Here is a 125521-nt window from a genome sequence, read left to right on the forward strand (position 1 = left end):
CCAGAACCCTCCTGAATGAAGCAATCCCGTCACAGCTCGCAGGGGTTGGTTGCTGTCTGTCAGCTTGAGTGTTTATTACATCCTGAGACTCGCATCCTGAAATACGTGAGAACATCGTGTTGCTGTCTCCCTATCTCAGTGTATATCAGAGTAAACCAGGATCAGCCTGTTTTGAGGCAAAAAGCATTGTCTCTGCTGTCCTAGACCTACCTAGAGAACACTTCCAACCATGCAGCATTCTTCCCTGCAGTATCACTGATAGTCCTGTAATGTGTAGTGAAAAAAACCCCCACAGCACCCCTACGAAACTTCTGCCATACCTGTGGTGACTGTCTTTAGGCAGAAGGATGGTGCAGTATCTTGCTTTGCTGCATTGTGAGATTACTGGAAGCAGAAGAACTTGGCTCTTAGATTTTATTTTTATATTTTAAAGATCAAATTCTGAAGTTGGGATTTTCCCAGATAATCACAAAAAAGGACCTGACTTTTCCAGCCAAATGAAACATGATTTATTCTTGCTGGAGACCAAGATGTTCTGTCATGGAAAGGTCACATAATTAAAGTGTCTCGAAAGGAAACAAGGTGCACAGCTGTTGTTTTCCAGCATGGTTTTGTTTAGTGTTTGCAGGCAAGATTCAGCCTCAGATTCAATAGTTCACCACTGCTGACCCTGATGGTGCTCTGCCTCTTCCTGCTGTGCACAAGATTAAAGTGTTTCTGCCCGGCTGAATACGGTGAGCGTCACAGGGACTTACCTAGTGAAATTCAATAGCACGGGGTGTGTAGAAGACCGACCCAGATGATTTAATAGGTCCTCCTGGCTTCAAATTATATGCTGAAGGGGCCACATAAAGCTGTCTCACTACTCCTAAAGGAGGACCAGACAACAGGTTTTCCTGCATATGCATAAAGCTATAGTGTTACTATCTGAGGGGTTTGAGAGTATCTGATACAAAGATACATCTATGGATGAAGAGCACTTTTATGGATGAACAGTGGTACCATAGTGCTCCATGACCATTAAGAAAATCTGGTTCTATTTATTTAACCACAAGACATTTAAAGAGAGCAGTGGAAGCAACCACCACTGTGCATTTACACTCTTCTGTACAAAACCATGATTAATGCTAAACACTGACTTACAGGGGGATTTAAATTTGTAGGATCCTTCTTAAGAGAAACAAACATTTCTTCTTTTGCTCTCTACTTCTGGTACTAAACCCAAAACATTTTGGGTTCCCTTTTATTCCATTCAGCTAAAAGCAGCTTCCCCAAACACAGAGCCCTCACCTTTGCATGATGCAATGCAAAAGGCTGGCTAAAGGAAGATATAACCCCTGTGTATAGAGCAGTTCTCTTGCAGAGCCCCTTCACCCTTCTTTGCCTCCTCATCCTCAGCTGGTTCTCTCTGCTCTCTCACTTCGCCTCTGCTGAGGCTGTGAGATTTCTGGGTGAGGGCTGACCTTCAGGGATAGGGATGATGCTGCTGCTGCTGCCGCTGCTGCAGGAGGTCCTGAGCCCATATGTGCGCTCAGGGACCATGGCTTCCTCACCTGATGTCTGGTCCCATTGTCTAGACTGCTGGTAGACCAGCGACCCCATGTGTGTGGCATTCTCCATTCAGCCTACCTATTAAGAGCTCAGGAAGGCAGTAAATAACCCCAAGTGAGCTATGGTCTCTCTGCCTTTCAGGCTTGACATTGAAAGCAGACACAGGTCCACCCAACAGTCCATAATTCTTGGTTAACCTTTTCTTGCCCAGGATAGGGTCTATATAAGATTACAAGATTACACCTATTATGATAAAAATGTCTCATAAGATCTATGGAAGATGGGAAAAGCATCAGAAGCAGGAAACAGCATTACCGAGCCTCCAGTGGCACACTAGGAGCTGGTACCATTTCTCTTGTGTTAAGCTTAGTAGTTGGTGCTTGTACTGAGCAAAAATATCTAGGAGTGAAATGAAAACCAGACTCTTCCCTGTATTTCATGCCTGCAATCCTCCTAGGGGTTGTATGTGATGTATAAGCCTCACTGTCCAGCACACTGCTGTAGCGGGGAATCCTGGTCGCTCTGTAGCTCTAAGGGCCAGTGCTGCACAGGGCTTAGTGGTCTGCAGGACTCCAGGCTCCTGTAGCCAAGCCCAAGGGGTGGCACTGTCTTCCCTTTGCGAGTGATGGAAGAAGGAGTGGGGTTTGGTTGTGCTGAAACCGGTTAAAAAATGACAAGTGGTTTAGCTACCCAGAGTGTCAGGGTCTGTGATGGCAGCGGGTCAACAGCCACCTACTGCTGAAACCCCCAGCAGCAGGGAGCGACAGGAGCCCTCCGAACATCCCATTGTCCCCAGCTGGGTGCTGCGAGGGCTGTATGCAGGCTGGGTGAGCTGGGGAGACCCTGCTGTGGTCTATGGTGTTCAGGCTTACCTGCTGGGGCTTCTTTTGATCAAATGCAGGCACTTTTTGTTCAATTTTTCCCAAGGGTACCTCTATGGGAGGGAGTGGGGAGGGCAGGGAATGTGAGAGGGGCAGCAGCGAGATGGGAGACCCAAGAGGGAGGTGGCACCTTTGACTGCAGCCTTTCAATACTACCCAGCAGCTCTGGAAACCTCTGGAGCAGAGGAGGTTTTGTAGCAGTGTATCAGCTACTCTCTTTTAACTTGGAAGTTGACCTTAGGAATGTAATAAGAGAGCTGATTATAAATAGTTTGCACAGTTGTTGATGAGATTAAAATGTGCTGTGGCAGGCAGTTCAAAGCAGAGGGTTACTCTAGTGTGTGCCTGGGATGCCGCACACTCGTCATCTACGGCTGCATGGCAGGCCTGAAAAAGGGGAAATGGCTCAACAAATGGTCCCAGGGAGGGGGGGAAAGAGGAAGCAGCCTGGCTTACAAAACTGGGGTGAGGGGAAAGGGGAAACAGGACAGGGAGCAGAGAAAATTAAGGAGGAGGGAGGACAGTCATGGCGAGGGAACCAGCAAAACCCTAAAACCCAGCGGAATGCCCTGAATGGCAGAACTAAAAAGTGCCAGCTGAACCATCGGTGCTAATTCATGTTCAGCTGGCAGTGTGTGATGGAGCTTGGGAGAAAGAGAAGGAAAAGGAGGTGGGGAAAAACGTGCAAGAGGTGGATGACCCAGGAGGTCAGGGCACCTGCTCTAGCCGAGAGCTGTGCCAGCACCGTGAGGTGGGCACAGAATGTCCTCAGGAATGGCCATGGTTGTATCCTGTGGTACAGTGGTTGCATCAGCCACAAGTTTGGGCAGGAGCTGCTGCCAGACCTGCGCTGCCTTGGTGAGTGGAGGAAAGCCACTGCCTCCTGGAAATCCCCAAACTTCACAGCCTCAAAGACTTCACAAGCGAAGGACAAGGAAGGAACGTGAAGCAGGTCAAGAGGGGCAGGAAAAGATGGTGCTGGGCGGTGTAAAAGGCAGCAGTATCAACCTGCTGTGGGCTTTCTGCAGTTGCTGTGAAGAGTTTGAAGGATAAAATGGAGAGGTGTCAGGAGCTGAGTAGGATGCTGCTTTAGAGTGTTATCCAAATGGGAGGACAGCTGGGAAGGAAGTAGAGGAGTGCTTGTTGGACAGCAGGGCAAGGATGGCTTTGGTGGGCAGTGGTGGACCAGGAACAGCCTTGAAAGCAAAGACAAACAGGCTGTGTCAGAAATCAGTATTTGGAAGAGAATGGTGAAGCAGCAGAAGATGCAAGAGGCACAGGGTGATGACCAGTGGAGGGCTGGGAAAGCCACTGGTATAGTCACCTCCAGGAAGCTGCTGTCCACGGGGAAAGCCACCTGTGTAAGGCCCCAGAAGAGTACTGGTGGTGGCCAAAACGTGGAGCTCTTGAGCAAGAGCTGTAGCTGTGTATCCATGTATCCAGCCCTAGAAAGGCCAGGCCATGCGATACTTTGCAGGCGAATGTGTAGGTAAGGTGAGCTCTGCTGGCATCCCCAATTGCAGAGGTGCTGAGGTGCAGGTTGATGGTGCAGGCAGATCTACAAACAGGTTATTACTGATGGACCTGGAAGCTGCAGGTTTCTCTCTGTCCTGCCTCTGAGGGCCATATGGATTTTAGTTTGACAGAAGAACAGTGTTAGAGCGGGGAGTGGATCCATCAGTCAGCAGCACAGGGAATGGAGAGGGGTTTGTGTCTGTGGATGAAGTAATCCCCAAGAAGTGTGTCAGAACAAGAGGAAGAGACCAGTGTGAAGCATCCCTCATTCACTGCTCAAAGCTGGAGGACTTAGGAGAAAAACTGCTCATCTGTGTAATTAATAGATGGTGGAATTTTGATGACAGAAGCATCATAAACAATGGTCTGAAGGATTCAGAAGAGTGCTCTCGGAGATGCTACAAAGCACATTATTTTCTTCCCCCTACTTTAAACAAAGTAGTAATTATCAGCCTTTTCCTGGTGACTGAAACATACAGAGCAACTGAGAGATGTCTTATTGCTGATACTTGAATTCATGCACAACATAACAGCAGCAGCTTTCACAGATGCCAAGCTCTATAAACCAATTTAAATCAACACAATATTCCCATTGATCCAGTCTTCCCAAGTTCTGGCTGGTGCTGTGCCCCTATGTCTGGACTTCAGCATCCCTTGCTGAGAATTTTTAGGGCTCAGCATTACCAGGTTGTAAAAGCAATCCATAACCTGAAGGAACCATATTTTTCCTTCCCAAGGTCTGAGCAGAGTGAGAAAATGAATGCTCTTTACTGACATAAAGCAAGGCAATAGAGCTAGTAAAAATAATGCTTCTATGAACAGTGAAACGTCAGTCATTGAATTTCCTGTGGCTTTATGCTTCCTGTTTATGTTCCTTTCATGCCACATGTACAAAGGGTGAGCTCTCTTCACGGCTTTCTGGGTGCTTTGTACAGTCCTTCCCCCCCGCCCCCCAGCACCGCAGCTCCTCTGCACCTCTTCTCCAGGCAGCAGAGGTGAGGGCCAGGGAGAAGGGGCATTGACAAAACGCAGCCTCTTTTCTTTAGGAAAGCTGGTTGAAAAACAGCAATAAAAGCAAAATCAAAACCCTCATCAGAACAATTGACTCCTGTGCACGTTACTTCTCTGGGGAAGAGGGACAGTGACAGCTGCCATGGGTGATTTGTTCTTGCCCTGATTATCAAGTGGGGCTCCAGCACCCCAGAGATTGATGCGGTGCTGGAACCTGCGTACCGTGAAGCAGAGTGAAAGCAGTGCAAAGACAGCATGACCTTCTAGGAATCATTCGTTTTATTGCCGGAGGCGATCTGAAAATAAAACCCACTCTACATTTCACAGGGTTGGTAATAACCCCAGTAAACAAACCACCTTTCTTTTGCTATCTAGCATTTACATTACAAGCACAAGGCATTGGGGAGCTTCATGGGGAGCCAATTCGCTCAGTGGCTTTATTCAGGGTTAAAAAAGCCATATTGCTTATAATCAGATGTGCAGCTGAATCATGATAATAGGGGAATAAAACCAAGGTAGTATCAAGCTTAAGCTGAGAAACAAGACGGCAGCATAGCCGTACATGCAGATGCTGGCCCTGAGTGAGAAGGCAGTCCTGTGCAAGGGCCCTGCAGAAGATCCAAGCAAAACGCCATGAACCTCTGGAACACAAAGGTATGAGTTGAAAAAGTGTGAAAATAGAGAGGCAAGCCTCCCCTCTCTGAGGCTTTCTGGCTGTGTCCTGATCTCTGCGTAACTGCAGGAGATAAGGTGTCTGCAGCGGAGCTCACCATTTACCTCCTTTCTAGAACAGAGGATCGTTTGTTTTGCCATCTTGCAAAATGTTGCAAAATACCCCAAGCACTGATTGCAGGCGCAAGTTAACAGCACTGCAGGTGCCGCCCATTTCCAGGCTACGTTTACTCCATGTCTTGGAGCCATCCAACAGACGGTAGCATGGCCACAACAAAACTCAATCCACTGGGATCCCGCAGGGAATTTGGTTGGGAAATGGGAAAACTGAAACTCGGATCTAATGAGACTGAAATGAGATGAAGGGGCAAAAAACCATCAAGGAGAATTTATCCCTGGATTTTCAGTGTTGTTTTAAGGCACAGGCAGCCCTGCTAACCTCACCAGCATTGTGATGGGCAGTGAGGTCTCACCTGCGTGCCCCACCTTAGCTGGAGTTCCTGGCAGTGCATTGGGGCTTGCAGCATTCTGGGGGTTTAATTTCTAGGCAGGATTAGCTGGCTTTGGCCTGCCAAAATTAAGACAGCCGTGTTGGGTCAGGGCTGCACCTCTGCCATTCCCAGTTTACCATAAACACGGAATAACAGAGACGGCCTGTGGACAGGAGCCTTGTGATGATGGACACCCAACGAACCCTCCAAGCCCCATGGCTTTTGTCCTTCAGGCATTTCCTTAGGTTAGCAAAATAACCATCAGCTTTGTGTGTAAGCAACAGAATGTGAGTTCTGGTGGGGGGTGGGAGATGAGATGAGGAGCAACCTCGCAAGGCTGGGCTTTTAGAGAGAGGCCATGTCTTTCACCAGCACCACTAATAAAGTGGGAGAAAGGGGCATTTTGAGCAACCTGTCTTCTTTTGCCCTTCTCAGTGCCCTCAGCTCATCAGGAATACCACAACCCAGAGCCTGTGACTTAAGGAGAAAAACAATAGTGCATCCTGATCTTTTTGATCTGAAATTGATTTTCATTGATATTCTGGTTTAGACGTGCTGTCAGGTCACAGTATCACAGTATCACAGTATGTTAGAGATTGGAAGGGACCTCAAAAGATCATCTAGTCCAATCCCCCTGCCGGAGCAGGAACACCTAGATGAGGTTACACAGGAAGGTGTGCAGACGGGTTTTGAATGTCTCCAGAGAAGGAGACTCCACAACCTCCCTGGGCAGCCTGTTCCAGTGTTCCGTCACCCTCACTGAGAAGAAGTTTCTTCTCAAGTTTAAGTGGAACCTCTTGTGTTCCAGTTTATACCCATTACCCCTTGTCCTATCATTGTTAGCCATTGAGAAGAGCCTGGCTCCATCCCCATGACACTCCCCCTTTATATATTTATATACACTAATAAGGTCCCCCCGCAGTCTCCTCCAAACTATAGAGACCCAGCTCCCTCAGCCTTTCCTCATAAGGGAGATGCTCCACTCCCTTAATCATCTTAGTTGCCCTGCGCTGGACTCTCTCCAGCAGGTCCCTGTCCTTCTTGAACTGAGGGGCCCAGAACTGGACGCAATATTCCAGATGCGGTCTCACCAGGGCAGAGTAGAGGGGAAGGAGGTCAAGGGACAGAAGAGGAACAGTGAAGTTGACGTGCTTGACATGAGTGATCAGATGGGACAATTGTCTCATCTTCTCGGAGCTACCTTCAGTGTTTGTTCCCTTTTGCACATGAAACCATGTAATGCAGCAGCATTTAGCTTCGGCCAAAAGAGAGAAGCTGTTCAGCGAGACAGGCTGTGACTTCCTGCTTGGAGAAGTGAGGGAGATATTGCTGATGAGAGAAACAGGGGCTAAAAATCGCACCACTCTGGACAACGGGCCATGGACCAGCACCTGCAGCCAAGCAAGTATTGGCAGATGGGCTGAAATGTTCTTTTCAAGGAACAAGATTCTTCCCGTGATTGGGAAAAGAAGGGAGATAAGGTGATGCAAACTTTAAATACACAGCCAGAAGAAAGAGGGAAGCCTGTGCAAACACCACCAGCAGAGCTGCTAACAGCTTTTGTGTGTATGTTCTCTGCAAATGTTCCACAAATTATTTACAACTGGTTTATGTGCATTAAGCATTGGCTTGCCAAACAGTGAAACATTACCCTTTATTTGGAGCTGACTGGGAACTATTAACACCTGCTTATCAGGCTTTTACGTATCTAGCCCAAGGTGTAATTTTATAAGGCTTTCCCACACAGAGAACTCTTGACTTTTCAGCCAGATCCACTCCACAAGTGAAATGGTGGTGCGGGAGGAAAAGAAATGCAGTGAAATTACATATAATTGCTTTGTCTCCACCTCTATTATACAGTGAGCAGGTGAGTCAGCATTCCCATAGAACTGCTTTACTGAGAAAGGAGGAGCTCTGCCTCGGCCTGGCAGCTGTCTGCCCTTGCCTCTGCTTTTGGTGTCTGCATACTCGAACTTCCCTGCAGGGCTGCTTGCTGCTTATCAGCGCCATAACATGCATACCTGTGGAGTACTCCTTTCTGCTTTCATTAGAAGGAGATATTTCATCTCATTATTTCATCTCATCCCACATGTAATTGTTTAAAGCAAGGTGCAAACGGGCAAATGGTAACCACAGGCATCTGAGTTGTGTTTTTCAAAACAGTCCCACTAATTTAATGTACAACTGAGTCCAGCTGGGTTCATGGATCTAGGTGTCTTGCCATGTCTTACAGAGCTAAGGAAGCAAGCCTTATCCCAGCTTTAAGTCACCTAAATAGCTGCTTCTGGTTGTTGTTTATTTCCTTGAGATACAGAAAACACAAATACAAATAAACTGAGCTACTGGAGAACTGCTGTAAGGAGCACTATTATTTCTTCTAGCACTGAATAAAAGCAGGGCTCCTGAGAAATGTGCGAGGCACTGTGTAAGACTGAGTAAGACGAGACAGCTGTTATCTCAGGGAGCTTGTCATCCACACAGACATAAAAGACACAGTCTGAGAGAATAAGAGTAGAGGGGAAATGGAGGGCAGGTGAGGCTGGGAAGGTAACTTGCATTTCCTGAGCCCCACTGACTCCACCAGCCTACATCCAGAGACCGTCCCTCTGAAGATCAACGTTGATTAATCTCCTGATTGTTTTCTGATTTGGGCATTTTAGCTCGGCTCTGCATGGCGATGGTTTTTTATCTGTCTCCCTCTCTCTGCTCTGTGCTTGGGAAGTCAGCAAGTAGAATGCATTGCGAGCCCTGCTTTTGCACTGCATGGCACTAATTAAAGAAGCCATTCAAAATAAAGCTCCTACTCATATTCTCTATTAATAGCCAACAGCTTTCCTCCTCCCTTCCCTCCCACACCTCTTTCTTTTAAAGCAACCCTGTCCAGGGGTTTGAGATCCCTTGCACTCAAATACCAACTCATCATCTTTCCAGTGGCATTCCCCAAAGGGAGTTTCCTGGGAAGCATGCTCCATTGATATCGTGGCAACCCCATCAAGACCTTAGTAGTGATAGCAAATTCTGGGAATTGATGACTTAAAAGTGATGTTGGCTTTTACTACAACATGACATGTTTCTTGTTCAGCCTCAATGGTGCCTCTGAAAGAGCCTCTCCTTGGTTATATGGGCTTAGCAAACCTGAGAGCTGAGCAACGGCCAGAGTGACAGAGATGACTTGTCAAGAGAGAAGTGCAGTGAGATGGGTTGCAGGAGACGTGAATCATGGGTGAGCTGCGCTCCAGAAACAGCTCAGCAGGGCCAGCTGCTGCCTTTCAGAACATGAACTTGCTGGACTCAACAGGCTAGCACCAAAGGGCCAACAGAGCAGCTCAGCTTCACTTAGTTCAGTGTATTCAGAAGCTGCCTCTGCTCCTGCTTTGGGAGGACTATCAGTTGGGTGTGCAGAGGCTATGGAGAAGCTCCGTACAGACTGGTGCTGCCAGCCTGAATGCAGGTGGGCAGTCAGCAGATGGGACTCGTTATTCAAAAATTACCTTTTTGTTAATAATTGAGAACCAAAATGATGGTATAGTCAGCTCCATGAAAAGACAGGATGAAGCCCCACAACAAGAGAAAAATTCATAAATATTGTTAAACTTTTCAAAAACATTATCAAACTTAAAAAATAAGCTGCATGGCTTATTTACCTTCTGGAAGTTAAAGGATTCCCAGTTTCAAGTTTTTCTCACAGAAATTCAGGCCAGGCCAGAATAGTGACTCTTTTGTGATGGAAAGGCAGGATGCTAATGGAAACAGTTGATTCCAGTAGCTGGATCCCAAAGGAAGGTGATTTCAAAAGTTGCAAACTTTGGCAATTCTGCAGAGAAAAATCTGTGAATATTTGATGCTTATGGGTTAAATTTTCTGATGTTAAAGCTGCCAGGTCTTACTGAAACAGCAAAGCCACTCGAGGTAAAAGTCTCATTTTGGAAGGAATGAGTCACTGCTGAAAGTTAAGTTTAGAAAACAAAAGCTGCCCATTCCCTTTACCTTTCAACATCAAAAAAACAGAATCACAACAGAAGATTCAACTTCTGGTATATATATCCTGTGAACTTGTAATGCTAGAAGGCCTGGAAGGAAATGCTTTTGTTAATGCCTTGAATATGCCCCATAGAGATCTTTGAATGTGCCTGTTGAGATTTGCTGAAGGCAACGGGAAGAAATGGCAAGAGCAAGTTCAGATTCTGCTCAATGGTTTGGCTAGTCTTTCTCGAGGAAGCCAACTGTGTTTTATCTGACCAAAACCAATTAATGTCATTCACGGCATTGCCACTTTGTGAATAAACAGTCCTCCGAGCATGATATTAAATTATTAATACGGCTGTAAGCATTTTTCCCCCCACAATATTTGCTGATACATAAACTACAGTCTTTTTCACAGCTGGCTTATTCTGTAAACAAATTAAAAGCACATACTAGAAATGACAACAGCATTGTAAAGGCCAGCCCCAGCTGCTCTTCCCGTTGCTCGGAAGGAGGTTTTGGAGCAGCACTGAGCACTTCCCCTGGTCCTGAGCCATTTGCAGGCATTCCCAGTCAGGCCTTTTTCCAGGCTTAGGACAATGGCATCATCTAAACAGCTTCTATCCCCTAGAAATTTGTGGCTTAGGAGGCTGCTTGAGGAATAGTTGCTGTCTTTACCTTTAACCCTCATGGGGTTTTTTTCTTCTGTGAATGTGTATGGGTGCTTTTATGGATCCCCTGTGCACTTTTGGCATCTAAAAGCAGGATGTCCTACTGTTTAACTGTCTGCTAAATGAAAATCCACCTCCTTCTGTTTGCTTTAATTCTGCCATCTGCTAGTTTCACTTGATGCTTTCTAGTTCTTATATTAGAAAAGAAAAAAAATAATTCAACCCTACTCTTCTCTACTTTGTGATTGTATGTTCCCTCCTATCTGACCGTTTGCCGTTGGTTATCCCTGCTCCATCCTAAATAATCCTGACCATTTGAATCCTTGAAGCACTCTAAACTAACATCAGGGTCTCTCCATATTCTTAATTATCTTTGTTGCTCTTTGGATCTTTTTCATTTCTGTCACATTTGGGCCAGAGCTGCTGGAGGCAGGCACTCTGCAGCCCTCCCATGTTCTCCATTGCACTCTGTCCTGGCATGGCTCACCAGCTTTGTGACAGTACATGAGCACCAAACCAATCCTTCCATGGAGTTATTATAACTACAAGGTATTATTTCTGAATGGGAACAAGCTGGTTAGAGATTTCTTGCTTTCAACCACTTTACTGCTCTCTAATCACACCTGGCATAGTAACTGTCTCCACCCTGGTCAGAGACTCATTGATACCATTTAAATACTTACTGTTTTCCTAGTTAGACTTAGGTGTATAAAAATTTGGCTTTAGTTGCTGGAGTTAGCTGATCTGACTTCTGGCATGGAGTCTATGGTCCCTTTCCCTCCAGCCGCAGCCTAGTCTGATCCTCCTGTACAAGCCATGTCCTGTCACTATCATATCCTGCTGATTATCTCCTCTCACAACAAATCTATTTAGCCAACGTGCCAGTCCAAAGCCAGGCGTCCCAGGTCCCTCATCCTCATTCCACTGTGGCTTCATGGATATCAGTCCTTCTTCTCTACTATTCTGGACGTATCTGGGAGTATCTGCCATGTGAACATGACCCTTTCTTGCTGCTCCTTCACAGCTGCTCTGAGGACCTGTGTTCCTCTCCACCGGTGTGGACCTCTCTGTCCTCCTGTGAGTGTTTCTGGAGAAGTTTTGGAGATGCTTGATTTTACTTTCCTGTCTATCACCCTACATCTTTCTTCCAAAACCTCTGTCTGCCCTTTGTTACTTCACTGGTGCACTTGGGAACCATAGATACCTGCTAGGCCCCAGCATTTTTTGGAAGGTGGTGGGTTCCTGACATCTGTGACTCCCTTCCAGTATAAATCATTCTGTGATTGTGCTCTCCTCAGTGCAAGAAGAGCACTCTCTGGAACAGGAGGACTCATCACCCACCGGGGCAGACTCCCCACCCTGTCACTAGCTTGGTGTCCTCTGCATGTTCAGGGCTGCCACCTCAGAGGGTCCTCAGCACCCAGCACCCGCGGAACAGCTCCCTCTCCATTTGCCATCCCATTAGAGAGCAGATCGCTTCTTACCCATCCGTCTGCACAACCCCTTGTGTGCCAGCATTCCTCCTACTGCTGATGGCTGTGCTTCACGTACACCCACACATGTACCTGTACTGCTTCTTTACCTGAATAGATGTATGTACATACTTATAGCATACATATAGCATGTGAGAGAAGTGTACACCTCTCTCTCCCACCCCCAACCCCCCCCCCCCCCATGCAATCTTCTGTAATGACTACATTTCTTATCTCTCTCAACCCTCCAGTGCTTGGGGCCTTTCTTTCATCAGCTATGGGTAAGGTTAGGCATGATGTATTGCAGCCCCTCCTCAGCTGACTTTATATGCTGTTGTTCGCAGAATACTCTTGGTCTCTACATAGACTCCATGACCAACAGCAGTTTGCAGAATCTGTTGAAATCCAAGAGGTATCTCTTGAAAGAATCCAGCTGCTTGAGACTTGCCGAGTTCAAAGGACCTGATCTAAAATTGTCCTCGTTGCAGGACTGTCACATAGTCCTCTTCTAAAGGCAACGGCAGTCCCAGCACATGTATGTGCCAGTCTGAGACCACGGCTCCCACCTCAGCACGGGGGGAAGAGACTCAAGGAGTGATGTGGTTAGTGCCTGAGGAGCTGAGCTGCAGGGATTCCCCGAGGTCTCCGGGAAAGCCTGCTCTGGGGCACGGGCTTGTGCATCCCAGGATAAAGCCTGCTCAGTTCCTGCTGCCCGGAGCCATCCCAGTCTGAATGGGACGTGGGGCTTGCGGCTGACGTCTCCCACCACCACCCGCCCGCAGCCCCGGGCTTGTTTAGAGCTGGCCATGGGAGTTATTTCAGTCACAAGTCAGGCTATGAATAGAATCCAAGATTTCCACACGCAAGCCAGACCTTGGATTAAAAATATTTAAAGATGCTGTAGGAGCCGACGCTGCAGCACCCGAGAACCTTTAGCACCGAAATTATCCATCGCCGAAACAAGGCTCCCCGGGACCGAGGGGGCGCGGAGAGGAAGGGGATAGCAGGGATAACCGGCTGGGGGGAGTGCTGTTCCTTGCCTTGCCTTGCCTTGCCGTGCCGTGCCACGGCGGTGACGGGCGCAGCGCGCTTCCGCGCCCGCCGCCGCAGCCCTGCCCCCGCCGCCTGCGCGGCCGGCCCGGCCCGGCGGAGAGGCGGGGGGATTTCCAAGCGCCGGCGGCCTCGCCGCTTCCTCTCCTTGTTTTGCTTTCGGTCTGCACCGCTCTCCGCCCGGGCGGAGGCAGTTAACTTTTAGTTTTGCTCCCGCGATTGCTCAGCGCCTGTTTTCATTTCCATTTCGCGTCCCCTGGCAACGGCGGTAACCTTGAAGAATTATATAAGGGCCGCGAAAACGGGCCGGCAAGGTAATTTTTAATTGGTTTATGTTTTTCTTGTTTTGTGTGTGTTTGATTTTTCATCTCGTCCCTGTTCTTGTTCCGGTTCGCATCGCCGCTGTTTTCGCGTGCGGGGCTCCCGGGCAGATGCGCATCGGTTTAAAAACAAAAGGTCGGGCTGCAGCGGCTGCGGCCGAGTCGGGTTCCGCCGCTGCCTGTGGGAAGGGGCGGCGGGGAGCAGGTAGCGGGGAGCGGGAGGGCGGCGAGTTTCGGCGCAGATGGAGCGGGGTCCCCGCCACCCCCGGGTGGGGAGCTCCGGCCGCAGACAAAGGCGGGGGCGCTGGATCTGGAGGGCCAGGGCGCGGCGCGGGCCGGGCCGGGGGCCCCGGCACTTGTTGCAGGCGCGGCGGCTGCCAGTGTCCCCGGTAAGGAGCAGGGGGAGCAGCGACGGCTCGGCGGGGCTGCGGGCGGGGGTCGAGATGGGGGGGGGGGGGCGCTGCCCCCGCGGGTGCTCGAGGCCGCTGGGGGGGGGCGGTGCCTCGGTGAGCCCTTCCCCGCCCCGCGGACGGCCCGTTACACAAGCGGCGGGCGGGGCTTCCTCCCCGTCCCGTCTCTAGCAGGTTAGGGCCCCCGATGGCGGCTGAGGTGCCCCGAGGCGAGAGGGGGGGCCTACCCCTGTGAGGGGACGGCAGCGAAGGGAGATTGGCACAAGATGGAGCGGGGCCTGAGGGGCGGTTGGGCCGCTGCGGGTGGGCTATGTGGGAGCGGCGGAAGGAGGAAGTCCTGCGGAGCGCTGCACAGGGCAGGCTGATGGGCGGTGGTGTTTCCTCGCTCCTGTGCAGCAGGCCTTTCCGCCTCTGCGTCTGCATCGGAAAGTAAACACGCCTCTAGAAAGCGAGCGTTTCTGTCCGCCGCCCCGTGTGGTCCCGGTGACTCCAGCCTTTGCAAGTGCCGTGTTCACAGCCTTGATCTACGCTCTTCATTCTGCTTTTTGCAGGAATAGCCTCTTTTTTTTTGTGGGTACAGGCTGGTTGCGTGGCTGTCCCGCTCCACGCCAGCAAGCGGAGGGCCCGGCCCTGGACGTCTTCCCCCGGAGGACGTTCATGAGCAGGGGTTTCGTTGTGTGTAGTAGGGAGGGTCAAATTCCAAGCATCTCACAGCGCATCTCACAATGTCTGGGGGGCAAAGCTGCAAGTCCTTGAAGGATTTGATCCCTCGGCTTCTGTTCCCAGAGATATTTGGGTCTTTAATTGTGATTTAGATTAGTGTGAGCACCTAAACTGCAGAGTGTTTGCAGCTTATTTGTTATTTAGACACAGAGCTCAGTTAAAGGAATTTCAGAGTGCAGAACTTTGCTCCCGGTTAGTGCATGGTTATGATTTATAGCCCAGCTCACCATGCTAAGATCTTGCAGATAGTTGAACGTAAGAACAGTTGTAAACTACAGACTCCGTTTCTGGAGATGAAATACAGCATGTTTAAGTTGATAGTTATTGAAGTCTGAATGGTTTGCAGATAGTAAGTAACCTTTGCAGAATGCCTGAGTTAGCACCATAAAAAGAGAGTTGAGTGGAGCAGAAACATTTAAATTCACCTTAATATGGAAACAAAAATGACAAAATTGTGAAGGCAGCAGAACTGATCTGCAAGGCGAATGGCTTCTGTTTGAATCTCAATCTTTCTGTGCCACCAACCCCTTTGGCAACGTTAGTGGCCTTCTCTGGCCTCTGTTGATAACGTCCCATAGGGTACTTACTACACCTGCTCCTTGTGTGCAGCGGCTCATTTTCACTTGTAAATGGTGATGGGAGGTCTGAGTAACTCCTTTGACATGGTATCACTTTGTTGTGGTCATATGCCACACTGCAGTTTTTCAGCTGGGTGCAGGCATGGGGAAGTGTCAGTCTGCTGACCCTGGTGTTACCCCTCTGAGGTTGGGGGTCCCAGCTGGTCAGCAGAGATGAGTAGAGGTTAGCCTTTAGGGTAGGGTGACACATATCTTTGCAGTGCCACCTGGTTACTTGCTCACTACAAAGTGACAGATTTCAGAAGATGTCAGGTCAGCCTCTCGAGAGGAGCTGTTCATCACAGGCCATGTTACATGGAAAAGGGTAGCCAAGAGGTATGAGAGGTGTAACATACATGCTGTTAGGAAGAGGGGTTAAAGACTGTGGTCTCCGATGAGTGGAGGTCTTTGATATAAGGGACCAGCTGGAGTTAGAAAGGGACAAAGTCTTAATGCACAGTTGAGAAAATGTTGCAGAAAAAAGGGAGCTAGGATTCAAGAGGAGATGGAAATATTTGTGGAGTAGGAAGAGGGAAGAGTACACATTAGAAGAATGGGCTTTACATAAATACTGTTTGGGGTTTTTTTTAATTAGCATTTAAGCACCACACAGCCAGGCTATGTACACCTTAAATTAAAACATATATTTATATATAATATGTATATATTTTTATAAGTTTAAAAACCAGATGGTAGGGAAAAGCTGACAGGTAAAGAACGTAGAGTTTGCCGTGACACATCCTCTCTGAATAGGAGCATTGGGTATTAAAACTTGGGTTAAACATCACCATGATGTAATACATGGAGTATTAGAAACTTTGCGGAAGCTCAGATGTTGTAGAGACAGACTACAGATGGCAGAGAGAGGACAGAGTGGCTTGCACGTGCATGGAGTGAGGTACTTTTTGTTAAAGGGGAAATAACTGTTTAGGGAAGTAGCACAGGATCTCATGAATTAATGTTCTAGGCCTGTAAAGGAAGAGTAGATATTAGGGCCTATAGGACTGTTTGCCCAACCAGGATGCTGACAGCTATTGTCGTACATTAAGGGAGAGCAGAGAAAATAAAAAAGTGGGAAATATGATGGTAATGGGAGGCTTCCCATGATAGGTGCCCCTACCTAGATTATGTCATGCTTCAACATGGAATTTCCCAAGGTACTAACTTTTTAGATGCCAGAAAAACTTAGTTCCTAGGTGTAGCTTGTAAGTGTACTTTGTGGGTAGCAACTCTGGACAAGGTCCTGGCCAGCAAGAATTAAGTTCAAAATTTTACATTAGAAATGCCAGCCAGCTATGGTGTGACAGTGATCATAATGTGCTTAGACTCAGTGTTGCTTTGGGGGCAGTAATGGCAAGGGTGGTTGTGGCAGCATTTAATTTTCTGAAGTAAATGTTCATAAAGTGAACTAAAAAAAGAAATAAAGTGGGGAGAGGCAGCCAAAAGTGTAAAGTACTTGCAGGTGGTGTGTAATTCTTCAAAATTGTAGTAAAACCTCACAGCAATTGCATGGCATCTGTCAGAAATACCAAAAAAGCTGAGCAGGCTGACAAGCAAAATAAAGGATCTCAGTAGAAGTAAAAAGACATCTTTCAGAAGTTTAAGCTCCAAATGGGAAAGGTGGAAAAGAACAGAAAATCTGTGTTCGACACAATGAGGTAGGCCAAAAAGAGTCCTGGAACAAGTTGCTGAAGGCATGAAAACAATTAGTAAATCCTCTTTGAAATGCATCAAAAGCAGGAAGCCTGCTGATATGTGATCCATGCGTACATGGAGTGCCCAAGGAAGATAAAGTCATAGCAGAAGAGAGAAACAAGTTTTTGGCCATTGCTTCACTGAGGAAGAGTTAAAGGAGATTCCTTTGCAGGAGGCTTTTTCCTGTTTTAAGGGGTGAGCCTTTTGGAGCATTTCTCCGAGACTGAATTTTCTGTAAGAGAGGGTGTCAGAACAAATCATTGAGAAGGATGAAGTAGATGGCAGGTGATACTTGTTGAACAGTTTTGAAGGAATTTAAAATGCAAAATTGCTGATATGTTGCCTGTTTTGTGTAACTTGTTGTGTAGGCTTGTCTTAGTGCTCTGGGAATAGAAGGTGACAAATGAGCTGTCAGGCTTTCAAGGTTCTCAGAGAGGCTGAGAACTCCAAGGTGGTCATTTTTGTTTGCTTGTTTGTTTGCCAGGGATTAGTGAATGGGATTAGTGAATACAGGTATAAACATAATGCGTTGACATAGACTAGACCTGACTTTTCTTGAGTGTGTTGGGAGTCTTCTGGAGTTCTCTGAAGGCATTCTTGAGCTGTTGTTGGGGTCTGTTTGATACAGTCCTCCTTAGAGCAGGGCCAGTTTCAAAGTGGGATTAGATTGCTCTGGGTGGTATGGTCATGGTCAGTTTGCTCAGTGCTAGTTGTCCTCTCCAAAGTCTGCCCAGAGTCTGTGCCTTCAATGGATGGAGGAAGGGATAGGTGGTGATGTGACACGTTTGTTGGTTGTATTAACTCATTAGGAGAACAAAAATCCTGAAAGCTGAACCACAAAGACTGTGGAAGGATCTCATATTGAAAGTCCAGATGTGAGTTTGCAGGTGAAATTCAGTGCATGCCAATGTAAGTGTAACACACATGGAAGGGAATGCAAATCTTCACTTTCTGTACATAAGGACTTTTTACTCAGGAGGAGATCATACTACACGGATAATCCACAGATAAGGTCTGTGCTCAGGAGTGGCTAAGAAGGGAGGGGGCAGGCTAGGAGTTACTAGGAAGGAGTGAAAAAAACAAATAGAAAACACCGTCATGCCACTATAAATCCATGTTGCTCCCCTCTCTTGAATAGGGTTGACAATTTTTGTTCCTCATTGCAAGAAGGTTGTAGTGAAATCTGATGAGCTACAGAGAAGGACATCAAAGACGATCAAGGGTAAGAAAGCAGTTTAGCAGTCAGAACAGTTCAGTATCAAGTTTTGGGCACTGACTGCTCACAAAGAATTACTGCAGATGCTGATTAAGAATTATAGCTGAAAACTGCAAACAAACCTCCACTGAGAAGCATAATCTACAGTCCGTTTGCAGATAACATTGAGAAATCAGACCGGGAATTGCCCTTTGTTATGTGAATCTTGTGGCATAAGATCTTACGAAACTTGCAGCAAAAAAAATTTTCTATGACGATCCTGTTTACTCTGTGCTTGTTATCCTTGGACTTATTAACCTGACACAATTTACAGTCAGGTTAAGTGTATCCTGTATGCATGGGAGTGCATGGGAGTGGTACCCCAGGAAGATTTCTCTGATACTTGCGGGATTAGAACCTCTATTTATATTTTGTGGATCTTACATTGAAAGTCATGGTCCATTTGTAGGTGAAGAAGTAAAACTAATCACGTGTTACTTATCTCTGCGACTTGTTCGTAAAGATTGCCCTTTTGAAATTCTATTCTTCAAAGGCCTACTATGACTGTGATATTGAGGGCATAAACCATAAGGTAGTGTTTACAGAAATTTTATTGTAGCTTATAGTGCTATAAACTGTGATTAGTGTAAAACATTTTCTGGTTTGTCCTTTCAAATCACAGATGCAAAAGCAAAACAAGAAATAAGCAAGCCAAATAGTACAGTGAATGAGAGGAAGAGATTTATTAAGTTGCATATTCCTCATGTATGAATGACATTATGGAAAAAATCATTCAGTGTAATTAAATAATTCCCCCCCTCCTTTTTTTTTTTAGAAGTTTTGTTCAAACTGTACGAAGGCTCTTCCTTATATTGACTATGTGTGAACTCTTGTGTTAAGATTGAAATAGCCAGTAAGAAAAACTGGAATTGGCAATTAATAGTTATTAACAGTGAAAGGAAATGCATGTTAACAGTTAAGAATTTAGTGTCTGATTGTATGTGTCTATATATGCACAAATGCATAGGTACATATATATAAAAATCAGATGTGTATAGCATAAATAAAATATTGTACAGCACACATTTATTATTGACAGAGTGTAAAAGAGCTTTAAAACTTGCTCTTCCAGTTAGCGCTGGATAGGTTTTCAATTTCTTGAAAGTTGATGAAAAGATTACTGCTTTTTGAATAAGCTAGAGAGGAAAGAAAGAAGTGGTAAGCAGTAAAATAATGTTTGGTTTCTCAGTGTGTAATATACTGCAAGTCTGGCTTTGTGTATGTTGGAAATCTTCTGACCCCTTTGTTTACTTGGGGGCAGATTGCAAAAAATGTACAGCAGTCCTTAGGACAAGGCAGATGTTTTATCTTGTTGCTGCTTGGACACAGGCATCCAGGAGCAAATCCGGTGCACGTGGCATGTTTCACTCAAGGTGCAGAGCTAAATCCTAACTTCAAATTATTTTAACATTCAGTTGTTGCTGTTGCTGGTTGTTAGCTTTCGAGATGAGCTTGGAAGTAATAATTTCCATATTCTGTGCCCTTAAAGAGTAGGGCAGGTTATGGTTTGGTAGTGTTTCAGCTAAACTTTACAAGCTTGGTTTGTAGCTCCCAACAGATCCGATGTTAGGAATGGAGTTAAGGTGTGACAAAACCAGAAGTGTCAGTTTTAGACAGTGCATGTTGTCTTACCATTTTCTCTTTTGCTGTAAAATAATTTAAGCACTTTTAAAGACTTACGTACTTAACATTGATATAGTACAGAACAAAGGAAGGATTGCGTATACGTTTTGTTTTAAAAAGTGTGAAGTGTGGTTAAGTTCTGCTTTCTGTTGTGACTTGAAGAGCTTGATGAGTGCACAGAAGACAAAGTGTACTGTAATACTCCTGTTGATACTGGACGTTGCTTGGCAGCATTACAGGCAACCCTGTATTCAAGAATTAAGGCAGCAGTAAATTTAGGTCTTTATGTGCATTTAATGCATATATATAACATGCATTTGGTGCGTGATGTGGGGTTTTGTGAATTTGGTGCATTGACTGCTCTTCTAAGGTGTTTTGTTGAATCATGTAAATATACTTCATATGCAACTGAGAGTTGAATCCAGTGGAAAATACTGAACTGCTGAATTTAATTGCATGTGGCATATAAATCTGTAAAATCAAAATCAAGCATTCCCCATCCCCAAATGCATTCCAGAATCGTGACAGCATCTTAAAAAGTTTACCTAAAATACAAATAATTGCACAGTAAGAAAAAAGGCAGGATAGGAGAAGTCATGTTTTTAAATTACTCAAAGCTTTCCTGCAGGATCTGAAATCCCAATAGTGTTACATGAAAAAGATGAAAGCAAAACTTGAGGATAAAATTGAAACCAAATATAAACAAAAGTGAAACCTACTCCATTGGTTTTCATTTCCCAGTTGGCAAAAAAGAAAGAATAAACACAGAGCAAAGACATATGAGAGCTGAACTTGAAAAATTATTTCAGTTTTATTATTTATTTCATCTGTCAGTAAATTTGACTTCAGTATGACAACATTCCTTAAGCAGACTACACAGGAGGAGCAGGGGTTGCTCTCTCCCTGGTTTATCTGGGTACCACTTTTCTCACCCAGTGGTCCGGGTGATGGCCCCACAGTATGGGAAGTGGCGTTTTCTTCAGTCATGGAAGTAACGTTTTGAAATGCTGTGGCAATCGTGTACAGAAAGTACAATGGAGGTGATGACGTCCAGTATGATGAAAGGGAGTCATTCAGCTGGGAGATGCGCTTGAATTTTATTCTTGTTGAGATTCGAGTTGTTAAATAGGATCAGGTATAAAATAGATGGTGGGTTTTTTCTTGTTCCTTACCTTTGGGATCTGGGTCAGCCACAGTAACTAAAAGATATTATTTGTTATCAGCTTTGCTGATGACATGAAATGACTGTGAATGATTTCACTCCATTTCCACAGATCAGTTGACAGTTAGAAGGCCCTTTTTGACCTTGAGAACTAGCGGGTAAAATAGTCAGATGGCCAAACACTGGGTTGCTGTGGACTCTTGAATGAAAATTTTGGCTAAATGGGCAAAAAGGTTGGGTGTTGAGGGGAGCCTTGGGCAGTCACTGCTCTGCTGGAGCTGTACTAGGGTGAAACGAAAGACTTCAGTTCCAGAGGGTTAATTCTCACACATTTGCATGCATTGTATTTGAGCATATGAAAACTAAATTCTTTGGATGCCGAAACTGTTCTGGAGATTTGCGATTGATGACGGAAGCTGATGAAGACTAGCTTTGTTTAGTTTAATCATATTTGTCCAGCCTAGATGAGAAATGAAGATGAGTTCAGTGGTCGCACTCTAGCTCAGTAGTATTTTAGGAAACTTCCAAGATAGAAATAGCTGCTGCACATCAGAAATTGAGGCTGTCTCGCTGCTGCTGGTCTGTGGTCAACACAGGATCTTAAAATGAAGAGCACATTCTGTAACTGATCCTATTAACTATTCATATCTCCGTGTGAAAATGAGTTAAGATGTTCCTGTATGTCATGTGGCAGCAGACAGAGTAGCATTTTTATAAAAAGGAGAATTACATCATACCATTTCAACAAGCGTCAGTATTAAGCATTTAATACTTGGTTCTCTTTAAGTGCAAGCCTTTTCAAGTGTACGTACAAAACGAAGACATTTTTCTCCTAAATTCTGGAGTGTAAAACAATATCTCTGAAATAACTAATTCAGTTTAAATTTTGTGCTCAACACTTCTGCTTCTTTCATGGTGCTATTTTTGTAACTGTAAATAAGTGCATGTGCCAGACATGTTTCCAGCTCACAGTGGGGGTGATTCAGAGGATCCCAGCCCCCAAGTCTGTGCCTGCTGTGGTCTGTAAAGAAAGCATCTAAGTAAGCAGGAGAGTGTTTTTACAAATTTGGAGTAGCGTATACTTTTCTTTACTATCTTCTCTTGGAAGTGAAGGAGAAATTGCTTTTTTGAGGGAGCTGGGTTTGGTGCTCACTGTGAGGTTAAGCGGAGGTAGTTTGTGTCTCTTGCTCTTGGTTCTGGGTGCTGCATGGGTGATTAGAAATTCTGGTAGCAAAAGTGTAGGTGTGGGTTAGCGATTAACTTCAGTGGTAGAAACTGCCCTTGCCCAGACAATAAAATGAAAGCTTTAAACAAATATTAAATTGCACTTTAGTGTGGTGTGCAAATAGTTTTTGCTGTGTGTTGCAGAACAGTATGTTATACAAACAAAGGTAGCTGTGAGAAACAAGACCAATCCGAGCAAGGTGAATTACATCAGGTGCAGGTCATGGCCGGGGAATGTGAAAACTCTTCCTTGAACAGATTTCTCAGTGTTAGCTATCTGGAATAATTTTTCTGCCTCTCTGAGTGCCTCTGAAATGCTTTTGTCTTCTCTGTCATCCTGCCATAGCCTCACAGGCCAACACTGTGGGAACACTGAGCTTAAGGACTTTTGTTTTACGATGGCTGCTTTTCTCATACATAGCACCCTACAAAGCATTGACCCTCTCCTTAGGCAGAGGAATGCAAAACAGGACATGGAGATAAAGTCTGCCCAGATCTTGCAGATACTTACATATGTGATTTTCCACTGCTTTTGAAGGGACACATGTAGGAAACGTGTTGAGCTTATTAAAAGTTTTAGGGATGTCTCCTATAAACCTAGACACAGAGCTTGTAAGAGTGTGTTAGAGACATGGAGAGACTTAAAAAAATGTTTCAAGTTGCATCAGTGTGATAAAAGAAGGGATTCTTGCTAATTGTTTGAGTCTTAATAACCTTCTGGTTTTCACCAGGCTGGAAAAGTCTATATGAATCAGGTGTCAAGTGCTGAGTTTTCCTGGCAGCTTTCAAGAACGCACAGGGTTTGGCTTCCGTGGATGCTGACTGACACAGCTAAGCAGCAGCAGCTATTATGTGTGGGGTATTCGGGAGTGGATTCATGTGTGAGCACTTAACTCCAGAATAAAATTGATTTATTGGGGGATAACTGCTCCCCAATGCAAGGAATTAGTTCTTCTCTGACAACCATGCCAGCAATTTGCTTGTTGTAAACAAGCCCTTCCCAGAGTTGTCTGAGTGAAATACAACTCTACTACTGAAAAGTCAACGCCTCTTTTCTAGGCAGCATTTTGGGAAAAAATAGTTAGACATGCCAGATAATGAAGACAAATCATGATCACTCATCAGATGTAACACATATCTTAAGAAGCAAGTATATCAGGTATTGGACTGGTTATTAATAATCAAGTTATGGCTGCTTTTGAGACTCTTGGAGGAGGTGTCCAGGGGAGAGTTTTCTGTAATCGCATGCTGTTGACTCTCACTTGCACAGACCCGTTGCCATCCCAATGCTACCAGAGCCTGGCATCTTCATCTTCACTCCAGGCAAGACCTGGGAAACAAAGAAAGGAAACCCCCTGGAAACAAAGTATTCCTTTAAAGCTGAAGGTAAAAGTGACCATTACGTTGTATTGTCAGCAGACTTGCAGACACTGGTGTGTGTGCAGATGATGGCACAGAATACTGCAGAGGTGATTTTTAATAATTATTTGTTAGAAGCCTGGGCCAAGTTCCCAGCTGATGTAAGTCACTGTGATGCCAAACAAGTGAATGGGCTCAGCCACAGACATTGTGTTGTTCAAGTGGCATGATAATGTTCAACATAGGAGCCAATGGAAGGGAAATTTAGTTGTAGATATTGAGAGGTTGAGGCATTGTTCTATTATGGCTAAATCCAGAGCCAAAACCCAGCCTTCTAGTTTTGTTGTATTAAAATAAGATGGCTTTTCTTCAGTACACTTTTAGTCTTCAAATCCAAGGGCTACCTTTAATGATGCCTGAGATCACTGCAAAATAACAACTCATGTCTTTGCTGCTGAGGGAGAATAAGCTTTGCATGGAAACTAAAGGAAAGAGTCTGTTTTGATGTGTAATGCCTGAATCCCAGCCAGGGCATGTTAACACCCTTTGGGTGGAACAGACATGCTATAGGGCTGATGAAACAGACTCTATATAAAGTATGAGTTCCCATTGTACATCTTCCTGGTCATGTTTATCATGCAGTCTGTAATGCCTCGAATTATAACCATTTGAGGTATTTGCTGCCTTTGTTTCTGTGTTTTTTCTTCTGTAGGCAATGTTGTGTTGATTGGTGGTTTTTGCCCTCTGTCCCTGAAAGGGCTTTTCTTCCCTCTACCTTTGTGTATCTTTCTTGGCTACAGCAGCATGAGAGGAGCGCATGCTGAATGCCTGCCTCCTCATCCATCTGCCTTGCACTTCCCTACAGCCTGAGGTGGGCACAGCAAAGCAGGGGTTTGGGAAGTTTGTAGCTGTTGCTAACTTGAATCCATGGCACAGCAGTATGGGTTCCCAGGTGTTTCACAACCCCACAGAGCTGTCCCCTTACCAGCCATGCTCCTGTTGTAGCCCTGCCATGTGTGGTTTGGGAACCTGGGGAAGCAGGTGGAGTGTTGCTTGTTGATTGCCTGTGCAGGTTCTTCCCAATGGTCAGGCTATGCCTTATGCTGGTGTGCCCAGGATCTGTGACCTCCCTCTGTGCCTACTCTCCAATACCTGGCTTTCCATCCTGTCTTGATGTAGTTTCCTCCTTCCTGCAGGCACCTGAGCAAATAAGATACCACCTTTCCTGCCCACAGTAAGTTATTTTTCTTGGTGATGGAGAGGAAGGATATAGCATGCACACGGCATCTTTGCAGCTGTCACCAGAGTGTTCGGAAAGAGCAGAAAAGATACTTCCATTGAGACAGCGTGGGTCAAGCGTTACAACCAATGCAGGAGCTGGATCTGTGGAGCAGTCAGCCATGGGGTACACTCTAAGGGAGCACAAAGCAAGAGGTGATTAGTGATAAGCAAATCTGCCAGCAGAAGGGTGATGTTTCCCCCATTCCTCCTTGTTCAACAGAGTATCACAGACAGAATATTCTTGTGGAACAAAAGAGGCACCATTACATGCAATTAAAAGGCCAGGGTAGGTTTTGCTGTGTAACTGTCCATTAATCCAGAAAGTCTCTTACAGGGTTTTTTGTGTTTTCTTGCTTCCTATCTGTTTTCCAAGCCAAGAGCCTCAGAATTTTATTTTGAACCCTTAACCGCTGCACCTCTGAGAACGGTGATACCCACTTTTCCTTGTTTACTAATCCAACTTTAATTACATGGTTTGCTGTTGGTTCCAAAAAAGATCTGGATATTTGCATAGTTTGGGGTTATCAGAAACAAGGCATGTTAATTCTGCTTCCACAGCATCCGTGGTGAGATTCTCCTTCTCCTTGTGGCAGGAGGGAGGTGCAGTGGGCAGAGATCTGCCTGGACTGCAGGAGGGGGATTCCAGGCATCCTGAGTAAAGAGCAGTTCAGTTGTCTGTGTTTCAATGTCAACCTCACATTTCCTAAGTACTTGTGAGAGGTGAGGCTAACAGATTTTCTTACCCAGGAAAAGTCTCTATGCCTCTGATGAGTCAGACTTCCAAGCAGGGCTTTAGTCATAGTGCATATAATTAAACCTTTGAAAGGGGCATCCACAGTGCCATAGCTGAAAAAAGTGATCCTGCATGCAAGATCCTGTATGAAGGCAGAATCTGAGCTGTGACCAAGGGACAGAATTTTGCTGCAAGTACTGTTCCTTAAAAAAAGATCATATTTCCTTGTATCCTGGAACAGTCTTGGCATAGGGACAAACACAGAACTCAGTTCTCTGAATCCTAAAATTAGCATATGGCCTCATTTCAGCATATCTGTTTGGTCACACAGGGTGATTGATGCTTTTCTGAACTGCAGCAGTGTTAGCAAACAAAGGGAGTACTTAAAAGTTTATCAGCAAAGCACAAGATAACTTTAAAAAAATAATGAAATAATGATTGTCGGTTCTGTATTTGCAGAGAAAAGAGAAATAGATACCATGCAATATTCTGCACATGTCCTCTGGGGAACAGATGTTTCTTCACAGCTCTGGGGTAAGGCTGTGACCTACTTCACAAATGTCCCCTCGAGTATCTTGCCCACCTTACCTTCTCACAACCATTTAGAATAGTTCCATGTACTGACAGATCTTTTCACTGAATACTCTATGATGAGGAAAGAAGAATTGTTTTTTCAGATTATTTATTTTTTTTTACTTTCACAATTTTCTTTTTAACTATCCACAGGCACAGAGTAGCTGTGTTCTCAGGATAACATTTGTGCCTTTCCAGTTATCCCTGTCTGAGGGAGTGAAACTGAAGGGAAGAGAACATCTCATACTGCTCAGATTTAATGCCTGCCATGCCGCTGCTTTCACTTTCTCTCTGCAGCTGCCGTAATGCTAGTGAAGAGCTCTTCATTCTCAGAGGTTGCACGAGAGTTACCTCTGTCAGGGAGAAAAACAAGTCTAGCTTACTAGAATGTTTTGCCAGAGATCAGGGAGGACTACAAGCTCTCTATAGAACATTATGGAGTAGAAATATTTATATGTATGTATAGATGCAACCGTTACTTCTGTCTTTTTCTAATGTCTCTTTAAAGATGAATAGCTCTTAAAAATAACCAATATTTTTGTAATATCTCTAAAAATAAATGAGTGGTGTGAGTTTCATTTTGAAGAGTCACATAAAGAACCTTAGAAAAATACATCTTTGAAAAAAGTATAGAGCTGAAATTGAGTACGGTTTATTGAATCTAAAGGATGCTGTGGTGACAGCTACCTGCTCAATGCCCTTTGTGTGACTACTCCTAAAAATATTGCTATATCTCTGTTTCCCTCTTTTACACTGTTACGAGTCTGCTTTCAGCCGTGTCTATGGAAGCTGGCTTCACCCATGACTGCCAGTGTGATTTCCCTGTAGAAAGCTAGTTTTCAAGTGCAATGTGCGGTAGCAGGAGTGGTGTTATTGACTGGCCTCCTCCCGGTGTGTGTGTTCCTAACTGGATTGTGCTGGCCATGGCTTCAGCAGATCCTGTGCTGTCTGTCCTCTGCAGCACTTCCTCCAAGTCACGTCTGCAGGGTTAGGACAGTTTATAGCTTGTCCGGGGGTAGCCTCCACTGTGTTTTTGTGGTATCTAGTTGCGAAAAAAAAAAAAAAGGCTGAACTGACGGCAGGACTAGCATAAATAGTGCAGTAAATAAAACTTTAAAGCAGGTCAAAATAAGCCCTCTCCATAAACTGTGGCATCAGCTCATGGGCCACGTTTCTTGTGTGGGGTGTAGCTCATCGCAGGCTCCCAGTGGCCTCCTCCTCCTGGCAAATGCTGTTGGGGTTTGTGTCTCACATGCTTGGTGCCTGTTTGGGAATTATTTTATTGATGTGTTAATGTCTGTTGATATATTAAGCTCCTACTACTGAAAAGGCAACCGCCCCTGCCTACAGCCCCCTGTAAGAAGAAGGCAGGTGATAAAAATGGAGCAAGAAGAGGGAAGTGATATTTGTGGAGCTACCAGCCACTGTGGGAGGCATGGTTAAAAACTGTGGTTCTTAAAGATTGACTGTCTTCTTAAAAAGGTCTTCATAAAATGAATTCACGGCAGGTAGCCCTGCTTCCATCTCTAAATGAGCTCCTCTTTTCTTGTAGGGCAGAAATATGCTTTCTTAGGTCACATCTTCATTAGCAGTTGACTGTGTTTCTTGGTGATTATTCTTCCCTTCCCCCACCATGGGACAGTGATAAACCAAAAGAAAAAACAGGGATTATTTTCAAGTAATGCCAGAAAGTTTGTCTCCAGTGTGGGTCTCTGGAAGTGTCAAGCATTGTCCTATGTTCTCCCCAAAGAGATGCTGGGGGTCAGTATTGTCCAAGTTTGAAGCTGTGGACTAAAAGCACAAGAGCTTCATTAGTGGTTTTGGATTAAGGAGTTCCTCTCTGTCTACCCAGCTGCTCCTTCCCACTTCCATGCAGGAGTGCTCTCCTGTCTTGGTTGTGATGTCTTTGAGTAGGATAAGAGCCATGGTGCGGGTTCAAACAGACAGAAAAGGCTTTATGGGAAGAGATGTTACTTGTAAGCCTACTGAACTCGTGGTCTTGTTCACAAACCTGCGTGCACAAATAGTAATGTTAGGATGCAACAAGATTTAGATGGGACTGAAGGGTGGAGGTGATGGAGTGGGACGTGCTCCTTTGCCACTGGTGGAGCTGGAGCTGTGCTTTCCCCCTGGAGCCCCAGCTGGCTATGCTCCTCTTCCCTGGCCATCTCCATTGATGGCCTTTCCAAGGTGGAGGAATATGGCGCCAAATGACCCACAGCAGGCATTAAGCCATTTTTTTTCCCAGTTAACCCGAGTGTGAAGGTTCAGGCTGTCAGAGGTAACCAAGCTTCTGGAGAGATTTGCTTAGGCCAGCAGATGGGTACCCATTGCTCAAGAGCTCACAGTGGTGGTGAACTCAGGTGGGATCTGGATGCCTCAGCAGCTTAGAAGATGCTGGTAGAAGTCCACCTATCCCGAAACAAAAAATACAGGCAACCTTATGTAGCTGCTTCTATGTGTAAATGTGCAGGAGAAGTTCAGTGTTAACATTGACCAGGAATGGGAGATAGGTGCGTAAGTGCTCCCCGGTTTTACAGCCTCCTTCAGAGTATAACTGTTGATGTTTCGTTCTCCTTAAAAGGACTGACTGTTTCTGCTTTCCTTTCTGCTGGGTAAACACTAGAGAGAGGCTGGAGCAGGAACTTGGCACGTCTGCTGTTTTGTATGGCTCACCTTAGTTTCTAGCTTTGTAGGTTTGTTTTATAATTAATGTATTCTGATGGAGGATGAAGCTGGCTTGATGTTAGGTGAAACATCAAGCTGAAACTTTACATGTCTTTGCTGCCTGCTTTGGAGAATTTCAAAGGTCTTTGCAAACTTGAATGACTTAATGGCAGAAGGTGCTTCTATTCACTAATGGATGGACTAAAGCTTCTCCCACCTGCAACCATCAGAATAAGACTCCCAGTCACACCCATTAACCCTGTTTAAGGACAGACTCAGGCTACTTTTAAGGCACTGCAGAAATTGGTATTTCTTTTTGTACAGTTAAATTATGCATTTGACAGCTATGGAGGAAGGGGAGATGTGGCACCTTCATTTCCCACAGGCCATTACTCAGTCGAGTTGACTTGCTGTTTTCATCACAAGGATGTTGTTGGTGTGCAGCTGCTAAGAAACCCACTATGTCTTAGCACTGTTGTGGTCAGTGCTGTCCTGATGCAGACAGATCTGGGGGTGTCTTCTGAAGACATCAGGCATTATTTCCAGCAGCATGTGCTCGCAGAGGAACACAGGGTGTGTTTTGATGAGCAGAAGTATGCTGTGCTTGCCCCTCTGTGAAAGACATTCCCCAGAGGATGCCCACCTGCAAGTTATTTTTAGCTGGGTTTGGTTTTACTTTCAGATAAATAGATCTTGGGAGCCACTCCTTTCTCACAAGCCAGACCTCTTTTCTGGCTACCTTGGATTAATCTGCCTTGGTGTGTGTGTGATGGATGTGAAGGTGTGTGCTGACAGCTGCAGGTGTTAATCTCAGAGGAGTCCCAGCGTGCTGAAAAGGAGATGAGCACTGCAGCATCTGTGGGCGAGCAGTGGGGGAGCCCCTGGGGACATGGGAGAGAAGAGATGACAGGCTCAACTGTGCAGTTTTGGGCAAGACTAGCTTCCTTGTAGTTGCAATGTTGGCAGCTTTTTCGTCTCCTGAAACACATTGCTTTTGCACAAAGGCAGCTTCTGTTTCTTCTGTGTTGCCTGTCCCAAGAGGGATTTGTTGCTGCTGCTTTCAAGACAACTTTTCTGTCTTCCATCTAATTTGTTCATTCACGTGGGCTCGAAATTTGTCTAAGGGGGCTCATAATCCAGAAGACAACTCCCACTGCTAAACAGGAACACTTATCTATTGAATGCTGAAGATGATGCACAGCGTTTCCAGAAGTGGTGTCAAAGTGCATGCATACTTAAATATATCTTACAAAGAAACACATCTAAGATAATCATTGCATCTACTTGTTTATTCCTTGAAAGATGAATAAAAATTTGCTCACATTTTCAGTACATTGTCATTTGCATTCTGCAGCTCTGACCCAGCATGTAGTAGGGGAAGATGGTACAGATCTCCCATACTCACTGTGCTGCCTAGATGAGGATCATTGGTGCCAAGTGGAAGGGGCTGCAGTGGTGTGGTGGCTGCTCACCACAATCCCAGGGGCTGAGAAAACTGTACCCACATCACCCTTACCCAGAAGCAGCCTCACTCTTGTACAGAGAGGGGATTTGCACAGGCCCCAGCTACTGTTGGGTCTTGGGATTGGCTGTTTTTCGTGTCTGACGTGAACCCGAAAGGGAGCTGAGCAGTTGCAACTATTTTCTGACGCATTTTAGAAACTCAGTTACTGGACAGGGCTGCGGCTGGAGCACGAGTGACCAGCTCCACACAGTAGTAAATAAAATGCCAGTATGTTTGCTAAGAGATTAGTGTGAGCACAGCTGCTGGTAAATTCTGTGAACACATCAAAGAGCCTTATTGTTGCACTCAGGTTTTAATTCCTTATTAGTTTCAGGAAATACATGTCCTCAGAGCAATGAGAGGAAACTTTGAACGTTTTTCTTCCTCTTGTGCTGGGTGTGGGCTTGGTACTGCCTAATTGTTAGTCTGTCTGATGCCTGTACTCCCATAGGAAGCAAGAACCCATTTACATTTGTGTCATTGCTGTGTGCTTTCAAATACATGACCTGCTCTTTTTTTTTCTCCTATTTTTTATGTTTTAAGATCAAACGTGACAAGAGTAGCAGAGCAGAGAAGTTAAGAATGATGCAGAGAACACAGATGTGAAGAACAAAGGAAAGAGGAAGGAGCTGAGCCCGGTGCGGAGGGGGAAAGGAGAAGAAGAAGCCTAAATGCAAGTACTTGAACATAGAAATGATGGGTCGCAGGCTGCTTAACAGGAGTTTAATGCGGTGCTTTAATCTGCATCTAGTGCCAGTTGGTGCTTCCAGAGCGGTGCCTGAGATAGGTTAATATTTTGAAAATTTTCTGCCTCAGGTTCAAGACTTTGGACTCTTGTGTCAATAATTTACAGCTCTGAACAGGGAAGTGGCAGCAGGGTCACGTGTGTGTGTAAGAGAGAGGAAAAAGAAGCCAGTTTGAGTCTCAACTGAATCATATAAAGTGGCATGGTGCAGCTGAAGGGGATGTGAAGCACTCACTTCCTATTTAAGCAGTATCAAAATGTAAAGTAGCAGCTAAAAAATCAGTGACTGGGTTGGTCAGAGAAAGCTGGAAGGAAGGGGTCGAACTACTCAGAATCATAAACTGAGTTGAGCTCTGGGGCCCCCAACACAAGAGAGACATGGGCCTGTGGGAGTGAGTCCAGAGGAGGCCACAAAGATGCTCAGAGGGCTGAAGCCCCTCTGCTCTGGAGACAGGCTGAGAGAGCTGGGGTTGTTCAGCCTGGAGAAGAGAAGGCTCTGGGGAGACCTTAGAGCAGCCTTCGAATACCTAAATAGGGCCTACAAGAAATCGGGAGGGGGGTTTTTTACAAAGGCATGTAAAGGATAGGGCAAGGGAGAATAGCTTTAAACTGAAAGAGGGGAGATTTAGGTTAGATATTAAGAGATTTTTTACTGTGAGGGTGGTGAGCCACAGGCACAGGTTGCCCAGAGAGGCTGTGGCTGCCCCAGCCCTGGAGGTGTTCAAGGCAAGGTTGGATGGGGCTTTGAGCAACTTGGTCTAGTGGAAGGTGTCCTTGCCCATGGCAGTGGGCTTGGAACTAGGTTTTCTCTAAGGTCCCTTCCAACCATTCTGTGATTCTATGAATTGCTGTGATGTATAATGTATTTTTCATAATTTTAGTTAAGTTTATGGGACAGAATCAGCCATTTAAAAGCACTCTCATTAGCAGGTGCATCGTTTTAGCTAGCACAGTGATGCCTCCTGCATGTGAATTTTTTTGGTTACTGTTTTTCTCTTGTCAGAAAAAGGTCTTGTGCAAAGGCAGGTACATGGTCCAAAGCGGTCTCTACAGGAGTGTAATTGTTTTTCTTTGTGGCCTCTGGTATCCTGCCTGTATCAGCAGGCAAGCTTTTGCCACTATGATGCGTCTTCTTCAGGTGAAGGTTTTCCTAATCCTGGTGTAACAGAAGAGTGTTTTCTGCCGTAGAGAAAGCTTTATCATCTCAGTTGCTCTTCGGGGAGGCTCCAGCACAGATACAGAGCCACTGTTATATTTATAATTTTTTTATGCCTGCAAAGCTGTGATAAGTCTGCACTGTGCAGAAATGGGGGAGCTGCCTGGGAGTTCTGCCTGGAAAACTTGTCCCTTGTTCACTGCAGCTCCTTCCCAGGTGACAATGCCTGTCGAAAGGATGCGGATGCGCCCCTGGCTGGAAGAGCAAATCAACTCTAACAGGATACCGGGGCTGAAATGGCTAAATAAGGTAAGGGGGGTGCATGCACATGCATGTGTTCGTGTGCTGAAGAGGGGACTTTATAGCAGTGCATGAGGTTTGGATGGTTAAACCAGCTCATTCCTGGTTTTCAAAGGGGTGACACAGGGAGGAAAGGCAAAGCTGAATGCTTCCTGCTGAACCTGTTCCTCCGGCCTTGCCTGCCAGATCTGAGGCACCCTGTTTTGGCCTGGTGGATCTGTGGCTCCTTTGAAAGCATTTTCCAACTCTTTGTTGTTGGAGCGAACACTTCTAGAGACTCCACTAGGTTATTTTTTTAAGCTGGTAACAGATTGCTCACCAAGTAGCGTCAGAGGGATGTGAACAAAACGCTCTTCTGAGGTGGAAGGCTATGTTCTGTGTTAGACTGTGCATTGAAGCAACTATCTCGTGTTTCAAACTTGTGTGACTTCTCTGATACTCCTCAGCCTGGGAGAAAATGGGGTGACTTTTCCCTTGCCAGACCCAAACCTAATATTCCTGGTCCTGAGCTCGTCCTGAGAGCTCTGAAAACTTGGAGATCACTGTTGTGGACTCCAAAATGTCAGTGCTCAATTTGATTTTTCAGTTGACTCAATAAAACCAAGGAGTGTATTTGAGACTTTGAACGGTAATAAACCCTGGAAGTACTGCACATGTTATGTGGTATGCAGGAGAGCAATTTGCCACACTGAAAAGCATGAAACAGTTTTGGCTGCAGAGGCTACTTTGTTATCAAAATGGGTGGAAGGGTACACAATCAGGTGCAGAAACTGGAGGTGCCACTCTGGTTAAGACGGTGACCCAGTTAGTCTGGTATCCTCCCTATAGTAGCGGTTGTGGTGCTCAGGTGTTAATTTTTAGAGCTGAAAAATGGCAATTAAGATTACTGCTTTCAAAGCTAGAAATGTTTGTGACTATGAAATTTTCAGGAGCCCATGAAATTTCTGCTACAAATTTTGTTTCTCAGGAACTTCCTGCATCAGCGACTCTCACATGCTGTGGCTGGGTAAATAAATATTGCTTTATCCATTCCCTAGTTAGCTGCCCTGTGAATTTGAGTAGGTCCTTGTTCTTGCATGATGGGGTCACAGATGAAGAGGAAGAAGAGACCAGTTTTTGCTGTTGTCTTTGTAATTTGAGTCCCACATTTCAGGTCTCTGAGGATTCTTGTCCCTGAGTATCTCTACTTTGGTGTCAGGTCTCTCCTGCTGACAGTCCGTCTCTGCTGTCCTTTGTTGAGCATTCCTGCCCAATCCTGAAGTAATTTCTCTTTACTTAATAGGGCACAGTATTTCAGATTTGAGCATACTGCTCTTAAATATTATATCATCTGTAGGTTCATGTAACCTCTTTCAGTACACCCCAGGAACGTACTTGCCTCTTTTGCTCTGCAGTGTGAAAACACTGCCACTGTGCTAAGGGCTTCATTTTAACAAGTTCAGCCCACCAGCCCATAAAGGCATTTTGCAAGGTACATCATGTTGCTTAATGTTCCTAGGTCTCTGATCTTGTTACAGGGGTTTCTGCTTTGTACTTCTGGGATAAACCGTTAGCATGCAAGAGTCAGTAGAAGATTTTGGTTTTAGCATAGTCTATACTGACCAAGGCTTTTCTCACAAATAAAGTATTTTTAATTTTTTATTATTTTGTCTAAAACAAAGCCCTGGCTCCTACCAGGGAGAGAATACCAGGCTAAGTGGCCTGCCTTGACATTTAGTAAAGTTGGATTCCCCACTTCTACCCTCTGATTTGGCATCATTCTGGGTTGGCTTTATTGTGCTCAGCAAGCTAATTGCACTTCTGAGTATTTCTGTTTAAAAATATTTAAACATTCATTCCAACAGTGAATCATTAAACCAAAAATATTTCTATTTTTACTGTAAATCCTGATGATAAACAAAGCCATGGATGGAATGGGTGATACAGTGTCATGGGTATCACAGCCCATTCTGTACCCACAGAATAAACTCTGGAGGCTGTAAGATTTTGGGATTTGTGTGTTTTAAACAGAATATGGCAAAGGACAGCTCACAATACAGAAAAGGTGGGTCAGATTAGCAAGAGAATGGCATTCGTGTGTGGACAGCTTTTAAGGAAATAAGATTGAAATGCTATAGAAACAATCCCCATTCCGGGTGTGTCACCGGCTGTCTCGGGGGAAATTTTTCCAGACTGAGAAAGGAATTAAACCTCTTTTGATTAAATATGACAAAGCAGGTACAGGTGGTTCACCTAATTCCTTCCCTGACTGTCAGTTGATCCCATTATACCTCCTTTGTCCCCCCCCCAGAACAGACCTCTCTCTGTAGGGGTTAAAAAATAAGTATTTGTGCACCTCACTGATGAAAATGTTATCCTGCTGGATGACATGAGGGAGGAAGGGAATTTCTTTACCTTGCCAGAGAGAGTTAACTGGGAGGTGTGAAGGAAATTACATGGTTCAGTAGAGGGCATAGGTGGTGTGAGGTGGGGCGTAATGAGAAGTCAGTGTCCCTCATGGAGCTGGAAAAGGAAAATAGAGTGGAAACATTCAGAGCAGCTGTAACAAGAGCTGAGGGGCAGCCTAGTGCTTTGATGGATGCTTGGAGTACTGCCCTCCAGACAGATGCCACTATTTGAAATTTGTCCTATGACTTTGTAGGTAGTATGTGATCTCATGCTCACTCACCTGCTTGGAGCATTTTGCAGTGCTAGGGTTGCAAGTGTTCGATACTATTTTCCACTTCCTGGCTATTCCTAAGGATGTGACACCTTTTCCATGTTGATGTCCCCACTGGAGATTGGTAGCAATTCCTGTTACACTGCAAAAGCTTTGTGGGTAGTGCTTTTGGCTTTAGGTGTGGCTAATTTTTTAATGGAAATACAAGACTGCTACACAGATGTCCAGTGATGGAGTTCTCTACCAGACAGCGCATGGTTTTCCAAGGCTTAAGAGAAAGCACTGATGAGCCTTTTCCTAATAAGAAAGCACTAACTGAAGAAGGAGATGGGTAAATGTTTGCTAATGTGTGAAATCAAAATTAGTATTTGAATAGAAAGCATCTAGATGAACTAAAGCAGAACACACAGCCACGTGATATTGCTTCAGTCAGCAGCCTTGCAGGATTTCAGAAAAGATTAGATGTTTGATAGTTGATAAGAAAATCTGTAGTGTCTGTATAGATATGTAAAATTATATATGTATTATAAAATCATGATACACATGGATTCTCTTACTTTGTTATTTATATTATAATTAGTTAAATGTCCATGTGCTTCAAGACATCTGGGATTGGGAGTAACTTTCTATAATAACCAGAAACACTGTAATGAACACTTAGAATGCTGTTAAGAGTGTCCTGGCACCTTCCTTTGAAGCAGTCAGTATGGTTGCTGATTGCAGGATGCTTTGTCAGGAGTGTTGTTCAGTCTGCTAGTTCCTATAGAATTTTTTTCAATTATCATATGGAATATGGAACCCATGATAAAACTTCCGTATCATTTTGTAGCATTGTTCAATCCTCTCCCTGTCACCAAGCATGAGAAGACTTTTTAATCTGGTCAGTTCTTAAAGTTCTTGTTAATAGAAATAGTTTTCTTTGGAAATATGAATTTTTTTTCATGTTCATTATACTCTGTGGGAGAGCAAAGGCAATGAAGTTATTCTAGCTCTGATGAATACAATAGTGTTGTGGACCACAGGATAGTGGGGTTGAGGGCTTTCTTTAAACCAATTCTGCTTGAGGAAAGAGGAGAACATCTCTGTAGGATGATTTAATTGTATAACGGGAGAAGAATAAGGAGGCAAAAGGCACAGGAAAGAAGTTATGGGAATAGATTTAAGAGGAGGAAGGAGAGTGTGAGGGCTTGAAAGGCAATGAGGAACGTGTTAAGTCTGTGCTTTCAGCAAATTAAAGAAAAGATTAAGCCAAGCAAGAAGGGAAAAATGCAATCCCAAACAAGTGAATGTAAATGAAAGAAAGGATTGAAGGCAAGTATTGAAGGACAACACAAAAAGCAGGATCAAAAAAGGAGAGATCACATGGAAAGGAAATAAACCTAACCTTGACATTAGTGAAATATTAACCAGACAGACAAGGAAGAAAAGTGGTTGTTGGAGGAAGGGGAAAGGTCAAAGGATTCATCTCAGCTGACCACTGACATCTGCAATGCAGTCGTTTAAATGAGAGCTGCCTGTCTAAAGTTGTTTGCTGTCATTGGAGAGAAATAAGCTTGTTTAGGATGCAATTCAGTTGGCGTGGCTTAGGTGGCCACCTCAGGAGGAGGCTACATTTTGCCCTGGAAGTGCTTTTCACAGACTGAGAAGTGGATCTAAACCTGTAGTTGCAGTGTTTATAGCGCAAGATGCCTGCATGTGAAGTCAGATAAGATGTATTGCCCTTCGTAGGGGAGAAAAACAAGTGTTGCGGAACAAACTTCTATATGGCTTTGCAGAAATGAGCATGAAGAGTTCTGAGTCAGCCCTGTAGATCAGTATACAGTAATTTGTTCTGGTGTTGCATGACGTACAAGCACATCTGACACAGCATCCGTCTGGCCCAGTATTCTGTATGCTCAGTGCTGGTGGGAGGAGTATAGGAAACATGCTGTTCAGACTGTGGAAGCCCTTGGTCTTCCAGAGCTGGAGCTGCATCCCAAAACTATCATCGTTAAATCATTTTCTGATCCCATTGGGAATCAGTTTATACTTCCACTACGTAAGGCATGTCCTGATGTAACTGCATGCTGTGTATTAAAAAATAATTTTAGAAAAAGCTTTCCTTTGGATTCCTTTGAAAGCACGTCTCTTTGGCCTTAAGTTTCTAAAGTAAAATACGTTCAACTGTCTTCAGTGCCACCCCTTCACATGCGTGTCTGATGTTTTTTATCCCCACTGGAGAGATGTGCACAGTTGATAGATTCATATATCCATTTGCTTGGCATATAACTTTGAGGGATCCCTTTCTTTTACCATCCTAATATTTTACTGGCTGAATGCTAAATCCCTTGAATTTGCTGTGTTCCTGTTGTTGTTTAGTTTCAGATGTAATTTTTCTAATCATAAGAGTGTGCTGCCAAAACTAGCCTTTGTTTGAATGTTTAGAAATGTGCAGCACTGCATGTTTTATCCATGTGTCAGCTTGGAAAGTTGCCAGGCTCATCATTTGTGAAGGGGCTTCTGAGTATTTTGTATACTTAGGGCTGTAGTTTATGTTCTGTGACGCTAGTGGATATTTTCCTATTGACTTCAGTGACAGCAGCACTGGGTTAGAAGGAAGCAAAACACTTGCAGATGCTGGAACTGTGCTTTTAAGTAAGTGACTTAAAGTCATCAGAAGATCCCTCAAGTCAGTCAGTGTTGGCATTTCCTGTTTGTTTTCCTTTCCAGGAGAAGAAGATTTTTCAGATTCCCTGGATGCATGCTGCAAGACATGGGTGGGACGTTGAAAAAGATGCTCCCTTATTTAGAAATTGGGCAATTCACACAGGTATTGGAACCCTCTTTCTGCAGGACAGATTTTCACGTTGTTTTCCCTTTAAAGTTACATTTTCATTCTTTTTTGTCTTTTCTTGTACTCACACAGAAAGTGAATCTAAGTTTCTAGATCTGTGGGAGGCTAAGTGCTTTTTTCAAGGTCTGCAATACTCTCCAGCTTTGCTGAAGTGCCATAACTCATTTGCATTGAGGAACACAGTAAAACTTAATTGACTTAAACGTTAACAAAATTGTCAGTCAGTGAGCACACTCAGCACTTTGTAGACTTGGGCCCTTGAGCTTTATATGCCTTTTTATGGATTTGAGCCAGGCATAATAAAGGTAAATGCTGTGCAAGCTTTTCCACATTGTTGTGCAGTCACATCTGAGCTGCAGTGTCCTGAGTCTTTCTTGAGCAGAAGCTGTTCATCATGTGGTCTAGAAATGTGCATGGGAATAAGATCACAACACTCTCTTGCATCCTCAGCTATTGTGTAAATGTTTGTCATGGGAACCGAAGGCTGACAACTTGACGTTAACCTACACTGTTATTAATTTGCCTTAGGTTTTCCATTGCAAGTCGTATGTGCCTAAATTTCTTTTCTTGCTTAGGAAAATACCAATCAGGAGTAGATAAACCTGATCCAAAGACATGGAAGGCAAACTTCCGTTGTGCTATGAACTCTCTGCCTGACATAGAAGAAGTAAAGGACAAAAGTATAAAGAAAGGAAATAATGCCTTCAGGGTATACCGGATGCTGCCGTTATCTGAAAGACCTTCCAAAAAAGGTAGAGGGGAGAGTTTGTCAACACAAAAATGGTGGTGGGGACGTCGGTATTATTGTGGGGCCTGCAAAATGTGCCAGTTCTACTTCTGTGTGAAGCTGAACATTTTTATCCTGAAGTTCCCCAGAACTTCCTAACAGCTGTATGAAAGATGGGCTACATTCAGTTAGTTTCCTTGAACCGTAACCTGTCCCACTGTGGTAAGATTCCTCTCATAGCTGTGAGAACTAGAAAAGTTCATCATGAAAGCTGAGATTCTGTAGATGGGGGCTGTAGCAGGAAAGGATTCTGTAGCAAGTCCAGTTATTATAAAACTCTTGACATATTTTGAGCCCTGTATATATTTTCACATGTTCTTTCTGTGTGGCTAAATTTATGTGTGAGTGAGAGCAAAAGAATTTGGCTGCAAACATTTCTAATTCTCAGTGCTATCTTGTAGTAGAGATGGGGGAAATTCCTGGGGCATGTCTGTGCAAACAGTGGGGTAGAGCTGAGCTTGCAGTAGCAAGTCTGAGCTTCCACATCAGGGTCTCGTCAGGTCAGAGCAGGGGCAGCAACATGAGGATCTGCCAAGGCACACGCCATTGTGTGAAGGTTGTAAGTTCTGTGATTCTCAAGTCACCATGATTGCATAAAACACTGGTGCATGAATTATAATACACCTCCCCCCTCAGATTGCAACTGTTTACAAAAATATTTGTTGAAGTTTATTGTGATCTCTTTTCATGTTAAATCAATGAACAATCTCTCTTTTTTTTGTAGCTACAGTGAGAGTGTCACAAATGTGATGAGACATATATTTAGCTTTTTCCCCTTTTAAATATTTTCTCCCCCTCCCTTCTGTTTTTTAACAGGACTTGCTACTTAGTTTGTCATTCTTCCACGTTTTTCACCTTGATTTCCTCAGTCCCATCATAGTTCTTTTTTGTAGCCCTTTAAAAACAAACCACAAAGCCAGAATGTTCAAGGTGAATTTTTGACTGCCCAGGCCTTAGGGGATTTAAAATCAAGCAAAGTGTGTTCTCGCTTTCCTGGGAGGTGTTGCCATTTTGAGGCACCTTTTGGGTATTTATTGGTGAATATAGAAAGTGTGAAGGATAACTCATAGTACACAGGACTTTAAGAAATCTTCCTCTGTCCTTGCAGGAAAAAAAACGAAGCCCGAGAAGGATGACAAATTCAAACAGATTAAGGTAAGAAGTGGCTGTTTAATAGTGCAGAGCTTGTGAAAACAATCTGTTGCAAATTTTTTTAATAGCCCCAGTAGTTTATTGCGGTGGATATTTGCGAATCTCTCATGCTTGTGGTTTGGTTAAGTAGCTACAGTTACATGGGATGTTTGGGTTCTTTTTAAAACGTGAAGGCTGTTAAAGCCATGACTGACGTCATCAGTTGACACAGCCCTTGTGTTACAATGCCTGGAGGTTGGAAAACTGGCAGCCGCAGGAATACATTTGCCTTTTGTTTGTCTGTGTAAGTAGAAATACAGTAATTATGGAAGGAATGCTTCTGAACAATGGAGCTACCTTTTGGAGCAATTAATTGCTGTGTGTGTCAGGCATTGGAAATGCATTTTCTTTTAGGCAAAGGGGAGTTCTTCCAGAGCTGCTCCTTCTGTTCCTGTCAGTTAGAAGACCTCAGGTGTAAAGCTCCTCAGTCACTGCCAGAGATTTCTGCTTGTTCAGAGCGTGGACCCAGATTGACATTACCTTTCCCTACAAAGCATGGTGTTTTCTAGCTTTCTTACTTCCGACGAGCTCCTCTACTAGGTGTTCAGTATTACAAACAGGCAAGATTTCATCTGCCTTACATTTTTGCAAAGGTTTGCTTTCAGCCTTCACTAAAGTTGCTGTCTTTGGGACACAGTTGCTAGCAGCTGTGTCTGCTGCAGAAGGGCAGGTCAGAATACTGCGATTTTTAAATTGCCTTGAAGGAACCACTTTTTAACCATCCTATCTGGATCATGCAGCCACATGTGCTTGTTATAACATGACTGATGGTAGCCTGTGTTCAGAGGGAGCCAGTAAACTCCTTTAGTCAGAGCAGAGCAGTGTGTGATGCCTGCTAAAGCTGGCAGTAGCAGTTTGTCAATTCCCCTCCTTCATAATCTTTTTTTCAATTGAAATACAATATTAAATGCATTAAAAGCTGTAGAGGCGCTTGAATGATCTTGTCCTCTTCATTAAGATTAATCTCACAAATAGTCATTGCTGAGGGAGTCCCAGTGATGCCTGGCAGATTAGTACATGTGACATTACACCTGGGAGTAGGTGCTGGCGGGGTGATGCTCACAGCTTTTGGGAGCACTTTCCTCCTGCTTGGTTGCCCTGAGCTGCACAGAAACATTAGCCAGGTGATGCGGGAGCAATGAGCTAAGGTGGCTATGCCTCCAGCGCACACAGTTACTAGTGATACCTATTATAAGCATACAGCTCACCAGCCAGTGACTGTGGTATGGCCACTTGGCAACTGTGGGCTTTGAGCTGGGGCCAGGTAGTATTCCTGTCTGTTTCCCCTTATTCTGTCAAAGGTGTACATGGGCTGGCCTCCAGATTTTAAAGGAGGGCTCCTTCCATGCTCAGCTACAGTTAGACTGACTATTGAATGTTGAAAGCTTTAATAGTGGAGAAGGGTGGTGGATAAACTAATGCAAATGCACATTTCTGAGCATTAAAGGCTGCTTATTGCTTTGCTTGGTGATGTGAATTCCTGAGATCCAAGTTGTGTGTTTTGCATTGAACGTCTTGCAGTTACTGTAAACACCTCTCTTTAGTGGAGCTGAGTGGGATTCTGCTTCATGATCTGCCTGGTAACTGCCATGGGGCAATATCAGGGGAAATAAAGGGAGAAGATGAGGATCTGAGTACAGATCTGCAAAGGGACTTGAGCATAGCAAGAGTCTCACGTTGAGCTCCCCCCCTGTTGCCACTGGTGCACGCTGTGCGCACCCACGGCAACAGTGGTGAGGGTGAAGAGCCCTGCCAGACCTTGCTGAGTTTGAGGAGCGTGCTTGGAGCTCTCCTTGCTTGTCCCTGTGGATGTGAGAGGCCTGGGTCTTACTAAATCCCTGCTCTGCATTAGGCAGCAGGGGCTGCAAGCAGGTTTCCTACCTCACAGACGTCTCTTTACCACTGGGCTTCTGGGCAAATGGAGTCTCTCCATTGAAAGAATGAGTTCTTGACAATGGGAAGAAGCCATAAGTGTCGAAATAGCCCAGATAAAAAAAAGTTCCTACCTTTGAAACATTTCAAAGGACTGAGCTACCTGTCTTATCCTAGATGTATCCTTTTGACTATGCATGTAGGTCCCTATTGAGACATTTTTCAACTCTGACACCCTTCCTCATGTATTTAGCTTAGGCAAGGCGTCGGGACACTGAAAATTTAAGTAATTTAACACCAACTGTGCCAGTGTCCAAGTCCCTTTGTGGATCTGGCATCATCACCTGAGTTCCAAGATGCATATTTATTTCTGCAACTCGAAAAGGGCTACTAAATAAACTTCACAGAAACCAAGCCTCAGCAAAGCTGAGCGAAGTTCTGTGTGTGCAGCATTCCCATGGGGCAGCTGTATTTGCTGGGGCATTGCACAACACCAGAGGCTCAGGGCTGCAGCATACAGCCCTAGCTGTCTCTTCAGTTGTGATCCTCAGTGGATCAATAGCAGTTAATTCTATCTTTTCCAGCTCTCCAGGTCTTTGACCTGTGGGTCAACACAACCGGTGCGGCTCCTCAAATACCTAGTTGCCATTAATACTAACTTTGCACATTTGTGATTTGCAGAGGGGCCTTGGGACTGGGCATGTGTTTGCCTCACTTGATGGCTGGGAGGGTGCAGACTTGTGTCGAAGTGACAGTTCATTTTGAGTGGATCACAGTCACAGCATGTGGCATCCAGAAAGGCCTGTCATGCTGTCCCTACTTTTTTCCCCCTGTGATAACAGCTCATATGGTTAGTATTGTGAAGGGCTGGCACCACAAGTCCTGGGGCTCACATTTGCCCTGCTCTTGCCAAAATGCTTTAAAGCAGTGAAAATGAGCATGATGTGGCATCACATCCACCTGGCAGCCCTGCACCTTTCTGCGGGTGTCTCTGGGTCAGCAGCAAGGTAGAACTTGCCTTGCAGGGCTGGCATAGCCAGACCAGGGTGAGAGAAGACTTTAGACTTTGTAACCGATAACCCTGTAAGGGAGCCAATACCAGGGAGGAAGTTGGACCTGTAGATAATTCTTGAGATGTGTTTATAACTTTTTAAAGAAAACCTGAGTTTATGGAATTAAACATTTTGGTGTCTATTCTGGAGTTTTTTTAGATTCCTGCTCGAGTGTACCAGACCTACGGAGATGTATCTTGTGGAAAGCTCAGTCTATGTAGAACAGGTGGTGTTTTCCCAACGCTATTGCCCTGTGGTAATGTTTATGATGCAGTCTAAAAGGCTGTGTTTAGTGTAAACACTTTGGTTTGCTTTCAGGCTTGCTGCAGAGAAAAATTAAGGTTAGAATTTAGTAATTGCTCTACAGAAGCTTTCAGTAAGAGATACAGCATGTTTGGAAGGGAATGAGGATGAATATTAAATAGAGCATCGTTTTAAAGCAGTGTTTCCTCCTTATTTGTTGCAAATGTTAATCTCTTGTAGTAAATTGCACATTGATTTCTTGGTCTCTGAAGGCTCACTCTAAATCCGAGCATTAAAAATAGCTTTCATCTCAAAGCAGAAGGTTTGGAAATGAGTAGACTGGCTTCTTCTCAGAGAACAAATATAGTCATTCTAAGACCATGTCTAGCAGAGAGCAGGGGGTATAATGGCAGGCAGAAGCAATATGATTTATTACTGGCACAGAACAAAGAGATGAACTGAGTCTAGGCTCCTAAAATAAATCAAACCTGACCCAACTGTACTGTTTTCATTCTAGCAAGAGCCAGTTGAATCATCTTTTGGGATTAATGGGTTAAATGACGTCACTTCTGACTATTTGCTGTCCTCCAGTATAAAAAATGAAGTTGACAGTACAGTGAACTTTGTAGGTAAGTACTTCTATGCTTTTCTTACATGCTAAGCATACAGGTGACTTCAGAATTCTTTTGACTCTGCCAGACTCAGCTGCCATCAGCATTTTGCACTTTGGAGAAGGCTGTGATTGCAGTCAAGTTGACCCATTTTTCACTAGCCTGAGCCACACGAGGTCCTGGTTGCAGGTCAGCCCCACCATCTTGCAGAGACAGAGAGCAGCACTGTAGCGGTGTGGTGGGTCCCCTCCAGACTAAAACATTTATAGACATGCTCAGGTGGCTTTTCCTGACGTGAACCTATTCCACAGGGTAGTCCTCAGCTATGAGAAGACTGTAGCCAATGTCATGTGTTAAGCTGTAGTGAGATTGTGGTTTCCCATTGCTCAGAGTAAAGGTTTGTATAGGGTACTGTTTCGTTTGGGAGTTTAAACCTGCAGATGAGATTGAGGGATTTGTTTTTTTTTACTGGAACCTCAGTAGCAGAGTTAGTTTTTAATGTCACTGAGTTAACAACAAGGATCAGTGAAGACTGCATTTAGAAACAGGTACATTAGGAATTAGCTGTCATCTCAGCATATGAATAATTGGCTCTCAGTAGAATTAATTGGGCTGGTTTTTGACAGCTCTTTTTTGGATGAGGTTGTCACAGCTGCGAGGGCTCATAAAAATGTGACCCATATACCATTTTTGCTAGAATTACGCTTTTATATAGGACGAACAAGTATTTGAAAGATATGTTAGTCTTCTGCTTGTAGAGATGGCAGAAATCATGTGCAGTGACTATTTTTGATCCCCATTTCGTAGGTTGCAAGGCTTTGCATAGTCATTCCCCTCAAGTACTTCTGTGGCTGAAGAGTTTGTGAGTAGTCTTCCTCTCTTTATGGCAGTTCATTTAATCATCTGTTGCTTTGTAAGAGTGTTAGAACACAATTGTCACTTCGGCTGTCACAGAGTTTTATAACTTGAAGGGGTAGCATTGTAGTGTTATTAGTGCTTCCTATTTCCTGACTGACTCATTAAGAAATCTGAAACACTCCCAAGGCCACTATGCAGTCCCAGGGAAGAAGTTTTGAACACTTTTGCTTTATTTTACAGTCTTAAAGTCAAACGGAGATCATGTAAAAGTAGTCTTTGGAAAATACCTGGTGTTCCCCAAAACCCACTAACATCATACAGTCATTATGCTGCAGACACCTCGGTTTTCTACAGTACAGTGAATCCAAAACTCCTGCATGATTTTATGACGAGATGAATGCATGTTGCACCTTAGAAGATCTCAGCAACAGTTTACAGGGCAGGACTCGTAGTAGCAACATCAACATCTAAGAGGTCTATTGTGGAAACCAGGAGATTCAGAATAGTAGAACTGAATTTGCATCTTGAGGGCACTGTTTTTTCTCTGGACTGAGAGAGTCCAGTTTCAGGGGCAGGACAGCAAGGCTTGAGTGGGTAACTGTCATCCACTGTTGTTTAATGGCTTATGAAGTGTGCTGCTTATGCAGGCTGGAGAAAGAAGTCCTTATTTAGGATTGCAATTGGGATTTTAATGTAAACAGGTAGAAAAGGGTAAAATGGATCTGTTCTGCAGAAAGGAGGGAAGACGGCTGGATGGGAGGAGAGGCAAACAGCACCTGCAGTGTTTCTGACATACGTGCAGCTCATGGGAAGTTGTGGCATATTGCCCAAGTGAGCAGTAATTTTTGCTGTGCAAGTTATCTCTTGGGGTGCATAGGAATTTGTCAGGTATTGAGGAGAAAGATAAAGCAGTGCAGATGGCTTGGTCATACCCTGACAGGGTTGCACAATATTGGTTTCACTCAGATAAAAATTCACTCTGTGTGTGTGCGCTCTTGCCCCCTGCACCCCACTCAATAAAAGACTGATTGTTTCAGAAGCAGGAAAGGTGAAATAGAGTTGAAATAAAACATCTGGAACAAAATTGCAGTAATTGTAGTGACTGAACGTTAAAAAAACCAACCAAACAACCAACAACTCTTCAGTATGTATGTGATTTTCTTTATGCTGGAATTGTATCATAAAATACATACCTAGGTTTGGGGGATTTTCCAGTGGTTACCTGGCACTTCACAAAGTAAAATGATAGGCAGCTTTTCCCTGGGATTAAAACCTGTCACTTTTGAAAAGTCGTGTTCTAGCCTTGTCAAAAGATTGAAGGCAGGAATGACTGTGTGTATATACATGTGCATTCATGTATATGTATCTTAGTTCATCCAGGAACAGATGCTATCTTCTGACTTTTTAAAAATCAATTATTAGAGTGCTGGGATTACTTAACAGAAGAATTTCAAGATGCACTGGGTTTCATTGCCTACGTTTTTCCAATCATGGGTTTAGAGAAAAATGTACTGTCTGAATTTCTAACAACACATCACCATGTTTATACAGATTTTGTTTGTATGAAGATTGCTCCTTTTGAAGCTTTATGCTCCAGTGAAAAAATACCTATAGTCCTTGCCTTTCTCTTGGACAACTGTGGATTCATATTCGCCGTCCTCTGAGATGGCTCCGTCACCATGCACTCTTCTGACCTAATAGTGACTTTCTGCTCTTTGCTGGATTAATGCAGTTGTCATGTGTTCATGTTGCTGGGGCTGATGGAGGAGTTATACAAGACAGAGGAAATAGTCTCAAGCAGCTCCAGAGGAGTGAGGTTCTGGATTTCGCTACACTTTTACTAAGTAGCTTCTTGGTACCTTGGATTATTCCCGTTTCAGAAGGGTGTTCTGTACCACAATTAATGTCTGCAAAAGCACTTCGAGGCACTTGCAAAGCATCCATGGTGCCTTCACTTTGTAGAAATAAATTATGTTACTTTGGTATTAAATAGGTACCTGAGGGAATAAGAAAACCCTCTCTCAATAACTAACCAGACTGTAGCTTTCTGTCACAGACCATGGGGATTGAAGACTACAGGTACAACTGTCTTTCCACATACTATCAATGGTATTGCAAGGATGCGTGAAAGTAGTAATCTAATTGGAGGAGAAAATTTTCACAAATCCATGTCATGTATAAATCAGAGTCATGTTTTAGATGACCATGTGGCCAGCTTTTGCATGCCAGTTCTGGCCTTGTGGTGCATAATTTACATGAGAGCATCCAGAGGCCATGGGATGTTGGCAGCTTGCTTGGTGAGGATGCTTTTCCAGATCCGGAGAGATTGCTGTGGTCTGTATGTCCTGGTGAGACCACATTTATGGATGGAGGAGAAGTGTGGCTGTGGTCTTCCTTGCAAAAGCTTCTGGATAGCTGCCATGCCAAGGAGGGCTCAAGGGTGTTATATGTGAGAGCCAGGAGAGAGCTGGGCATTTTCAGTCATCACAAATCAGGAAATAGAGGCCTCTGAAGGTGATAAAAACTAAGTCAGTCACATGGATTTCCTTTAAAAGTGCCATTGAAAGCAGGTGATGGGCATGGAAGAGAGTGCTGAGGCAAAATAGAACTCACATACCAAGTGTTCTCCAAGGATGGACTCTTAGAGATCCAGTGGGATTGAGGTGTGATGAGTAATCAATTTTTATTTCTAACCCCGAGTTGTAGGACAACCGCACCTTGATGGCAGCAGCGAAGAGCAGGTGATAGTTGCCAATCCTCCTGATGTCTGCCAGGTAGTAGAAGTGACAACAGAAAGTGATGAACAGCCCCTCAGCATGAGCCAGCTGTACCCCCTACAGATCTCCCCTGTCTCCTCCTATGCAGGTAAGCATCCTAGCATTTCTTTACACTCTTTTTTGTCTGGAAGCCACTGAGGGAAAGGAGGCTCTTCCAGGGTAGAAATACATGTTCATCCACCTTCTGCATTTTTAATGCAACTCAAAAACTCACAGTTGTCATTCCACCTGGGGAAACAACTCTGCGCATCTGAGGTGGGAAATGTAAGCTGCAGATTTTAGCCTGTGACTAACGGAAAAAGAACCTTTTTAGATGTAATGCAGAGAGGTCTTCTCGTCCTTTATTAGAGGGACGTTTTCAGTGGTACATATTTTGTGCTGCAGATATGATGTGTTCCCTTTGCCCCTGACTTACTAAGGATTAAAGGTCTTCTGTGCCTTTCCTCTGCCTGTTTGTTTCTTCAGTGCCTACCACAGTGGACACAGAGTGCTGAGGGCTGCACTAATGATGTATAATGTAACCACGGAGCTGAGGGCCCTGGGGGAGTAGATCTGTCTTGTTACAAGCAGTCTGCAAACTAGAACAGCCATGTAGTGGCTGATAACAAGTGGTCCTGCAAGCAGCAGAGCTGTGGACATCTGGCTTCCAACGTCTGCCTCCCTTCTGGGTTCACTGATATCTAAAAAGGGGTGAGATAACAAGCTTTCCCCTTGCACTGCTCCCAGTCAGGGGTGCTAATGGTTTTTCTTTTTTGTCCTGGGCCCTTTATTAAACTGGTAGGAAGTTCAGAGTCTTTGTCACTCATTTATCCCTTATCCAAGTCCGACAGTATGTTCAGAAGTTGTTAGGGCAGAACAGACATAAATGCACATGTGGGCGTGCTATATAGAGTCCCTGCAATCATATAAGCCTTATTTCCGTAGGAAGCAGGACAAAGCCACATTTGAAAGTACAAGTTGTTTCAGATCCAACTTGTCCTTCCTTTTATAACGTGTTACTAACTTGCAAGCCTCAGGAGACAGGGTAGAAATACAAACCTCATATTTTTAGGCAAACTTAAGTATTAATTGTTCCCCAAACAATTTACTATTTTACACATGGTTTTGCCTGTGACTCATTGGGCTGAAATTACTTCCAGATACATTTTATAGATTACATATTTAGTAATTTTTATCTTTGGGTCCGGGTGAATAATGTTACGTTCTTTTGAATAGCCTCCAATGTTAGTCTCACACATGTTAATAAACCATTATGCTTCCCAGTCTGTTTAGTCTGTAATGGCCAGAGCATTTAGAAGAGCTTTGCAAAGTGTAAGGCAGGGAATGAGGGTGCTTTAACTTATTAGCAGCTGGGAGAGAGGGCCTTGTGGAAGTCATGGTGTTTGCTTGGGCTGGGATGATAGAGAGGGGTGGTCTGGTGACAGGAGAACCACCCTGATATGAGAGAGTCATGAGCTTCCTCCCCTAAAGTCAATGCAACAAGCCTGCATAAGGAAAATGAGACATGGCTGAAGTACTTCTGCTATCCTCTTATGTTGTCTTAGTATCCTGGTGACCCTCAGCTGTCCTAACTTACACCATGACCTGCTAGCCCATAACTCGGTTCACACTGAGATGATTTCAAGCCACTGACATGCTTCTGAATGCATCTCAAGGCAGTTCTTGTTGATCCTGGTTACTCTAGCTAGAGGCCAGTAAGAAGTGGAGTAGCACAAGGGTCAGCCCTCGGGCAAGTCCTGTTTCATGTATCAGTGAGCAGAGGAGCTGTTGGTGTACACACTTGTGAAGTTTACAGGTGATACTAAAGAAGGGACAACAGTCAATATGCTTGAGGGCAGGGCCACCATCAGAGACCTGGAGAAACTGCAGGAACAGGCCAGCAGAAACCTTACCAAATTCAGCAAGGACAGATGCCAAGTCCTGTACCTGGGAGGGAAGAAACACTTGCAGCAGTAGAGGGTGGGGCTGATGGGATGGCGACCAGGTCTGCACCAGGTGGGGGGGCAGTGAGCTGAACGTGAGATAGCAGAGCACCCTAGCCACAGAGAAGTCTGCCAGCTTTCAGGAGCATGGCCAGGGAAGTGATTAGCCCTCTCTGTTCAGCAGTAGTTACATTACTTTCTGGTTGGGTCCAGTCTTGAGCTACCCAGTCCAAGAAAGATACAAATGGGAGCAAGTGCAGGGAAGGGCTACCAGATGATAAAGGGCTGGAGCACTCACTCTGTGAGGAGATACTGAGGGACTGAGGCTTGTTCAGCCTGAAGAAGAGATGGTTTTGAAGACCTCATAGCAGCCTGCCCCTACCTTCAGGGATATGATTGAGAAGATAGAGTCAGGCTCTTCACAGTGGTGTGTGGTGGGACAATGAGGAATAGCAGGAATAAACTGAAGCAAAAGAACTTGGTCCAGCTGGATACAAGAAAAAATGTCACTTTTTTCAGCACAAGGACTGACAGGCAGTGGAGCAGCATGCCCAGGGAGGCTGTGTTGCCTCCATCCTTAGAGGTTTTCAAGACCTGATTGGATAAGGTTACAAATAACCCAATCCTGTCCTATAGCTGGCCCTGCTTTGAGCAACAGATTGAGCTATAGACTTCCTGAGGTCCCTTCCAGCCCAAATTGTTCTATAAACCTTTATTTCTGAAGCATGCATTTGTCCTTGAAGCAGGAGAGATGACAGGGGTCTATGGTTTCTTAGAACCCTGAAGCTTACAGGACATCTTGTGACTATTTCTGGCTTTGTCTTGTTCCACAAAAACCCTTGTGAGAACAACAGGAGGCTCATGGTTTTGCTGGGTTGAGCTGCCTGCTCTGTCAGGTGCTACCATGAATGGCAGGAAAGAGTATGACCATATCAGCTGTGCAGGAACAGTTAGTTTAGCTCTTCTGAAATTACAATAACAAAAAGTAGTCTGAGATTTCAGCTGTCCTGCATAAGTCTGTTTTATTTCAAAACCACTTCTAGCTCCTTTCTGAGGTTACTCAGGCAAATGACGTGAGTGGCCCTTGTGTGTTTTCTCATATTTCCTCTGACGTCTATGAAAACCATTTTTTTAGTACCAAGACTGTTGTCAGCCTCCTCTTGTGTTTGACACTGATTCAGATAATCTTCATGATTGAAATAACCTAACTTTCCATGCCTGAGTGATTAGCTTCCCTGGCTTTGCTAACTATAGTGCTATCTCTTGCTCAGCATTTTGTTATGTATAAACACCAAGCATAGATTCCTTTTCAGCTGCATCACTGTTTTTTTGTTGCCACTTGTTTCTTCATGTCAAGGAATATCTGGTTTTGTCTCTAAGTGGATTCCTCCTATTGATTCTATCTTCGGGGCCATTTCTTCTTTACATAGATTAATTTCTGCCTCTCCCCAGTATCACAGTATCACAGTATGCTAGAGATTGGAAGCGACCTCAAAAGATCATCTAGTCCAATCCCCCTGCCAGAGCAGGAACACCTAGATGAGGTTACACAGGAAGGTGTCCAGGCGGGTTTTGAATGTCTCCAGAGAAGGAGACTCCACAACCTCCCTGGGCAGCCTGTTCCAGTGTTCCGTCACCCTCACTGAGAAGAAGTTTCTTCTCAAGTTTAAGTGGAACCTCTTGTGTTCCAGTTTATACCCATTACCCCTTGTCCTATCATTGTTTGCCACTGAGAAGAGCCTGGCTCCATCCTCGTGACACTCCCCCTTTATATATTTATATACACTAATAAGGTCCCCCCACAGTCTCCTCTTCTCCAAACTATAGAGACCCAGCTCCCTCAGCCTTTCCTCATAAGGGAGATGCTCCACTCCCTTAATCATCTTAGTTGCCCTGCGCTGGACTCTCTCCAGCAGGTCCCTGTCCTTCTTGAACTGAGGGGCCCAGAACTGGACACAATATTCCAGATGCAGTCTCACCAGGGCAGAGTAGAGGGGAAGCTTACTTAGAGTATGGCTTACTTAGTCAGATTAATCACATTGACACATCTCTCTTTACCTGGGCCAGTGAGTGAGAAGCCCTGTAGAGTGTTAGCTTCACAGGACTTCACAGTTAGATTCAACATTTCAGACTGCTCCTCGGCATACTGCGTGCTGCGGCAGAGACTCTGGCATAGGGGAGGTGCTGGCTTTGGAAGTCGTAGTCTGGAGTAGCTGAGCTGCTTGCTTCCTCACCTTGGAAAGACTGGGTGCAGTTTAGACCCTGAGGTCTGACTGTTGACCTCTCCCTACACCTATTGACCTCTCACCTTGCCTGAGAGAAGGGCAAGGCACTGCCAATATCTGAAGATGTGCAGGGGCACAATCCATGAGACAGTCTGTGCACCCCTAGCACTTATGTCCAGTGCAGAGCATCGGGTTGCTCTCTGGGAGGGCAGGATCATGGTTTATGGTCACAGGGATGCAGGGGCTGTGCAAAGCAGTCTGCATGGGCTAAAATGCGTAATGCAGAATGGAGAGTGGAAAATGGGACTTCAGAGCTTCATTGCCTGCTACAGTTGTCACATTATTCCATCAACCTTGTAATTTCTGTGTTCCTTTTGGCTTAAGGTGTGGATGAGCCCTCTCTGTTCAGCCCTGATGGGGCTTTTTCAAATGCTCTTGGTAGCGTGATACCTGCCTAGGAAACAGGACACATGGGTTCAGAACCCCGCAAGCCAAAGGGGACCTGCAGTCCAAGCCTCCGCTTTTCTGGGTGAGGTTCTGAGCACTGGGCAGCTGTGCTGAAGGCAGCAGCCATTGCTGCAAACTAGTTCTGAAAAGAGGGGTTTGTGCCCTGTCTCAGAGGTATCCGAGGCACAGCACTCTAAAAGAGCCCTTGGGCCAGGAGCCTGACCCTCAGGCACTGGGAGACCTGTGTTCAGACACACATGGGCTTGAAAATGCAGTCAGAATTCCTGGATTTCAGGCTCCTCTGCAAGCTAGGGATACAGCAGCAGGAGAATGGCTATCCTGCTGCAGCTGTGCCCCTGTGTTTGTGCTCTGGTTGAAGTGATGAAGGTGAAGGAGGCCTTTACAGTGGAGGAAGGTGATGGGGCTGGAGAAAGCAGCATTCCTTCTTGCTTGAGTGGTGGGTGAAGGGCTGAGAAATAAGCTAGGGGGGGTAGGCATGGGTGGCAGAAGTGAAATGAGAGCAAAGTGTAACAGTAATAAAGCACCAGAAGTCATAACAAGCCCCTGAGGCGGCAGGCTGAGATAACAGTTCATGAAACAAAAACACACTTATCTCCTCTGGGGTGGAGTTGTTGCTGGTTTTGCAGGGAGATAAAATAAGGATTTGGACAGAACTTTGCTCCTTGCCAGGCCTGAAGCTGCCAAGAGAGGAAGAAGGGGCATCCCTGCTTGCCAGAGGCTCTTCCCTCTGCTCAGAATGCGCAAATCTACTTCATCCATCTCCATGGCTGTCTTGTCCAGGGTATAGCCATGCTAACTGTGATAACCATGTGAATTTATCCCAGTTGTTCAATGCAGCTGTGCTGTCTAGCCCTTGGATTGCTATTGCTGCTGTAGGGTGTCCATGCTTCTCCGTTGTTTTCTGGTTGTTTGACTTGACTCTGCTTGCTTCTACTTGTTGGAAATGGATCACATCTCTTGAGCTGCATTTTGCTACTGTAGATAGAATAGTGCAAGTTTCATTTTTGGTTTTGTTTTGCTTGACAGAAAGCGAAACAACGGACAGCGTTCCAAGTGATGAAGAAACTGCAGAGGTAAGAGTTTTCTGGGATTTTAGCACCTTGGAGCAAGGTCTCAAGAACAATGTCCTGAGATACTCTTCCCCCTCCTAATAGCTGGGGAAGAAAAACAAGCCAGGAAGGTTCAAGGGAGGCAGACATTTTGATGATTGTCACAGAATGAATCTGTACAAGTTCTTTCCTCCTCATCTGTCCAGACTACAAGGAGATTAATTTGCATCATAAGATGTTCTGGAAAGCCATCAACAGTCCCAGCTAGTCTGTTAATATGATGCACTGACATTGCTGGGTAGTGAGTATTTAGTCTTGGTTGAAACCATGCTCACTTTGTTTTCCTTAAGTGGCTCCTGAACTCTTACAGTTGGAGAAAATGCTTACACGTACAATAGAAATGCAACTTGAATGTTTGAGGTGTGTGAGGCAAAAAACATTCCTGAGCACTCATTTGGGTATTGCTGGGTGAAAGGAATCAGTGGGACAAGATCCTTCGCAACACCAGCACTTGCCTTTTTCTTCTGGGGCTGCCATCAAGTGACCAAACCTGCTGATCTCCATGAGTACTTAGATGCCACGAGCCCCCTGAAGGCACTTAGAAGCCCTGTGCTGCAGCTGTATTTTTGCAGGAGAGCTCTTGAAGATCTCTCTCCTGCTGTGCCCTCAGAAAGCCTCTGAATTCTTGGAGAAGTGCAGCTTGTGTGCAGCTGTGTAACAGCACAGTTAACCTTCTTGCTTTGTCTCTTGTGCCTTGGTTAGGGTGAAGCCCATATATAGACTGCCAATAATGACTCCCCAAACCTCATTTGACAGAACATTCCATTGTGGCATATGTGATGGGGAAAGGACTGGATGCACATCTTTCCTTGATGATCCTCTGTCTGTGATAGGGGACACACCATCAAGTGATGGTGATTTTCTTGGCAGCCTCACCAAACTATGTTGACAGTTTGGGTGGTGCTGCTTGAGAGGGCTTGGGTTTCTGTTGCCTGCCTGTTGGCAAGGGCATGCTGTCTCTGGTAATGAAGGAGACACTTTTGTTGGAGTGTTTGGTCATCCGTGTCTATTTTTGTGTTCAGCATGCTGGGAGTAAGCCCTTTATTTTCCATCAGAAGAGAGGGCGGAACCTCTTGAGTGCTGGAGAGCCACCAGGGTTTAAGCACACTTCAGAAAGGGAAGTGGCTGGGAGCAAAGACATTCAAAGCCAGTGGCCAGAGGCTCTAAAAGCATTATGCTTTTAGAGATGGGGTAATTCCTGTGCAATTTGTGGGTGTTTCTGTCTTCGTCTTGTTATTCGGAGCACTTCTCAAAGTTGCATTTGCTCATATAGTCTTCCCTCCTATTTCCCCCACTTTTCTAGGGACGACTTCATTGGCAGAAGAGAAACATTGAAGGCAAACAGTATCTCAGCAATCTGGGAATTAGGAACACTTCTCATATGCTTCCCAGCATGGCAACTTTTGTAGCCAACAAGCCTGACCTCCAAGTCACCATCAAAGAAGAAAGCTGCCCACTGCCTTACAACAGCTCCTGGCCCCCTTTCCCAGACATCCCTCTGCAACAAGTAGTCTCCACAGCCTCCACGAGCAGCAGCCGGCCAGACCGCGAGACACGGGCCAGCGTCATCAAGAAAACATCAGACATCACCCAGTCGAGAGTCAAGAGCTGCTAAGCCTTTGACAGTGTGGTTTTTTAGCTTTCTTTTGTTTGGTTTTGTATTTTACGTTTCTCTAGGAGAGGTTCATCCCTTGACGCACACAAGACAAATCTAAGGTAAAGCCTTGGCAATATAAAGCATTGCTGTGTCCAACTCCGCTTGCCGGAGTGTTTTTAACTCAGGACTCCAGCCATCAATATGTACACCTGAACCCAGATTTCCAAGGTTGCTGCGTAGGAAAACAACCCCAGAACTTTGGCCCACTCGCAGGTTCCACTGTTTCGTAAGAGGACCAACCGACCACAGGGGAAGTGGTGCTGCTGCGCTTCTTGCTGTCAAGGCTGTGATGGAACTGAAAGCCTCGGAATGGAAGAGAAAATGTGAACTAGCTGGAATATTTTTAAATAAAGAAAAATCTATTGTGAATATTGTACATAGTGCAGTACTAGCAACGTTGCAGTCTGCTTCTGCACCTTATTAAGAAAGCACTTACAAAAGGCCTTTTATTACCTTGCTCTACTTAATGGCACATTGAAGGTCCCTCCCCACCTGTATTCTTTTCCAAGGCTATTCTTGCTAAAGTGTCTTTAAAGAATAGAGGAAAGGAAAGAAATTTAAAACTTCCCATATGGATTTCATATGTTTTAAGACTGCTTTTATCATGTTTGTTTCTAATCTGCTATGCTTGAATGCCGCGTGGTACAATAGGAAAAAAAAAAAAGAAACCTATTACAGAGATATTATGCAAATTCCCAGATTTAAAAAAAGAAGAAGAAAAATAATTCTAACCAGAGCAAGCTTTTTTATTTTTTATACAGGGGAATATTTTATTCAAAGTAAAATTCTAAAGTGAATATAATTTTTTTTAATCTTTTCTACAGCAAATTTATAATTTTCAGATTCAGTCCTTGGTTATCAGCAGTTATTACATCCTTGTGGCACATTTTTTTTTGTTTTTAATTTTGTAAAGGTGAAATAGCTTTTATGAGCTCATGTAGCAATCAGATTATCCTGTGGATTGATAATAAATACGGTATATAGTTAAATTTTTAATAATCCTCTTGTTGGTCTCTCTTTTTTTAATCTTTCAGAAGCCCCAGATGGCATGGGTTTGACAGGGGAGTGAGACCCTCTTGGAGTGAGCAATAGTGTGAGCTGTCTTTACAACTTCTGGAGTACCCATCTAACAGGGTGGAAAGTGCTGTGCTCTGGGAAACTCAAGGCAGAAAGAGGAACTAGAGGTTAAAGGTGGTGTACTCAAGTTTGGCTTCACGTGCAGAGGCTGGGAGTTGGGGTGCCTCTTCTGCTGTTATTCCGTCGTTAGGCTTTGAGCATGTCATCCCATGGAAGGAATCTTGTGAAAGTCCACCACCCACCCAACACACAGGCTCATCTGTGCTTGCCCCATTCCTCATAGATCTCTGTTTAGCTTGCTTACAGTTTCCTTGTCCAGAAAAATCTCTTTTGCAGAGTTTCAAACAATAGCTCCTTATTAGTGAAATGAATCAGAGGTCAGATAAATATTCCCTAAGGCTTTTCACATCTACAGTGTGATGACAGATTGTGATTCCTCTGGGTCATTGGGGGAAACTGTTGAGTATTTAATTGAGTGTGCAGTGGCTTGCAGGGTTGATGGTGGAGGTGGTCAGGCTGTGCCATGGACTCTGTGAAGTGCTGTACGCTTTGGGATATCACTGGCACAGCTGGCTATTGAAAAGGGAAGACAAATAGATTTTGCTGTGTTCTTAAGCTGGTGCCAGGATTCTAAATTTCATCACAAGTCCATGTGAAACTTGCAATTTAGTCTTGCTAGCCCATAGCCTGGTAGGCTGGGAAGGCAAGGTTAGAGCTTTGGTTAGGGTTGGGAGGAAGAGGAAGCCATGAGCAGTGTTTGAAATGAGGCTGAAAAGCAGTACTGGTTGCAGCCATGGTATGTAAACTTTCTGGTCTCTGTCCCTTTCATATGGTTGTGCATTTACCCTTTCAGAGGCCACAAGGTTTGATCTTCCTCGAGGAGCTTGTGCCTGTGTGTGTGCACAGGGTTGTTGCAGTGTGTCTCCAGCATCCCTAGTCCTTCACCAGCAGGCTCACGGCCAGCTGCTGTGCCTTGTTTTGGGGGCTCTTGGGTTGATTTTCATATATTCTCGACATGGTCTGCTTTGGGTTTTGAAAATTTTTCCAAACAACCTTGGTAAAGATCAGCATCTCTTATCCCCTTGTGAGATGATGGGCCCTTGTTTGTTAGGGAGGGACCTCATAGGGTCACAGGCAAGCCAGGGCTGGAAGGAACCCCTTGGGGCATGTTGAGTCCAACCTTCTGTTGAAAGCAGGATCTTGGACTAGGTTATTCAAACCAAGTCTTGAATATTTCAAGCAAGGCTTCATGAATTCATGCCTGCCTTGCAGCTGGGCATCAGGGTACTGTTGTGGTTAGGGCTGGGAGCTGCAGGTGGAGTGTGGATGGAAGGGGGCTGTCTGGGGAGACCTGGGGCCTGCAGAAGAGTCATCTGATGAACTTTTGTTGTGAGAAAGGCAGGCTTGGGTTAGATAGAAGGAATAGCCCAGGGGCTACGGTTGCAGGGGGGCTGGGAAGGGGCAGCCATATTCAACAGAGGGCTGATGCTGGAACCCTCCTCTTGGGTTTGTTTTTGGAAAGGAAAAGCTGCAGCCTGAGTCTGATCTTAGGGTGGGTGTCAGGACTGAAGGAAAGAGAAGGCTCAGTCACATGGGGCTGGAAAGCATCATGCAATGTAAACTAAGCACTGACACTCATCTTCTCTGAGGAGCAGTATTTAGTCTGTGGACAGAGAGAGACTTCTGCCTCTGGCACAGGCTGGATTTAGTGTTGAGAGTTACGGCCAAGAGAAAGCCCAGAGGTAGGGTTGTGTGGGGACTGCAAAGCATCTTCCCAAGTAAACAGAGCTGACTCAAAGCTTTTGCTTTGCTGCAAGCAAGGCTGCTGTTTACATCTGCCATGGCCTGCTCTCTCCTCGCTGTTCAAATTGGTGGTGTTAAATGTTGGCACAAATCCTCCCTGATCTCAGTACTGTGTGTCCATCTGAGAGAGGGAGCTTATTTGCCCTTCATGATGAAACACTTTGGCTTTCTGAGTCCCCCAGGCTCGCTTTGGTGCCTACATGGAGCTTGGCCTCCTACAGGGCTGCCAAAGAGGAGTGAGGTCTGAGCTGCCTTTTCTGTGTGTTCTGCATGACTTTGGGTGAAAGCCTGCCTTCAGTCAGCCCAGCTGGTTACTGGGGTAAGGAGATGATTGCCCAAAGGCTGCCAAGTCATTCTAGGCACATAAATGCTTGTCTGCAATGTCAACTGTCACTTGCCAGGAGAAGGATTTGCCATTCTTAGTTAGCATCAGGCATCTGAAACTTAGAAGTAGTCATCAGGGAGAGGCAGGCATTTCCAGTTTAACCCATGCATTAACCTTTACATAGTTAAAGTGAGTTCCGTGGCACTGGTGGCTGGGTAACTTGGCTTGCCCTTCCCTTGGTCCCACTAACCCCCACCCTGCGCAAGAAGAGACACACAGACATACCTCTGGGAACGGCATGCAGACTTGGTAAATTCCCCTCTTCCCAGAGCTTATATGTTTGAAGCTCTTCCAAGAAGTATCCAAGCACGGGAGTTACAGAGAAGAATATCTACCGCGCAAAGCTCGTGACGCTGCTGCAACTTGCTCAGACCAAAAGCAGTTGGTGAACCGCAGGGTGATGCAAATGCAAAGGAGGATTTCTTCAGGCTAGGACGTCAGATGTTCATTCTGAAATGCAATGTTTGATTACATTTGCTTGCAAAACTCTGTAGTCATAAAATTCGGTATTGGCCCAACCGCCGATTTGGCTCTGGAACACTGGAAACCGGGTGCCTGTCCATGAGCACTACAAGTACTCTCATAGTTAATCTTGCTGTGCAACTCTGTGATGTGGTCAGCAGGTGAGCCTGCAGAAATTGCCCTGAGCAAGGTAAGGGCCAAGCCCTCCTCTGCAGCACACACAGGGCTTGTGGCCAGGGTGCTGCCCATGCTCTGACAGCTAAAGCAGGCCCCTTCGGGGGGCTTGGCTAGCAAGGTGCCATGATACCAAGTCTCTGGTAAAATCTGATCCCCTCTAAAGAGCTGTCTGCAGGGCTCAGGAAGGATAAAAGTCATCTGCAGAGCAGCAGAAATCGGGAAGATGTTTTTGCCCGAGATCTGGGCTGTGTTCAGAGGTGTTTCCTCCGGTGGGGGATATTGCAGCAGCCACCCTGTTGGCTGGGGCATGCACAGAGCCTCCCTTTCTCCCACCACCCAGTCTCCTTATGAACTTCCTATTGAAAGGTTAACCTACACGGCAGCCTCTCCTCATTGAGAGCCTGGTGAGAGCTGCCTTTTCTATCCAGGCACGTGTTTTCTCAAGCCTTCAGGAACTTTTCTCTGGTAGGACACATCCTGCTGCAGAGCTGTAGAACACTTTGGGTCAGCAGGACCTCTGGAGGTCACCTGGCCCAACCCCTGCTCCACTGCTTCAAGGGAGGTCAGGTTGCTCAGAGCCTTGCTTGGTCAGGTTTGGAGAATCCCCACAGATGGAAACTGCTGCCTCTCTGGGCCCATGCTTGGTGGTTTCACAGTGTGAGCGAAGTGGGGAGCATGGGCTGATGGGGTTCCACATGAGAGCATGTGTCTCAGATCCTTGGGAAGTCAGAGGTTTGGTCCATGCAGCTCCAGGTCCCCGTTGTATCAGCTGGGGATCTGGCTGCATGAGATACTGCAGCCACAGAGAGAGCTGAAGTCAGAAGTGAGGAGTGGCGGTATGCAGCAAAAAGGCGATGATAGAGCACAGGCTGCTCCTGTATATTCACATTTACCACGAGGGGAATCACCCCCCTTTTACCATGGGTGCCTTTGCCCTCAGCTGTTGCTGACATCCATCCCCTGGCTTGTGTTCCTTGTGGTTTCCAAAGCTGACTGGAGGCAGCCTACCCTCGCTTGGAGAAGAAGCAAGAAGTGAGAAGAACATTTCTGTAGCACCTGAGGGAAAAAAGAGGTCAGGTACAGGGTCTTGGGGATTCAAAAGGTGCGAGTCTGACGTGCCATGACATGCTCTTCTGCTCCCATCCCAAACAGGAGTCTACTGAGGGGATGGTGTCTCAAGGTGGATGGTGTTTCCATAAGGGGAACATGTATGTCTGCATGTAGGAGATGAATTTACAGGCAAAGCAGTGAAGGGAAGATGGGTTAGAGGGGCTGTTTGGAGGGGCTCTGTTCCCTTGCCCAGGAAAGCTAAGCCCAGGCATGTCTGGTTTCTGCAGGAGAGTTTAAAAATGGAACAAACAGGTTTTTTTCCTGGATTTTGAAGCTGCTGGAGGAGCCCTGAGAAGGCAGGATCATCCCTCTGTAACACAACTGGAATAATGGAAAAAGTGAGGGAGAACAGGAAAAAGAAGGAATAACGGCTGCAAGCATAAATGTATCCAGGTGTGCTTATGAGTCACATAGTGTTACATCCCAGCTTCCTGCTGGTGCCTGGGGCTGCCACTCCTGATGTCCTCCTGAAGCCCGGCGAGATCCTCACACACACAAAGACACTTAGATCCCATTCAGAATGATGATGGATGATGGTAGTTTCCCTAGGCCTAGGCCCTTACTTTTTCGCTTCCCAGCCAGTAACAGTGGTCTCAGTTCCTGCTTGTGTGTAACCATCCGGCCATCCTCCTCCCTCCCCCTCCTCCACGCATCAACACTGCAACAGGCACTGAGGCTTGGTTTACATCCTGATGCACTTGCACCTTTGTTGGAAGTACCTGGGAGACAGTAGTTGTATGACACCTGCGTGCCTTTTTGATATGGGACTGCTAAATACATTTCACTTTGCACTTGGGTAAATGGGAGAAGGATGCATCTGAAGGAAGCGTGAAATGCCTGTCCACATTTCGGGCTTCCTCAAGGCTTCTTGGACGTTTGCTGTAGGGCTCCTGCCTGGACCGACAGAAACCAGCTTTGCCTTTAAATCATTTCCCTGTCACCCAAGATGTGCCTCTTTTCTATCTCTCCCACCCTACTTGCAGCTGGGGCTTCCCCGGAGAGGTTGAACAGGCATTACCACGTGCCCTTGCTCCAGCCTCTCCCTCCCCATCGCTTGGCATGGAAATTGCGAGGTGGCCACACATGGGGCTGTGCAATGGTGGCCTTGGAAGAGTGAGCATGAGGACCAGGGGCTGAGACTCCCGGCTCGCATACTCAGATGCCCGGAGAAAGCACTCCCTGCCTCCTTCCAGCAGCATCCCAGCTGGTGATGCAGACGCTAGGTTAGCTCCACCCCCCTTGCCTCACGCTAGTTGTTTTTGTGTCAGTCTGTTAATTGCTGTTGCTGATTGGGTTTCACAAGGAGGAGCCAGTGCAGGGGCCGATGCTGCAGCAGAAAAACCAGCCCAATGACCTTTTCTGCGGGCACTGGGAGGAGGGTTTCCTCCTCGGTGCTCAGAGCAGCAGGTGCAGGGGTTTTCTGTCAACAATGCTGAAAACGATGGTGGGGAGGAAGGAAACCACGGGGGCCAATGGGGACTGCAGCCACAGACAGCGCCTTGTCCAGGATCCCAGGCTTTCTGAGGAGGTGAAGTTGCAGTCAGGCTTGGGATGCATGAAATTCATCTGCTGGACATTGCAGCTCCTTGGAAGAGCTTTTCACTGTGTGTGGCAGCTCTTTATGCAACTCCCTATCTGAGTTCAGCGTGTTATTTTTGATCAGTAGCTGATGATAGGTGGCTCCTTCGGGCTGGTTCTGCTCTCAATTACATGCCTGTAGACTAAATAATTCATCAGCAGCTGAAAGGTGTGCTGCCGAGCTTCCCACAGCTGCAGCCCCAGCGCTGCCTGGCCTCCTCAGAGCATTTATGTTCAGAGCTGGCTTTGTACCAACATCAGGAGGTGAAACATCACTGGAAATGGGTTCTTATTTTATACAGGCTAAAGCTGGTAGGGAGATGGTGGAGAGGTATCGGAGTTACTGTTTTAATTTTGTAAGGAAAATAACTAGTAGCATTGCCTTCATTCCCTTTATTGCCTTCATTTGATACAAGGTTTCCCAGCTGATCGATACAACTCATCCTACCCTTTAAACTTAGCACCTTTACATATGTTTTTCCAGACTGTTCCTTAGGAGAACTTTCAGGGTGCCCAAACGCAGGCAGCAGGCTGGGGGCTTGGGGTGCTGCATTATTAACCCCTCGCAGCTCCTGCCCTGAGATGTGGGGGAGCAGCAGGAAATGGGGCGGGTGCTGAGGACGTTTGCTGTAGCAGTTGCTTTTGCATGTGCCCATTCAAAGATGCTATCTCTCGCAGCCAGTGCTGCCAGGTTTCAGTTTTCAGTTGTATTTTTACTCTCAGGCAAATTTATTTTCTTTTTTCCTTTCTTCAAAGAACTGAACCCCCCGAGCGCTGCCTGACTCACTGTGACATTTTAAAGGTCATTTTTTGTTCGTATTACATGTGACAAGGCGCAGGTCTGACGGGTGCAGCAGCCAGGATACATTTCTGAATGCAGTTCTCTTGAGGGCAAGAAAATAGGGACACGTAAATAGGGGTGCAGGTTTGTTTCGGGTTTTAACATCCATGCAACTGATGTATGTTAAAACCTGTTCCATACCTGCGGTGGTGGGGTCAGTCTCATTGCCTGGACAGGCTGTGGTGAGCTCGCGGGAGTAGCCACGTTCAGTTTTGGCTGCCCGGGTGTTATGGAGCTGCTGCACCCTGGCCCTAGCTCCTCCTGCATTCGTTTTTGTGTTCCATTTCTTGCTTTCTGTGGCTGGCTTTTAACAATTTCACAAGTGCGCAGTGTGAATCCGGCAGCTGAAGCCCGCTTCATACCCCTTTCGGTCTGGTCCTCCTCCATCCCTCCTCACTGGTCAGCTTCCCGTGCATGCTCCTCCATTAGCTTGCATTGCCCCACCAACCCCTGCCACCCCAGCTCCCGGTTTTCTCCATTCAGTAAATAAAAGAAGGGTTGTATGGCTTGGTGCTTTCACCTTCTCGTAAGTAGCCTCCAGCAGCAATCTGGGCATCTGTAGGGAGCACATTGATGCTGTCATGTCCCTGGGGCAGAGACCAGCATTGCCTATTGCACTGCCCAAGCCTTTTACCTCCAGTGGACTGCCACACAATGGAAGAGGGTAAACTAATTCACATGGATTATATAAAACACAGCACGGAGCAACCTCAAGTCAGCAGTGTGGGGTTTTTCACTGCCAAAAACACTGCCTGCTCCTCCTGACATGATGCTGGGGACACGGCTTGGGCAGCCCTGTACTGGCGGGGTACACATGCATCCATGCAGCCGCACAGGCTGGCTGCCTTCATGGGATGATGCTGCTCCTTCCTGTGGGGTGCTGCAGTACCCACACAGCCACATCACCACTGGCATGAGGTTCTCTGCCCTCAAGCCAGTGCTGCTCAAGATGCCTTTCCCTAAAACCTGTTTCCCTGAAGGTTTCCGCTGCCCTAGCACACACAGCACAACTCATCCTAGTATTTGCACTTTTGACGCTTCCTTTTACGTTTGCCATACTTGCTGGAGAAAACGAGATGATTCCTGTTTTGCTGGAAGGCATTACAGTGCCATGGCACAGTGTGTTTTGGGAGGATATTGCTATATCTCCAGCAAGTGCTGCTTGGATACATGGGATTCTTGGTTGCAGAGAAACTCCAGAGAAACTACGAGCATTTTTTGTTTTGGTGGTGGAGGAATACTTACAGGAAAAATGTAAATTATGTGTGTGAGGAAAGCTGATACAAGATCTCTTCGTGTTTCAAAGGGCTCTTCCAAAATGAATCAATGCCAGTGCAAACCAACCCCCAGATCAGTTTAGGATCAGCTACCTAGAGATCAGTGACCCACTCTACCATGCCTGGCCCCCTCAGCTCTCCTGGGGAGGCTGCCCAGAAAACCTGTGCCCGAGTGTAACCTCCCTTGGGGACTGGGATGCAGCTGAGCATCCCAAATGGCTTCTGCCAAACCCCAACCAGTTTCTGCCAGAGCTGGAGAGTGGGATGTTCCCAGCTGGCATAGCAACCAGGTAATGTGAGCTGGGCGCTGTAACTGCAAGTGTTCCTTCACACAGCTCAGTGAGTGATCACTGCTGCTGAAGTTATCCTCAGCAGAACCTGTTCATTTTACGTTTTTACACAGTTTCAGGTTCCAGATAGGATGGAGGAGAATTGAAACTAGAGCAGCATGATAGACAGCAAGGAATTGCATTTGCAGCAAATCTACATTTATTCATGAAATCTGGTTAACTGAGCTCTAAATAATTTTACTTAAATCACTTAAGTTTCCATCTGAATAAGATCTTTAAAAGCAGACAGATAATACTAAATCTAGTTCACTGCAGGCGCAGCTGCGGGAGCAAGTTACCCCATCCCACCAATCCACTCTGGCTGTCTGCAGCAAATGCTAGTTTGATGAAAGGGACAAGAAGGGAATTAGCTAAAGGAATATCCACCCCAGTGGGTCAGGGTGATGGTGGTTTTATTTAGCTGCTTTAATTAACCAAACACGATCTCCTTGTGTAAGCAGCTTCTCGCTGCTCCAGGGGACGGAGACGCTCAGGCGCAGGACAGCCGTGTGCATGCCACTGCCTTAGGATCATTGCCCTCTGCACATGTCAGCACTGCAGGCCCGCCAAGATATAACAACATCCCAGCTGGGTCACTCCAGGTAAAGCCAACAGGATGTGCAGTGACTTCCCTTCCCTCGGCAGCAGCAGCACAAACAGCCCCAGTGCCGTGCTGGAGCTGGTACAGTGGCCAGATGCGCATTGTCCATCAGCTGGCACTCTCTACACAAGGGTCTTTTTTTGACCCCTGTACTAAATGGCATGTGATGCCAAGCTGCCTGATTGCCTTACAAAGCAAAGCCTGAGCTTGGTGGGGGTGCAGCTGCCTGGTTTATTTTTGTCATCCTTTGGATGTTTCTTCATGTGCTGACTTGAAGGGAGTTTTTATGAAGGTAGGCTTCAGTTTTAAAAAGCAGTGTGAGGAAAAGCAAGCTTCTTGCCCCAAGCCAGTTGCCCCAGTGGATGGAGGGAAGGCTGTCAGGTTTGGTATTGTGCTCTGAAACCCAGAAATGGACCTGAACACTGCTGGAGACAAATGATGGATCAAAGTGGGGTTAAGGGTTTCTAGAGCAGTGCTGCTATATGGGATCTGGGGAGGGACCCCCTCCTGGAAGCTGTGTCTTGGTTTAAGAAGAGCCAGGACCCTCTTTCTTGGAAGGGTAAATCATGCTCTTCAGTTAAAAACTGTGCCCAATTTACACCCTGATTTTTACCTTCGTGATAGAACTTACCTGTGTTGACTGAGGCAAATTCTTCTGGACCTTTGGCAGAACCAAGCTGGTGAGGACCTTACTTTTACAAACATTCTCTGGGCTTCAGCTTGGTTTGAAGACTTTTCACATGCCCCTTATTGTAGCAGTGGCACCTTTCATGCAGTTAAGAGTCAGTCAGTCAGTCTTGTCCTTTGCCTGACAATCCACATCCCTCAGTACACATCATAAAATAGCAGTAGCTGTTTTTGCCATAGCACTGCCCTGGAAATTCACACTTGATACTTTCTCCACTGGGAGCCCCACACCACACATCATTGCTGCTTTCTGAGATCCAGGGCAGAGCCTTGTTGCCAAGCTGCCTACCATGGTGTTTACAAATAAATCAGTATAAATAATTCATAAACTTTATTTTTTAAATTAAAGATCATTCCTCTGTGACCTCATTTCTATTTAAAATCCTACTAAACTGAATGTCTCCTGCAAATACGGGTGCGTTTACTATCAGATGGGCAGCATTGCCCCAGAGCACTGGGCATTTTCATCATGAATGGGCAGCAGTTTTGGGGAAGTCCGACCATATCTTCCATAGGGTCTGCACTCTCACTCTGCTTTTGTTATATCTCCGATAGGTGTTTCTGCTCTGTTTGGAGCAAAACTCCTTTTCTCATTGCTTCCCCTGACTGAGTAAATATGTGCTCAGTACTGTGGCATTGTTCTTCGGGTTTGGGATGTTTCCAACTGATTAATTCTTACAGACACATGGTAGTTTTTACAACAGCAGGACAGGGATGTGCGTCAGCTCACTGGCCCGACTGGACCAGTATCCTGTCTCCAGGATTTTAGACAATTATTTTGGACAAGATTATTGGAGCCAGGGTGGTTTTTAACTTGGTAAATCCTTCCAGCTTTTACTAATCAGCATTTTGTTGAGTTAATGAGCTGGAGGTTACATATGAATGACTGTAGTTAATAGGCATGCTGGACACACCTTGCACAAGTGTGTCTGATTCCTTTTTGACCCTGTTCATGCCTTTAGGCACTCCAATATCCCCTGGCAATGAGTTTCTCCATGCAGCTACATGTTGTGTACTGCTCTTCAGCTGCTTCTGAGCGATGGCCTGATAATTTAACCATAAAACAAGCATTCTGATTTTGTCAGATATGCAGGCTGGGAAAGCGAAGACACGCCTCATGTGCTCAGATTTCCAAACCATGTGTGCATGCTTTGGGCACACATTAAACCTCGGTTACCTGGACAAATGCATGAGCAACTGAGAGTCTTCAGTGACACTTCTGGGCACATGTAACTGGTTCCATCTCTGCAGAAGCCCAGCCGAGACCTACAAAAAACAAGTTTACCAGGTCAGTGGGGCACCAGGGCAGGGTGTCAGTGGCAGCAGTGATGATACTCAGGGTGCCCAACTGAACCAGGGCCAGCCTTTGCTTAAGGGTCCTGTGGCATGGACTGGAGCCGTGTAACCATACCTAGGGATTAAAAATAGCAGCTAGTTATTCAGTGCTAAGTGCATGGGGGGTTGTAGGAAAGGTGGGTTGAAATGAGCACTGCTGACAAGAGGAAACCTGTTGATGTGTGCGGTGCTTTCAAGCATCAGCTGAGCATAATAACAGCAGTGCATCACTGGTTCTTACTGCTATGGAAAGTGCTCCAGGACTGCCTGCTGTGATGCTACCTGCCTGACCGTGGGGGTACAGCACACGCTGAAGAGGCAGCACTTGCAAATGCCTTGCACAAATGTACTTCCACCCATGCAAATTAAAAAGCCCACTGTGTGCAGTGAACAAACCTGGGTTTGAAGGGTTTTTAAAGCCCTTCCTTCACACTGCTGTTTGGTTTTCACTGAAGAGTGTTTCTTTCTTTCAAAGAGGAAGCAGGTGCTTAGAAAGGATTTGTGTGTGCAGCTGGGGAAACTGCAGGACCATAGTCTTGGCTCAACCCCACTTTGCCTGGGTCAAAGCCCCGCTCTCAGTGGCGCATCCCTCCAGAGCCCAGCCGGTGAGATGGGGGCTGCTGCTGCTCTTACCTGGGACAACCCAGGACGCACACTGGGGTGCGCCAAGCTGTCCATCCCTGCAGTGTGAAGGGCAGCAAGCTGGTATTACCTTTTCTGATAAAAAAGTAAAGATAAAAGGCAAGTTTCTAAGGTGACGAAACGGCAGAAAACAAGTGTCGCTGTCAGTCAGGGGCCGTGTACCTTTGAGACCTTTGCAAACTTTCACTACAAAGCCTAGATGTGAAAGGCAAGCAAGGGAGGAGGAGCAAAAGACAGCACCGAGTGTTTCTCTGTCCTGCTCTGTGCCTGTAGATCTCTTCTACCATTTCTTTCCAGCTTGGGTGAAAGTGGCCACTGGGTTGAGAAGTTTGTGAGCAGGATTTACTGGCTGGAGAAGCAATTGGCATGGCTGCTTCCACAGAAAACAAGCTGAAGACAAGATTTTTTTCTCCTAATTCACAGTTTTCTCAAGGAAATAAACACAGGCAATTAGTTTTAACCAGAGATGTGTTTTATCTCATTGCTTCACCAATACTTTGATCACTCTGTAGCAGCTGTGGATGAAATGCTGTTTTGTTGTGAAGTTCTTACAGACCTGGGGAGAGTTCCTGGTAGCCACCCTCACTTACCTTTTCTGACAGTGAATTGCACGTATACTGACCTGGGTTGGCTTTCCTGCACTTGGCTGTGCTGTTCATGCTCAGATGCTCCATGTGGCTTCGGGGACCAGCAGTGAGAAAAAGCATGCTAAAGTTGGATTGATTTCCAGGCCTGTTCCCTGCATAAAGCTGAGCTGGGGAGAACCAAGCTCTGTGTTGTGCTGGGGATAGGGTCTCCATACCCTGAGCTAGTCCCATATTTCTGCTTTGCCATGCTATGACTCCAGCATTCAGGAGCGTATGCTGAGATCTGAGTTGATTCATCTTTCACCAGCATCATGTGAGGCAATTCCCAAATGCAACAGAACACGATAAATGATGCATGCATCAGACGTCACCCCGCTTTACCAGCACAATGTTAAGGCAGGATTCTGACACACAGCAGTCTCTGATCCACACTAAGCATGCAGTCACAGAGTCACAGAATTGTTAGGGTTGGAAAGGACATCTGGACATCAATCTAGTCCAATCCCCACCTGTTTTAAGCCTGGTTTGCTTTATCTGAGTAAGAAGCATGTATTTTCTTTGTGCTTCAGGAGTGTGTTTACCCCCCATGGGGGTTTATCATTTCCCTTATGTCCTGTGAAATGAACAGTCATGCAAGTTCTTGAGCATCATGCTTGCTCATGCTGGTACAGCTTGTTCAGTTCATGGGCAGGAGATGCTCCAGCACACTGAAATAAGCATCTATTTTGGTCTGAAAAGCCTGTGCATTACCTGCGCTTTCAGAGGAAAGCAATCACCCTGCAGTATTTCGGTGTGTAATCCCTGAAGACTTTTCTCTTTAAAATCACCACCATGTTGTGTTAGCGGTTTGTGGCAGCTGCTTACATTCCCCCCCAGACATTTAGTATTGCCCAATGCAGGGGCTGCCTGGGCATGAGCGCGGGAGGGGGACGATGTGCCTGGTCCTCCCCCTTCAGCGGTGCTTTGCTTGGGCCCCACTAAATGGAAAGCGGAAAAGAAAAGAAATGAGAACTTCTCTTTGGAATTATATCATCCCAAAACTGAGAGAAGAAGTGAAATTTAAATGAAAAGAGCTGGTTTTAGTAAAGAGTGTTAAACTTGCTAACCTTGTAATGAGCAGTTCCCATGCTGCGGTTTGTGGAGGAATGGCTGGATTCAATATCTGTATGAAGCATCAGCTAGCATCACATGAAACATTCCTTTGGTATCTTCCAATAGGCAGGGAAATCTCAGGCTACCTCTGGGGTGAAATTTAGCCAAAGAAAACTGATTAAGCCTCAGTTTCTGAGTTATTAGTAAAGCATTACAAAAAAAGAAGGTGCAGCTTTGTACAGCTGCTGTGGTTAGTATGACATATCACATCCTTATCTTAGCCTAAAAATACACAGCACTTTGACTGTTTTTCTGCATCTGCATTAGAGGTCAGAAAAAGAAACAATACCAAAAGAGAAAGAGAGGAAAAACAGTAAATGCCAAACGTATGGTTGTGAAATCACACTTCGCAACTGAAATTTCCCTCAGAAACATCTGACACCGTAGAAATGTGGGCCTGGTTTTCAGTTGAATAGTTCATATAATTTCACTTACAGAAGCTGATAGCAGCACAGTGGGAACTCACACCCCGCGGGACTTTCAGAAGTGGGTGGTGGTAAGACCGAATGGCAAGTCAGGAAGGTTTTGGCCTCAACTGTAGTGCAAATCTGGCCTGAAACCCTTACTGAGTTCTAGGAGAAGAACCTGCTAGCAGGGACCTGTGGCCTTGCAGGTATTGCTGGGCATTTGCCAACTCTGATCATTGGGAAAAGAGCCCTGAGATTTCTTCTGGTTTCTTCATTGCATCTCCCAGGTATTGTCAAAACCAGTTTTGATCAAAAGAGGAAACCCTGTTTGAAGATTACAAATGGGAAAAAACGGGATAAACCCAAGAGTTGTTCTGCAGTGTATATGACTAACCCGTAAAAGGACTTCATATAATTTGTAACTCAGTTTCCTTAGGAAAAGCAAAGAAACTGTGACATGCTCTCCCACAGCTTCCGTAAGGTACAATTTCAGTGTGATCCGGAGGTCAGAAAGCAGTGTCTTTTCCAAGAGAAACACAGGACAAAACATTCTTTAAAATATTAGTGAAAAGTACTGGCCATTTGGTAAGCCTCCCATCCTTAGGATGATATTTGCATCTGTTGCTCTGGGAATAAAGGAACATTTCATATTCCTTAGACAAAACTAGGCTAAGATGATATTACAGCTGGGAGCAGATTAATAAACTCCAAGTAAAACATATTACAGGACTGTAGCAATCATCTATCAAAGCCAAGCATGCAAGAACTGTAGAAGAATCAGACTTGCAGGTAAATTTAAATGGAAGTGTAAACACATGAGCACAGGGACACATGGGCAGCCAAGCATGGCAGGGATGATGCTGCCTCTGTGAGCATGATGACAGTCCAGCCCCACTAGAGGGGCTGGATGGCCTTAGGGACTTGTTCTTCCTCAGTTTTCCCCATTTAAATGAAAGTATATGTGAAAAATGTTGCTGACTTATTGGACTAGACACTGTTCTGGAGCTCTTCCATCTCAGGTGGTATAGACACTAGAATATGTCCATCCAAAATCTCTGTTTTATGACTAGATCTAAATCAAGCAAGGTCAACTAAAGCATCTTTTAACAGAAACTAAACCCACTTAAATCTTCTCTTCATTTGTGTGACCCAATTTGAAAAAAGACATTGAAAAACAGAGCAAAGCTTTAAAATTAGCTACCTGTAAGAGACTGATCTGAAATCAGACTCCACTGTCCATTGTCTCAAAGATTGCTCCAAGAAGCTGAGATGGAAACCCACCGGTATTTGTCTCAGAGAGGGGTGGGAGGAGTTACGACTCCAATGTCCATTGCCTGGGAAAAGGGTGTGAGGAGCTGAACTGAGACTCCACCAACCATTGCCTGAGGATGAGTGGGAAAGAGCTAAGACTCCTCTGTCCATTACTTTGAGGACTGGTGTGAGCTCTTATCCCAAGAATTGCTGCAGACACATGTGTGTCAAAGAGCTGGCTGCAAGACTAGGGAAACTGATTGACCAGGAGCGTGTAATACGTGACAAGAAGATTAGAGGTGCTCCCCCCAACTCTTTACAAAAGGGGAAAAGGTAATCGCCAAGACATACCTCACCAAGAGACACATCTCACCAAGAGACACATCGCCAGGGAGCCATTGCCATAATGATGACTCCAGAAGGACACCTCCATGAGGACACTCTCCACCTATGACTACTACAGACCCTGGGGGACACCCTCCATGAGACATGGCCATGAGGGCAACTCCACGAGACACACTCCATGGGGTACCTTCAAGGGGACTCCAGAAGGATGCCTCCATGAGGACACCCATCTCCGATGGGCTCTTGGGGGACACTCTGCTCTGGTACTACAAGACTATGAACCCTGAAGAACTCCCACCACCAATGATGATGACAATGGATCCCTGGGACACCACTGGATCCACGGTGGTGACTATCTCTCTCTCTCTTTCTCTCCACCCCAAATTCTTACTTCATTTTCTACCTTTTTTCCAACCTGTCATATCGCTATCTCCTTTATTACAATAATTTCCCTTTTTTACAACTGTCTTTTTGTAATTTGTAATAGACAAACTGTCTGATTATGGTATTTGACCTCGTTTGTTTCTTAATTTCACTCTTGGGATCACGAACTGAAACAGGGTCCGGCACTGGGGGTTTTCTCCAATCGGATTCTAACACTACCCACTACCAAAAGAGGTATCAATATGTAATTGCCAAGTTGCATATTAAAAAAGTGGATCTATTAAACTAAAGCCTTCCACCAAACTTCATCCCAAGCTGTAAAATCACTTCAGCACATCCTCAGACTGATGGAGATTCTTATGTGTTGAGCATTAAATCCATACCTTTTGTGCTTGGTAGGACACTGCCTCATCAGAAAGCAGCACCACTATGACAAGTGGGCAGATGATGGTGGCATTGGTGTTAATGAGCGAGCATCACATGACTTGGAGGCTGCTGGTTCAGATGGGGACATCAGATGGTGTCCGTTCCCAGAGACGATTTAATTCCCTACCAGACATTCTATTTTATCATACATTGTTAAAGGTTGCTGTACAACTTGTTCTGAAAGCCCTGAGTATGTACTATGTACTTAAATGAGGACTGGAATGGTTGAGGTTGGAAGGGACCAATAGAGGTCATCTAGTCTAACCTCCCTGCTCAAGCAGGGTAGCCTAGAACATCCAAGTCATACTAAACCAACACATTAGCTGCATTTGTGTTATATTGAGTATGTAGTAAATGGGGGGGGAAAATACAGGATTTTCTACATAATACAGCTCTGGAAATGTCATGACAGGAGCACTAATTGACCTTGTTGAAGATAAGCTTATTGCCAGAACCCTAACTGGAAATGCACTTGCTCATATTTGGCTGTTTCCATCCAATTGGACAAGTGGTCCATTTGCAGTGCAAACTTGGTTTGCAAGGCCAATAATACTCACACACGGTGGTCACAATACACTGCAGTCTGGGCCACAGCCACCTCGGAGGGGAACTGAACAGAGGTGCCCTGAGGACTGCTGGGGGGTCCAGTCACTGCTGCACAAGGAGGCTTTACCATACGTAACTATCTTGCAGAGCAAGATGAAATCTTGCAAGATGCAACCATAGCTGACTTTTAAATGAATTATCTAATCACTATCACAATTATTTCTTTAAATTTGACAAGGATGGAGACCCCACGTCCTGGTGTATTTCAGAGCGTGGTAGCACCTGCTGATGAGTTGCCAAACTTTCTGTAACAAAAATGGCAGACGTGAGGAAACGTTGTGCAGAAGGGGGAAATCTAACTGGAGGCTGCTGTTAAGGATGAGTACAGCTGCTTGCCTTTGGGTGGTGGGTTTTACAAAAAGCAGTTAAAAAGCCCAAATAAGGTTTATTATGGCACTCCAGTCTCCATTGTAGATTTCTTCTTCCTGTGGAAATAATCTGTGATGCTTTGAATTTGGAGCCATGCTTCAGCTTGCAGAGGGTAAGGCCGATACCCCTTGGAGAGCATAGCTTGCTGAACACAGCTAAATTGATCAGCCAGCTGCAGGTAGCTGTGTCTCAGTAAGTGTCAGCAAGGTGCCATGGCACAGCAAGACACATGTCAGAAGTGAAAATAAAGTACTTCATCCAGCTATAGAAGTGACAGTCTTTCTTTCATCTGTTTCTGGTGAGTAACAGCTTTCTTTCCCATGCAGTTCTACCTTCTATCACCTCACCTGCTTAAAGAGAAACCAAAACAAAAAAAGAAACCCAAGCAAATCCTAAATATAAACAGAAAAGTGAGATGAAAATGGTACAACACAGCTGAAAGACACCAGTTTTGCCTCTGTTGCTAGATCACTCAGGAAAGCTTGACGGCTGAGATGCATCTCTGTGTGCAGTTAATCTTCGCCTCACGCCATCAGGCCACAAAGATGTCAAGGCTCTTCTCCCTCATGTAGCTGAAGCCACCTTGGAAAGAGGATGGCTTCTGGTGGAAATGTGCTCCAGAAAGCCACTAAGGGCACTAAGTTAAACCTTTCACTCCCAACACCAACTCCCTAGACAAAGGCCGGGGCAGAGGACAGGGCTGCTGCTGGCAGTGGTTAATCTGTCACCCACTTCCTCCTGTGTCCTTCTAGTGGCCTCCACACCCATTGTAAGCCTGGATAAGACCTTGCCTGACCCCTTCACTTCCCTTTCCAACCATGCTGCCACTTTGTCTTTTAAAAAATTTATAAAGCTTCACATTAATAGCTGTTACATCAACTCCTTGTATTAAAAGCAGTTATATCCATCTGGCATTCATAGGAAGACGGACCTCAGATCTCTTGTGTTTTATGTTTTCTGGTGTCCAGACCCAGCTTACAGTGGGTTAGCTGACATGCCTTGTTCTTTGACATAAATGGCTTCCTCACCCAAGTATTTACTCTTTGCTGCAGTTACCAACAGCAGTGCCACATACTTCATACCTAAGGAGCCAGTACCACCATCCATCTCCCTGGCTGCCTGCTGACTGAGGAATAACTTCTACCTCCTTCCACAAGGATTTCTTTAGACAGAAGCCTATAAACAAACCTATTTTGAGGCTGGAGTTTCATGTAATTTTTAAGTCAGACTGAAAAATGCTTCTAGTAGAGATAATGAAACCAACCCATCCTCCTTTAATTTCAACTGAAGTTTTAAAAGTGTTCTTGTAAAAAACAACCTCTCACCTGCTCTCCTGAGTGGTTTCATGGGGTTTTTACATCTCCTCCTGACCTGCAGGGATTTTATCCCCCATGTCTATGTAGCACCCCTTGTCCCAGGGGCAGGTAAGCAGCATCGCTGTCTGGCTGTCAGGCTTCACTTCAGCTCACTTCTTAGAAAGCATAAACCATGCCAAAAAGCTCGCTGGAAAATCACTGCATGTCTTAGAAAACAAAAAATCCTGCTCCTGGGCAGGTCCTGAGAGTCTGGGGGTTAGCACTGTGCTGTGGAAGCTCGGAGGCAAGGGAGCTGCCCTGCTGCCCTGGGCAGACAGCAGGTAAACAGAGGGGTATCAAGGCACCCCAATCCCACCCTTCTAGCCTCCTGCGGCTTCACTGTAAGCAATCAGTAAGTAGCCACCATTACCATTAGCAACTTAACTGTAAGTTATGTTATGCTCCCTGTCCCCCTGCCACGTGCAATGGGCTGCACAAGGCAGCGTGTCTGAGTCAAGATGCAATGGGCACACAGCAAAGAGCATTGCCCAGTTCAGCAGAACGTGAACTGAGCAACTATGTCTAACTAGTTGCTGCAGGTATTGTGGAGGGTGCCAGCGAAGGCGCTGCTGTGCGTTGGTTTCACCCGTATTTGGGAATTGAAACTTATTTCTAGCAAAAGGGTACAGACAAGAAGAAACAGTGGGACTTGCACTGTTGCAGGCTCCTTGGCAAAGAGGATTTGGATGCAAAGCAGGTGTGTTGGTCTGGACCAGAGGATGCAGAAATGGGTTGTGTGACAGTGATGAGCAGACAGCCCCAGCAGCAACAGCCCCCCATAAACAGTCCTCAGACCAGATGTAAGGAAGAAACAGGTATGGCTGTTGTATGGTGAGGGCATTCCCATCCCCAGATGCAACAGTGTTTTAACCAATTCTACGATTTCAGACTGTGATGGTTGTTGGCCTTTGCAGAAAACTGACTTACTGGCCTGCAGTCTGAGGACTTGTTACTGTTACCTGCTAGGCTGTGCTTTTAACAGGCAACCAGAGAGCGTTAACAATCACTCTTACAGTGCGTGTCCTTGAGGAAACTAATTGTCAAACACTTGTTTTTGCCATATGAATGTGAGATGATCCCATGACCCCTTGACATACACCAAAACCAGTATACAGTTGGAAAAACTGCAGTTTGCAGCAGATATTGGCTTGCATCAGATGGTTTAATGAGCACAGCCCCCAGACACAGCTTGTTCTCTGTACCTTCCATATTCACCCGCACAGGAAGGTTTGCAAATGGTTTATGAGATGTTACGGTCAGTGCCTTGACAGCTGCAAAATGTTCAGGTTGCTCGTAGAGTCTAGAAGAGAACAAGTTCAGCCCCGACCTCCCCCCACCTACATGAGAAGCTGTATCTGAAACAAAGCATCTAATGCTTGCGCTGAACCTCATCAACCTCACTTCCACTTGTGGAGCTAAAGATAGGCGGAGACAAAAAGCAGCCTACTGCAGGACCTTGACACAGGCAGATGTTCACCTGAGGCTTCTTCTGATGCCCCACTATGCAGTATACCTTTAACCTTTTCATTGTTATTCTGATCAGTATTCCTTTTTGATATGATCTTACTAGGGAGACAAGGTGCTTCAAGAGGAGATCTACAGCTGTGCATCCAGAACAGATGTGCTCAAGTATCTGTAATCTCAACATGACAGAAAAATCCTTTGCCCTGCCAACGTATCCCACCAGCCCTTCTTGGGCTTGTCATCACTAGGCAATTTTTGGTGTTCAGACATGCTGCTGACAGCACTGTGTGAGCTGCTTAAACAGGAGAATCTGCGCTCTGGATAATGCCAGTGAATCATGATGAAACCTTTCTGGGAAAAGGTTTTCACCAACATTAGCCAGCAACAGAGCTGTAAAGTGACCTACCTCAGAGAAAAATGCCACATGTGAAGCAGCAAAGGGAGAGAAGTCTTGGCTAAGTGAGAGAAAAGCTTAAGAATGAACATCACCTTCTGAGGACAGTGATAGCAGTCACGTTGGCTTTCATTTGCTGTCAAGTAAGTTATACATAACAGTGAATAGCATTTGCAGAGACTTCTGCCTAGCTCTGCAATAGCTGTGAAACCCAATACTACCAGAAGAGCAAAACCTGGAGCTTCTGCTTGCTGTGTGTTGGGACTGCTCAAAGGTGCTGTCTCTGATGGGTCAGCCTTGCCCATCAGCTTCATCTAGAGCTAAGCAGGTTACTTAGCTGATTGAGGTAAGCACAGTGACGTCTGAAGGCTTGTGTTTCATCCTCCCAGAAAAGGCGCTTCAAGGATCAGGAACCTGATAACAGTCTGTGTTGTCCTGGGTGTGAAGAAGTTTCTTTGATGCACAATGGGAGATGTGACTGTGCAGAGAGTCTGGGGAGAATTATCTTTCTGGAATTAAAGGAAAACATCCCATTTTCCCAATTTCCAGGAATGAATGGCGAATGGTAAGATCAGCTGGCTTGATTTTTGTGAACATTATATTATTAACATCTGGGAAGAGTAAAACTTGATTGAAGACTCATCAAAAGAGCAGCTTGCTCACGATTTCCTAAGGGTCACAGCTTCCCTGGGACTCTGAAAACAAAATAAAGATCAGATTTCACAAACCAGGACCCCAGCTGAGTCCAGAACAACTGAAATGTCCACCTGGATGTTTTGAGCCACAGAAGTCAAAGATCAATTTCAGGGCATTTCTTGGCTGATGCCACGATAAGTGTTACAATCAAGAGACTGCAGAGCACAATACCAGTATTCAAATAAGTGATCAAGCTGCAGAGATCAGAAACAGCATAAAAGGCAATGAACTAAGGTCTAAAGTTTTGCCTTAGTGGGTTGTTAACGTAAAACAAATGCAAGCCCTGGATTCTGGGAAGTGGAGGACAGGAGAGAAGAGGAGAGGAGAGAACGTTTAAAAGCTTATCCATGGAAATCCTACACACTTGTTCTAAGTTAAAGCATACAAAGAAAGGTGCAATCACTAGAGTCACAAAGATCAATGCATTAATCTTTATGTTATTTGACTGAGGAGGCTCTAAACTTCAGATACAGAAGGCTCCTGTTTCTGTCATAGTGGATACTGCTATGAACCATGAACATTTTGTTCACTTTGGCATTGAACAGATGGGAAGAAACTGGCAGGGATTCAAACAACAGCAGACATGATTCAAGAGACACTGGAAGAACTGGCTTGAGAAACAAGCAGGCAAATATAAAACTAGGGATGGCAAATGTGCTAGAGCTATTTAGAGAGTGTAAAGCCACCGAGAAAAGGGAACTATTTAGTTTTACAGAACAGAATATAAACAAAATTAGGGTACTATATGTAACCAAGGGCTCTTGAAAATTAATACTACCTGATCTTGCTGCAACGAGTTACCAGTCCCTTTTCTTGCACCTCTACTACAACTGAGGCAGCAGCATGGCAGGCAGGGCAGCCTCCCCTCCACTGCGTGGCAAATTTAAATCCTCAGTCCTTCCAGCCTAAAGGTGTGGCTCACAAAACATGAGCTTGGGTGGCTGGTGCAGGTCTGCTACCAGTGCTTCTGCCTCAATATCAGGGACAAGAAGGAAAGAGTGGGTGCCAATTTCCATAGCTGCCACAGAAAGAACCCCTTGTGGCTGTGAGCAACCCCTGACAGCACCTTCTCTGCTGGGACCTCAATAAGTCCATGCAGCAGTGAGGTAACAGGAACAAACACCTTGCTTGGATGATGTCCTGCACCAGAACCTCTTTTCAGTACAGCTGGCTCCAGTACGTACTGTACATGACTTCAGTTGCTTCAGGCCGGCAGCTGCTGGTCATTGCTTCCCTCTTTGGCTGTTACCTGCAGTGTGTTTACAGACCACGTGGGCCCCAATGACTTCAGCTGATCGGTTCCATCCCTTCATAAGCCCTGTGCATAGCAGGAGAGATGACCAGCAGGAAGGGTGGTCTGCCTCTGCAGAGAAGCCCATTCCCTTTTGAATTGCTGGGTGCTGGCTTTTGCTCATCACACTCACAACTTGCATGTGCACAGCATGCCAAACATCCTCGCAGCCCCACTCCCTCCCTTTCTAACTAACACTCATCCCCATTTCCAGAGCTGACATAAAGGTGCAGATGCCCACATGGAGACTATGCAAAATATTGTGCTGTGTTCACAACAGAGCTTTTCTGTGATGCACGACTTGCTTATGGCTGGTGGCAGTTCGTGGGATGCTCATACCTCAAGTGAGAAGAGAGATGCTGGGATCCTGGTGGGATGCCTACTCCTACACCCATGCACCCATGTACTCCCGAACCCATGCACTCATACATAGTGCACTCATATCCCTGCACATCTGTGCACCCGTGCATCCATGTACTCATGTCCCCATGTCCCCATGCTCCTGTGCACCCGGGAAGCCTTAGCAGCTCTTACCAGGGCTGCAGCAGGGCTGTTTGCTGCCTCCCCTTTAGTGGCCATGGCAACTGTTGTTTGTGTGATGAAGTGCTGCCAGGATCCTGGCCAGGAGCAGAGCTTCGTAAAGGAAAGAAGAAAAAAGTCAACCCAGGGAAAGGCATTATGTCAAGCCATTGAAATCCAGGAACCCCTCCTGCCCAGCACTACACGGATTTTCCAACGCTGGCCCCCTGCAATCCAGCCTTGTTGCAGCTGACCCGGGTCCCAGCAGCTGAAGAGTCATTGCTCAGAGCAGTGCGTGTGCTTGTTTGTGCTGCTGCTTTCTTACTTCCCCCTGGTAAACAAGAACAAACTGTATCCACTGCTCATCTAGTTGCTCTTTAAGGAAGTGGCTCGGACAATGAAACATATATCATTAAGCAGCTAAGCTGACAGAACAGGCCATGTATTGCAGGACACCACACTGGAGCAGCTTAAATACTTGTTATTTTGACCCAGAATTATTTGCACTTGCTCTCCTGAAAATCTCTTCACTGAAAGACAGAGCTATTATAAAAAATGCCAGACCTTGGAAGTCTTCTTAGGTTTGTCTCCACAACAGGTAATTCACTAAGGAAGCAGGAGAGCTGGATGCAGGGATGCCAGAGCCCTTCTGTGCCAGCCAGCTCAGAGCCAGGAGCCGTGTCCCTACTATGGTGAGGCCAGGGAGTCCAGGCAAGAGTGCTAGAAATACACTGTGCCATGCAGAGCTGCTGCTTGACTGGGTTTTGGCTGAGTGATCCCTGCTTGTCTCTCATTGCATACTAAGGCACCAGGAAAGACAGGGACTGAACATGGAAGCTAATACATTTGTATTTTAAAAATCAGAAGGTGGGAATGCAGGAACAGAGGTGTAGGAGCAGGAGTTCACTGCCAGCCTTTAATTTTTTATCACCAGGTTCCACATGGGTATCTTGTCTCTCCAGCTTGCAGCCTCCCACAGCTAGAGTTTGGGAGAATGATGGGGAAACGGGGAAGGAAGGCTGTTTTCTAAACAAGGGAAGGGGAAATTGCCTCTGTCCCCAGCCAGAGTGGAAATAAGAGGAAATGCTTTTTTACCCCTGGGCAATTTCTGTTGTCTTTGCAGGGCTTTCAGTCAACACAAGCCTTGGTAACTGGTGTCTGTGAGCTAAACACTGGGACTACAATACTGCTGCAAGGAGAGAACACACTAACGGAGCTTTTAACCCTAGCTGCAGAAAGTCCCCCGGTGAGCCCTGTTTCCCTGCCATCAGTTTCACTTCACTGTAAAACTGAAAGTGCCTGCTCTGCCTGTTATCTGAGCTCAGGACAGTCTGCAACTTGTAGCTTCTTCGAGGTTGTGGTCACAGCTGCTTTCTTGGTTAACAGCAATAACACCTCTGCAGTTGACAGTGTTCCCTGGCAGGGTCTGCCGCGACAGCCTCAACCTGCTCAAAACTGCTGCGTGCAGGGAGCAGGGACGCTGCTGCTGATGGGCCCCATGAGACATCAATCCCTTTCCAGCACTTAGGGGCAAGAACTTCAGATGGGAGCTTTTACCCCGTAAAAAGCATCTCCTTTGAGCTTGTGTAAATACATGTCCATTATAAAAGGGACTTTGCACAAAGGTGCGAGAGCCTACCCTTCCTTTTACCCCTTGCCGCTGCAAAGCAGCTTCCTTCAGGGGTGAAGATTGCCAGCGCAGCTGAAGGCTGGCCTGAAGGAGGCAGCTCCTCCATGGGTTTGCATGAAGCTGTTTGCAGTTCAGAGCAGCAGCACTCGCGTGTTTGAGCTGACATCTAGTGTCGGCGTGGACGAGGATGAAAAAGCAGCTGAAAGTCTCTCCCAGCGTGCCGACGGTGACCTGCAGGGAATAAAGATGACATTTCTTTGGCTTAGTGCTTCTAATTTGGATAAAGACCTGACCCATAAGCCCATGAGTATCTTTGTTCGATTGACTACTGGAGAAAATAATAATAGAACGCTCAAAAATAGAAGTAAAAATGTAGGTTTAGGCCTGGAAATCACAAAAGCAGCTCAGAAGATTGCTTAAATGTGGAGCATCACAAAGACTAGCCACTGTCCTTGAGCAGTAGAGGTTGCTTGTAGGGAGGAAGATGGTGTATTCTTGAAGAGTTGGATGTGATATCAAGGGACTTATCCCATCAAAAGCATTTGGTATGATGAGCTTCAGGAAACCACACTGCTGCTTCCTTGATGTGTCGTTATTTGCTTGCCAACCACATCTCATGTGGGCTCATTCTTTTCATCCTCCCCTAACCACTACAAGATCTTCCCACCAGTGCACAAGTTCAAATCAGTTCACCATCACACTGTCTCACTCCTGACACACTGTTTTTGGAGACGTTCAGTGCCAGTCAGAAGCCATTTGTGGTCTCAGCCTCTCCATGGACATGTCAAATGTGACAGGGATGGACATTGCTCATCTAACTCAAGGACGGAGAGAGAAGCTGCTCATACAGACACTCAAGAGCTCTCAAAATCATGCATCCAAGGGTGAACAGGAAAAAGCGTGCAGCTCAGCCGTGAAAGTGTTTCCTATAAGTTGCTTTGGGTGCCTAAGTTCACCCAAAAACTCAAGTCCACAGTGACTGAACAAGTTCAAGGAAGAGACATTAATCAAGGATAATCAAGTACAGAAAGGGGCTCAGACAATGCCTGAATTGTTGCCAGCTGGGAAAGTATCTGGCAGAAGTACCATCAGGTGCTTGCTCTGTTTTGATACTGCCCTGCAGGCATCTGGCTTTGGCCTCTGTCTGAGGGAGCTGCTGGCCTGTAGATGACCCTTTGGTTGGGCCCAGAAGGGCTGCAGGGGTATCACCCTGTATCGCCATTTACCAGTGTTTTTTTAACTTAGGTCTGCTCTAACCCTCCTACATGACCCAGGTAGAAAAAAGTACTTCTGCAAAGCAAAAGAAGATGGAGCTTTCTCCTAAAAATACCCTTTCCCATGTTCCCACCTGGAAAGCCTGATAGGCTCTTTGGAACTACAAAAAGCAGAGAAAGGGGATAAAAAGGAGAAAGTAGAAGCATGTGGGACAATCCTGCTTTGAGTGCACTTGCAAAGTTTGCTTTTATTTTTGCCTACCTAGATGCTAGTAGCAGGACTGTCAGTGTTTCACACAGAAAGTCCGGTCCTGCCCCCTTGCCCTGAGCACCAGCAGAAGACCTGGTTTCACTTTTGCCCAACTTCCAGTGTGCCTTTTGGGGGACCCTTATCCCTGTGCACCTCGTTCCTCAGTGATGGTACCAGAAGTGCACCTTGACTGCTCCACTTATCTCTCTTGCAGCTTTCCTTGCAGTTATGCCACCTGCTTGGCATGGCAGGGTCAAGGTCCCAGTGGCAGCTCCAGAGGAATGATAGCCACTTCCCACCTAGGGCTCCCTAGAGCACTGCCTGCTCCTCACCCCCCTTTTGCCTGGGCAGGTTTCCTTCCAGTCATAATAGGCATTTTATCCAAAACTGCAGAAACAGGCTTCAGGCTTACAGATACATCAGAGAAAACGTCTTTGTGCTCTGCTTTCCCCACATAACTGGGAAGGAGTCTTGTGCAAGAGGGCTTCCTAAGTGCTGTTGGTCAAAGCCAGTGGTGTTTACACAGCTTTGCTGAAAGGGCCAGATGGAGTGAGGGAGCTGATATTATCATCTTGACAGAGCAGGCACCCTGCCCTTGAAGTTTCAGCTCAGGAAGTTCTCCGATCCTATTTAACCATTAAATATCTGGTCTTTCTTTTCAGATTCCCTAAGTGTTTCAGACACTCAGAGAATTCATACTTAAGCTCAGATGGTGCAGGGCACCTTTTGTAATCAGGAATTATTTGCTCTGTACACACACTTGAACTCCAGAAAGTACATGGAGATATTTTGTACAACTTCAAACCATCTAACGACAAAGTATGCCCTCATATTGCTTTAGTTATAGTACATTTTACTTCATGCATTGTTCACATATACACATATCTGCATTTATGGCCACTTTATGTTTGGTACAGCCCCTGTCTTTTTCTTCATAACCACATTAACGATATTCTTGTTCACTGCCATCATGTCACATCAACCCCCTTCTCCAGCATAAAACCAAACTATCAGAGAGTTGATCTTGGCATGTAGAAACATTCACTGAAAAGAAACCTCTCCCACAAAAAACACAGCAGAAGGGACTGTTCTGAGAACACACCTCAGCTATAAAATCCAATGTGTTGGCTCAAAAGAAGAAGACAAAACCCACTTGTTTGTCCCAGTGCATGCTGTCATGGTTATTTCTATAAGACACTAGTGGTTTCATATTTTGTAATATACCATATACTACTTTTGCTTTGAGGAAAGGGATACTAACAGCTGCATGAGGGCCACAAAACACAACAGCTTTGCTTGAGTAATCATGAGTTTCTGTCTATGGACTATTCAGAAGGAAACTTGGTTCAGAAACTGCTGCTTCCCTTATCCAGAAGAGCTTTCCAAAGCTCTTCTGATCAGCAACTGTTGTTGTTTAAGCCCAGCATTTTGGCTGCAGGGAGATGCTGACTTGCTCTCAGGGCACTTTGACTCTTGCCTGTTGGCTGGTGGCAGTGATGCTGTTGTGTATCCCCATGCAGACATTGTCTAAAGAAACTGTCCCACGCTGGGATATGAGCAGCCTTTCCCCTCCAGTTTCCCATCTTTGTCTTCAAAAGTGCTCAAAGTGCTGTCACTAGGAAAGTGTTTAATGGCTTGTGCAATGTACCTTTAATTTCTATTCATCCAGTGTTTCTTTGACAGATGCTCATGTCATATGTTTTAAAATAACACACTTGTAACTCATCTTTGGGAAATATTGGTCCAATTTTCCACTCGCAGGTTACTCCTGTGGTGCATTCTACCCTGGCAGCAGTGCTATGGCTGGTGAGGACTGAATAAGCAGGGAGCAGTGCCCAACCGCACAGCACTCCCAAAGGATGTACCCTGTGCAAAACTAATTCCCGAGTGAGTACAGAAACTAGAAATCACCTTCCCAGTCTGACATGGAGGCAGAGCCATGAAGGATGCTAAAGATGCTGGACATGAGATACCTAAGGAATAGTGCAGTGACAAGCAAGAGTCAGCAGGAGCTGCCAGCATGTCAGATGAGATGAGACTGCATCAGGGAGCCCCAAACTGGTGTTCCCACAGTGACACTGACCCTTTCCCCCAGGGAAGGAGCAATCACTCCAGTGCTGTGCACAGAGCACTGAAAGCAACTGGGCACAGGCAGTGGTTCTGCAGCAGAGCACCACCTCCTGGCTTTTGGCTTTGCATCCAGGTGTGGGGACTATGGTACATCTTCAGTCCAGCCAGTGAGTAGGCAGTAACATGTGGATGCAGTTTGGGATGCCCCATTGAAGTACATTGTAAATCCCTGCCTGCAGTACTTGGAATACTGCTGTTTGCTCTGAGACTATGTGCAATACTTTCCAGCATGTGGAGGAAACTGCAGCTGCACAGGAGTATAACAAAATAAGCCAAACTCCAAACAAACCGAGCAAACAAGCCTTAATCTTGTTTCTTGGAAAAAAAGAAGAAAGAAATCAATTTCTAAATGTTTCTTGCACCCGCTAAATGCATTAGCAGCAGTGTTGGATCTCAAATGGGCAGTTGCAATGAAAGAAGACCAGCTTCTTTGTGGTGATCTGGTGTGCTTGTGACAGCTATTTGGGAGATGATTTACTGCTTTGTGCTGGAAGCTGGACAGCCACACTCAGTGCTCACATGGCATGAGGTTGCTCTCCATCATTTCCAAGCTTCCTTGAAAGAGCTAAGTACTTTGCCACATATTTTTCTCTTTTAAAAAGCTAGCAAAGCAGGGGTTTGCATGTGTTGGCCATGCCAAGGAAAATAAGACCTTACTGGGAACTGGAGGCAGTGGGCCATCAGCTCCGGAGGTTATGGCAGGGTGTCCAGTTCCAGCAGCTGACAGCACCATAGGAAATTTCAGAGGGTTTTTGCTACCATGCAGTGGATTAGCACATCAACGTAATGTCAGGAGGGAAAACATAGAAAATATAACCCGCGTGCTACTAAAACAGATTAAGCAGAGAGCTTTGCTGGTGTTGGGCTGCCCCAGGGGACTGATGCTGGAGGAACAGCCTATGCTTTCCACGTCAGGGCCATCAGCTGCTTCTGCTCAGCCCATGTGGTCTTGGCCATGCTATTCCACTCCACTTTGTGGTGGGTAGGCAGGGACAAGACGAATGGGCTACAGTCTGGAGCCTGGTACCACAGCCCTGGCCCAGGGCAAACAAGGAGCCATGTTTTCAAATAGGTTTTGACCAGAAAAGATGTTGAGGAGGACAGCTACTTCTGATGTGGTATCATTAGAGCAGGCAGTGGTGGCCTCCAGCACTCACAGACGCAGCTTGGGCTTCCCTGAAAATGAATTTGGGGAAGCACAAATTTCTCTGCAGAGTGAAGCCCCCAGCTACAAGGCACGGGATCAGACCTTGGTTTTGGTCAGTCAGGCAGCAGAGGTTCTGTATGAAGTGCAGGATGACCACAACTTTGTCATGCCCTTCCATGGTGGTTGCTGAGAGTGAATGACATGTCATTCTGTCAAGATGCATGTGCTGTTTTCATGTGCTATTTGTTTTGGTGCTAGAAGAGGAATGAAGAAAGAGGAAAGTTTTACTGGCTATCCTGAGCCTTGGAAATGGCATGTTTTCACCTACCTCTCTCTGTCGATGGTCAGTGTGGTGCTTTCCAGCCCACCACCATTCTTCTCTGCCCTGTGTCAGCTTCAGGTTCCCTTGTAGCTACAATGGACAGTATGGGAAAACAAGCTCCTGAACTGATTTGGGTTCACTCATTACAACCTTCCCTGCCCCCTGAAAGGGTGATTGATCAGGCAGCTGGGGTTGGAGGAGTCCCAGAAGAAAAACACCTCCTGAGGGAAGGGTCCTGAAGCCAGAAAGAAAGCAAAGCACTGTGAGTTCGGTACCCACCGGGAAGATGGTTGCCCCAGAAGGAGCAAACCTTCCTACTGTTTATTTGTCTTCATTTCAGGTGAGCAGAGCTTTGTTTTTCTCAAAGAAAACCAGAAAGCCACCCAAAACTACCTACATCCTTTACTCCTCTGAGTCATTCCAGCTAAATGGAACAGCTCAAGGCAGCTCACTGAAGTGGCTGGCCACTCAGGCTAGAGGGACAAGATCATACAAGTACAGCTGCGCTTTACACGTGCTCTCCCTTTGCTTATTTGCTATCATACAGGTGTGCTGAAGTGGGCTAGAGGGAAAGCTGTGCTGCCAGAAGACGTGCAAACAGGAGCACAAGCAGGATCCCCACCATGGGAGACAGTGAGGTCTCTCCACAAGCAGATGGCCCCAGCAGCTCAGAGCCATTCACAGAGCAAAGGGAAAAGGAGAGACCAGGCTCTCCAGGTTTCCAGCTTCTCCTATCAGCAAAAAGTGATAGGGGGAGTTTTAAGTGGGGTTGGTTGCAAACATTGAATTGAGGATGTTCATACAAAGAGAAGAGCATTTTTATGTGAGATAAAGCTGGAGCATTAAAGAGGGGCCTCCACACTGGGGACAGATTTCAGGGAAAACAAAGGCGTGATTTCACTCACGTGTATGATCAGCTGTGTGAACAGAGAGGAGCAGGATGTCAAACAATGGATGTCTCCACTACTGGAATCAGAAGATGTGATGATAAATCTCAGGACTGTGGCAGAAGAGCAATGATCTAAACGTCCACATCCCACTGAAGTCCTGCTGAACTCTGCTTTGAGTTGCAATGTCAGAGCTAAAAGGGACAGGAATCAACGCAATTTATCTCAGACAGAGACCTGTGAAGTGCCCAAATAGAAAAATCAGTTGAGGTCCCCCCAAGGCTGAGGGCTGTCCTAGCTCCTGTCCTCAGATGAAAGATTCCTTCAGTCACTGAGACTGACTCAAGCCATAAGCAATATGTTAGTATTTCCTGACATGAGTACTTGGCTAGGGAGAAAGTAATGCTGACCCTGATAAAGTGATATGGCCTTGCCCTTCTGCAGGGAAGGGCATCACCAACGGTATCTAGACAGGGATGGGACCTCACATATAAGAAGATGTGATGCAGATCCGGCTCTGCTTGAGAAGTTGTAGCTTGCTGATGGAGAAACACCCAAACCTGGGAAACAGATATCATGTGAATATTGCTCTATCCAGAGTACATGTTAGGCTATGGAAAAGCAGCCTCTTCTCTGTGGGAGCAAATTCTTCAGAGGTGACTCAGCAGTCAGCAAGATGAGAACCAGATACTCGTCGTTTCTGCATGATGGGCAAAGCCAAGACTTTAATGGGTGTCCTGCAGGTGAGGCCTTCAACTGCCAGCATAGCCTTACTGATGAATGAGATAAGAAACCAAAAGCCAGGATTGATGACATCAAAAATGTGAAAGCCAAAATGAACAAAGTGCAATGGCACTTGTAGGAGGCAACTTGGAAGCTCTGCCACACAGGGCATGCCGGCTGCAGGCAGCCTAGCTAATCAGCCTTTAGAGCCTGATTATAAATATTCTTAGGTTAGCTTAAATAACTGTTGTCAGAATAAAGGCCTTTTTCCTCATTAGGTCATGCTGTGAGCCCAGCTCCCGCAGTCCTTAAGCACTGATGTCAGAAGTTAAAGTTGAACTCTGTATAACCTCCAGGCTATAAAGGACGCCAAATACAAAATATTAGGGAGCTTTAAATGACATTTTATGCTAGTCCTGGATAGTTTACTTTGTACCTATACTAAGTTCAAGCCAATGTTGTAAGTCTTTTCTGTGCTCTGTGTAAAAGTGCAGCAGAAAGATCAAACATAGAATATTACTTTATTCTTGGAATGCAGGCACATGGGCACTGATTCACTAGGTACTGGGCTTCTCAAATTACCCCTCATTTAAGCAGAAAATCTGAAATCCAAACACTTTGCTTAAATAGGTCTTCATTTGGTTTGCACTAGATGACTGCAAGATTGTAAGGTTGTTAGACTTTTAAGCTCATACTCTCACTTTTCAAGGCTGTTGCTCCAGCAAGGTAATAAACTGTCAGAAACTGCTGTGCAGGGCACTGGTGGATGTGCAGAATATCCCTTTGTTCTCTTGCAGGAGCCACTGGCATGCAAATGGATGTGTTGAGTTCAATGTCCTGAAGCACATGTTAGTGTCACAGCAGAATTAGTAACACCTACTTTATTTTACTGATTATGGTTTTATTTTTATACTAAATATATTAACTAATCTCAGTCAATTTGCTTAGCTTGCCAAGTTTCTATCCTCACCCACACCATTGCACGTTGACCCCTGTTTCTAGAATAGCAGCAAAATCCTTCACAGCAGTCCCCCACCACATAGGGAAATGACCAGACAGAAGAGATGAAGCAGAAAACACAGTATCCAGTTACTTCAGACCATCTGGTTTTGCCATTTAGCAAACCTGACTAGGTGATTTTGACAGAGAAATGCATTGCACAAGGTTTCCTCAATGAGGTAAAGACTCCTGCATTACAGGACACCGATGTCCAGGCAAGCAGAGTCTTGGGCTAATTAAGCAATAACATTGCAGGAACAACAGTTAGAAATGCTGGGGAGGTACTGGAGGTGGAGATTGGGTTGATATCCAATCAAAACTCCAATCTTTTGGAAGGAGTGAAGATAGGTTTCAGTCCAAGGCATCGATGCTGTCTCCTCAAGCCAGACAGTCTTATGCTCAGGCTGACACACCATGGGGTGAGAAAAAAGGTGGTCTTCTGTCACATGCAGCCATGAGATGCCATGATCTGATGCGGGCTTCACAATTTCACATTTCCTGAGCTCCTACATACCTTCCAATAGCAGAGGCTTACTGCCTTGTGAGTTTAAGCCCACTGGTGAGCAGCTTATTTTTCTTAATTGCCTTCACAACCACTAAGAAGTATTTCATAAACTTCCATGGCTCTTCAGAGCACAGGTAAAAATTGTTATTCCAGCCCACACTAGCTGTATAAAATATGTTTTTCCTTAAGGACATCTTTTGGGGGTTTATTCAACGTGATGTCTGCAGCTTCCTTCCCACCTCAGCCCTGCAGACATGCAGCCTCTCCTGCTGGGTGACAGCAGCTAGCAGATTTGGGACATTGCTGACTGTGTTCAGTCCCATTGGAGACATGTCATTACCTGCTGCCATCCCCTCAACCCTGCTCTTCTGTCCTTTACTACGAATATCTGCTCCAGTAGTTCAGATAATTCATGTGTTTATGGAGGGAGGAGAATCAGCTGAAATTACTGCCCAAGGAAAGCCATTAAGAGAAGAGAAGAAGGTGCTGGTTTTATAAGAGCTGGAACAAGAATGGTACTAAGCAAAACACTGACTGAAAAGGTTGTCCCATTGACTAAATACTCCCGTTCTTCACCCTCCATAAGAACATAAAGTGCTAGGATGGCTGGAGCCAGTGCTCTTTGTGTTTCCCTGGCCCGGGTGCACATTTTTTTCCCATGAATTTGTCCCACATCCGCTTTTAACAGTAGTAGTCTTCAGGGACAAGGCATTGCACACCCAAATGGTGCTTTGGTGTGAAGAGCCACCTCCTTTGCTTGTTCTGAACCTGATTTCGTTTCATCAAATGGAAGCACAGCCTGTTCCCCAGTGGGAACATTCACAGGAAAGGGCAGTGCTGGGGATGATGCACCAAGCCCATGCAGCTACTTGCAAGGAAACTGGGAGCCACAGAAGGAACTCCACGAGTTCATTCAGTTTCTGCATCTCCACTAGATTTGCCTCAAATAGGAAAGTTATTAATATGACTTGTGACTGTAGCACTGCAGGATGGAGTAACAGATCTGGAGAGCTGCTCCCCAAACATCAGAATCACCCTGACTGAGACATTTGAAAGAACATTTAACTAGCCCCTGGCTGTCCATCGGGGCCACTTCTGTCCCATTTTGATGTGCTCATTATCCAGCATGTGGATGCTTCCAGTAAGGCAAGTATCATACCAGCCAGGTAGGTTAGAGAAAAACTGTGTCTCGAGAAGCTTAAGAAAGATCACTGCTTTTCTCCAGGAAAGCTGAAGTTCCTAGCTTTGAAATGTTCTGTAGCTAACAAGTGTGTGACTATCATATACATCTGTTCAAGACTGATGCAAGAGCAACCCATTCGCTATGGCTTGAATTCCTCATGACTGAACTACTGCACACCAAAAGATCACAGAAATAACTGACTTTATGCTAAATATCCTCTAGGAAGATCTGATAGAACAGCAGATGCCTTCCCTAATCCATCCCTCCATGCAGGAGCATTGGTGAGAATGCACAGTGCAGGAGCAAAGAAGCTGATACTAAACTTCTGCAGCCAATGATGTCTACCTATATAAGACCTTCTGTCAGCTCAGAAGTCAGGTACACGCATTGCCAGAGGTTTTGTGTTGAAGTCAGCACAGGGGTTGGTACCACCTGTGAAGTTTTCAGTGTGGGTTTAGTGGGGAAAAGAGGAAGAAGGGCCTTAGTCCAACAGAGTTCTGACCTTAAAATTTCAGACTGGCACAAATCCCCTTCCTCTTCTTCAAAAGTAAGCAGTTTATCATTGCCCTCAGGGCTTTCATGTCTGGAGGTGACCATGCTTTCTTCTCTAATGAGAAGAAAGAAACGACCAAACAAGTAAGTCAGGCTGTGTTGGTCGAAGCGGTCAACTACTTCTGTGCGTGAAGGGAGAACTGGAACTGAAGAGGAATTACAAGGCAACCATGAGTTATGTTATGCCTTCTTGTTTTTCCTATGGAAGAGAAAGAAGGACAGGTTTCCCTCTTAGATTCTGTATGTCACTGGGTAAATGGGAAATCACAATTTACTTATAGCAGCTTTTGTTCTTGCGTGTACTCCTGGACCTAATGGCACATGTAGAGCTGAGCCGCAAGGGAAGCTGGAACATCTGACAAGCCAGGCTGAACCATCAGTGTGAGCCTGGAGAATTATCTTGCATTCCTATTGTCGTGTTTGTGATCTGTGCAAGACCAAAGGAAAAAAAGAAAGATTCAAGGACACTGGAAGCAGTTTTCCAAAACTGGAAATCTGCTTTTTGCCAAGAGGATTTCCTGAGCAATCTAAGTGGTTGTGTTTGGATCAGTGGGGTATCTCCTCATGCACAAATTGGGATGAAGGATTTCCTTTCCTGCATGCACGCTTCTTCCTAAACCTGATCTTAGAGCCAATCAGTGAGGACTCTTGTCTCTGGACACCAGATCAGGCTCTGATAGCTTTTGTAAGAGCATTTGTATCAAAATATTGTTGTGCTGGAGTCTCTGAGGCCATCTGGGGCTTTGTGCAGACAGGGTGCTTACAAATGAATGTGAATCAAAGCAAATCAACATTGCTTGGCAGGGATGAAATGTATTGCTAGGGTCTGTCTCTGCCAAGCTAGACTGGCTCCAGCCCCACTCTTCAGGGGGATTGTCTGTCAAAACACAATTTGGTATTGTACAGAGTCATGGTTACATGGCTCACTACTCCTTTAACCCCTCTGAGGCCTTACACTCTTGTTATTTATTGAGTGGAGACCTGTGAATCTCCAGCTCTAAAAGCAGTCCTTATGCTCTGGTATCTTTCACCAATTGCCCCCCTTGTCACCGTGTTGGTTGAAGTAGACCTTTCCCTTAGGAGCTGTCAACCAGTAGACAGCAACCTTCTTGAAAGAAAGGTGTTATTTCTTAATGCCACGAAATGATAAGAAGACATATCTTTGTACCAGCTCATGATGGAAGCCTGGCTTCTTGTCCTAACCACTTCAAAACCCTGGTCATCCTTTCAAGGTGGGTGTCCTGCTTGAAAACTTGATTGACTCTCCTCGACTGTCCCATCCCCTCACGAGCAGCAGCTGCTGCTCCTGATGAGCCCTTCTGGCAAGCTCAGAGGCCACTTATTAGAGGACAAGCCATGACATCAGAGTGAATGTCCCCATGGGTTTGCCAAGAGGTGTGTAATCATATTACCCTGAGTTTCTGAGTTCATTCAGCCTAAGTATGTACACAATTAACTACCACAGTGGCTTGGCCACAACACAATGCTACAGGCAGCTCCAAGAGCATTACACAGTCTTTGCTACAGTGAAAATCCTCAGTAAGCACTGGTAGAAGTGCTGTCTTTGAGCACAGGTTCTTCAGGGCCATATACCATACTGGAGGAATAAGCAAGAAGAGGATGTGCATATGCCCTTCGGGAGGCAGGTGAAGAGGCAGATCTCTGTGGATGCTGAAGATGTCCAGAGGAGCAGCGTCTGTCCCCGTGGAGGCCTGCCCTGCAGCACGTGCTGCCCCGCACGCTGCCCAGGCGGTCACGTCCCCGCCAGCCCTGTGTGCAGCTGCAGCCCCGTCCCCGCGGGCAGGGCAGTGGCAGCCTTGCACAGCCTGGGACGCTGCCCGCTGCCCGGGTCACACAGCACTGTGGCTTCCCCCCGCGCTGCAGGGTTCGCGTGTTCTCCTTCAGAGTTCAGGCTCCAACACGCTGGTACTGCCCGGGTCCCGTGGGTGGTATCTGCTCCAGGGGCTCAGCTGCTGCTCTGGGACCTGTTATTGTCCCAGCAGCCTGGGGACCATAGTCCATCTGTCCTCCTGGGCACGGGGCTGCACGGATGCCCCCAGGGCTCAGCTGTCTGTGACCTGATGTGCAGCACAGCTGTGTGACCCTGGCCTGGTTTGCTGAGAAAACTGCCGCTGCACTGTGAGAAAGTACATGAATTAAAGCCAGCAAGGTAAGAAAAGTCAAAACATAGACAGAATTAAAGTTGCCAAGATGAGGAAAACTGGCAGTGCAAGGCTCCAGAATTAAATGCTATGTGAAAAGGGATAAACCCCCAAAGGGCTCAGGGCTCAGTCACTATCAGGCTCTAAAGATCCCTGGACTGGAGCTTAGAAATGCTCTGAGTCCTTGTCTCAGGTGTAACTCTGCTGTGAGGGTTGATCTTAAGTGCTGCACCCTGGGATAGGAGATGGAAAAAGCAAACACGAGAAAAAAAAAAGAAAACGAAGAGAAAGAATGGCTGGGCAAGCTGTAGAGAGGAATGCATTTAGCCCACTGGCAGGGAGGAAGCATCGAGGAACTTGACAGAGAAACATAGCTGGCTGAAGAGCCTGAGCAGCCCTGCCTGACTGCAGGCTCCCCCTCCATCCTCTTCCACTTGCCTGAAATTACTCCCTCCTACAGAAAATCCCAGCACCCCTTTCCCTGACATAGCATCTTCTTCCTTGAGCTGGAAGCCCCATGGGAAAAGGGCAGTACAGCATCAGTCCAGCCATATCCCAGGATTGGTGACCTGCAGACACCTAATCTGGCCCACAGGCACCTGCAGCCATCATGAAGCTGTACTAAATGCACAGGATGCGATGCGATGAGATGCAAGTTTGCTAAATGCACAGCAGGATGCGAGGGGGTTTTGCACAGGGGTACATAAGTATCTGGGGCAAGGGAGGCTGAAAACCACCTTGCTGAGCTTGCATCAGCCTAGTGTTTGCCAAGAAGCAACTAAACACGCTCAATGTGCGACTGAGAGCCTTGTAAAGAGCAGAAGTTCAGATTCAACATTGGGGTAGCGGCCAGCTATTGCAGCCTCCCCAGGTGTAAGCACCTGAGAAGGGCTGTTCCCATGATGAGTGAGACAGTGCCATGAACTTCTTTTATTTGGGAAAACCGAACACAATTCAAGTAAAGAGATTTAATATGTAATTATAGTATACAGCAGCTGCTGGCATTGCATTAGAGGTATAAATAAGCTCTTGTGGCTGGCAAGAGAAGAACCTGGTGGTGACCTGTGACTAAAATATGAACAGTTTTTCATTTTTAATATGAAATATGGTACTGACTAGCTCTTTAATATTTTAATAATGTCAACATCTAGAAAATAAATTTACAGAGTAAATTTGCTCTGTCTAATGCTGGATTCTTCTACTAGCGCGCTGGAAGCAGGATTAGTCCCACAGCAGTACGGAGCAAGTGGGGAAGAGAGGATGCTTTGCAGGGACTCAGGTCCATGTAGATGTGAGCTTGCTCAGCCAGTGCTCTGTGGTACAGCTGTGCCATTGAAATGCTGGACTCCAACTCATACCCTCCACCTCCTGAACTTTGCTTTGCCTTAATCTCAGTCTCTCTATCACAAACCACTGGCAGAAAGACATGATGTGCTCTGCATGCCTGGAGATGTAATGCTCGGTGTAAAGTGAGCAGCTTCACTCAGTAAGAGATGTGCCATGCACAGCCCTGATGCGGGGCCCAGCTGCACAGCCACGGGGCTCAGATCCCACCACGCGTGGAACAGTCAGCACTGCTCACTCCCTCCTTCCCTCCCTCCTTCCCTCCATTTCTCCCTCCCATCTTTACTCACCCTCCCACCCTTTTACCCTCCATTCTCTGTCTTTTACCCTCCCCCGCTGAGAGGCTCCACTTATTTCTGTGTCGTGTTTCCCCAGAGCTGTGAAGCATTTTCTCTGCAGCCGGGAAGCATCCAATTCTTCCCTCCGCTCGAAGTTAATCAGCTGCTTGTCATTAACCTGTGCCCTCCCACTCAGCGCTGTAGCTTTAACACGGGCTGTGACAAGCGGGAGGGAGGACAAGCAGTGCCAGGCTCAGCCCCGGAGCCGTTGCGGAGCCCTCTTTGCTGCCCGGTCCCGTCGGACATGGGGAGCTGCCGCCTCCCCGCCGCCCTCCTGGCCGCTGCCCTCACCTCCCTCCTGCCGACCCCCGCTGCACCCTCGGCCCCCCGCAAGCTCCTGTTGTTCCTGCTCGATGGCTTTCGCTTCGATTACATCGACGACAGCGAGCTGGAGGGGCTGCCGGGCTTTCGGGACATCGTGAACATGGGGGTGAAGGTGGATTACATGACGCCAGACTTCCCCAGCCTCTCCTACCCAAATTACTACACGCTGATGACGGGTGAGTACTTGCATTTCTGTGCTGTGATGCTCCTCAGAGCTCCCAGCTCGCTGTGACTTCTTCCCCCAAAGACAATGTAAAAATATCACAAGCTGTGCTTTTAGCTGGGAGTTTAAAAGCACTGTGGCATTATAGCTTGTCTGGAACCTGCTCTGAACTTCGAAACGTCACTTGGAGCTGATTGTTGGAGTTTGCTCTCCCACGGTGCTGCCCTGTCCCTAGCAGCTGCCATCACCAACGGCATGGCCATCCAGGGCTCCCTAGTGGGACAACTGACGTGCTTACTGCACATGGAATGTAAAAAGAAGCGGGAAAGGCATGGAAAAGTAATACAGAGCCTGCTCAGAGCCTTTCCAGTTAATAAAAAGGCATGTAAACTGAGGGTGGCCAAGAAATTACATTCAGTCAGCAGGTCTGTTTTGGCAAGTTCAGTGTTAAACTTCCTAAACTACACAGACTTTCTGCTTTCACAGGTCCCTGTCTTAACTTTGCCCTAAGCCCTTGTACCTGTAATAGTCTGAAATAGCCAAATAGGAAAACATTGAAGATTTTTGCTTTTCCTCCCTTACAGTATTTTTGAATGCCCAGGAGAGGCTTTCAGAAACTGGAGAGGGTAGTCATGGGTTTCATAGTGCTGACTTGCTTTTAGTCTAAGTGGAATAACATGGTTATAGTGAGAGTATAGAGTATAGCTGGGCCATTTTCACCAGAGGCAGTCTGGAAACAATAGTTAAATAAAAACAAACAGAAAAGTTTTCCTGGAGTTTCCAACTGGATTTTTATCTGGATAATAATTTATCTGGAATTATTTAACAAGCATGACCTTCCACCTAATGTGGAGGAGTGAGAAAACCCATCCTCTCCTAAGATACATGGCATCTTTGCTGTCCTTGGAACAGTACAATGCACAGCAGTCCATATACCGCTTGCTGGGAAAGCAAATAGATGCCATTGTAAGACAAAAATCTGACATCAGTTGTGCCCAGCTTGTTTTGAAACCGCTTAACCCCTTCTTCCCTCCCTCTCTCTCAAGAGAAATACTTTTCTCTTGCTCATCTCTGAACAGGATCAAGTACAAAATCACCACAGGGATTTTTCATGCCTTGGTGCAAATCCATGAATGCACAGGAAATGTCATGGTTGAAAACAGAGATGTCATTTCACCCAGACCATGTTCTTCATGTGTACTTAGGCAGACAGGTTTAACACTTCATGAGTGTAAAAAAAGCCTTTGGACGAAGTTGTTAAAGAGAAGAAGGAAAGTGACTGCTTTCACTCCTTCTCATATTTAACCATCACTCCTAGTAAGTGCGTATGCGCAAAATGAAGTCTGTAATCAGCCTTTCAAGGAGTTTTGAAAACATCCTATTTTGTACTCACAAAGAAAGAGTGTTGGTTTAGATGATGAAACACCACTGCTGGACTTCTCACATTTTTAAAGTATCAGAGTTTCCACACCCCAGCTTGAGGCAATGAGACAATCTATGAAATCAAACTCAACTCCTCTTGCAAGTCTCCTGGCCTTCATGATGAGGATGTCAATGCAAATACAACTTAACTGCAAATAACTATTCACCTTCCTAACACATGAATCACAGCAGTGTTAAACAGGTCAGGAGCCAATTGAGGACCAAGTTAGGTGATGAACCGGTCCAAAGGAAGATCCAAGGCTGCACTTGGGCCTTTGGGGTGTTAGTGAACCCCGTGACACTGTCCTGGCAGACAGCATAGAAGATCCCATGGGTGCCAGTGCATGTGGTGCAGTCACCACAGAAAGGAGGTGTCATGTTTTAGGTGATGGTGGGGTTAGGAGTGTGTGGCACACAGTAGACATAGCATTAGCTGTGTTCAGCCTGTGCATGTTTGATTTGCAAAGCTGGAACAGCTTTTGGAGGAAACACAGCATGGCAGTGTGACATGAGCATCGTGCCGTGGTGACCTGCTTAGGGACTGGCAAGTTACCATCTCCCTATTGCTGTTGTATGGGTGTGGGAAAGCTTAACATCACATCTCGGCCGTCATGCATCTCTTCTGTGGGACACACACACGCATGACTATAACTGCTTTCGCTTCCATTTGCAGCTGGGATGTGTGGGACTTGAATGCTGCCAGTTTCTTGTGGGAAATCAGTGACTACAAGCTATTCTTCATGTCTTGTCCTACACTGCTGCTGAAAGAGCTGTTAAGAAACTCAAGTTTTAACCTCAAAATTGCAGTATTTTAACATTTGTGAATGCAGTTTCACAGCATATTGGCTTTTTTCCATCTAAATAAGCTTAACAAATATCTGTCCACATGTGCACATTCCCACCTCTGTCTCGTTCATTATACCCCACTGCTTTCTCAGATAAACACTCCCATCCCTTCTTTTTCTGCTCATTCACAAGGTATTGTGGCCTTACATCCATATAGGAGTGAGCATGGCTGCACATGCTAGGACAGAGGTCTACTCCTCAGACATGGCTGCACACACTAGGACAGATGGTGCCAAACTGTTTTCATCAGCCCTGCCAGAATGCAGCCTTCCTCTGCAAGGGGCAGCTAACAAGCAGTAGCACGCAGTGCAGCTGCCCAGTTATCTGTCAGACCTTCTAGTCATTCCATTTTACTTTACGGATGGTTTAAAGAGAGCTGATTTTGATTATTCATGAGAAATAGCAAGTTCACCAAGATTTTCAAAGCTATAACCAAATAGATGCAACCATAACTGATGACCAAGAGCCATGTATCTAAAAACAACTCACTAATGTATGCTAATGTGAAGCAATCTGTGTTTTGCAGAGGCTAGAAGCTAGGCGACACTCAGGCACAATGGGAGGAATAGGGCCCAACCTAAGTAAACAAACTGGATAAATTTTGGAGGGGAAGCGAGGGGAGGGAGCTGACTTGCCTGTGGTCATGCAGTGCTGCAGGGCCACGGAACAGCTCTCCATAGGTCACCCTCCTACCTAAACTTGCCACTGCTGCCGACCAATGAGAAGATGTTTGCCAGAGCTTCCCTAATTGATGCAAAAAGCCTCAGCCCAAAGCCCAACGCCTACCCTTGGGCTTTCATCTACATCTACAGCAATTATAAGAACTAAACCCAGAGCATAAAAACAAGACAAATGCTAATGGTTTGGCTTCTTCCTTTAAAGTCACCAGTGATTCAGAGCTTAGGGAGAAGCTGCAGTCTCTCTGCAAGCCAGGGCATGCATCATGACCTGCTGTTAGAAGCACCAAACAAGAGTCAGGTCACTGCTGGAGCAAAGGGATCTCGCTGATGTACAACTGGAGAATTTGTTTTGTTACAGAGATCTGGTGGTGTGCAAGGTAGCCCAGGGATGTACTGGCTTAAAATCCAGCTCCTTGAAAAGCCATCTTCTCTAACAACTTCATTCATGCCGTGTTTCAGTTTCAGCTTCCACAGGGGTGTAAGGACTGGTTCTTGGGTGGTTGGGTTGTTTTCTGAGTTGCTAGACTGAATCCTACTTGCTGTCCTAGCTTTCGGTGTTCCAGTTATGATATTGCAGTTGTTGACCTGAAAGGCATGATATAAAATGGTGAATTAGGTAAAAGGAACTGTTGCTGCTGACACGTATTTGAGAGAACTTTGTGGGGCTTGACATGAGCTTGGCACGGGAGACAAGCAGGAGTCCAAATACACGTATCCTCAAAGGCTCATTTAATCACACCATGTGCTGTTTGCTTTGTGTAGAAAGGAATTAAGACCACAAGCCACCTCGGGCTGTTGTCCTGTGGGGAGCTTTTAATTCTTCCCTTTTCCTGCCATGGCCTGACTCTGCAGGGAGCTCTCATACCAAGCTCAGCGGAAAGTCTGAGGTCTCCCCTCTAACTGCCGCAAGCACAAGTTATTGCTCCAGAGCCCTTCATGCCCTATCCCTCAAGAAAAGCTGCTCATGCTGAGGGGTTTGGGTCTTCCTCACCTGCCAACCCACAGGCATTGGGGGAGTGCCGGGGCACCCCCTGCATCCCAGCTCCCCTGAAGTCCCCCCAGCTCAGGGTACGCAGGGGCCTCTCACATTTTCAGCCCCAGCCAGCATCAACACGAGCGGACGGCACCACATCTGAGCTGGAAACCCAGGAGGATTTATTTTCCAAGATCCTAACAACAGATGAAGCCTTCTCTGGCAGGTCCTCCACGAGGACGTGCCAGCCACCTGGTCAGCTGTATTTCTCTTGGCCTCCATGGGAAGCAGAGGGAGTCCCTGCTCACAGCAGTGAGTGGGGAGCTGCTCAGAGAGGAGCCAGCGAGGGGCCTTCGTGTTCCTTTTTGGACAGGAGCTGATCTTAAATACTTGGCAGAGAGGCTGTGAGGTCCCATGAAGCTTGCGGGATGGAGGAGGAGTTTGAACCAAGGATGTTTCAGTCTCCTGCAACCCAGGTATGGACTCAGCCCTGCATGTACCATCGCCTTCTCTGCACAGCAGGAGTGAGAGGGGCAACATGGCACAGGTCCCAGGGATGGGTGACGGTCAAGGTCTACTCTGCCAGAGTGAAGGTTTTACCCATATTCTGTGTTTCTACCACCCTTCCTGCACTCCTCACTCTCAGTGTTGCCATACTTGACTGCTGAGCGGCTTTGGTATATGGTGTTGTGGTCTGATACATAGCTTCTGCTTTCCCTTGAGCACAGCAAATCTCTACGTACGCCGCACCCCATTTATTCCATGTTTTCTGGGAGCAAATGTCCTTTGGGCTTCCATCCCTGGAGTCCTCTGGGCTCTGGCTGATGTGCACTAGTACATTTACTGTTTGCTGTGAGGGCTTTCCTGTCTCACAGCACAGCATCTCCACTCTCTGTTCACTTGGTACCCACAAGAAGCCCAGCCTGGTGATGGCTCTATCGGATGCTTCTTTTCAGCTGCCAAGTTAACAATATCCAGACTCCATCCTGGTCCAGGAAAGGATGCTGATTGTTTCTGTTTAGCAGTTAAGCAAGTTTTTAATTACATAAATAATATCTGCATTTTGTCTGAGGTATGAAAAAATGGAGGGATAGGAGTACAACAGGGAAATTCATTATCTGTACACATGAACTGAAACTATCTCAACTTCGCTGTCCAAGCTGAGAAAAAAGCCAGAAGGAGGCAGAGAACATTATGAGGGAATAAGATATTTTCTTTTTGCTCCTCTTTTAACCAGCACAGATGCCAGAAGCAGCAAAGCTTTAAAAGATTCTGTTTGTGACATACAGTTTTAAAATCAGTAGTCTCTTTTTCTTCTTGGACTCAGCACCTTTTCATTTCTGAGATGAAAAGAACATGAAGAACAGGAAGCAAAAGAGCATGAAGAAGTCTGTGGTAATACTGGCAGGGAAGGGGTATTGTTCTACCAAGGACAGGCTGGAGAGGAGAGTGGGAACTGGGAGGGTGTTTCATTTTCGCATTCTTCATCCCACTTTGTTTACTTGCTGCCTGCAGAAAGGCTGCAATGCCAAGTGCCAAGATTTTCCTCTTTCACACATACACAAAATGCTGTAAAAAACTGCGTTTGCTTTCTACCAGTGAAAAAAATGGGAACACTTTCAAAGTGGAGAACAGAAAGTTTTCTCTAACACAAGTTCATCTGCTACAAATTGAAGCACAGTGTTTCTTCCTTCTTACTAGCTACAGCCTCACAGCTCACAACTAGCATACCTGCTACCAGCTGTTAGGAGCAGTAAGTGGATATTCACATACCAAGGTATTTCTCTGCCCAGAGCTGAAGTCACAGCTGATGAACAGAAAACTGCCAGGGGCTCTCACCCTCTCTAATGGTGCAGAGAGCAGCTGTGCCCATCGTTTTGTTCAGACCTTCTGTAGTGCTTGGAGCTGTGCTGCCCTGGAGCTATACCCAGCTGTGAGCAGTCTGGGGTCCCAGCATGGTTCCTCTGCCCACCAGTGCCACTTGGTTCAGTAGACCCACTATCAGCCCAGAGCACGTGCTCTCCAGGGACGTAAGACCTGCTTTCCTGCACAAGCAAGCATCTGCAAAGCCTAACCTGTATGCTTGGCAAACAATTTTAGTGCACCCCAGCCCCTGCCCCATTATGAAAGCACTGAATTAGTTTCATGCTCTTGTTAAATGAATGTCCCTCAGGAAAAAAAAATAAAGTAATGCTGTGTATAGTAGAGATTTTTCTGTGACTTTTGGTGTGATCCTTCTTGGATGCAGTGGCTTGCCTGACATATATAGGCTAAGGTGTTTCTGCTTTGGATCTGTGTGTTATTGGAGGTTATAAAAAAATGTAAAGACTTTGCCAGCAACCTCTTCTGGGAACATAAATGTCCATGCACATCTTGCAAGTACTGTTTTGCTTGGGGGGCTGCAGATGGCAGGGCCACTTTGCCCAGATCAGCACTCCCCACTGAATTCTCATGAGCCCTGGTCTTCTCCAGGCCACTTAAGGATGAGCACATGGGTTTTGTTTGGTTTTTTTTCTCCTGTGGCCTTCCTTTTCAAAGCAGGGCAGATGAGACCCAGCAGGGTAAGAGCAGAGCAGGGCACGTACCAAAGCAGGCAGAGCTGGGCTCTTCAAGATGCTCTGCTCACATTAGGCTGGGCTCAGGCCTTGGGGGTGGCAGCACTACCATACCTGCTCTGGAGTGGGAATATGGTGCTGGTGACTTTAAAATCCTACTCTCTTTCTCCTCATGGCAGGCAGCAGTAGCAGAGCATTTCCCAGGGCAAGTCATCCAGCAGGTCTCAAGGGGGTTTAGAAGTGGGGTGAGGAGCAGATAAATGAGCCAGTCTGGGTCAGCATTTAGGTGATGCTTCAAGGGAATAGCAGAGGAAATATGTTGTAGGGAGGGGAAGAAGGGGAAAAAGGGACCTGCATGTCTCACCTGGGCTGTTAAAACCTACGTACCTTGGTGTGTGCAGCGGTTCGTGTAGAGGAACTTAACCCTTCCACAGCCCGTATGTTTATCATTAGATGGATACCACGTGGGTACCTTTACTGTGTTGGCTAATATACACACTGTGGGTTCTCTGATAAATCTGATTTGCAAAGTGCAGAGATGGTACCTGTGTTTCGTTGCCTGATGCACCAGGTGTAGCACTGAGCATCTGTCACACACATTCTCACTTTTTAAGAAAAGATCATTGAGCGTCTCAGAAGAGTATCTTCTCTTGTAGGTTTAGGCACGGGTGGTCCCTATATGATATATCATGCCTACTAGTGATCTTGCATGCTGTGCCTGCAGTCAGTGAAAGATCAGCAAAGAAAGAAAAGGTCATTCCAGTAGCAAATGCTACAGGAGCACTCGCTCTGGTTTCCAGATCTCACTTATGGTCAATGTAGGGTTCATAGCATTCAGTGTTACTGTGCTGCTATTGTGGGTGGCCAAGCAACTGCATGGGGTTTTTTGGGATTTTTGCTGGTTTGAGGTTTTTTCTTATTTCATCTTGGGCTTACATTGATTGATTTGAATGCTGACAAAAGTGCATGGAGACATGGGAATGTGCTCTGGACAAAGCCAATGTTGTAAGAAGTGTAGTGTCCAAGTAAGCTGTAGCATGCAGACTTGCAAATGCTTTTGCTGGCTCTCTGCCAGAAGGATACAGCAGTTATCATATTCCTGGGAACTATATCCTCTTTGTTTTCCTCAGTTGCTTGAGGAAGGGGTGCTTTTTACTACAGTTGCAGAGAGTTTAAATGATGGCATCTGTATGCTGAAATTGCTTTTTGCCCTGTTTCTACTTTTGAGACTCTTGATGTTTGATTACAGAGGAAAGCTGCAGTAATGGAAGCAATAATAAATTCAACATGTTATGGTGACTAACATCATGTTGCTATTTTGATAATCATAAAAAAAGAAGATCACCAAAGGTCATTTTCTCAGGCTGGAGAAAATAAGTTACAACAAGGGATGTAAAGAACTGGAGTTGTACAGGTGACCCAAAAGAAATTTGCTAAGCGACCTTAATTCTGTCTCTGAGTGTCTGAATGTCTCTGGAGGGCAGAAATGCCAGTTATTGCAGGGCTTTTTAATCTAGTAAGCAAGGTATAGAATAGCCATGGTTGAAGATTAACAAAGGTCAAAAACAAAATTAGAGATCAGGCATACTTTTTGTACAGTGTTACTGATGGTAAATATTGGGATGAACAGCCCAAGGATGAGGTTGATGAGTTGTTTGTCAGTGTCTTCCAAGGACACAGGCTTCAAGGCAAGCAGACGTGAATGGCTCCAGGCAGCATTAAATGGTCATGTCTTTTGGTCTGTCTGTTCATCTGAAATTCCCTTCTGGCCCTGTGAACCAATGAAAACTGGTGCCTTATCGTCTCCTATAAGGGAGACATCTTTTGTATAAAAAAAAGAGAGTTGGAGTCCATAAAGGAATGAACTTGTCTGATATGAAGATTAGAAGAATACTATCCTCTGTAATAATGCACACAGTTCATTAAACATCCCAACAACACTGCAATCTCCGTTCTGTTCCCTAAAGAGGTGGGCAAACTGACAGTAGACCTTAGATCCCATGCAGAGCTCACATTGGTAGCACCTAGAGCATGTTGCTGTATATGAAGAGTACACTGTACATCATACAAAGACATGACCTAACACCTTCAGCACTGACTTGCAGGTTTCCCAGGCTGGCACCAGTTGCCTGCCTGTAGTTTAGCAGGTTGATACATGCTCAGGAATATGTGGATTTCAAGATGCTGAAGAGATGGGGTTGCCCTTTCAGTAGGAAGGCTGCATTTTTGATGCACTGTAGAGGCTTTCTTTTGAAACGAGCTCTTTTGAGACTTACAGTGAAGAAAGCATTTGGCAGGCTAAAGAGGACAGATTACTGCCCATTCAACCCACCATTTCTCCTATATTAAGCTTGTTTGGTTTAATATGGTAAGTCATGACTGCCACAACTTGAGACTGCTTTTGTCCGCTGGGGAGGAGGAAATGTTTTGCAATGTTGAAATACCTCATAGTAGTGAAGGATAGTTCAAAATCCATTTCAAGGTCACATGTACCCAAAGTATACAGAGTCCTCTGCTCAAAATGATGCCTTCTTAAATCAAGCATAACAAGGTTATTTCAGGTCTGATCACCATGCTGAGTCTCACAATAATCAAAGCCTGTTATCTGGATCCTTGCAGTATCATAACTCACCAGCTAATGATGACAGTGTCTCACACATGCATCAGTGGTTGCTTTTTAAGATATGGAAATCATGAACTCCCCATACAACTCAATCTTCAGCATTTCTTTTCCTATTTTTGTTAATTCACCTGAAGCTTAGCTCTTTAAATGCAGAATCTTCTCTTCTGACAATGACAAGAGGTGGAAGACGTCTCTCTGCTATTATATACTAGTTTCTTGCAATATAAAGTTGACCAAGGCCCTCCATGATGCAGTAAGAGGGCTGAAAATGTCTAGTGAAATATTTGCTGTCCCCACAAGCAAGAGCAAAGTGTGTTCGTTTAAAACGAACGACAACAACAAATACAACAATAACAAAATAAAACTCATATATAGATGTTTTAGCCTAGGTTTTGCTTGTTTGTGGAAAAGCAGCTTTTCAGCTGTTTGCTGATGATGCAGTGGTAGCAGTGGTGGTGCTGGTGACATCTTTCTGCTGGAGAACAACAACCTGATTGTACTGTCTTTTCCTACACCCCCAAAGGTCGCCACTGCGAGGTCCATCAGATGATTGGAAACTACATGTGGGACCAAAAGGCAAATGTATCTTTTGACATTGGTGTGAATAAAGAAAGCCTGCTGCCTCTCTGGTGGAATGGATCGGAGCCTCTGTGGGTCACAATGATGAAAGAAAAAAAGAACGTTTACATGTACTACTGGCCAGGTTAGTATGTCAAAAATTGCTACCATCTTAACTGTGCATGTTTACATCTAAGCACTCCACACGCTGTAGGATGGCTCTTTAATACAGTTCTGATATACAGACAAGAATTACAAGTGTTTTACTAACCACTCATAGAAATGCATTTTCTTTTCTTAGGCCATGACAATTTGCATGTGATAGAAAGGAAAAAACTGAAGTGTCACTGGAGAAAGAGAGATACTGAGTTGCTGGAGTGAGTCCAGAGAAGGGCAACAAAGCTGGTGATAGGTCTGGAGAATAAGTCTTACAAGGAACAGCTGAGGGAAGTGGGGGTTGTTCATTCTGGAGATGAGAAGGCTCAGGCTCTGTACAACTACCTGAAAGGAGGTTGCAGTTAGGTGGCGATTGGTCTCTTCTCCCACATAACAAGCAATAGGACAAGAGGAAATGGGTTCAAGCTGCTCCAGGGGAGGTTTAGATGGGATATTAGGAAACATTTCTTCACTGAGAGGGTGCTGAGGTATTGGAACAGGCTGCCCAGGGCAGTGGTGGAGTCACCGTCCCTGGAAGTGTTCAAAACCCATGTAGATGAGGCCCTCAGTGACATGGTTTAGTGATGGCCTTGGCAGTGCTGGGGAATGGTTGGACTTGATGATCTTGAAGGTCTTTTCCAGCCTAGATGATTCTATGGTTCTGTGATTACCTTCAGGAGGCTGGCTTGCAGAGCATCCCCTCCTCCACCATTTATCATACTCTCCTTCATCATTACTCAGATGAGGCCCCAGTTGCTGTGAGTCTGATCTATTCATTTAGAGAGACTTGGCCTTTCCATTCCTCATGTGCTGGATATTGGGCCACTGAAATCACTAGGGATGTATAGTAACAAGTCTTTTTTAACAAATGGGACTATACCCTTAGGGTATACCCTTAGGGTCTGTGCGGTCAGACCAAACCCTTTGCAAGGTACCTAGCCTCTCAAATTTTCGACCTTTTAACCCTGCTAGCTAAGCAGTATGCAAATATCCTCATACGTGCAACTGCAGGCTATAGGACCACATGTTGGAAGAGCTGCAGTGAACACAGCCAGTGCCAGTGCGTAGGGCAGGGGCAGCTGACTCACGCCACGGGCTCCCGGCCAACTCATCTCCGCATCCCAGCGCACGTGTGACTGGTCATGATCTTTCCATGCAATGTAGCTAATGGCATCACACAAAAAACGCCACAGTCCTCAGGAAAGGGAAGAAAGAGCGTACCAAGATGAAAAAGACTGAAAAGTCATCCAGAATGTTTCTGCAGTACTGAAAAGCAAGAAAGATCTGTGTGACGCTATTGTCTTATGGACTCAGAGATAGTCTAAAAGACTAAAGATGCAGACCAGATAGAGAATGATAAAATCATGGAATGGTTTGGTTTGGAAGGGATCTTAAAGATCATACAGTTCCAATCCCCTGCCACAGGCAGGAACACCTTCCACTAGACCATGCTGTGCAAAGCCCCATCTAACCTGGCTTTGAGCACGGCCAGGGATGGGGCAGCCACAGCTTCTCTGGGCAAACTGTTGCAGTGCCTCATCACCCTCACAGTAAAGAACTTCTTTCTAATATCTAATCTAGATCTCCCCTCTTTCATTTTAAAGCCATTCTCCCTTGTCCTGTCACTGCATGCTCTTGTACAAGGCCCCTTTCCAGATTTCTTGTAGGCTCTCTTTAGGCACTGGAAGCTGCTCTAAGGTCTCCCCAGAGCCTTGTCTTCTCCAGACTGAACAAGCTCAGCTCTCTCAGCCTGTTTCCATAGGAGAGGTGCTTCAGCCCTCTGATCACTGTCATGGCCTTCCTCTGGACTCGCTCAAGCAACTCTGCATCCCTCTTCTGCAGAAGAAGAGGTATGTGGTACTGTGGGTTATTTCCCAAAGTATGACACGTATCAATGACAATCACGCTTCTGTCTTCCAAAACTGCTCTGCTGCTGTGCTTCTTGGCCAGTGATGCATGAAAAGTGGTCTTATGCCATCCCAGTGCTTGTGTTGCACACAGGGAGAGCTGAAATGTGGCAGCTGCTGATGGGGCAGCAAGGCTGGAACCCTTCTAAGCACAGGCTGCTGTGCACAGCCAAGAACCCTCTGGGAAATGGAGCCAAGGGAAGAGCAGAGCCTGCTCCCACCCCAAGCTTGCACTGGGCAATGGAGCCAGAAAGCACCAGGGCAGGAGTGGTGCCTTGGAGGTGCTAGAGTAGCGGGCAAGAACTGAGCCCTGAGGGCTCAGGGAGCCCTGACAAGGGGCAGTGCTCAGTGCTACAGAGGAAAAGCAGCAACCCCCGGGGGCCACGCTGGGGTCACCCTCGAAGTCTAGAAAGCTGCCTCTCCCTAAATGCCTGGCATGAGGGCCACCTGCATGGAGCAGGAGCAGCAGACCGCTGGCCACAATAGCCCAAAGGAGCCCAGGCAAGGGGCTGTGCTCAGTGCTGCAGAGGAAGGCAAAAAAACCCTGGTACCCTTGCTAGTTCACCGTGGGGGAAAAAAAGCCTTCCTGCCCCCAGCTGCAGGGCACGAAGGGCCATCTTTGTGGCCCCCTTTGTGATGCATGACCAGCAGGCATTAACCCAGCCAGAATGAACCAGAGGAGCCCTGACAAGTGGTCCTGTTCAATGCTGTAGAGGAAGGCAGCCCTCAAAAAAAAGCTGCCTCTTACTGGAGATCACCCAAGTGACCTAAACAGCAGTGCTAATAGCAGGATATAGAAACTATACAAGAATGTAGAAATTCTTCTAAAGATTCACAAAAATACCTGTTTCTATAGACTATTCATCTTTAACTACTAGTGTAACTGCACTGAATAGATATAATTCTGTACTGAATAGATGTAACAGTCTACAAAGAGCTACTGAAATCCAAAAGAACTGTATCGCTTTCCATTAAATTCCTTTGGACTTTACCTAGCTCCTTCATGTTGCCCTTTGAGCAGTGTCTCCCAGCGAGAAGACGTGTGAGGTCTACATGTGTGTATCCCTGCATGTATATATATAACCTTTACACTTATCTGCCTGCTATTTCCAGTAGAAAATTGCAAGGGACAATAGAACCTTCCTTTTCCCAGCACTAATATTGCCAGTACATGCATTGACTTTCTCGTGACACAGAGGCAGGTTTTTTTTGCACGGATCAGGTATTTTAGCTGTGAACTGTGATGTGTACATCTGTCAATTATTTATCTGTGATAGATGACCTTTGGCAAAGTCCTCAGTGTCTCAGTTCAGCAAACGCTTAAGCGTTTAAAACATGCTTGTTTTAAAGGTGTCCGTGGTCTCAAAGGGCACATTGACCATAACACAGTTAGGCACAGGGCAGGAACCAGGGTGAAATGTAGAACAGCTGAATTAAGCACAGGGCAGTTGGACTGCAGTAGGACTCCAGGTTTAACAGGAGTAAACAGAAGTCACCCCAAATGTAATAGTATTTATTACATTTTCCCTATATGACTGTTTTGATCTATTTTCTAGTTCCATGGTAAGAATGTTATCCTTTCTAAAACATCTATGTCTATTATTTTAAAGCTTTAATTCTGAACTAGGCATTTGAATGGGCAGCAATGCCAAATAAAATCAAGGAAAAAAGTAAGAGCTTAATAACCAAGGTGGGTAGGGGTCCTACGGACATTTGCACTGCTTATGATCTGCTATTAGTGATTAACTTTTCCAGTCTGAGGATATAGTGCAGCTTAGTAATGACAAAGATCTGATCAGGAAAAGTCTGAGAAACAATAGGAACAGCAATGTACAGCCAAATTCATCACACTTCATTCTGGAGGATGCCATTTTCTCTTTAATCAGTGGTAAAGACAAATGAGATCAATCAAATGTAGCAGAAATGCATTGTGAACGCCAGAGAGCTGATTCCCAAGGTTAACTTACACTACTGCCATTTCCTTCTCAGAACCAAGTTCCAAGCTTTGTAAAGTCTGAAGCCAAAATCTGCTACTTCGTATTCTTGCCTGTGTTCCTTGCTCACACATAGTCAGTGCTTACAGGAAAAAAATCCAGACCCTAGCAAAGAGGGACACAGAGCAGGAAAGCTGTCAGATGCAAACACCCATCCATCACAGTTTTTTTTGTGAGCCCAACATAAACAAAACAAAAAGAACTCATGGGCAGAATTCATCTGGGCTCTCCTGCCACTAGAAGCGGAGAAGCCAAAATATTACCATGCTAGGGGTCCCAGCCACTGCTTCTGCCAAAATATAACCACTTGTAGGGATGTTTTTCTCTTTTCTTCGTGGTGTTTATTATGCACTTTCTGCTCTTCAAAGCATTCCTGGGGAAAAAGTCATGTATCCTCTGTCTGCTTGGTGGCTAAGTAAAACACAACACCGTACATGTGGTGAAATGCCCAAGTTGCCTGTCTGAAGCACTGCCACTACAGTGGATGGAGGAGCCTCAGGGGAGTGCAAGAGCTTCCTGGCAGTATCACCAAAGTCAAAGCTTTACAGTGCTCTTCATGCTCACCCTGGTGGGTGATGACACCCAAGACCCTCCAGTTCCCTCCTTCTCCAGCAGCCTATGCAACTGCTTCAGCTGACATCTTTGCTAAACATTGAAATGAAAGAAAGGGGGGGGGGGGGGGGGGGGAATGTCTCTAAATGCAACTTTTGTCATTTAAACACAACATTTACCAGACCATGGAGCTAGCCTGGAAAGTTTGCAAAACCTTCTGTTATGACATGAAATGTCCGACTGTTAAATCAATGTTTAGAAATGCAATTTAGAGCTGGCAGAGGTTCAGGTCTCCATGTCAGATAGATAAAGAGGAGGCTATATATCACTGTGAAAGAAGTCCTTATTCTTGCTCCAGTAGTTCAGGTTTTAAAATAAAAGTCTAGCATCATACAAAACTGTGCAGAAAGCTATCTAATGTAGCATCTTATTAAATATAGCTCATCTATTTGTAGTTTAATCAAGAAAAACTGAACAATCCCTTTGTCTGGCTCCAAGTATTTTTACATTTCCTTTCTCGTAATATTTAAACGAGAAAATTTACCACCTGTCCTGGCCTCTATCAAAACAGAATTTACATACTAAAGGATCTTCATGGCCAGCATTATGGAACTGTAACAAGCCTTAACATCAAAAATCCAATTCCAAGTTCTATTCATCACAGAGTTCTTGGAATTTTCAATGTTACTGCCAATGAACTACATGCTCAAAGACCAATATTTAGTAGCCAAAATGATTTCTAATTGTTGCTGTCTCTGTGGACTTCTATGTCATGCTCATCACTTTACAATCTAGAAATAGCAAAGATATCTCAACAACTAAAATATCCGAGATCCTCAAGATGTTAATGCTTCAGTTAAAATTATCTTATGACTAATTTTGGGGAGCGTTATCTGAGAAAATTATAATATGATGTAAGTATCTTATGAGAAAAAAAGAGGCAAAATCATCATATTAGTCACTGGCTAGGAGCAAGTATCCACTCAAACTAAAATACTAGGTGTTTCCAATGCATTTCCAAAAGTGTCCTTAAGTTCTTGCCTGCCTTTGGAGCTAATCTTTTCCCAGGCTCAAGTGTTGGAGGAGAAATTGGCTCAGAAGTTCCAGTTCACTACTGAAATAATAGCAAAGTCCATAGAGGGCTCCTGTATCACCTCTCGCATCCAAGGTGAAAGCCCATGTGTTTCTGCAGGTAGCACCCAGGACATCATGCAGAAGACTGAAGCTACACACACTCGGGGCTGGGGGCAAAGGCTCCTTCTCGTGGAGATGACTTCAGGTGGAGCATGGAACACATTTTAATGATGATTTAGTTAGGCAGAAGCTGGGACCTGTTTCTGTTGGACAATGTAACTTCCTGAAGGTGCTGTGTAGGGATGTATAGAAGACTTACTGTGGGATGGTGTGGAGAGTCAGTTCTCGTCTAGCAGTCTGCAGGCTTTTGTGGTTGAGAGATAAACACTAACATACCTCCATACAGAAAGGGAAGGATTAAGCTGTATTTGGGGCAACAGGGGAAGAATAAAAAGTAAGCACCATCACACACTCCCACAATTTTTATAAAAACAAAGATAGAGGTTCAAAAAGATGTAAATATGTTTTAACAAGAAAGTTTACTACATTTTCTGGTTATCATTGCAAATAATTAATTCTTACAAATCATAACAGATGCGGTCCCTTGAAACATACAAACAATGTGGAGCCCTGGGTAGTGTTGCCATGGACCGCTGGGTGAAGAGACTGAATCTGTCATGTGTGCTAGGGTTCTTTATCTCTTGGAAAGGGTACCTCTGTCTGACTTACCTGGCTTTCTGCAAATAAGTGAAGATCTTTCAAGGTTTCCTAAGCTTAAATATTTAGGTACCTTTCATGGTGCCCCTGAGAAGTCACAATCAGAAGGAAGTCTCTTAGCCAGCTTAGCCTGCAAGCAGCGTGCTTTTCCCTGTGTCCCAGTGCTGCACCTCTGTAATGTGAAGTCATGCAGGCTGAGGTGCAGGTAAGTGTCTGAGTAAGCAAACCACTGTAAATCAGCTCTGAAGGTAGCTCCGCTTGCTCTAGTGCCTTCTCTGTACTTACACCTCCTGTGCAACCTTCTTCCCCCCCCAAGCAACGAGTCAACTTATGACCTTGTGTCCTTAATGCCTATTCCCTTCATCCCAAAGGAGAAGCAAAGGGACCCAAATGTAGGCAGATTCAGGCTATGGCTTAGAGTTGCCTTTTTGATCTGACTGCATGGATGTATACCGAGTCAATTTTGCAATGCAAAAGCACTCTTTCTTTTTTTTTTAGCTTGTGCCCCAGGAATACACCAGAAAATGCCTTAACTGTGATGGGAGGACTCCGGGGATCTCAAAAGATAATTTGCATGAATCTGGTGTTTCTGAAAGCACATTTCTTTTAAATATTAATGTTATTCAGCAGCATAGTAACGGGAGAGCAGAAGGGCAAAAAAATCCCACAAAAACATGTTTCTGTGTGTTCAGGGCCATGTTTTCCTGTAGGATTTGCTGCCATAAATTTCTGTGCCACAAAACAGACTGCATTTTGCAAGGAAGGCTGCAAGTTACCTAGAGACTTAATTGGTTTATACTGTTTTAATAAGACCTCCTGGGAAACATTGAATAGTGGAGTGCCAGTATCACATAATAAAATACAGTTAATAGAGGATATTACAGCGTAAGATACAGTGTGTCTAACTGGAAAGTATTTGCTGAACTTTCAGGGAATTTCAGATATCTAAATCTATTACGTTGGAAGCCTGGAAATGAGGCTATGTGACCACAGTAGTTAAAAGGAAAACAAGCTAGCGATTTAGGTGGAAACTGTCTGCCCCGAGGGAACCAAGAGTTTTCGTGTGGTGAGGTCACACAGAGACCTTCCTTTTAGAGAGGGAAATACAAGGATCCAATGTACGGTTTGCTGCAAGCACTCGTCAAACCAGCCTCTCGCCCCATTTTCCCTTTCCGACCACAAGGTTTCCTGCAGGGAAGGTGTAAGATAAGTAATGTCACAGGGAATTTACAGACCTGAACCCGGGCCCCACGGTGTGGGGTCTGTGATCAAGGTGAAACAGCAGAGCTTACCACATTTTTCATTGCAGGTTGCGAGGTCGAAATCCTGGGAGTCAGACCGAGCTATTGCCGCGAGTACTTCAGCATCCCCACAGACAAAAACTTTGCAGATGCCATCAGCGATGCTCTTGAGTCTTTGCGGTACGTCATTAGGGTTCTGCGGGGTGGGGTTTCCTCTCGCACGGATGAGTGTTTGGGTTTGCTATCAGCCTTGCTCTAGGGAGATGTTCAGGATTAGATCCCAGTAGGAAGATGGGAGCTGAGACTGCCTTGTAGCACTGTCATAGAAACATCGCCATAACATCGCCTAGAAATAGGCCCTTACGTTAAGATCAGAAGGTAAGATGCGCCCGTTTCCATATGTAGGTTACAAGACAGAGGAGACATCCCAACTTACTATTTTTAATTTGCTGTTTCTAACCACTTCAAGATCGGTCTGTGAGTATCTGTTCACTGACCCGCAAGAGCAGACTTTGAAATGGTTGGATTTAGAGAGAGATTCTGGGAATTTGGACATTCCAAAATTCAGCTCTGGTCACTTGTTTGCGAGTTCAACACTTAAGCTCCTTACACATTTTAGAACATCTCAGTCACAATGACTTTGTAGTGGGCATTCCTGTTGTGCAAATATGAATATAGGCTAGGCTAGGCTAGGATGGTATGAAATGGAATAGAACAGCTCAGTTGGAAGTGACCTACAGTGTTCATCTAGCCCAACTGATGGGAATGATGGTACAGACAACTCCTAGGAAAAACATGCTCCACACCCAGCTTTCCAGTTCCACCGTATCTGATCTAAACATTAACAAGTGACAATTACACGTAAGTTGCAAAACCAGGGGTAATTATGTGGAGCTAGTGCCTTACCTTAGCTATAACTAGGGGTCCTCTTTAAAAGCTTGTTGGTTTCATAATTTATTCAATCCCAGGGTACATTTCTACTTTACTACTTGTGTACAGGCATAGCGATTTGAATCTGAAAAGTTCTGTGTTCAGACACTGAGTGCTGATTGTCCATGAAATAAAGGCTCCAAAATTATAAGACCGCTGCTGGAGATGTTGCTCCCAGTTGCACACTGGGTCTTGCTGCACAGAGGCTCTCAAATCACAGTGTCATTCACAGGCTGGGGCTTAGAGAGAAGATGTCTTAGAACATGAAACATTTAATCCTGAAATGATTTAGCTTAGATTTTAAGATTTATCTGCATGTGACATGAGGAGGTCACCTGTGCCATAGGAGGCTTTCTGGAGCTTCTGCTACACTTTTAATTCACTGAATAAAAAAGGAAATGGAAAACTGAATACAGGCACCAGCTCTGTCTGCTGGTGGAAACCCTGAATTACCATAGAAATGTGCCAGAATTTTCCTGCCTGGTTTCTATGAAGCATAAGGCTGCTCAGGACAGTTTGCAGCTCTGTAATTGTGAACACGATTAAAAGTGAGGCACAAACTGTTGAAAGCTCCAGCCCTCCAAGCTGCTCTTTTGAGTTGCTGGAGCCCATTGAAAGAGTTTCAATAGCTCATTCACCCCGAGTCACACGGCTGCTTGCTGCTTCCTTCGATGCAAAAGAAGAAAAGGGCAGGGACACAACGGTGCCAGTGAGGCAGCTCAGAAGAGGTCAAACCTGGTGATTCAAGAGAAGAGCAAATCTCTGCCACCACGATGTCTGCCTTAAACACCAGCTACAGCCTGCTGAACAGCCCAAGTCCTACAGATTGTCCTGAACCTGCAGGAGATCAGGTCTCGGGTATCCATTTACACACCATTCCTCTTGAATTTCTTCAATAATCATTTGAAGGTGTAAATACTTCAGGGATATACAATAAGAAAGGAGGGGAGAGAATGAACCAATTAAAGATCAGGTAGGTTTTCCTTTTCCTTTCTTTCATTTCATCCTCTTTTTTCAGTCCTTTAAGATTTAGCAGACTATTGTCAATGCTGCTGTGCCAGCCCATAAGAAGAAAAGCTTCTGAAACGTCCTTGCTGTTAGTCATATTCATTTAGCAGGCGTTAGCATCTCTAGGTACAAGAACCTTGAGCTGCATTTTACTGTCATTTACATCTTTTGCAAGAGCTTCTGACACTTAAAGCTGTTCAAAGGCTGGCAAATGCAGCGTGTTTCCTTTCCACACCCCAGCTAATTGAAAAAGCCCATTAGGCTGAGGCTGGCACTAGCTCTATGTGAGAAAACAGCCTGTGGCAAGGGCAGTCTGTCGCCTGGAGCAGTGCCTTGCCCATAGCAGGTATTAGTAGTTAATGAACTGCATTTATGCTCCCACCATGCAAACCTTACAGGGACTTCAGGGTAGAGAGACTATTTGCACCTTGATGGCCTAGGGGTTAACCTGAGTTTGGTTACAGGAAAGTCCTGGCCCATCTTAACTTCACCAAGGTCAAAGGGAGTTTTATTAATGCCCTCTGCAAGAGCAGGAGTATCCAACTCATCAGGCCACTGAGATCCTCTTGCAACCAAAGGGAGCATCCTTCAGGAATATTCTCCAGTCTCTTCAAACAGATGCTTTGAGACCATTGTGCAGACAAAAAATACACAAAACTAAGTCAAGCACCCATTCTAGCAATTAAAACTAAAGACTTCCTTATCCCTTCATAACTGTAATTTAAGGTCTGTTGTAGTCTACCTATCTTTCTGGACAGGTGTTATGAAGTTTGTGTGGTACTTTCAAAGCGTGTTGATAAAATGTAACGCCCTTTTTAGTATTGCCATTGATGCTGTCCAGCTTTCTTCAGCAAGCTTTCCTTAGCCATTTCTGCTAAAAGTACTGATGATCGGAGAAGACAGGACTAACACAGAGTTAGAAAGACAGATTACTTTTCCCATGCAAGCCATGATCAGAGATACCTAGTTTTCTTAGGAAAACAGGTAAAACATGGAAACAAAGTCAAACCCAACCTTACAAGCTTCGGATGTGCTGTACGCAATCCTGCAAACTCCTAAGCATGCCCCGTAACTACAGCTTCTCCTGCTGAAGTCATGTGCAAAGTTGAACATTCAACATTACAGTATTGAGCCCTCACTGCGAAATCTCGCTGCAGCCTAAATAAGACCATTTGTTTTATGCAGTAAATCTCTCTCTTAGCTTCCGTCTTGACTGAAATGGTCATTTAGTTACAGGTGAGAATACACAAAGCAGTCTAACTAGCTAATTAATACAGGCACTGCAGCAGAAGAGAACTATTTCAATAGGTTCAATGAGTGTGTATGCAATGTAGGAATTACAGGGTTAAATCTTAGCAGTCAATTTATGGCTAATACAGATGGAAAGTGGTGCTTACATGAAACTGGGGGCAGGGAAGGATTGCTTCATTTAAATGATTTTAAAATCATGAAGAGTGAGATAGAACACTGTTCTGCAGAGCCAGCAGTGGAGAAATTCCCACCACAGCAGAGACCTTCAGCTTCCTACAGGGCTGCTCCTCTGAGGCCTTCAGCAAACTTACAAATGCAAATGACAAACCCTAATTCATGCATTAAGTCCCTCACCTCTGATATTTTCTCTTCTGTCTCACGTATTACATCACATTAATCAGAGAATCCGGAACTGTCAGGACATCACACAAAGTCTTTCTGTAGGGGTCTTGATCTGGATGAGGGCATGTATTGTGGATGGCACACCCTTGTCGTATCTTAATAACAGTAGAAGACTGTGTATGAGCTTCGTGAGTGTAGATTTGTGATTTTATCCACACAACTGCTCCCAGAGAGGTTTACAGTGAACCATAAAGCGGACATGAAAATGTAATTAAGCCCTGATGTATGTACTATCCACACTAATCAGGCTGAAGGCATTCAGTGCAGAAACATGTGATCAGCTAAATTTGTGAAGCTCTGAGATTACCTGAGTTTCCCTTAATAATAATTAAGTTTCCCTTAATAATAAAAACACCACCGAAAATCTCTCCCCAGTTCATACCACTTGGCAAGGTCATGGAAAAGCTCGTCCTGAGCTGACCTTGGTGGTTTGGAAGACCTCACACATCAGACAGCCACAAGTGCCAAACTTTAATTAAAGCACATTTGACTGGTAATTCCCACAATTCTTTTAATAAGGGCATTCAGCACAGAAATCAGTATTTCTTCTGGGTCCTTCTTTGTCCTTAAAGGAAAAGCTGCCTTCCTTATTCAAAGAGGTAGTAGAGGGCTGCCAAGCCAGCCTGTAGCTGTACATGTCAGTCTGTACCTGGAAGCTCTGATGGGATCTCAGGTAAGCTCAGGAGACTGGGCATGAATAGAATCATAGAACCGTTTGGGTTGGAAAGGACCTTAAAGCTCATCCAGCTCCAACCCACTGTCACAGGCATGGACACCTTCCGCTAGACCAGGTTGCTCAAAGCCCTGTCCAACCTGGCCTTGAACACTTCCAGGGACGGGGCAGCCGCAGCTTCTCTGGGCAACCTGTGCCAGTGCCTCACCAGCCTCACAGTAAAGAACTTCCTTATAGCTTACCTGAGTCTGCCCTGTTGAAGTTTGAACCCATTACCCCTTGTCCTATCACTACACTCCCTGATGAAGAATCCCTCTGCAGCATCCCTGTAGGCCCCCTTCAGATACTGGAAGGCTGCTATGACGTCTCCTGCTATGAGGAATAATGAGCCCAGCCGTGCAACAGCAGGTAGGAAAGCACAGGCTGGAAGCAGAAAACGAGGTTTTGTAGCTCTGTGTGTAGTGAGGACAAGGTTGGCAGCCGGGAGCAATCCACGTGTGTCAGCCTCTCACTCTTTCTCCTCCCTCCCACCTCCAGCAATGGCAGTGCAGAGATGGCCGCGGTGTACTACGAGCGTATTGACGTGGAAGGCCACCACTATGGTCCTTCATCCCAGCAGCGTAAGAATGCTTTGAAGGAGGTGGACAAAGCCTTGAGCAACATGATCGCGCTCATCAAGGTGAGTGGCATCCAAAAACCCAGCTCCCGGCTGAGTCTGGAAAAGGCTTTTAAACCTGCTCTTTAAGGCATGGCCAAGAGCTTAGTTACTGCCTGTTAATTGGGTTTGTTGGCTGTAAACTTTTAATTCCTGAGAAAGAGAGGCTACCAAGAACACGTGGATGTCAAGGCACCATTCCCCTAATTTTATTTTCATCGATGCTGTTATAATCCTCCTAACAGATTATTATACCGATAGCCCCAGGAAGCCGTAAACCAATATAGATGTTGCTCTGTTTATAACTTGTGTTACTGGCTGGGCTTTAATAGTAGGCAAACGAAACAAAACTGCTTGCTTCCTAAGGTTTGTGGAAGCACACAATTAACTTTTATAGCAGTTTTTATGGACTGTTCAGAACTCTGTACTTTAAACTTTGTTTTAAAAAACATTATCTAAATGATACTGCAGTGAGAAAAGTAGGACACCAAGCTTTTGGCTAAATATGGGTTCTGTGAATATTTCTGACAATGACTGGAGTTCTTTAGGTGTTCCAGTGAGGAGAGGAATATGTATTTTAAATTCCACTAAATTATAAAAGCTCTGATGCTAAGTGCTTGTGCTTGGGAGGGGAAGAGAGGAACACTCCAGCCACAGGTAGCACCATAATGAAGTTGCTCTTCCTCAGCTGTTTTGGTCTACATATGAAAAATAGTTGGGTAAAATCCTGTCTAGGACCAATTGGGACAACTGGTTTGTGGGACTGGGATACAGGACTTGGTTATTTAACAGGGGCATGGATTTACTTTGGAAAATCTCTCTTTGGCACTAACCTCTCAGACTCTGTCAGGCCAGCAAGTGAGAGTCAATGTCCACCAGTGTGGGTGGTAGCAAAGCACATTGCAGGGCATTTGTGGCCGTGCTCCTTCTGGCCAACTTCCCTTAAATCAGTGGGGTCAAATGGGGATTAAGCTTTTCCAGCAGGCACAGAGAGTGTGAAGCTCTAACCTGTCCTTAATGGTTGTCATGCACTCACTTCACAGAGCAAGGGCCTTCAGAATGATGTCAATGTCCTCCTCTTCTCCGATCACGGGATGACAGACATCTCCTGGGTGGACAAAGTGATTGAGCTGAAAAACTATATCAATATGAGTGACACCATACAAATGAAGGACCGAGGTCCTGTTGTAAGCCTCTGGCCAGCTCCAGGGAAGCTCACGGAGGTGAGGGCAACTTATTTGGATTTACTCAGTTTTGTGTTTCCTTCATTTTTGTGACATTTGTGTCTTTGGTTTGCTCACAACACCTAAGTCCTGCTCCCAGAGATGTGTGTAAAAATCAACCTGAGGCTCTTATCGGGAGTCAGACTTAGATCCTGTGACACTCTTGTGACGCTGGTTTCTGAAGGGAAGTCATACAAGGCAAATTAAAAAGCATGAACTTTCACCATTATTTGGCACAGATAACTGCTTTCAAAGCCCACCACTATGTACTGTTGATAAATAGCTAAAAGATTTTAGTTCAAAATCCATGTTCAGGATTTCTTAAATATACATTAGTTGATTTATTGACACTGCAGCTGGGATTTCCAAACAATCAGGAGCAGGTCTGGCATTCATATTCCGGTAAAATCCCATAGAGTTTGAGGAATTAATTCCATTAGTCTGGAATTACAAAAAATGATTCTTTACAATATTCTCCTCTGAAGAATTTTGATGAATAAGCGTGTTGGATTGAATCAACCATAAAAGCCCAAGGCCAGAACTGCAGGATTTTGAGGGACAAATTAAAGCAATACAGAAAAAATTGGGGAACCACTTGGAAAGGACGAAAATGCAGCATCTGTAACTAATAGACCAGTACTTTATGGTTTAACCAGAAACCAGTGCTTGAGAAGTCATTGTTGCTGTCCTCAGAATATGGATGAGTGGATGTACAAAACGGGCAGCGCAAGCTCCAGGTGAATAACTTTGTTTACTGTATTATATTTTAGCCGCGTCCAGTCTGTTGTAGCTTATGCAATATTTTTTTGAAGAGAATACTTGCTATGTTTTGCTCCCAAACAGGCTCTGCAGGAATTGTGTAGCTGTGATATTCTGAATATTTCAAATTAGTGCCAGAATTGAAAGCTGACTTAGAGGGGTGTCTAAGCAAAATTCAGTCAGTGCTCCTGTAAGGGATCACAGCATTTATATGTGCTCTCCTCAGCCTGAACTCAGAGATCCCTGGGTTTGTATGCCAGACCTTCAAGCAAGGGCAAGTACAAGTTGCAACTTCATGCAGACATGGGGTCTCTTCTGACAAAACTCTAAAGTACATGCTTCTCTCTCATTAAACGGCATAATATCCCTAAGGAGAATAAAGTACAACGCCTCACACCACGGTTTTGTTTTCTTCATTCATTTCTTTTTAGGACTTCTTACTGGCGTGTTGCTTTTTTGTAGCAAAATAAGCTGCTTTTCTGTTTCCCAATAGCCAGATTCCTCTATTCTTAATTTACTTTAAATATACATGTTTAGGAATTAGATAGTATCATAACATAGAGGTTACCACCTTTAAGAATCACCCCATTTTGAAGCACCTGTGGTACTGATGAAACACCAGGACCACTCTCCAGTCCAGGTCATGGCGGGACGGTCTGGCTGAGTCGCACCATCACACCCTGGTGCCATCCTTACACCAACTACGTATCGATGCAAATCTCTTGCACACACATACACACAAGTGGACATAGCTAAAAGGCTAGTGAAGAAGCTTTCATTCTTTGCAGAATTTATTCCTATTTATTCCTGAAGATTCTATATATTTTTGAAAAAAAGCAATGTACATTCTGGGGGCTCCAATAATGGCCTTCTGTATGGCATATGAACATCTTTAGGCATTGAAAATATTTTTCTCAATAATTTGTCCACATTTGTGTGATTATATTCATGACAGTATGATTAATATTAATAAACCACTTATAGGGCATTGTGCAGCTTCAAAGCCACAGGCTGATTAAGCTCACAGCATCCTTATGAAGCAGGTAACTAAATGCTATCTAACTATGACAGGGATTGAATGGTTAAGTGTAAGAAACACAGATGAGATGACATTAATTGTTCGCTCAAGAGCACAAAGAGAGAATAGGTGGCAGAGGCCAAAGGCAACATCCCTTTTCTGCATCTGTACCCAGTCCACATAGTGCTTTTGAGCATCTTTCACCACTTAATTTACTGTCTCCTGTGATGGTTTGGTTTCTACTGGTCTATCTCTGTAGGTTGATACACTCACATGCATACATGCGTTGAGTGCCTGTATTACAAATGCATATAATGCCTGAATTCACGCATTCCTATGTGTTTATGATCCAAGTTTTGAGAACCTGCTAAACCACACATACAGGTTTTGCATAGTCACCATCTTTGGATCAGAAAAGTCCCAGTTTGAGTGTGCCATTAAAGGGGCTTAGCCATTTTACCAATTTAGGTGTTTCCAGGTACCCGTAGGTGTACATACGCTCTTTACAGCCATGAGGTGTCCTAATATTTGTTTTCTTTGCAGATATATCAGAAGTTGAAAGGTGTGGAACACATGGACGTTTATAATGTGCAGGATATTCCAGACCGGTTTTTCTACAAAAAAGGAAAATTTGTGTCTCCTCTGACTCTCGTGGCTGAGAAGGGATGGTTCATAGTAGAGGTAAAATATAGAGGGAAAATACTTACACATGAATGTGGAAAGGTGAAATTTATATGAAAACAATCAGAAAAATGTAACAACTACAAGTGTTACATCCTTCACTTGGGCTGACTACAAAACTGATGTCAAATATTGCTGTGTGCTTAAACAGCCTAAAGGCACAGCAGCTATGCTGATGGTAGACAAAGTTAAAGAGTCAAGGTGGTTCCTTTCCCTGCATTGTCATAAAACAGGAGGAGTTTGTTTGTTCCCCATTCCAGTTTCACTCCTTTACTTCTCTTTCCCCTGCCCACCTACCTTCACTTCAGACAGAGAAAGGGTGTTTCCATTTCAAGACCTTGCTGTCTCTCTATTCATCTGTACTTTGTGGCAACTTTTCCTTCTGCCTGGCTTCCCACCCACCAGACCCTGTCCTAAAAATACGTCATTTCTCCCATGTCCTCCAGTCTCAAAAGGGTCAGACTGAGGATTTACTCCTCAGAGGTGCTCAGTGCAGACACTGCAACCTGGTAGCTTGCTAAGCACACAAGAGGAGATTTTTCATAACAACTTATGTTGTTACTATAATTATTGTCATTATTATTTTGTCCGTGTATCACCACTGATCATCTCCACATTACAGCTATTAACAGCATCTCAGACAGCTCAGAGGTGAGGCAACTTAACATATGTTCCAAGTGGGTAAAGTGAGAAGCAGTACTGAGTGATTTGCCAAGGCCATACATTAAGTCAGTAAGGTGGTGACAGAACCAAGGAGTCCTGGGTTTTTACACTGTCCCAGTGTAGCCACTGCCTTGCAGATCACTGTAACTCAGTTGAGCATCCTCTCTCGTGACCCTCAGAGCTACTGCTCCCCAGGCTTTGCTCAAGATGACCCACACCACCACATTTCTCACTAACTAACCTGACTTTAGGATAGTGATTCCTACAGCTGAATACAAATGCACCCCTAAAAAAACTCCAAGTGCTTTTGAATACATTTCTGGTTAAAAACCATTTCTGGTTAAAAAGAAAATATACGTATAAAGGCTGGAGTTCAGATTCAGGCACCTGAAGCATTCTTGAAACAATCTGAAACATTTTTGCCAAAACAACTTTAAAAAAATTGCAACTCAACCCTTTTGTATGGAACTCAACACAGAACATTTTTACATATTCTGTGGAAAAAAAGAAAGGCACTTTAAAAAATATCACTGAAACTCTGACAAACCTTAATAACAGTGCAGCAAACACTGCTGCCGTGGTAATTATTCCTGTCTCTCTGCCCATTCCTTCCCATTGTTTCTGATTTTCGAGAATGTCCTCTCATTAATGCTGTCAGATTTTCCTTCTCCTGGGTACATTTTCATTATCTGTGAATGGGACGTGAAAATGAAAGTTTCCTGTCATGGTTTTAAAGCAATAATTGAGCCTTCTGTTATACTTTCTGCCCAAACCACTGCAGAGAGGATGTTTAGCTCTTCCTTATCATGCTCGCGGGGTGTTTCACCCTCTGTTGGCTATCGGATAGCTATAAGCTGTTTGAAAAAGGGGAATTTGGGGGGGGGGAGGAGGAGGAATGTGTCTGAAAGCTCAATGTTTTGTTGGGGTTTTTTCCAGCAAAGAGCATAGGAACAAAGCCATCCGCATTTTTGGTTAAAGCAGGATGAGGAGGGAGTTCCTGCACCTCCTGCCATATCGAAGCTGGTCTGCTAACATTATCTCAGTCCCTCACGAGTGACAGGTCCCCATCCTCTGAGCAGAATGTCCCCCAGCTGCTCTCTTGCATGTAACAATGGCTTTAATCCTCAGGGCTGTGTGCTCACCCTGCATACATCCCAGTGTACTTCCCCAGTTTTAGGGAACAGTTGCTGTACAGCTCCTAAACTTGCACATGCAGGTGAAAGCCCATTATCGACAGTCCAGACATGCCTGCTTCATCCTTGAGGAGCAACGCTAAACCAGGCTTGGGCTGAGCCTGAAAAATCACTATCTAAGTTGAGTCCTTGGTCCCATTGGGCTTGCCAAAGCAGGCATGTCAGAGTGCTGCCAGTGCCCTGGCCCCAGAGAAGCCCCAGGGCTTTGTGGGGTTTGCTGTAAGGCTTCTAGAGCCTGATGCTCTAGAAGGGCAGCACCGAGATGCTTGCACAACCCTTTCCCTCAAGCTACTGCTGCTAACGGCTCCACTTCATGAGCTCCCACTTCAGCTGCAGCTGTGAAAGAAAGTAGTGTGTTTTTTCTGATCCAACTGGCAGCAGAGATAACGGCAATGGCTGTGACTGCACATCTGGCTGTGAACAGGCATCTCCTGGTGTCTTGGTGGGCGATGGGAAGGCACACTGCCTCCTGCGCTTGACATCCCTGGAGGAACAGCTGAGCCCAGACACCTGACAGGACCACGGAGGGGTGTAGCTTCAGCAATGTCGTGATCCTGCCAAAGAAACACCACAAATTAGATGTGGCTTGGCTTGTGTGGAGCTGATACTAACAAAAGATGTACAGGTTGCCTGATGGCGAGCAGCCCAGTGACAATTAGTCCCCAGGAACCACAGTGAGCAGAGCTGCACGTAAGGAGGTGCTATAGTAGGAAGAGGGGAAGGAGTCTATTTTCCCTTTGGCTTGCTCTGAGTGTGGTCAGTGAAACAGATGGGGATAAGGAAAGACATTTAATTTATCAGCTAGTATTGTTTAATTATCTGGTACATCTGCTGATGGTTACATGCAAAGAAATGCAGAGGATACTCCAGAGGGTCCCCTGGAAAACAGTTGGAAGAGCTCATAGCCATAGCCTCATAGCCATAATCACTGCTGTCCTCAGTGCTCCTGCACTTGGGAAGACGAGGAAAATGAAAATCAGGCAAAATAAACGTTTGCAAAAGGAAAGGGATCCTCGATCAATCTGCTTCACTATCTGCAGGGGCTGCAGCACCACTCGTGCCATTCATGGGAATGTGGGAGACTCTGCTAGGGCACTTTCTGTGCTTCCGTAATGGAGTGTGAAGCCCAGACCTGGCTGCTTAGGGAACTGTAGCTCCTTTTCTGTAGTGACTGGAGAAATTAATGCCAGGGGTCTAATGAACTGACAGCTGATGGTTTTGTCTAAGTTCTGGGGATATCTGTAGTGTCACATCTGCTGCCATCCCTAGCGAGCACGGGACAAGAGAAACTCACAGAGAGGATTGGTCCAGCATTTCGGGCAGCCCCTATGGACTGCTGCTCCTGAGGGGGCACTGCTGTAGGTAGTCTGGTAAGAGCTGTTAATACAAAGCAGAAGAAATTAAGGAAGGAATTTAAAAGTATGAGTTAAGTGCAATATGGGCAAGGAAGAATGAGAATTATGATGACAAATTATTAAAGCATGGATGCACTGAGCAGGGAGAGAAAACTGAGGGTGGTCTATGCCAAGGAGAGGGGCCTGCCTGAGCCTGTGTTCCCTGGAAGGAACCTCAGTGCTTTAATACTAAAACAAGCAGGGAGAAGAAATAATAACCATTAGAAAGCATATAGCGTGGGTGATATTGTATTGTTTAGGCTGACTATCAAAAATGGCTCTTTCTTCTATGTTGCCAATGGCATGTTGGGCAGAACAACACACCATCAGATCCATGCTAGCGCTCAGCAGGAGAGGAACACCACCATGCTTACACATGTCACACACGGCTGTGATACTTTGTGCTCACAGCAGAACTTCAGATGAGTGAGAGGCAGAAAGTTGTCCTCCCTGCTCAGCCGGGAGATGGGCTACTGGCTGAGGTGTCAAAGCCGGGGGGGGCCTGGTGGGGAGGTACAGCAAATGGGGACGCAGCATGGCACTGCACGGCACCCCACACACAGCCCAGGAGACAGGCACTAACTGTGCTCTGCTGTTGTTGCCCAGAGCAGGGACAAGCTCCCATTCTGGGAGAACGGGACGGGGAAGAAGGAGGCCTGGCAGAACGGCTGGCACGGCTATGACAACGAGCTCATGGACATGAGAGGATTCTTCCTTGCATATGGGCCAGGTACAGTGCCACCATCCCCGGTGTCCTGCTCCCCCATAGCCCCATGGCCCTGGTGCAGTATCCCTGCAGCTCCTGGCATGTCAGGACCCCGATGTGGCACTCTGCGATGCCCCAGAATTACAAATAGATGGCAGGATTTCCTCACTATGGCTGGATAACAGGCAGGCTCCTAGCTCTGTGTCTCTTTTATAGCTGGAGAAACAAGGCAGAGGGATGTGAAGGGATTTGATCGGCCCCTCTCTGACATCCCAGCACAGTAACCTTATCCCCTTGCCCTATTTGCCTAAATTTTGGCCTGCATTTTTAATTCTACTTGAAACACATTTGTCCTCCTTTTGTTGGTGGATTCACACCCACTAACACAGAGCCCTTTCTTTGGGAAGGCTGCAGCATTCCTCACCCACCTCTCTGACGGGCAGACACGAACCCCCTGGTTGCCATTTCATCAGGCCCTTTAAACACTGCTGAGCACCAGGCTACAGCTGCAGGCAGGAGAAAAAGCAAAGCAGAATGTGCAATACAATTATTGCAGGCTATTAAATATTAATATATTATAATAATATAATTATTATTATTAATTATATAATATATATAATATAATATATAATAATAGATATTAAATAAGCACACGCAGTAAAGTAGCTCCTGCAGTTACTGATTTTTTAAGGTTTTAAGGTTTTAGACTAAAATTGGACTAGAAGTAAAAATAATGAATATTCAGAAGGTTTTTGTTGGGCTATGTTGTAAATTGTATAGCATGCCACATCCCAGCCTGCCCTTGCCCCACAGCACCCCACATTTCAGGAGCTCAGCCCCAAGCCGTATGATGCCAACTCCTCTCTTTTGCCCGTTTCCCTGCAGATTTCCGATCCAACTACCGAGCACCTCCCATCAGATCCGTGGACGTTTACAACATCATGTGCAGCCTGGCAGGGATACAGCCGCTGCCCAACAACGGCTCCTGGTCCAGGGTGGAATGCATGCTCCGAAACACGGCGCCCTTGTCACCGCTGGCCCCGCGCAGCAGCTGTGCCCTACTGCTGGCTCTGCTGTCCCTGCTGGCCGTGCGGATCTCCTTACTGTGACCCCCAGCAATGCCGCAGTGTCACCAGCAGCACCACCCCTCTCTTTTCTTCTTCATTCAAATAATAGCTTCATTAATAGAGTGCTGCCTCCCACTGCTCCACCAGGCGTGAATCTGACCTGTCCTTCCTTTACAGCGGTTATAACCTGAAGCCAGGTTCCGTGCTGCTCCAAACACAGCCAGGGAAGTTGGTGTTGCTACTCCATATTTACAGCACTGGCAACAGCAGCAGAATCCACAGAATTTCT

General features: G+C 45.5%; 2 protein-coding genes across 7 annotated transcripts; both read left to right on the top strand.

Annotated features, from left to right (window-relative positions):
- Positions 1-13286: 13286 nt before the first annotated feature.
- Positions 13287-55887, top strand: IRF2 (interferon regulatory factor 2). Of its 6 annotated transcripts, none has more exons than XM_080639149.1 (10): positions 13287-13591; positions 30967-31100; positions 32541-32633; positions 37993-38092; positions 38692-38868; positions 40012-40058; positions 43779-43890; positions 47437-47595; positions 53149-53195; positions 54535-55887. In XM_080639149.1, exons 2-10 carry the CDS (start codon positions 31095-31097, stop codon positions 54844-54846), a joined length of 1053 nt encoding a protein of 350 aa, XP_080495275.1. In that variant the 5' UTR covers positions 13287-13591; positions 30967-31094; the 3' UTR covers positions 54847-55887. The 6 variants fall into 6 exon arrangements, with proteins under 6 accessions (XP_080495275.1, XP_080495277.1, XP_080495273.1 ...); XM_080639151.1 differs by having other exon boundaries at positions 13289-13591; positions 32530-32633; positions 47431-47595; XM_080639147.1 differs by having other exon boundaries at positions 13289-13591; positions 47431-47595.
- A 38181-nt stretch (positions 55888-94068) lies between these two features.
- Positions 94069-125274, top strand: ENPP6 (ectonucleotide pyrophosphatase/phosphodiesterase 6; the record flags this gene model as incomplete). Its single annotated transcript, XM_080638975.1, has 8 exons — positions 94069-94324; positions 103934-104113; positions 111678-111789; positions 116411-116552; positions 117572-117751; positions 120072-120209; positions 124066-124189; positions 125051-125274. The coding sequence occupies 8 exons, from the start codon at positions 94069-94071 to the stop codon at positions 125272-125274; spliced, it is 1356 nt and encodes a 451-aa protein (XP_080495101.1).
- Between the last annotated feature and the right edge of the window lie 247 nt (positions 125275-125521).

Source organism: Psittacula echo (genome assembly GCF_963264785.1).
Source record: "Psittacula echo genome assembly, chromosome: 1".
Classification (NCBI taxonomy): domain Eukaryota; kingdom Metazoa; phylum Chordata; class Aves; order Psittaciformes; family Psittacidae; genus Psittacula; species Psittacula echo.

Coding starts and splice junctions, on each gene's coding strand:
- IRF2 (XM_080639147.1), top strand. Junction 38,869..40,011: donor TGAAAGACCTTCCAAAAAAG/GTAGAGGGGAGA, acceptor CTGTCCTTGCAG/GAAAAAAAACGAAGCCCGAG. Junction 40,059..43,778: donor ACAAATTCAAACAGATTAAG/GTAAGAAGTGGC, acceptor TTTTCATTCTAG/CAAGAGCCAGTTGAATCATC.